The sequence below is a fragment of the Hippocampus bargibanti genome, linkage group LG07 (assembly GCF_051943395.1).
Source record: "Hippocampus bargibanti isolate YZ-2025 linkage group LG07, ASM5194339v1, whole genome shotgun sequence".
In the NCBI taxonomy this organism is placed as follows: Eukaryota; Metazoa; Chordata; class Actinopteri; order Syngnathiformes; family Syngnathidae; genus Hippocampus; species Hippocampus bargibanti.
The window spans coordinates 14,573,269-14,695,164 of record NC_142740.1 but is presented as its reverse complement, the minus strand read 5'-3'; the positions used below and the strand labels follow the sequence as shown (position 1 = coordinate 14,695,164).

The 121,896-nt window shown below is 41.0% G+C and overlaps 12 protein-coding genes and 1 long non-coding RNA gene across 22 annotated transcripts; 9 read left to right on the top strand and 4 right to left on the bottom strand.

The window, feature by feature from the left end:
- The first annotated feature begins 6,991 nt into the window (after positions 1 to 6,991).
- On the top strand, positions 6,992 to 8,751 carry nr2c2ap (nuclear receptor 2C2-associated protein). Its single transcript, XM_089000661.1, has 5 exons — positions 6,992 to 7,070; positions 7,148 to 7,238; positions 7,321 to 7,426; positions 7,711 to 7,775; positions 7,969 to 8,751. The coding sequence occupies exons 1-5, from the start codon at positions 7,033 to 7,035 to the stop codon at positions 8,095 to 8,097; spliced, it is 429 nt and encodes a 142-aa protein (XP_088856787.1). The 5' UTR covers positions 6,992 to 7,032; the 3' UTR covers positions 8,098 to 8,751.
- rfxank (regulatory factor X-associated ankyrin-containing protein) lies at positions 8,477 to 11,930 on the bottom strand. Of its 3 annotated transcripts, none has more exons than XM_089000657.1 (9): positions 11,782 to 11,930; positions 11,562 to 11,636; positions 10,831 to 10,932; positions 10,669 to 10,734; positions 9,729 to 9,829; positions 9,533 to 9,658; positions 9,069 to 9,135; positions 8,900 to 8,980; positions 8,477 to 8,822 (listed from the first exon to the last, which is right to left on the bottom strand). In XM_089000657.1, exons 2-9 carry the CDS (start codon positions 11,626 to 11,628, stop codon positions 8,767 to 8,769), a joined length of 666 nt encoding a protein of 221 aa, XP_088856783.1. In that variant the 5' UTR covers positions 11,629 to 11,636; positions 11,782 to 11,930; the 3' UTR covers positions 8,477 to 8,766. The 3 variants fall into 3 exon arrangements, with proteins under 3 accessions (XP_088856783.1, XP_088856784.1, XP_088856785.1); XM_089000658.1 differs by having other exon boundaries at positions 8,477 to 8,817; XM_089000659.1 differs by having other exon boundaries at positions 8,911 to 8,980.
- Positions 11,931 to 11,974: 44 nt separating this feature from the next.
- borcs8 (BLOC-1 related complex subunit 8) lies at positions 11,975 to 15,820 on the top strand. Of its 2 annotated transcripts, XM_089001428.1 has the most exons (6): positions 11,975 to 12,111; positions 12,254 to 12,366; positions 13,164 to 13,228; positions 13,324 to 13,431; positions 13,602 to 13,666; positions 15,114 to 15,820. In XM_089001428.1, the coding sequence occupies exons 1-5, from the start codon at positions 12,075 to 12,077 to the stop codon at positions 13,648 to 13,650; spliced, it is 372 nt and encodes a 123-aa protein (XP_088857554.1). In that variant the 5' UTR covers positions 11,975 to 12,074; the 3' UTR covers positions 13,651 to 13,666; positions 15,114 to 15,820. The 2 variants fall into 2 exon arrangements, with proteins under 2 accessions (XP_088857554.1, XP_088857553.1); XM_089001427.1 differs by lacking the exon at positions 13,602 to 13,666.
- Positions 13,677 to 17,502, bottom strand: tmem221 (transmembrane protein 221). Its single transcript, XM_089001425.1, has 3 exons — positions 17,107 to 17,502; positions 16,167 to 16,252; positions 13,677 to 14,758 (listed from the first exon to the last, which is right to left on the bottom strand). The coding sequence occupies exons 1-3, from the start codon at positions 17,397 to 17,399 to the stop codon at positions 14,211 to 14,213; spliced, it is 927 nt and encodes a 308-aa protein (XP_088857551.1). The 5' UTR covers positions 17,400 to 17,502; the 3' UTR covers positions 13,677 to 14,210.
- On the top strand, positions 17,259 to 29,148 carry mef2b (myocyte enhancer factor 2b). Its single transcript, XM_089001423.1, has 9 exons — positions 17,259 to 17,390; positions 18,137 to 18,372; positions 24,848 to 24,908; positions 25,165 to 25,368; positions 25,457 to 25,519; positions 26,352 to 26,511; positions 28,106 to 28,342; positions 28,409 to 28,517; positions 28,655 to 29,148. Exons 3-9 carry the CDS (start codon positions 24,855 to 24,857, stop codon positions 28,926 to 28,928), a joined length of 1,101 nt encoding a protein of 366 aa, XP_088857549.1. The 5' UTR covers positions 17,259 to 17,390; positions 18,137 to 18,372; positions 24,848 to 24,854; the 3' UTR covers positions 28,929 to 29,148.
- Positions 29,149 to 29,299: 151 nt separating this feature from the next.
- mrpl54 (mitochondrial ribosomal protein L54) lies at positions 29,300 to 30,906 on the bottom strand. Its single transcript, XM_089001426.1, has 3 exons — positions 30,709 to 30,906; positions 30,456 to 30,612; positions 29,300 to 30,218 (listed from the first exon to the last, which is right to left on the bottom strand). The coding sequence occupies exons 1-3, from the start codon at positions 30,836 to 30,838 to the stop codon at positions 30,086 to 30,088; spliced, it is 420 nt and encodes a 139-aa protein (XP_088857552.1). The 5' UTR covers positions 30,839 to 30,906; the 3' UTR covers positions 29,300 to 30,085.
- Positions 30,907 to 31,113: 207 nt separating this feature from the next.
- fam32a (family with sequence similarity 32 member A) lies at positions 31,114 to 32,791 on the top strand. Its single transcript, XM_089001280.1, has 4 exons — positions 31,114 to 31,303; positions 31,854 to 31,998; positions 32,486 to 32,539; positions 32,644 to 32,791. The coding sequence occupies exons 1-4, from the start codon at positions 31,230 to 31,232 to the stop codon at positions 32,710 to 32,712; spliced, it is 342 nt and encodes a 113-aa protein (XP_088857406.1). The 5' UTR covers positions 31,114 to 31,229; the 3' UTR covers positions 32,713 to 32,791.
- Positions 32,792 to 34,092: 1,301 nt separating this feature from the next.
- Positions 34,093 to 37,718, bottom strand: fh (fumarate hydratase). The gene is made up of 2 exons (XM_089001279.1): positions 37,030 to 37,718; positions 34,093 to 35,129 (listed from the first exon to the last, which is right to left on the bottom strand). Exons 1-2 carry the CDS (start codon positions 37,657 to 37,659, stop codon positions 34,260 to 34,262), a joined length of 1,500 nt encoding a protein of 499 aa, XP_088857405.1. The 5' UTR covers positions 37,660 to 37,718; the 3' UTR covers positions 34,093 to 34,259.
- Positions 37,719 to 38,733: 1,015 nt separating this feature from the next.
- LOC148895491 (uncharacterized) lies at positions 38,734 to 39,339 on the top strand. Its single transcript, XR_016115511.1, has 3 exons — positions 38,734 to 38,867; positions 38,960 to 39,177; positions 39,257 to 39,339. It is a non-coding gene; the product is annotated as an uncharacterized LOC148895491 (long non-coding RNA).
- Positions 39,340 to 39,663: 324 nt separating this feature from the next.
- Positions 39,664 to 58,739, top strand: hdgfl2 (HDGF like 2). 3 transcript variants are annotated; one of them, XM_089001373.1, is made up of 17 exons: positions 39,664 to 39,929; positions 40,299 to 40,375; positions 42,298 to 42,439; positions 42,808 to 42,993; positions 43,104 to 43,223; positions 45,330 to 45,401; positions 46,530 to 46,683; positions 48,968 to 49,015; positions 49,104 to 49,188; positions 49,265 to 49,550; positions 50,504 to 50,628; positions 50,709 to 50,776; positions 50,893 to 50,963; positions 54,622 to 54,723; positions 54,897 to 55,050; positions 55,681 to 55,786; positions 56,478 to 58,739. In XM_089001373.1, exons 1-17 carry the CDS (start codon positions 39,858 to 39,860, stop codon positions 56,569 to 56,571), a joined length of 1,962 nt encoding a protein of 653 aa, XP_088857499.1. In that variant the 5' UTR covers positions 39,664 to 39,857; the 3' UTR covers positions 56,572 to 58,739. The 3 variants fall into 3 exon arrangements, with proteins under 3 accessions (XP_088857499.1, XP_088857498.1, XP_088857497.1); XM_089001371.1 differs by lacking the exon at positions 46,530 to 46,683 and adding an exon at positions 47,637 to 47,652 and having other exon boundaries at positions 39,665 to 39,929; positions 48,833 to 49,015; XM_089001372.1 differs by lacking the exon at positions 48,968 to 49,015 and having other exon boundaries at positions 46,530 to 46,716.
- Positions 58,740 to 59,541: 802 nt separating this feature from the next.
- On the top strand, positions 59,542 to 85,398 carry ap3d1 (adaptor related protein complex 3 subunit delta 1). 5 transcript variants are annotated; one of them, XM_089000137.1, is made up of 35 exons: positions 59,542 to 59,882; positions 63,186 to 63,281; positions 66,153 to 66,233; positions 66,344 to 66,424; positions 66,529 to 66,636; positions 67,031 to 67,160; positions 67,287 to 67,426; positions 67,580 to 67,653; positions 67,748 to 67,797; positions 67,991 to 68,040; positions 68,278 to 68,326; positions 70,494 to 70,639; positions 71,837 to 71,985; positions 72,074 to 72,304; positions 72,497 to 72,728; positions 72,829 to 72,974; positions 73,144 to 73,285; positions 73,383 to 73,454; positions 73,595 to 73,670; positions 74,496 to 74,695; positions 75,453 to 75,526; positions 75,743 to 75,766; positions 76,914 to 77,070; positions 77,170 to 77,313; positions 77,529 to 77,579; positions 78,655 to 78,750; positions 78,859 to 79,023; positions 79,124 to 79,171; positions 79,281 to 79,301; positions 80,338 to 80,527; positions 80,772 to 80,860; positions 80,964 to 81,049; positions 81,490 to 81,611; positions 81,988 to 82,067; positions 83,215 to 85,398. In XM_089000137.1, the coding sequence occupies exons 1-35, from the start codon at positions 59,787 to 59,789 to the stop codon at positions 83,308 to 83,310; spliced, it is 3,792 nt and encodes a 1,263-aa protein (XP_088856263.1). In that variant the 5' UTR covers positions 59,542 to 59,786; the 3' UTR covers positions 83,311 to 85,398. The 5 variants fall into 5 exon arrangements, with proteins under 5 accessions (XP_088856263.1, XP_088856265.1, XP_088856266.1 ...); XM_089000139.1 differs by lacking the exon at positions 75,743 to 75,766 and having other exon boundaries at positions 59,543 to 59,882; XM_089000140.1 differs by lacking the exon at positions 77,529 to 77,579 and having other exon boundaries at positions 59,543 to 59,882.
- A 2,508-nt stretch (positions 85,399 to 87,906) lies between these two features.
- On the top strand, positions 87,907 to 95,594 carry LOC148895488 (ubiquitin-conjugating enzyme E2 R2-like). The gene is made up of 5 exons (XM_089000142.1): positions 87,907 to 88,355; positions 92,443 to 92,529; positions 92,610 to 92,707; positions 93,553 to 93,687; positions 94,962 to 95,594. The coding sequence occupies exons 1-5, from the start codon at positions 88,173 to 88,175 to the stop codon at positions 95,197 to 95,199; spliced, it is 741 nt and encodes a 246-aa protein (XP_088856268.1). The 5' UTR covers positions 87,907 to 88,172; the 3' UTR covers positions 95,200 to 95,594.
- A 7,062-nt stretch (positions 95,595 to 102,656) lies between these two features.
- On the top strand, positions 102,657 to 107,852 carry LOC148895487 (C2 calcium-dependent domain-containing protein 4C). The gene is made up of 2 exons (XM_089000662.1): positions 102,657 to 102,790; positions 104,166 to 107,852. The coding sequence occupies exon 2, from the start codon at positions 104,245 to 104,247 to the stop codon at positions 105,493 to 105,495; it is 1,251 nt and encodes a 416-aa protein (XP_088856788.1). The 5' UTR covers positions 102,657 to 102,790; positions 104,166 to 104,244; the 3' UTR covers positions 105,496 to 107,852.
- Positions 107,853 to 121,896: the final 14,044 nt, after the last annotated feature.

Below are 121,896 nucleotides of genomic sequence, written 5' to 3'. Positions count from 1 at the left end.
TGTAATGTATAAGGAGGTGCAGACGGCGCGTGAGGAGATAACCTCCGTGTCTCTGAAAAAGATGGTGGGGTGTCGCGGCTCGTGATTGGCAGCAGGTCTGGAAGATTGTCCAGAATTTTTTAGTTGACGGGGTTGGTGGTGTTGAGAAGAGTCTCAAAATGGTTTGCCCAGCGAGCAAGGATCTCACGGCGGTCCTTAAGGAGCACAGAGCCATCAGCAGATTGCACTGGAGCAAGTGTTCGCTTTCTAGGGTCATACAGTTTTTGGATGGCATTGTAGAAACCATGGGTGTTGTTACAGTCTGCCATATATTGGATCTCATGTGCCTTCTGCAACCACCAGGTGTCCTCCATGACACGGAGTGCCCGCTGGGTTGTTGCCCTTGCTTCGGTAAATGTTGCTTTCCGGGTGTGAGATGTTGGACAGGAGAGCTTTGTAGGCCTAATGTTTTGCTTTTAGAATGGACTGTATTTCATCCGAGTTTGAATCGAACCAATCCTGGTGTCTTCTCCTTGACTGTCCAAGCACTTCTGAGGCTGTGCTGTGAATAGCTTGACGCAGAGCTTGCCAGTCGACCGGGTCCACTGGGATCTTGTCGAGTTTTTCGGCAAGGAGACGTTGAAGGTTGGCTTTGAGGTTGGGGCTGGTCAGTGCTGTGCAGCAGAGCTTTCCATTGGGAGCTGTCCTTGGACGACAGGGATGTATGCGGATAAGGAGTTTGGATCTGACCATATGGTAGTCAGTCCAACACTCAGCTCCACGCATGGCACGGGTGATAAGGACATCCTTTAAGTCCTTTAAGTCCTGAGTGTAGCGGAGCGTCCCTTTGCCAAGGGAATGCGCCAGGTCATCACGCTTTCAAGAAGCTTGCACAAAGGTAGAGATTAAGGTGAGGGTATGGGTGCACAGGCCACACTTCCACCATCTTCACTCTAACCAGGTGAGTTTGTGGTGGCATGAGGACACTCATGACGACCATTTTCATTATTATTATTATTATTATTATTATTATTATTATTATTATTATTATTATTATTATTATTATTATTATTTCATGAATTTATTCGGAAATTGAAAATATGACGTAGAGCGCCATTCCTCAATTTGTTTGGGTTTTGTTTTTTTCATTCCTGGATACCGATAAAGCGCTGGTCATGGCCTCTAGAAATGTTTTTTTCTTTTCCACAAGGGATTGGATTTGCCTTTATTTGTCTAGCAGTGGAGAAATTTACATTTCACAGCAGCAAAGTGATGAAAGGAATGAAGTAGAAAAGGGGAATGCTGCCCCCTTTTTTCTGTTAGTGCTTTGTTCCAGCTTCAGCTGTTGTTAAAACGCTGTACTATATAAACGAATATGGATGTATTGCATTGTATTATGGACAGCCGCCCTCATTTCAAGATCATGTACTGTAAGAAGAAGAAAGTCTAAGGTACTTGGTTGAGGTACTAAGGTTGAATGTTGACGTCGTCCTAAAATTCAATATTCTGTGGGTCCTGGAATTCAAATGACAATGACAAAAGCCCTGGCACTGCAGTGGACACATTTTTGCACATCGTCTGGCAGTGAATGAGTTAAACATGTAGGTACAGTAGGAAAATTGTAAAAGAACAAAATAAAACTTTTAGATGTTCCCCCAAACCATTCTTACGCATGGATGCCTTCAAAGGACCTTGAGTTCAGTTATGCTGGAACAAAAAAAAGTCCTCTTCCTGAAAAATAAATCTGGGAATGTCGGTGGTTTAACACCATGAGGGCATCCCTCGCCACCGCTTACAAGGCGAGAAGAAAGTGAGCTCCCAGACAGTCACATCCCACCCTCACGGTGAGTGAATAAATTACGAGTGATTGTGCTTTGTAATGAATGCAACGGTGCATATTGTGCAAACGCGTTGCTTTTTAATGATTTAATTAAAGAACCTTGCTCAAACTGGAGCGGAAAATTTTGACAGTCAACAGAGGGGGGGGGGATTAGTGAGACGCGCGAAAAATTCCATGTTAATTTCTGCAGCCGTTTGGCAGATGTGCTTCATTTTTTTTCCTCCCCATTTCCCGCTTTTCCCACTCCACAATTGCCATGTTTACAACTGTCGGGATGCATGATGTCCTTCTAATTCTCCCACATCCACTTCCGAGCAGATGCCATCTGTGTCTTTGGCAGCTGAGCTTGTGTGTAATCATTAGACCGGATTGTTGAAATCCAATTTAAATATGCAAAGTTGTGTTCCAAACATCCATCCTGAAATTAATACATCTTTTTCCATCATACGACTTCTTGAAAAGAACATTGTGTGTGTGTGTGTGTGTGTGTGTGTGTGTGTGTGTGTGTGTGTGTGTGTGTGTGTGTGTGTGTGTGTGTGTGTGTGTGTGTGTGTGTGTGTGTGTGTGTGCGTGTGTGTGTGCGTGTGCGTGCGTGCGTGTGTGCGTGTGTGTGTGTGTGTGTGTCGTGTGTGTGTGTGTGTGTGAGACGTACACACTTAATGTGGCAGCGGTTTCTTAATTTCAAAACTACTGGCAAGGTTTGAATGCACTCTGACTTGATTAATCCCGCCCCTTCGATTCTCTGATCAAAGCCGCACCCTCAACAGCATCCTATTTTGCTCTTTTCCAACATTTCTTACGGCACATGATCATGAACTCATGTAGCTGACTTAAAAACATCTCAAATAGTCACATAGATTATGAGCAATAATCAAATCAACCTAATCTGGATCGCTAATAATCACAACGAAAGAGTCTCTGAATCTCCAACCTGGCAAGAAAGATCAGCAAAAAACGCCATATCACCTTTCGGGCTTTCCATAATCAAGGTGCCACTATAATCGACTGTTGTACACCTAAAGAGTTTGATGTTTCTCTTTATTTGTAAGTAGGTTCGTTGTCAGATCTCCCAGGCAAGTGACACATAGATGTAATGTGTCCCATGGCTTGATCGTGGCGTGGAGTCGAGCAGGGCGTTTCGTCGTGCTGTAAGTGCGTGCCTGTGCGGGTCTTTGCAAGTCTCTTTGAGTCTGTATGAGTCCGAGATGATTCTGATTCTCTCTGTGCCGCGACGGCTACTTTTATACCATTTTCAAGCGTGGGACATGCGTCAGGCCAAGACTCACATCAAAGAGATCAAGGGCTTGAAAGACATCAAAGGGTTGAAAGGTGCACTTCCGTGTGACGCCACACACACCCCTAAATCGTTTGTTCACAACACAGCAACAGAAAAGTCATCAGGACAAGGTCATAATCTAATTATGTCCAATAATCAGTCTGCTAAATGTTGCGCTGCAAGGTCGCAACATTACTGTTGAACACTTGGATCTTACTTCTCTCAAGAGTCAACCACGGTGTCTCTGAATTTTCTTTGCGCCTCAGGAGAGAAGGGGAAACTAAGAGAAATTTGGTTGGGTGAAAATAAAAACAATATCGGTGAGCGATCTGTTTGTAGAAACATTGATCATTAGAGACAAATTAACTCATTCACTGCCAGATGATGTGCAGAAATGTGTCCACTCTAATGCCAGGGTTTTTCTCATTTTCACTCAAATTGCCGGACACAGCTGTACAAAAGGCAAAGGTTGCCCCTCGTGGGAGTGAAAAACATTGCCAGAGGTCTGACTAGCGCTTGATTGGGACCCCGAAGCCCGCAAGAAAAACCATTCCCGAACGAAGTTGGGAATGGCATTCCATGTCACGCTTTTCAATTCCCAAATAAACACAAACACACACACACACACACACATACACAACATGCGAGCAAATACTGTTCATAAATTGTCACTCAAAATTGTCATACAAATTCCTTCAAACGAAACAACAACATTGGTTGAATTGTCTGCCATCATTTCAATCCAAACTATTAATTCAGGATTAAAAAAGAGATAATAATTGATCAGATAGTGACGAATATTTCTGGTGGCCAAAGACAGAAAGCACAGTAATCACATGGAGCATTTTCATGCATGCTCATCACGCTCGCCATGCATATTCACCCTGATTTTAGTGCAGCGTTTTGACATTTAGTCACGTAGTAAAGATCACGGCGACGTTGGTTTCGTGATCTCCTTCACAGCAGTCCTTCTGACATTCTATTCACATGCTGTTTATACAGAAGTGTAACATGAGGGTAAAAATAAAGGTTGGAGATGAGGGCTTCTACAGGCTGTATAAAGGGAGGTTTCTGAACTACCTCGGAAGAAAGAAAATAACCGTGTCAAAACTGTCCCCCTGTATTATTCATACAGAACATTCATGTCGTAACAAGGTGTGAAAATTTGGTTTTTACACGCACATGAAAAAGAGGCTTCTTGTCTCACGGTAATGTTAGCAAAATCAATTGCTGTGTCAACGTTGTAACTCTTATTTGCGTCAGTACACGAACTAAAAAATGAAAACTGAAGAACATTTAAAAGTGAGAAAAAAAATGTACAACTATTAAAACACTGTTCAAAGGGGTATTTCGGATACCAGCTCCAATGAGAGCGATGCAACGTCTATTTGAAGCAACAGATATTTGAACATGGTGGAGCAAGTCTTGTTGCCAGCTAATGTATAGGAGTTAAAATGGATATGAACTTATTTGAATTCTCATCAATGTGTCAATTAGCTAATCAGAATCAGAATCAAAAAGCCTTTAATCGTCCTACAATGTGGAAATTTGCAATCGACAGCAGCAAAATTGAAAGGGGGGGGGGGTTAAAAGATAAAAACTAAGTATTCTATGCATAATATATATAAAATAAATAAACAAAATAGTAGAACTGAAAGGGATTTAAAAAGGAGAAGGACAAGATCATATAGGGGGTAAACAGTAAATAATGTTCACAATAAAAGCACAATTATCTGGGAAAATAGGCAAACAAGATTTTATGTTATTTATATAATTAAAAAATAATTAATTATGCTGCTATTCTCGGATTAAATTTGCTTTAAATCAAAAAACAACAACAACAAAAACACCCTCGTGCACGTGTATGTTTCTGCCTGATATATAATACCTCATTTCATTCATACATTAAGGGGGTGGGGGTGTTGTTGTTGAACGGTTGCCAGGGCAACCTACCGGGGTCATGATTTTCCATTTTATAGGGCTAAATAAATAAATAAATGATTTTATTGAGAGGACTGCACATGTAAGCTCGTTTTGGAACTAATAATGGCCTTCGCCGTGAAACACCCAGACCTCAGCCAGCAGAGTCACTAGAATGCATTAATGCGACCTCGTGAGGCAGAGCTCAATTAATAAGTCAGTCAGCAGCCTCATGCACACACTATCGCACACATTACACTAAAGACATTAGTGCTGCTCTAAATCAAACAGGATATGGGACTACTTGATATAGGAACCTGAATTACAGCCTGGTATGAGCAGCCATATCGGTATGACAAACCAGGCATTATACTGTACAGCAAGCCTCAGTTTTCAGTGAACCTCCTTCAATTTGCATTCTACCACTTTTTTTTTATATACATATTTTGAATGGAACTTCACCAACAACTTTTTACTTAAAAATGCATATACTGTACAGTACTTGTACATATTTTCTATTTTGATGTCTTTTTTTATAATGGCTAAAGATTTATCATTCCTTAAAAGATTCCATGATAAACAATATATGCCAGTGAATCTTGTTACATCGAATACATTTTGAATGGCCTTTTCAGCCAATGAATAATAATAATAATAATAATAATAATAATAATAATAATAATAATAATAATAATAATAATAATAATAATAATAATACATTACATTTTAAGCGCCTTTCAAAGCTCTCAAAGACACTTTACAGTCACAGACAAGCATAGGTACTATAATAAATAAAATACAATCACATATAGAAAATTTCTCATAAAAACAGCCACAAGGTGTTTCACCTTGTGAAATATGTGAAAAGACAAAAATACACCACTCACATCAGCCTCTGAAGCCCAGCCATTCATTCATTGACGCTATTTTGAGAGAAGATTAGAAAGGACAAATATGTTTTTCAATTGTAGGGAGTAAAAGTTTATCAACAATCAAATACAAAAGTATTCATACATTTGAAATTTACAGTAATAGTTTCCTTTCTTCATTACTTCAATTTCCCACTGTGGTTCATTCCCGAAGGTTTTACGTTTCCTTGATTGCATTTCGCTTCCCATTTTATACCATCTTTCAGGTGAGGACCAAAAAACGTGTTTTCTTAATTTTGGGGGAGGACGTAAAAGGTTGCTTTCTTAACATAGCACGGTTGAACGTTTTACTTATCAAACTACTGTACTGTACAGTGAGACCTCAACTTACAAACACCTCAACTTACAAACTTTTTGTCTTACAAACGTCAAATTTATGAAAATTAAACCTTATAATAAGCACTATTTTCATAATACACACCCACCACGGCTGGCAGAGTGATCTTTGGCGGAAGCACACGACCGAACAGCACCAGAGGTTGTTACCAACAGTCCTTATGGAAGGTGACTCTCCTTCCATAAGCCATCAACGACCATCAAAAAGGTAAATAAAACTTTACTTTACAGCACAGTTTATGTCTTTACTCACAGTCCTCATGTAATGCGCCTCTCTTTCCAAACAGCAATTCCCTTTGACCTTCGACCTCCAACGCCATTCCATCAAGCCATAAATGACCATCACAAATGTAAATAAAGTGACTTTATGATACAATGCAGTGTATTTCTTTCATTACAATACAATAGCACATTTATTATATATAGAATAAGGTATGTTGGGTGTAGTTTTAAGGCTTATTTAATTGAAAAGTATATTTTATGGAAACGGATTATTCCCATTTTAATGGTTTCCTATGGGATTTTTTTTTTAGATACACACTTTTCGCCTTACACACTCTGCCTGGGAACCAATTAAGTTCGTAAGTTGAGGTCTCACTGTTTTTAGATATTTTTTCCGGGATTGTTTTTTATTTTTCATTTTCAATGAAGGCACCCGACACCCATCTAGCGGCAGCTAATTGTAACGGCAAACTGTCGGAAACAGTTTCGCGACACTGAACCGCTTGACGATAGAATGTCACACAATTAACATGGCCGAATCTTTGATATGCAGAGAGACACAATACAGGTAGGAAAAGAAAAACATGTATGCATTGGGAATGTATGAATATGGGGAATGAAACGTGAAGTTTTGATAATGTGCAGGGTGAGCTCAGTGCTAAATAGAGATGTGAAGCAGTTTGGAAAGAAGTTCATGTTTGATAGCAACGAGGAGACGTGCTGGAACTCAGACCAGGCAAGTCGTTCAAGCAATGTCGGTCCTTCTGTTCTTAATCTGTCATTTGAGTCGTGTTGATGAATGTTTGTGTTTTGTCTAGGGTGACTGTCAATGGTTGATTTTGGATTTCCCTCAGTCAGTTAACATGTCTGAGTTAAAAGTTCAGTTCCAGGGAGGCTTCTCGGCCAAAACATGCAGGTTGGAAGGTACAATAGCCACGTTAATAATGTTAGATTTAGTTCTCATTTAATATGTAAACACAGTAGACATAAAATAATTGTCGATATACTTTTGTTTCTTCCTCCTTCCCTATCCAGGAATTATCAAAATCTTCTTTTGAATCCTGTCTTTGCTCTTCACTTTAATTGCCACAATTTATTTATGGAACCTGTAAAAATGTTAATTTCAACAAAACGAAGTCTAAAAAGTACCAACCTTTGGCTTAGCATGTACTGTATTCAGATTCTCTTTCCTGTTTTTTTCCCTGCAGGTTGTTCAGATGGAGATTTCACTGTGATCAGTCATTTTTACCCTGAGGACAACAACTCTCTTCAGATATCCTTCATTATTTTTGCCAGTATCAAATTTGAAGTCTTTTAGTTAACTTTTTTTTAACATATGTGTCGTGAGCGAGGGTACCCCTCTAACACGCAAAGTTATTCAGTGCTCAATAATATTGTTACTGAGTGTGTTTGTCATCGCCGGTGTTATTTCTATGACTGAAACCCAGAGACTGCCTTAACTACACACCCACTGCTTTCCCATACAGGAGGCGGCTCCCGTGGACAGAGTAAAAATAACATTTGAGAATAGCAGCGACTTTTTCGGGAGAATTATTGTTTATACGTTGGACATCCTGGGGAAGAAATCCTCGTGACCCAGACTATGAATATGGGAACAATACACAGGACATCAGAGTTGTGGGATGTCTTTGCTGCCACCTTCTGAATGGATTGGAATGCTGTTTTTTTGTACAGAGAATGGATGGACACTACAATGGGCAAAAGTACTGATGATGCAAATCTCAAGAGACCACAGCAACAACTGAAGTTTAAACCCATAAAAATTCAGTTGTAGAGCCTCCAATGGTGGATTTATATTTCTATTCAAGCAAGATTTACACTGCAGGTCTACGAGTTGTCATCATGTTGTTCTTTTTTTTTTTTAGTTCAAAAATGTTCCTTAAAACATCTGTACTTCTTTAAAGTAAAGAAGTACAGATGGGGTGGTCCATCTGTACTTCTTTACATTAAAGAAGTACAGATGGACCACTCGTGTACGACTGAGAGCTTATACAGACGTTCCTTAAAATAATACATTTTAGGCACACCCATTTTTCAGCCAGTTAATCAATTGAATTTTAGTGAAGTGCCACCTTGTAGAAATGAATCATGATTCTGTCAGATCGCACAATTCAAAAAAATCATCTTGTTTACATTCAGTGTTGCTGGTCTACGGACAAACTATCTTCCTGCACAGTTGGCAAATATTATACTGCCTTGCATAAAAAGGAAATAAAAAATCACTTTCACATTGTCACTGTAATTTATCGGCATGCTGGCTTGTAGAGTCTAAGAATGTGGTCCTCCAACACCTTCTGAACTACAACACACAGAAAAAAGGTAATACGTATTGTACCGATAGCGTTAAATGCTTTCTCATTTAAACACGATAATTACTTTTTTTGTACCCCAAGGCAACAGCCAAGGCCATTGCGCTGTAACCAGAATCAGACTCTGTAGTCATGTCCGCTCCTTTGGCTACAAAAGAATACAATGATCAATTCGGATAGCAATTGGACATCTGTCATACTGTATATGCATGCAATGTACAGTTAAATGAATGTACCCAAGAGTGCCTCAACGCATTTAACATGGTTTCCTCGAACAGCATACAGAAGCGGAGTTCCTCCATTCTGCAATCAAAACATCAGATTTCAATCTGCAAGCATTTCCAATTAGTTTATCTCTGTTGGGCGGTATCATGACATCTAAAAAATGAATACCATACTTTTCTAGATTATTTTTTTTATTCCATCTTCCTTGAGTTACCAAACGCCACATTGTCCAAGTTAGTATTGTACCTTCTATGGCTATCATATTTTACGACTTGTACTTCTATTATTGTCCCAAACTCTTTTACAAAGGTCTTAGCGCCATGAATAATGCAATAAATAAAATCTTGAGGTGGAATAATACCACCCAGCTCTTGCAATGTGAACAAAGAGTTGACATTTTATATTTCTCAGACTACAGTTAGCTGTTATAGTTTCTGCCCAACAGGGACAATTTGCAGATCCTATGCAAGTTTACCCAGTCGTAGGTGTTGACATCAACCCCACGTCTGAGCAGAAGCTCGATGACGTCCACGTATCCTCCGGAACTGGCCAGCGTCAGGGCACTTTCACGGTCCCTTGCAACTATTTTGGGGTCTGCGCCCTGGCACATGAATTACAACAGCATCAGTGAGTGATTGCCACGAAAAGACTTCTTCCTCTTGCCTTCCAACCTTTTCCAAGAGCAAGTCCACTACTGTTTTCTCTCCAAACGCTGCCGCCCACATAAGAGGAGTGAAGCCCCTTTCGTCCTGTTTGCTCAGCAATGATATGTCTGCAAAACAAGCAAACGTTACAATCCAGAGGTAACAAATCTAGTTTTGTGACTCCAGGGACTCTTTACATGGCAGATTTTTTCCCCTAAAAACACATTATCCTTGTTAAGCATAACTCCCGTGTTTGTACTTTACCAAAATACAGTAAAGTCTCGTTATATCGATATCGGATATATCGATAGTCCCGGTTATATCGATACTATTTCTATGCACGCACGGAGAAAATTACATGCAAACAGGGTCGGATATATCGATAGTCCCGGTTATATCGATATTTTTTCGGAATCCCTTGAATATCGATATAACGAGACTTTACTGTCGTTCAAAAATGGGCATTTTTTAATGAAAAATATTGCATTATCACAATATTTCATATTATTCATACATATTATATTGTGACCCACCATCTACACTCCATAGAGCGCGGTTTGAGAGGCCTTTGCCAAATAATATGTGAATCGTGTAATGCCAGTTCATCCATCCATTTTCCGTACTGCTTATTCTGCATTAGGGTCACGGGGGGTGCTTGAGCCTATCTCAGCTGTCTTCGGGCACGAGGCGGGGCACACCCTGAATTGGTTGCCAGCCAATCGCAGGGCACACAAAGACATACAACAGTCACTCTCAGGGACAATTTGGAGTGGCCAATCTGCCTGCCATGCATGTTTTTGGAGTGTGGGAAGAAACCGGAGGACCCGGAGAATACCCACGCGGGCCCAGGGAGAACATGCAAGGACCGGGACGTGAACCAGCGACCTCGGCACTGTGAAGCCGGTGTGGTAACCACTCGACTACCGGGCTGCCTGTAATGCCACTCAGTCACTGCTAAATGCCTCACCTTTATTTAGTTGCACTTCCACTTGTAAAACCTCGCCCTGGGCAGCAAGCTGATGTATGGACAGAGCTTATAATGGGAAGGTCAAATAAATACAGTACATAAATTCAGTCAGGCACTTACGAAAAGATAAAAGTACTACTTAAAATGATTGTATAAACTCACAGTCTAACTTTGCTGGACGTGCATTAACTTCATTGCCACGTTGCCTGTTTGTGAGTGTGTCTAAATGGTTGGAGAGGCCCTCTTTGTCCACATCAGCAATCTCTATAGACACAAAATTAGGTCAGGCTAAAATAAGAGGACATTTGACTAAAACTACATGAAAAATTAAGAATGGACTAAATGTTTCAGGTGATGAGAAAATATCTGAATGTTCTGAGAAAGCTTCTGTTGACACCGTTTGTAGCCAGCAAACTAAGTATCATTCTAATTATCTTTGTAACACTATGAACACGTGTTTCCTAATCTGCCACACAATTCTGAGATTAAAGTTTTAAATGTCGACTCTGGCCTTCCTGGGTGGAGTTTGCATGTTGTCATGACCCTCGCTCTCTTGGATTATTTCTTTCTTTTTAAATTCCAAAACATGCATACTATGCAAGTGGTTTTAATGCAAATATGAATGGTTCTGTTTGTCAACATGTACCATGTAACCACTCCGGAGTGTTTCTCGCCTCTGTCCAAAGTACATCATTTGAGAAAGGTGAAATATCAGTAACCCCACTCTTTGCAAACCACAACAACAATAAGCATATTCTTAGAATATGAATTGTAAAATTATATATGTTTGTATCAATGGTACGTACACTGCTGTATATTGAGCATTCAATAATTAGTTTCAAAATTAAGTACAGTATGTACATCCTATAACACACACGCTTTGTTCATCTCACCACTGTGTTCAAACGATTTTGCACTTGATGTGTGATCATTTTGGTCCTCCTCTCCTCCAGCATCCATTATTGCCGCTGCAAAGAAAAGTGAACACGTTCACTGCATACAAGAGTTAAAAGTAGAAATTCAATCGCAATATTGAAGTTTTACCACATTAAGTTTTAGTGCCAAATTTGCACTAACTTCATTGAGGCAAAAGTGAAAGTAGGTTAACTTCACCTGTCTCGAAAGTCGAGGGTGAGTTGATAAATACATTTAGTATTATCAACGAAAATTAACTATCGAAACGGTGAAATCAAATCATGTTAGGTTTGAAGAAATTCCGTGTTCGGGAGCTTTAATTTTTTGCGAGGCCAAATTTTTATGGACTTGTGCTTTGATTTCCTGTCCGGAAGACTTTGGCGTTGCACACCACCCATTGAAAATACGGAAGTCGTGCCTATCGGAGAGCCAATTGTCGAGTTTCCCCCTCATTGTTTCTTTATTTGTGGATGTAATTTTCATCTTTTATCATGGAAGACCAAGAGATGCAACTCAAAGTTAGGCGAGGTAAGTGTCACGGATTTGACTCTTTTGTATGGAGGTGAGCAAGATAACTCGCTCAAGTCTTTTGACTTCGTGTGTTGCGCCACTGTTTTAATTTATTTTTGACACGTGACTTTATTTTTGTATCTCTTGTTTTTGCTTATAGTGAGTGACAAGTTCACGGAGAGCATGTACGTCCTGGCTAACGAACCGTCCGTGGCGTTGTACAGGCTGCAGGAGCATGTTAGGAGATCCCTTCCCGAGCTGGTGCAGCACAAGGTAGTGTATAAATCCAGCCCAATACACATTTAACGACAATTAAATGATCGTGCGACACTTAGTTGGATACACACACACACAGATCCAATTCAACAGATGTATTCATAGTTTTGTCCTTTTCTGTGATTTCGTTTGGTTTCAAGTTTACAGTATTTGTTATGGTTGCATAAACTGTAGTTGCAATAATTTCTAGTATTTTGACTCTTTTTTTCTTCGTTAAATAACGCACCGAATGAGTCTGGAGGTATAAAGACAGAATAGTGTGTCGTAAGTCTTTTTTGACAGTTAGTTTGTGGACCTTGTAGTATGGCCACTTTAGAGCACCTTGTTAAGGAAAAGAAGGCGTAATACCCAGTGGACAGTTGAAGTGAAGTTGTTTTCATCTTAAGCATCCAATTATTTGTAGGCATAAGAAAAAAGCTAGACGAAGTAGTATCCATTTTTACGGGCTGTCAAAGTGATGACTGAGAGTGAAGCGTGGGTTCAACTCATTCATCAAACATGCCCACAGTTTTCAAAAGTGGGCATGTTTTTTTAAGCCTGTTTTTATATACTTTGAAATCAGTTCGGCCGTGTCATTAACACTTTTTCTCCGGTGTGTAAAATGTAAAGACATTAATTTTCACTTCAGTGACTTTAATGATGCTGTGGGAATATTCATTTGCTACTTACTACCGGATCTGTCTCGTTTCTTAAGCGGATAATGCACATGGTGACAAATTAGGGCCCATCCTCATGTAGAGTGCCACTAACATGAATCCTTATTTCTGTCTTACTTGCCATCATTTCTCCCATAGACAGATATGCAAAGCTGGGAGGAGCAGAGTCAAGGAGCCATCTACTCTGTTGAATATGCATGCAGGTTTGTCATGATGATTTATAGACCTGACTGCATCTTACTGACTCCCATCAATGCTTTTTAAGCCCTTTCCTGATCTTATATTCTTGTTTATACAGTGCCGTAAGAAGCATGGCCAACGGTACTGTGTATTTCAAAAACATTGACAGCCTCCTGCGACAAGCCATCAGCATGAAGGAGCAAATCAGCAACTCCCAAGGACGCAGGTAAGATAACGATAATGTATGGTGATATATCTGAAACCATTATGTCTTTTTGAAGTTATCACCCAGCCGTTTTTTTTGGTGTGACATTTCCTGAGTTTTTTTTGTGTTTGTTTTGTTTTTATCCCCTCTCCCACCCATCTTCATTTGCATGATGCCAACCTTTCTCCCAGTCCCCATGTTGCTGTTTCATGTGCCTCATCCACTTCGTCCTCCTCATGACACAGCTATGTCCAAGGTCAGTACCTAATGGGGTCTCCTGAGCAGGAATAATTTTAGAGGGACTGGAATTCGCAGCAAGAAACTGAAATTATGACTATCTCATCACAATTTACTTACAAATACACATTGTCTATATAAAACTGTGCCTTTTTATTTGATGACAAAATTATGTTTCTGTTTCATGAATTGCAACGGATATACAGTACACAGGCCATTTCACGGAAGAGCAGTCATTTATTCTGTCTGTCATGATACATTGCTGGTATAGACACACAAACAAAATTAATATTTTTTAGGCAAATTTAGTGAAATTGAATAATTCCCTGTGGCGGATCGAATAATTTTCATAGCACACACGGTGGGCAATCATTGTAGAAAACAATGTACATACTAAATTATCACAATTGGATGAATTGATTAAGTAATTTACAATAATTTCTAGAGCCATGTGGGTTGATTTTTAGCTAAGTTTCCAAATAGGATGGAATCATTAAAGCTATTTCCTGTCAGTAGTATATCCAAGCTGACTTATGGAAATCATTCTCTTCATCAGCCTTTTGTCACACAAGGGTGGAGTCTTTTGCCGAAATCCCGGACTTGCGCGCCAGGACACTCCTCATCTCGTTGTTGACGCCATTCCAGGGTTTAGTAGCCTTTAGTAAAATTGAGTCTGAAGATAAACTCCTGTGTGAGCGAGGACAGCCGCCACCTCCGCTGTAGCTGTCCACATTGCCCGAGTGGCCTTGCGATTCTTCACCAACAGGGAGGAACTCCTCCTGCGGGTGGTGCCGCTGCTGATGTCTGGGACTGCCAGAAGGTGTGAATGACATGTGATTCTGGAGATTGGACGGTCTGCGGGGGACCCGCAGTTTGTCCACACCAATTTTGAGCTCACAGGGCCACGACACGGGACTGTTGTTGCTGCTTCTGTGTTCGTTGCGAAAGAGATTTTCGAGGTGGTCTTCTCTGCCTCGTTTAGTCACTTGGGAAAACTTGACAAGAGAATGGATCACCACGACCAGAAGGATCAAGATGCCGGAGGCCAGGACGGAGGCGCTGGCAATTCCTGTCTCCGCCTCAAATATGAGTAGCATAAAAATAGACATAGCTGAAAGAGATGAGGGTAGTTACTTCATTGACTTTGGGGTTAACCGTGCAAAAACATGTGGAATTGTTTCCGATATTAGGAGTTTAAAGTGTTTCAGTGTTTTTGTTTTGTTTTGTTTTTTTTTTTTTTTGGGGGGGGGGGGGGCGGCAGGGGGGTGTAACCAAATAAATGGCATTTCACTTCGTATCACTGAAAAGAAAATCTGACCTATTTGGTGTAGCATAATATCCACAGTTGGTTTTCTTTGGAGCCAATGGATTGGTTTCATGTGATGCTATATATTCATATCATTTTGGACAGTTGGACCTGAAACTGAAGTGCCTTACACTATTTTTTGTCTTATTTTATTATGCAGAAAAAGGACGGTGGATCCGAGTATGCCAAGGGATGCTGGAGAGAAGCGCAGCTCTGGAATGTGATAACCCTTCCCTGCATTGTGTCATTTTATGGTGCTTGATTGAAGTGCAGTGGGAAAGGTCCTAATCTCGTTCACCTTCAAGCCCTGTTTCTCCAAGCGCAAGCTGCTCAGTGGAACAGCAGACTGGGTGCTGCCAGTTTCGGCTTTGAAAAAAAAAATATGGACACTGCTCAAAGACTGCTTTGTTCTCTTGAGCTTGTGGAACAAGAACAACAGTGCCCTTTGCGCACTCTGCTATTGACTTCCCTGGCGGCATTTTGTAAATTCACTGGAAAGGACATTCCCTGCTGTTGTTGTTTTTCGATCACAGTTTGGTGCAGAAAAATATTGATATTGTGATGTACAGTTACTGCTTGCGATGTAGAATCAAAACATCAGGATCAAATGTCAATTGCAGCAATGTGTCATTAGCACTACAGTACAGTGTTGGTACACTGCCGAAATGTATCAATACTTGCGTTGAAAGGTTTTTTTTAATCTAAAAAAATATATGAATAGTGTGCTTTATTTAATATTTGCTTATTTTTTAAGATCCTCTTCCCATGTTTTTGTCTAACAAGCAAATTAATCTGTATTATACATAGACATGAATGTTTTTGTCTCCATAGGTAGGGCTTATGCTAAAATAAATGCATAATTACTTTCTCCCTTTTTAGTATTCACTGTGACAACTTCACAACATTCTAATTTCAGATGAGGTCTTGTATACAGGTGGTCTGCTGTGATTGCATGCATTAAACTTATAATGCACCTGCACCAAATCGCAACATTGTGACATTTCGCTAACACTACACAAGAAAGCTTAAAATATCAATTTTGCCAAAGGATGACACTTCAAATATTCATTTACAATTAGGAAGCTGTCTTCCTTTTCATCAATATTTTTTCTGGCATATTGTTTTATCACACAAGGTGTGATATCGTGATACTGGGATACTCTGCAAAATATGGTGACTGTAAGATTGTGATATTTCCACCTTTTGGTTATACCTGATAAATAGACCGAAACTCCTAGGCAGAACAATCCGATGGCCACATGTCGCACGGCTTGGCTGTCCAACAAGAACCAGTCTGCTCTGTGGAGACAACCATCATACAATAATGTACATTCATTGACTTTGTTTTTGTGCGCACAAACTATCTCCATTGCACGTGTGAGGTATGTGTCAACAAATGTAGAAGCACATTACTAGTCAGACTGTTTCACACGTTCCCAGAGGAATGGGGGCACTCTGGATTTGTAAGCCTATGAGGGAAAGGGCAAGCAAGAGGCCGTGATCAGACTGGAATGAAAAGGTGACTGTTTTAATGGTCTTATTGGAATTGAGAGGCAGGAACAAAGAGGGCTCGGCCTTGGAGGACAGTGTGTGACTTTATTCGCATTTTCCTCAATGACAATTTATTCACGGTTTTATCAAATGTTCAGATAGATTTAGGCATTTACACTAATTCAATACAATAATAAATGCAATCAGACCTAAAAAAAGATACGTCCTTTAGATTTGATGACACATATACTGTATGTGACTTATTAGCTCCTTAGTTCATACACTATAGTGCGTTTTAATTCGGTTGAAATTGTAAATTATATTCAACATTCACTGTGGAGATTATTAATTTGTGAGAAAATCTCATGGATTGTAAAGTCAATAGAAGGCTCAAGAATTGTTTTTTCTCCAATCTACACTCTTCGCTACACTGTGTTGTTAAAGTCTTTGCTGGAATCCAAACGACGAAAAGCGCGCATGAATACCGTATATTAATTGACTATAGTTCGGTCGCAGGTGTGATACTCCATAAAACGTGCCGCGGCTTGTTAAACCTAACTGGAACTACTTTTTGTGCAATTTAAATAGAGGAAAATGCCAAATGTGGCGAGAGGTAGCCTTTATATATACGCCAGGTGATTTTTATATAAATACTGTATTACCTTTCGGTATCCAGTTCTCCTCGACACACCTCAGTGGAAAAGTAGGCATGGAGGAGACAAACCACCACCGAGCTCAGGTAAAGAGTGAGCGACAGAGCCGAGAGCACCGTGGACACCGGCGACAAGAAGGCCCGAACTTTCGGAGGTACGACCGATGGAGTGTAGTCCTTTATGGCTGTGTGTTGAGGCTGGAGCTGGAAGATCAGAATGACCGACAAAACCGACATAATGGCCGATAGAATCCCTAGTGCAGACAGGACAACCATGGACCGCTGACTGTAAAAGTGAGTCATCTTTTTATCGCAATTAAAAGTTCAAACGTTGTCTTCGGTTGAGGCAGTCCATTAAAAAAAATGCGCCGAAATTAAATATTGCGCTGTTTCCGAGTGTGCGTGAACGTCCCTCCTCTTCAATATTCCGTTTGCCCATGTGATGTGTTGCCAATCCCCAGATTACTAATTTCCCAGTCGCATAATTTTTTTACACAGTAATTTAAGGCCTGTTTATCTTCTACCAACACCCATGTAGAGACACTGGGATAGTCACACAAAGGCATCGAAGTTGACATATTTGGAAAGATAATGGTTGTTTCATGTCAAGTCAAAAGGTAAGCAAAGCTGCAAATTTGACACATTGTAGGGGAAAAATTACAAGCAGGCTGTTTGAGTGCTGTGCCTGTTGTGCAATCAATTTGTTCAAATGTGTTTAATTTGTTTTTTTGACTTCAAGATGGCGCCCCAGAGTGGCTGCCTTTCCAGCAGCTCCTGTATTTTGCTTTTCTATTTTCATTCCTTTCATCTTCCTTTCATAACTTTGCTCCTGTGAAATGTAAATGTCTCCACTGCGAGACTAATAAAGGTAAATCCAATCCAATTCCATTAAAAATAAACAATTTTAATACACATTTAACATTTACAATGACCTTGTCCATTTTCAGTTTAAAAGTTAGTTTGCCCACTTCAGATTTAATCGCACTCTAAAAAAATCCACCAAGAAACATGTTTATTAACTGAACTATAATGTGTTTTAGGTGGTCCATTGATGAAAAAATGGCCAAAAAGGAAATCTGTGCCTGATATGCTTGCATCCATGGTGACATAAGGAGAACGAGGAGGGCGGGTACAGTCAGCCAGCTGTGTGAGGGCAGTGCTCTTGTTCTACATCAGGTTGACACTCTCAGACAATCACACACACTTCCTCCTTTGGACCGGACCTCTCCTGTGCCTTCATTGATGTTCAAGCACCTTCGAGTGTGAACGGAGAGAGGTGAGATTTCCGCCTATTTCATTTCTGCGGCCAAATAACGAGTTGCTGTGCAAGAAGGAAAGGCTTTATTAATAAAACAAGATGCTATGCAACTCCAGGCTATTGTTAAACAGACGTCAGCGGGTCAACAGGTTAATTTGTGCGGGGAAATCTTTTTTAAAAAACTTAGTTGGAAACGCTGCGTCCGCTTTTTCGGGCGTGCAAAATTGCATCCTCTTCCAGTTAGATTCGTTGGGAGGCAGATTCAGTTTGGTTGCCACGCTGACATGATCAAAAATATCTGGGCAATTCAATTATCTCCTGTTAAAATTAGACAAATATTTCCTGGACATTATTGCACTTGGCTAAGGCCCGTTGTTGAACCGCTTGACCTCATTGCATATGCTGTGATGAAGTAAACTAACAAACATTTCTATCTTTATAGCCGCCCTCATACTGTACATGCTCAGTCTGAGAAAGGATTCATCAACATTTTTCTTTTATTATTCGGCTTCTACTGTGCTCTGAGACTGCAACCTTTCCAGTCATTTCTACGTTAGTCGGGAGCCATTGTGCTATTTACGCAAGCATCTGCTTGACACCTTATATTTAGGTGCAACAAATATTGAATTAATTGGATGCACTTTTGAAGTTATTGTTGTCGACTACTAGTGATTCTTAAAATGCGTTGCCGCTGTTGCTGTCCCCCTTCCCCCCAAAAAAAACAGAAATGGCTGCATCTAACAAATTCTGTTGTATTTAAGTTGATCCCGTTTAATCTTTAAGAGCAGTTTGATTTTTGATTTCTATTTTGGGACAAATAATTACATTTTTTTGTTTTCTTCTCTCTATTGAAGAGCGATGATGTCGATCAGAATTTGCATTTAATGTTACGCTTGCTTATGAATAAGATATGAATAATGTTTTTGTTGTTGTTTGAGAAAAAATCTCACCTATTTTCCATTCATTCATTCATTTTCCATACCGCTTCACATGGGTCCTGGAGCCTATCCCAGCCGTCTTTGTGTACTCGAGGCGGGGGACACCCTGAATTAGTTTCCATCCAATCACAGGACACACTGAGACAAACTACCATACGCTCTCACACTCACACCTAGGGAAAATTTGGAGTGTTAAATTAGCCTGCCATGCATGTTTTTGGAATGTGGGAGGAAAGCGAAGGACCCAGAGAAAACCCACGCGGGCTTGGGGAGAACATGCAAACTCCACACAGGGAGGTCGGAGCAGGATTTGAACTCGCGACTGTTGCACTGTGAAGCCGGCGTGCTCACCACTCGACTACCGGGCCGCATCAACTATTTGTATACTATATTTCATTACGTGTTCATAGTAGAATTTGGAGAGCAAAATTTTTTTGCGGTGTCACTGAGTGTATTTGTATTTTTTTATCAAGGAACATTGGACGGACCATCCAGTTAAGTATTACTGAAATTGCTGGCATCCTGCAAGATGATGATTTCAACTTCACACTGAATTTTACTCTAATGTACATTTTTTTTCCAGGACAAATTAAACTCTTCCTTTTTTTTAAATTATTTTTTTATCATTAGCTTTATTATTCAACATCACAATCACGTCAATTCAATGACTCCCAATTAACATCCGCCCTGACCATTGATCAAACTCATTATAAATACGATTATCCCTGCACTTTATAAGGTAATACGCTGGGCATTTCCTCGCAAAATGCCCAAGATGCCTGTGTACACGGCACACGTCAGGGGTCATGGGAAACACTGCCGCCGTATCCGCCCAGGCATCATCAGTAGTAGAGACAAGTCTCCAAAAATAGAAATACATGTGCATTATTGAAGGAGGGAAAAACCAGTGGAAACTCCTCCAGACGAGACACATAGGTCAAGGTTTCAGACGTGTGGTACTGGACAGATTGCAGACCTCTGCGCAGTTCTGAAGTTCGTGTTTCCAATCTTGGCACTGGTCTTCCGGGGTGGAGTTTGCGTGACCTTCCCGTATTTGGGTGGATTTTCTCCAGGTTCCTTGTCACATTCCAGAAAAGATACGAGGGTGGGTGCTTGTATGTTTTTATGTGCCCTGTGATTTCTGGATGATCGCCTCTTGCCCAAAGTCACCTGAGATAGGCTCCAGTTGTAACTTTCATGAGGTCAAGTGGGAAGGAACTTAAAGGGCAACCGACGTCACTTTTTTGTTTTTTAACTGACACCAGAAAAACGTTTTATAGCATCTAAAATACCCAAAACATGCAGTATGATATTGTTATTCAAATGCAAAACACCAACAAAAATGACTTAGTGTCCAAAATCTGCAAAAAATGGAGCTGCAAATTGGGCATTTTCAGAAAGTCCCGCCCCCAGTTCGTGACGTCACGCCAAAACATCTTGCATTGCTAGTGAATCAAAACAATGGCTTCAGATTCGGAGAATATGCTTTCTTGTTACACCTCCAGTTATGAATATGATTCAAATAGTTCTGAAGAGGAAAGCATACATGTTTGCAATCGATTAAAGAATTTATTCTGTGTCATTTTGAGGCAAACGGGCGGGGGGGAATGTCTCTCCCAAAAAGAAGCAAGAAAATGGCCACCGAGCTGTGAGGAATGAATCAGCCCGTTTCCACAGGCTGATAAATTCCTTCCATGGAGCTTGGACTCCCATCTGCTGGCGGCTTTTGGATCTAACACAAGGTTTTCAAAAAAAAAACAGTACAGCAAAATACATTGACGTGATGGAAAGACGCCACAATGCGTCTTTTTTACGGTGAGGAGGCGGTCCTTTTCTGACGTCACGTGAGGACTCTTCACCAGCTCAAAAACAAGACTTCCTGAATGTTCAGCGCGAGTCTTAAAACGTAAAATATAGCTATATGCGGTGGAATCTTATTAAAATACGGCCAGTAGAAGTCATTTGAAGCCATTTTACAAATTATGGAAACAACTTGTCCGGAGACGTCGATTGTCCTTTAAGTGATTGGGTGGATGGATGGACACCAGTTTTACTTTTTGAACTCTGCCACAGAGATAAAATGAAATGAACCCCTTTAAAACAAATCTCAGAAGAGGTTTTTGACCAAATTTCCGAACAATGGAGAATCGGTTTTTCACATTTCATGTCAGACATAAATCTGAATGTTTTGTCCTCTTATTTCCATTGTATTGTTCTCATGTGCTGACCTTTGCTGCCTTCAAGGTATTACAACACTCTTTTGCCGTCCTTTCTGACTAATAATGGATTTTTTTGGGCCGATTTTAATATTTGGCAGATTACAATTCCGACAACTGATTAAATAACTGGTTAATTAACCAAAATATATTGAATACATAAAATAACTTTGTGAGGTAAGGGGTTATCTTTACACAGCGGTGTCAAACTCATTTTTGGTGCGGACTACGGTGTAGTTTCGGTTTACCTAAAATCATATCAATGTTTAATCACATCTACATTTGCATATTCAGTGGACAATAAATTTGGTAGAGAACTAGTTTTCAAATCAGAAGTCAAGACTAATGTTTCATCCATTGTTTACGTTAATGCAATAAGTAAGTAACAATATACGTCTTGCAATATCCATGTGATGATGGAATGTAATATGACAATTTGAAATTTTGGTTCAAACTTGAGCAAGCATCATGGACAAGTTATCAAGCTTGATTTACTCACGTAGGCCACAAAAAAATGATACGGCGGACCAGATATGGCCCCCGGGCTTTGAGTTTGACACATGTGATTAAGACAGCAATATCACAGGCAGAATATTGTACTTTTTTTGGGTGCTTTCAGTGTCACTAATATCCCGTACAGTAATTTCTCTCATTTTTTAAGCCATTGTTAAAGGGTTTAGAATCAGCTGAATATATCAACTGAGCCCCAACATTCAATGGAAAAAATCTTCAAATCAACTTGTATACAATCACTGTCTATCTACTTTAACATTACTACATATTTTATCATGTAGCCATCTCTTATGGGAAAACAACATTCATTCATTGCAAGTGTCTCAAGCCCCCGTGGTAAGAGCCTGGTGTATTTTTACCCCCATGAGGCGATGTAAGCCAAAGTTCGCGTGGCCCCTGAAGTCCACACAGTCTGACACCCACTGTCTGGCTTACCGGGCCGGGCCGGGTCGGGCTGGCAGTAGTGCGTGACTGCCTCGCTCGTCCCATGAGACCTGGTTAAAAATACTCTTTAGAACGGATGACTTTTTTTTTTTTAATAAAGGTTGTTTGGCCAATGGTGAGACACTCACAGTTGAAGGAAAACAATACGTTTGGGAGGCAAGTTGTGAACATATACGAGTCGCCCACTCTTCTCTCATGCATGGCCTTGAGAAGCCCTGGTGAGAACCCAAGAGGGTCAGCATGCTGGCGGCTTTTGGATCTAACACAAGGTTTTCAAAAAAAAACAGTACAGCAAAATACATTGACGTGATGGAAAGACGCTACAATGCGTCTTTTTTACGGTGAGGAGGCGGTCCTTTTCTGACGTCACGTGAGGACTCTTCACCAGCTCAAAAACAAGACTTCCTGAATGTTCAGCGCGAGTCTTAAAACGTAAAATATAGCTATATGCGGTGGAATCTTATTAAAATACGGCCAGTAGAAGTCATTTGAAGCCATTTTACAAATTATGGAAACAACTTGTCCGGAGACGTCGATTGTCCTTTAAGTGATTGGGTGGATGGATGGACACCAGTTTTACTTTTTGAACTCTGCCACAGAGATAAAATGAAATGAACCCCTTTAAAACAAATCTCAGAAGAGGTTTTTGACCAAATTTCCGAACAATGGAGAATCGGTTTTTCACATTTCATGTCAGACATAAATCTGAATGTTTTGTCCTCTTATTTCCATTGTATTGTTCTCATGTGCTGACCTTTGCTGCCTTCAAGGTATTACAACACTCTTTTGCCGTCCTTTCTGACTAATAATGGATTTTTTTGGGCCGATTTTAATATTTGGCAGATTACAATTCCGACAACTGATTAAATAACTGGTTAATTAACCAAAATATATTGAATACATAAAATAACTTTGTGAGGTAAGGGGTTATCTTTACACAGCGGTGTCAAACTCATTTTTGGTGCGGACTACGGTGTAGTTTCGGTTTACCTAAAATCATATCAATGTTTAATCACATCTACATTTGCATATTCAGTGGACAATAAATTTGGTAGAGAACTAGTTTTCAAATCAGAAGTCAAGACTAATGTTTCATCCATTGTTTACGTTAATGCAATAAGTAAGTAACAATATACGTCTTGCAATATCCATGTGATGATGGAATGTAATATGACAATTTGAAATTTTGGTTCAAACTTGAGCAAGCATCATGGACAAGTTATCAAGCTTGATTTACTCACGTAGGCCACAAAAAAATGATACGGCGGACCAGATATGGCCCCCGGGCTTTGAGTTTGACACATGTGATTAAGACAGCAATATCACAGGCAGAATATTGTACTTTTTTTGGGTGCTTTCAGTGTCACTAATATCCCGTACAGTAATTTCTCTCATTTTTTAAGCCATTGTTAAAGGGTTTAGAATCAGCTGAATATATCAACTGAGCCCCAACATTCAATGGAAAAAATCTTCAAATCAACTTGTATACAATCACTGTCTATCTACTTTAACATTACTACATATTTTATCATGTAGCCATCTCTTATGGGAAAACAACATTCATTCATTGCAAGTGTCTCAAGCCCCCGTGGTAAGAGCCTGGTGTATTTTTACCCCCATGAGGCGATGTAAGCCAAAGTTCGCGTGGCCCCTGAAGTCCACACAGTCTGACACCCACTGTCTGGCTTACCGGGCCGGGCCGGGTCGGGCTGGCAGTAGTGCGTGACCGCCTCGCTCGTCCCATGAGACCTGGTTAAAAATACTCTTTAGAACGGATGACTTTTTTTTTTTTAATAAAGGTTGTTTGGCCAATGGTGAGACACTCACAGTTGAAGGAAAACAATACGTTTGGGAGGCAAGTTGTGAACATATACGAGTCGCCCACTCTTCTCTCATGCATGGCCTTGAGAAGCCCTGGTGAGAACCCAAGAGGGTCAGCATACTGGATAACACGGGTGGATTGCGGTGCGTCTGATGATGTCCATTTGTCCAAGTTACTGACATTTTTTTTCGTCCCCCAAAAAAGCCTCAGCAGAAGCGGTCGACTTGAAATTATGCATCCATGTGCACTAAAGAAATGTTTGGCGGTGTGTTTTGTTGAAGGTAGGGAAATCTGGCCTTACAAATCTTCTTATTTTTGATTTTAACAGATTCACTCATTTAAAATAAATTAGATTTTCCTCAATGTTTACTAAACATTGCCTACTTCAAAAAGAAATATATCAAAATTGCAAGTAAAAGATGATGGCCTGTGTTCCACATAACAAACAAACAGTCCAAGTAAAATTGTGACAACTAAATCGACTATTTTAAATTTACACCTGAAACTTAAAAAAATAAAAACACTGACTCTGCTCTGCTTTCACATTGGTTTCTCACCAGAAGAAAGATGGGAAGAAAGAAAATACAGATTTCTCGCATTGTGGACCAGAGAAACCGACAGGTGAGCTGAATGCAAATGATTTTTTTAAAACATAATTTTTACTTTGACTTATTCCCAAACCCACAGGAAATTTGTCAATTTCAATGAATTGTTTTTGAAATACTGTAATTTATTTGAACCAAAAAAAAGATCTGTGCCAATGGTGTAGTGAGAGACCGAATAATTAAATGTTCTTCCACTAAATGGCAGAAGCGACAAATAACTTTTTTTCTCTGATGGAGGTATGCTGTGTGATATTTTTTTCACTCAATTCCAGGTGACGTTCACCAAGCGCAAGTTCGGCCTGATGAAGAAAGCGTACGAGCTGAGCGTGCTATGCGACTGCGAGATCGCCCTCATCATCTTCAACAGTACCAACCGACTTTTTCAGTATGCCAGCACCGACATGGACAAAGTTCTGCTCAAGTACACCGAGTACAGCGAACCACATGAGAGTCGTACCAACACTGACATACTGCAGGTTGAGCGATTTCACAAATTTTCATTTTCATTTTGCTGCTTTGGTGGTTTTGTCCCCTCTTGCTTCTTATTTTGTGTTTGCCTTACAGACTCTGAGGAGGAAAGGCCTCGATCTGGATGCGTCGGAGCTTGACGGCGAGGAAAGTATGCAGGTGACGGGCCCTAAATTTCAATTTGGCGACAGGGTGGATGTGCCTGCGGATTGCCAGCGGCTTTATGTCACTGCACACCCGCACACAAGTAACAAAGTTCAAATCAGTCGATTTTTTGGGGGTTACAGTGAAATTACCTGTAAGCCATTCAGTTTTGAATGAAGTTGTAAGGAAAATTTGAAATTGTGTTACATTTTTGGGAAGCATTATTTATATTAACTCATTTGCTGCCAGTCCCGAATTTATTCAGGAATTGAAAAGTGCATGTGACATGGAGCGCCATTTCCGAATTTTTGGGGGGTTTTGTTTTTCTTGCTGGGGGTGCCGAAAAAGCACTGGTCAGGCGTTTGGCAATGTTTTTTTCCCTTCCACGAGGGGGCAGCATTTACCTTTTGTCTGTGTTAGAGCGTTGTTAAAGCACTGTATAAATCAATATGTATGTGTTGTATTGGACAGCCGCCCCAATTTCAAGCTCAGATAACGCCAGACCCACATAGCTGAGGATTTAACACGGATAAAAGTTTTCTGATGAAAGAAGAGAGTCTAAGGTTTCTCATGCTGAATTGAATGTTTATGTAGTCCTAAAACTCAATATTCTGTGGGTCCTGGAATTTTGACTGAGAATGCCAAAAACCCTGGCAGTGGCGTGGACACATTTTTGCACATTGTCTGGCAGTGAATGAGTTAACTTTTGAAATATTCTGATTACTATTTATCATTTTGGGGCAAGATGTTCATTAGTTCCCAGTTCTTCCCCCAAAATAGCAGCAATATTTTTTTCATATTTCTAATGAAGTGACTTGTAAACGTATCTAATCCTATCATTCTCCAGGCTCCATCCCTGCGCTCCACGGAAGCGCAATTCTCGGTGTCGGAGAACAGCTTCCCCATCTCCTCCGGACCCGGGATGGCCCCACACAGACCACCGGCCTTTAAATGCGCCAACCCGGTTCCGGCAGCGGCTCATGGCTCCTTCATGCCACCGCACTCAGGTATAGAAGAAACATCCACACGCATCAAGATTTTTACTCGTCTATTGGACGGTGATCTATCTTTACACAAGTCGTTCCTATCGTCTTGAAACAATGTGCGAAACTGTTCATTACTTGAAAGGAAGTGTGTCACGCATGTGCGTGGATGGGTGTATTTTATGAAACTTGATTATTATTATTTTTTGTCACCGCTGTGGCCATCTTCGGTTTCTGTCTGCAGTTGTTGTCACACCTGTTTTTGTGATGATGTCATTAAAAGTGACTCCACTGTGACACTTAAATCAGTTTACAATCCATATATAAAAAGAAACTGATAATGACTTTCATTCGAACAGTTTTTTTTGGATAGGGAGGTTGCCTCATTGAATTTTATTTTTCCCAAGCCATGCATTAAACATTTTTTTTCCGTCCGAGCAACAGTTTCCTTCAATTTTGATCTTATCATAAGAATTGAAAAACAATTGTCACTCAATTAAAACTAATGAGTATTTTGCATGTATCCTCATAATTAGTTAACTTTATTTTGTTCAGAAATAATACAAAAAATATATATACCTCAGCCTACGAACTTAATTGGTTCCCAGAAGGTGTGTGTAATGCGAGAAGTTCGTCTTTCAAACATTTATTTCCCATAAGAAACCATTAAAATGAGAATAATCCATTCCCAGGTCCCCATAAAACCTAATTTTCTACGAAATAAGCCTTAAAACTACAAAATATACCTTATTTTATGTATAATAAATGTGCTATTGTATTGTAATTAAAGAAATAAACTGTGCTGTATAATAAAGTCGTTTTATTTACCTTTGTAATGGTCTTTGATGTAGTTGCCTCTTGATATCCGAGTGAAGTTGCCGTGCTTTCTCGGCGATAATACCGTCACTCACACTGTCCCCTGCTAGCTGCTTTTCGGTAATCCAAATTAACAGAAGTTTTTTTCAACCTCTTCTCTTGCCTGACACCGTTGCTTAGACAACACGTAAATACCCTTAGCCACACATGCACCCTTAATAGCTTCCTTGTTCTTAAGGATGTTAGCATTGGTCGACTTATGGTCATGGTACTGGGACGCTAAGTCACACAAACGCACACCTCGTTCATGTTTTTCGATTATCTCCTTCTTCTGCTCCATCGTAATTTTCTTGTGTCCTGCTTAACACTAGCCTGTGGTGGAGTCTTTTTTGGTCCTGTTGGCGGCGTGTGGTTTGGTTCATCCGCCGAAAACTAGTTCGTCAGCCAAGACTATATGCTCGCGAATTGTTCATGAGCTAAAGCGTTCGTAAAAGGCGGTATCACTGTATATTTAATGTGAATATCTCCATTAGGGATCAGCGATGTATCGATCAGTGTTTTATTAAGATACAAATATTCAAGACAGGATCAAAAATTAAAACAATATCAACATGGGTGCAATGATGAATCCTTTGATACGGAGCGCTAATACAGCGCTATGAGAAAGCAAACGGGCTAAGTCAAATTTCTTCCTCAACTCTTGTAGTATTTTGTTTGATCCACTCCGCAACAGATGGAAGAGAAAGAAGAAGTGTGAAGGTATGACAGTTGCTCGCATCATATTTTTCACATCCCTCCGCAGGTATCGGCTACTCCGTCTTCTCCCATATGAGCCGAGGGCTCCACCCGAAGACAAGTCATCCTTCGTCCCCTCTTACCCTCCCAGCGAATGGGGCCCATCAAGGCTCACGCGCCGGCTCGAATGCCGCCGTGAGTCGAGGGCTCCTGTACCAGACGGGCCTGCACGGCACCGTGGGCAAAGCCGGGCTGTTGGGTCACACGCTGGCTGGTTACGGCCTCGCCTCCCCTGGAGCTTCAGGTAGCTCCCGCTTTATTTCCTCGTCTCATCATGTATGACTTTGGTATTTGTCTATTTTTCTTTCAGAGCACAGCCAACCAAGTTTGTACCACTCTGTGAGTATGCAGCGACGAGCAGTGAACTCCTGGCAAACTACACAGCCTTCACATCAGCTGCATGGGCCTGTAAATCAAGGGTAAGGGTGATTTTGAATGGAGGCACAATATTAGATTCGCTAAAGCACTTGAATAGATGCAAGGCTCTTGTTTACATTTCCATACATAAAATTGAGTTTCATAACACATACCTGAGAACGCCTTTTGTTGTTCACAGGATGTCCACCGGTGTTTGCTCTTCCTCCTCCACCTTCACGCATCCTTCTTGCCTCGGCATACACATCAAATCTGAGCGCAGCTCACCTGAGCAGCAGGTGGTCTCTCCCGACGATTCCCCTCGACATGGCCTCGGGCAAGACCAGTCGCCCATGAGCAGGCCCAACTCTGACCTCCACGGCTCCCCGATATCGGAGCGCCAAATGTACTTGCCCGATCGAGAAGATGGAGGAATGCTGCGAGGTTCGCACTTATGTGAGGGTTGGCAGCGATAGCTGTGCATTTCATGGACATTTTATCAGGTACACATGCCTAAACTAATGAAACCCGATGTGAGAATTTGACCAATCAGTAAATCAGCTATTACTTGAAGCACATGTATCATCCAGGCATCATATAATTATTCTTGTGAATTACATAATTTTTACATTGAATGATAAGAATTCAATAAGTGACATTTCTTGAAATGTTAATTAACAAAAACAAATTAATCAATGCAGCAGGTAAATAATGTTACATGTATTTAAGATTTCCAATAACATCAAATAAATCCAATTGAAATAAATGTTCCTAACATAAAAACAGATTGGAATAGAATAAAACTAAAAATGCAATTGCAATTTTCAAGGAGTATGAAGGCACAAAGTCCAAGAGCAAAACTTTATTTTAAAGCTGTGGATAAAGGTTGTTGCTTTTAACCAACCAAAATTTGATATCGTCTGTAAATCAATGTCATTAATACCTTTGTAAAAACTTCATACATTCGATAGCGCTTGTGTTGGGTGCCATTGGATTGCCTCTATGTATCTCGTGAACTGTTCAGTCTCCTCAGTCAGAGCAGGTCTCTGTGGGGTGTTAATGCTGTTTTCACCCCCCCCCCCCCCCCCACCCTAACCCAACCACCACCACTTGATTGTTCCCATGAAAAAGATGCACACACTTGTCGGTTTGATTTTTTTTGGGGCACGATCGTAAGATGCAAATGTTCATGTAAATCCCATGAATAAAAACTTATTTGAATGTCTGTCCAGTTTCACTACAAATGACATAATATTGATCTCCAGATGTACAGTAAAGTCTCGTTATATCGATATCGGATATATCGATAGTCCCGGTTATATTGATACTATTTCTATGCACGCACGGAGAAAATTACATGCAAACAGGGTCGGATATATCGATAGTCCCGGTTATATCGATATTTTTTCGGACTCCCTTGAATATCGATATAACGAGACTTTACTGTATTTGGTAAAACTAGACAACGGACTGGACAATATTGCATGAGGCTATTAAATGTAGAACATAGAATGTAAAATAATTGGTTAAAGTATATATTTTTAATGAGGGATGGAAATTAGAAAACAATGTTGAAACAGTTACACAAGAATCATTCAACATAAACGCCATGATCGAAACAACCCAGTCCGTTCTAGAACTTCTTCCCTTTACGCAATTTGTTATTACGCCAAATGTTTTCCTTTCGAAGACGCTTCCAGTAAGCCCAGCTGTCCTCTTCCAGTTCGTGAAGCAAGTATGGCCCATCCAGGTTTAACTGAAAGAGCCTAAAACGGGAAAAGACCCATTTTACACAGGCGGAAGAAAGCAGTCATTAAACTGGGATATGCATGGGGGATCTGACATGGGCTGTTTATAAATGAAATGTATTATTATTATTGGAGAGGGATGGAGTATACAATGTCTACGAATTGAGCTGTCTCGTTTGTGCAACAAAGCCACACGCTGCCATGTATGGGAACAAAGCAAATGTATCTCAAAATGAAAGGAAGAAATTTTCTCACCACTCTGGATATTCCTCAACGGGTTTAAGTTTGGGGTCTTCTCCCTCTTTGTAGATGTTGACCCCGACTGCATAAGAAGTCAGTCTTGCGGGATCTTTGCACACCTCTGGTCCTTTCAGCTCCTCTTTCACCATCCCCTTACCCTTGCCTTTAGCCACTGAAGGAGCGAGCAAAATGTAATTTAAAAAAAGTTAACATATCGCCCTTGTGAAGGAAAGGAAATTAACCTTTACTGAAAAACGATTTTACTCACCCACTTTTTTAGCGTAGCCACACGCCTGTAACTTGTTTAACGCGTTACTCCTGTATATGGCAAGTAGTGGTGCGTTGTTTGCGATTTGTCTGGTTAACAATGCGACGCTAAATAAAGTGGGGCTGGCCATTTTTACAGTGTGTGACTAACTACGGACGGCATTGGCGTACCATGCTACGATTTGACATTCACTCTTCTACTTCCGGCCCCTCTGTTGCGACACCACTTATAAAATCTGCACTGCCCTTCGGTGGACGGAAACCTGAACTACATGATCATTTGAGGCTCTGGCTCTGGCTCTGGAAATTATCTACTGTACTTTGCATTGATGTCGAACGAAAGAATTATTTTAAAAAATAAAAATATGTTCTGGGGTTTTCAATGCGGAGTTTGCTACTAATTGTCGATTGCTTGTCGTCCTGCTAAAGCGTCTATTGATGGCGCTACGCAGCTCTAATTTTTCTTTGACAATCTTTCGTTCATAACAAAGAAGAAGCACCGCTGACTGCTTTCAGCAAAACATGTCAGAATATCAACACGTCCAGAAAAGTGCCCTGAAAATTAAGGGTGTGGGAAGTATTTCTTCTGGGAAAAAGTAAGTAAAACGCACAGATGAGTTAGTTCAGGTCCATTTTAACGTTTGCCTGCAAGAGGTGGTATATTTATTACCTTTCAAATTCACGTCGATCGGACGTTACCCTTCGTGCTAACAATAGCGTTAGCTCAGTTATTTTGGTGAATCGTTCACTCAGAAGTCGAGTCAACCATCAAAAACATTATGTTAAAACACCCACCCGTTGACTTTAGATACGATTGAACAAAAATAAGAATACAACAACCTCGCCAGATTTTCTTGGTACCATAACGCCAGGTAAAACACTAGTTCACAACACTACCTATCACTGAGATTGTATGTCATGTGTGGAACAGCAGAGATCTTATCGAGACATTGAGCACACTGGCACCACAATACGTATTTTACACCTGAAATTTGCCTTTAATTGTCAAATTCATGCATAATGTATATGCAAAGTTTGAACAAATTGTAGTGTCTATATTGTAGACAAGGAGTGGGAAAGTACAGTATTTCCCACTTATATAAGTCTCATGTGCGTCGAAACTGAATGTTGAAAAATTTGTTTCAGGAAGAAGAAGAAGGACAAGGAGAGCAAGCATCGCATGGAGCAGGTAGCGACCAATCAAAACGATGAAGAATTGAAAGCCAAACGGGCATACATGGACAAAAGGACACCTGCACAAATAGCCTTTGACAAAATGCAGGAAAAGAGGGTATGTATATTTTGGAGGAGAAGCATTTTCTGGATTCAGTGAGGAAACAAGAAAAAACAAGTTTCAATGTCAGTATGTCCTGTATTAATATTTTTCCCCCTATAAGTTAATGTTGCATGTTGTTTTTAATAGCACCCACCATTTCTGAATTAATTGATTATTCTCAAAAGAGTGTCATTTTTTTTGTTTCAAAAGATATAATTTTGTTCTGGTGGCATGATAGACATATTAATATTTATTTTGAATATTCCAAATACATTTTTTTAGTCTTGAAGAAGTAGTCTTTGTGTGTTAAGTTCTTCAGAGAATGATTTTTTAGCTAAATTCGGCACCCTCCCAAAAAGTATTTTGATGATGCAAAACATACATTATGGTTGATTTTTTTTCCCACTCAAAAGATCTTTTGAAAAAGTTACCTTGAAAAATGTTTGAGCTGTAAAATATCCAAATTGTCCCTCAGACAGATTTGAACTCTTTTCCCCAACAGCAAATGGAGAGAATTTTAAACAAAGCCTCCAAAACACACAAGCATCGAGTGGAGGTATGTCCTCACACACGTTACTCTTTGGCATCTGGTTTCTTTTCTTTCAACTTAATACGTTTTATTCGCTGTGAAATAGAATTTAATTCAACTTTTTCTTGCAGGACTTCAATCGCCACCTGGACAACCTGACAGAACATTACGATATTCCAAAAGTCAGCTGGACTAAATAGTTTCCATTTTTGTTTTTCAAATGTTATGTTATTATGCCACCCTTTATGTATTTACAATTAAAAGTTACTTACGGTCACATTTGGTCGTTTCCTGTCTTGAGTCACAAGTGTCTTGTGTGCTGTTTGAAAGATGAATGAGAATCATGTGATGATCCTGCTTTGGAACTTTAAGTATCACGCTGGAAAGTATTCAGAAATGATTGTTTTTAGAAAATAAAAGTTTTTCTTGTGCAGTAAGTTGAGATTTGCTTAAAGGACAACCGACACCTTTTTTTTGGTTTCCTAACCGACATCAGAAAAACGTTTTATAGCATCTAAAATAGCCAAAACACGCAGGCTGATATTTTTAGTCAAATGCAAAACACCAATAAAAATGACTAAAAGTGTGCTAAAATTGCAACAATGAGCTGCGAATTGGGGATTTTCAGAAAGTCCTGCCCCCAGTTCGTGACGTCACGCCAGGACATCTTGCCTTGCTCCAGAACATAATGGCTTCAGATTCAGAGGAGATGCTTTCTTGTTACTCATCCAGTTATAAATATGATTCAAATAGTTCTGAAGAGGAAAGCATAAATATTTGCAATCGATTAAAAAAAGTTCTTCTGTATCAATTCGAGCCGTCTGGACTCCAATGTAGCGACCAGAAAATGCACAAGATGGCCCCCAAGCTTCATTGGAAATGGGCTGATTTGTCTGCTAGGAATTTGTGTCAACCTCTGTCTGGTGTTACCGCAATTGGTCGTCTTAGTGCGACACACAATGATTCAACATTGCGTTGTTTATGTGTTTTCCTTCTAATTTCACCATCAACACGATGTTTTCAGACCAAACAAAGTACCAAAAATGCATTGTGTCGCTTTCCTTCAGTGACGTGACGTGAGGACTCGTCACCAACTCAAAAACAAGACTTCCTGAATATTCAGCGCAAGCCTTAAAACACAAAATATAGCTCTATGCGGTGGAAACTTTGTAAAATGTGCTCAGTAGAAGTCATTTGAAACGATTTTACAAATTATGGACACAACTTGTCCGGAGGTGTCGGTTGTCCTTTAAAATAAGACATTAAGTATGGCTTTTTTTTCTCCTGAAAATAACATTTTGTGGAGTCTGGGGGGTATATCAAAAAAGGGACGGCAACCTTATTCTGAATGAATTCTTGAAGAAATATGACTCACACTGAAGTAAGATACAGAAAAACTAGAACAAAAAAATATTAAAAGAAAATATGGATGAAGAACTCAAAAGGAAAAGTCCAACTTTTGAAAACGAAATAGAATTCTCCAAAAATTGGAACTTTCCTCTTCCCCAAAGTAAACCTTTTTTTGGGCTTCTTCACTAATAAATGTCCAGTAAGTGAAAGAAAAAAAAATGGAAATATACTTCAGTCTTGCTTTTTATTCATACGTATCAACCACGATGTACCTCACAGCCCATTCGGAAATAATTAATATGGCACATGATGTAAAAATCCGATACAATCGCCCTTCAGTACAGCCGCGCGATTCCCATGTATTAAATTAAAAATGCCTGGTAAACTCTGATCAAGTTCATTTTGGTCCCAGCATTTCTCTGGGTTTCACCCAGCGATCAAATTCTTCTTCTGTGAGGTATCCCAACTCCACGGCCACCTTCTTGAGCGTGGATCCCTTCTTGTGCGCCGTCTTGGCGATGGCAGCCGCCTTGTCGTAGCCGATGTGCGGATTGAGCGCCGTCACCAGCATAAGCGACTCGTTCATCAACTTGTCGATCCTCTCCCTGTTGGCCTGGATGCCCGACACGCAATTGGCGCTGAAGGAAACGGCGGCGTCGCCCAACAGGCGTGCCGAGTTCAGCACGTTTTTGGCCATCATGGGCTTGAAGACGTTGAGCTCAAAATGGCCGTTGCTTCCGCCCACCGTCACCGCCACGTGGTTGCCCATCACCTGAGCGGCCACCATGGTCATGGCCTCGCATTGCGTGGGGTTGACCTTGCCGGGCATGATGCTGCTGCCCGGCTCGTTCTCGGGCAGGATGAGCTCACCCAGGCCCGAGCGTGGGCCCGAGCCCAAGAAGCGCACGTCGTTGGCGATCTTCATCATGCTCACCGCCACCGTGTTGAGAGCGCCGCTCAGCTCTACCAGGGCGTCGTGCGCCGCCAGCGCTTCAAACTTGTTGGGCGCCGTCACGAAGGGCAGCCCGGTCAGATCACAGACTGTGGAGGCCATCTTCTCGGCGAAGCCCACACGCGTGTTGAGGCCCGTCCCCACGGCCGTGCCACCGGCGGCCAGCTCGTACACCCGCGGCATGGCCGCCTTCACCCGCTCCATGCTGTACTTGACCTGTTGCACATATCCGCTGAACTCCTGGCCCAGCGACAGTGGCACGGCGTCCTGCGTGTGCGTGCGACCAATCTTGATGATGTCCCGGAAATCCTCGGCCTTGGAGGAAATGGAGGGCGGGAGTAAGATTCAAGTCTCCCAAAATTGTAAAAACGTTTTTTTTTGGGCGATGGGAGAAAAAAAATGTATGAAAACAAATTTCAAAAGAAAAAGATACATTTATTCATTTATTTTACAGATTGAAAAACATGGTGACACCTCCCTACTTAGGAAATTAATGTGTTCTGGAAAAAATAACTTTGTTATAAATAACTAATTATTATTATTATTAAACATTTTTACGTTATTTATTCTGTGACTGTAGAGTGTCGTTGAGTTTTGAAAGTCGCGGATAAATCGCAGTAATAACTTTTAGTTAAAACAAAAACAATGAAAGCCATCATCAGATACAGCACAGGCGTAAAGGTCAAGTCCCGGGGGCCAAATCTGGGCTGCCGCATCATTCTATTCAATCCGAGAAAGCAAATCAAGCATGTCAAGCGACATGATACTTGCTCAAGACCAAACCAAAATTTCAAATCGCCGTATGTAATCCACAACAGTGATTATTATTTACTTCAAATTTGAAAACTAGTTATTCATTAATTTGTTGTGCGCTCTATATGTAATATGTGGAGGAAATGAAACATTATAATTGTTCCCCCAAATTCATAATGACTCTCGATAGCAAACCATAACTTCATTGTGGCTCGCGGCAAAAAAAAAAAAAAAAAGACTTTGAAATGAGTTTAAAGCAGGGGTGTCATTTTTTCGCCGCGGGCCACATTGTAGTTCCGGTTTTCTCTCTGGGCCGTTATGAATTTGGAGAAGCCATTAGAAGGTTTCACCCACTCCTCATATTACATATAGAGCGCACAACAAATAGATAAGTGATTAGTTTTCAAATTTGAAGTAATAAATAATGACTGTTATTGTGGTTTACATGGGACAATTTGAAATTTTGGTTGGGACTTGAGCAAGCATCATGGAACTTGACATGCTTGATTTGCTTTCGCGGGCCGAACAAAATGGTGTGGTGGGTCGGATTTGGCCCCCGGGCCTTGACTTTGACACCTGTGGTTTAAAGTAAGCAAAGGTTTTTCTATATTATCGGTGGCCTTATTGCCCGTAATTGTGACACTGGACACTGCATACATGTATTTAAATGTATATTTATACTTTCATTCTGCTGCTGTCATCAGCAGTTACATTGTCAATAAAAAAGCCTGCTCAAGAAGCAGACATGCAAGCGCAAAAACGAGATTACCGCCAACAAAGTTTCACAGAAAGTCTTGTGTGTTTTGGGCCAGATTGGATTTTACAAAGGACAGACATGATCCACCAATTTCACAGATGAAATGAGACCACTGATATCACGTTAAAACACGAAATCGTGTTAAAACGTAAAACTTATGTCCAACTGTGAATTTAAAACGTTTTAAGTGTGTAGTGAATTTGCAAAGTGTTAAAGAATTTCAATTTCTTTTCATTTCACTTATTATCTGGCACGGTGGTTTGATTATACACCCTAACTTGTTATTCAGGTGTGGACTAAGTTGAACAAGTGTTCAATTATCGTGTCGTACGAGCTGACAAACTGGATTGATATAAGAATTTTGCCGTGGACAGTAATGTGGTGCTGTGCTATTGCATGGAGTCCCATGGGCGTATTGGCCTTTAGATGTGCGGCTCTTGTAGCTTCCCACTGCGTTTGTTCTGTTCGCAAAACGACTGTGCGGTAGATTTGGGCGGTAAAAAGTCGACTTGGACGGGGAGGGGGCAATGGATAGGCGCACACGCGTACTGTAGATGAATTCTACGTCATTATTTTAGTTGTTTGTGACTACTAGGAGCTATCAGAATGAAATGCGCGGTGAATGTATGAAATTGTGATCTAAACATTTTAAATTATTTACTTCCGAATGAATGTTGAGAGTGATTCTCAAAATGTGCTACGTGCCTTAGCTGCCAGTGCGTCGTGCAAAGTCCGTAGGCCCGGGAGGAGAACCTGGTGGACCTCCGTGGCTGCGGCGATGTGCATAGCCGTGGGAAACGTGTCGTTGGAACTCTGGCTTTTGTTGACGTGGTCGTTGGGGTGGACCGGATCCTTGGAGCCTAGTTGTCCTCCCAAGATCTCGATAGCTCGGTTACTTATCACCTCGTTGACGTTCATGTTGGTTTGGGTTCCGGAACCAGTCTGCCACACCACCAGAGGGAAATGTTCATCCAACTTCCCGTGAGCTACCTCGTCAGCCGCCTGGCAGATAGCATTCGCAATCTTGGGGTCCAAACCGTAGTCTTTGTTGACCTGGGCCGCTGCTTTCTTCAAGATGCCGAAGGCATGGATGATCTGAAGCGGCATTCGCTCGGAAGGTCCCCCGATCTTGAAGTTCATGGTGGATCTGACCGTCTGGGCGCCGTAGTATTTGTCCGACGGGACCTTGAGCTCGCCGAAGGTGTCCCGCTCGATCCTGAAATCCGAACTGGCCATCCTACACGGGTTTATGATGAGTTTATTGTCGGCGCAGACATTCGGCAAAGCCCGCAAGTTACTCTTTAGCTGCTGTACGCGTCGGAAAGAGCGCAACATGGCTGTACGTTAGAGGTGAACCCAGGGAGGTCAGTCTGGCGACTCAGCCTTTCGCAGGGTGGGCGGAGGGAGTTTCCATTGGGCGAATGCGAACTCGAGTCCTCCGACAGCCAATCGATGTTTTGTTGGGCTCCCCGTTTCCGTCGTCTGAGGCCAATCAGAAAATGAGATCGGAAGAAATATGTCATGCCGTTTAAACTCCGGAACAAGTGTGTCCAGTTTAACGCGAAACCAACACATCATTTTAAACAATAAACGTCACTGTCACTGATGTTAAGACAGTTGACACGTCGTTTAAAATGTTTCAAAAGAAAACAAATAAAGCCAAAGGCTTGTAGTGACTTAGGCATGGAAGCCAAATAATATTATTCCTGTATTTAAAAGAAAAAAATAAACACGACCCACAATGGGGAAATTTGCAATCTACAGCAGGAACATTGAAAGGACTGGAGAGGGGGCTCCAAAGATAAAACAAACGTGTGACGATAACATTAGCATTTTGCATTTGCTGTGGCGACCCTTTGAAGGGAAAAGCCGAAAGGAAAAGAAGATATATTTAGACAACATGCTTTATATTGAATATTTTTCATGATTGAATCTACTTAACATTATCAGCTATTCTGCATCTCTACTTTGCCTCGGTTTTGTCCATTTCCTTTGTGAATGTTTTATTCCTTTAGCAGCTAAAGGAAGCTAAAGTTTAGCTAGTTCACTGTCCTTCGGTGCAAAAACATTTTTTTCGCGTTTTCAAGAGTACTTTAAATAAGTATTACTTTATTTTACAAGATTATTTTAAATACGTATTCATCTTTTTCACAAACTATATTTCGCTGTAAGATATAAAATATTAGTCTTCACAATTTATAATTGTATTTTATTTATTGCATTCTATTTGTGAATGTATTTTATTTATTATAGTACCTATGCTTGTCTGTGACTGTAGTGTCCTTGAGCGCTTTGAAAGGCGCTTAAAATGTAATGTATTCTTCTTCTTCATCTTCTTCTTCTTCTTCTTCTTCTTCTTCTTCTTCTTCTTCTTCTTCTTCTTCTTATTATTATTATTATTAAAACCGTCGAATACCAAAATAGCACGGGATTGATTGTCTAGTAACGAAAGAAAATGGAAAAAGTTTACTTATTTGATGTATGAATAAAAGATTTGACCTGAATTAAAATCGTTTATAAGATCAGAGCATTGTCATCAAATGGTGAGTATAGTTTTTGCTTTTTTGAATGTTGCTGTACCGAAGACCATTTTGTGTTTGGGAGCCTTTTACTGAGCGTGTTGCTTGTTCTGTAGCCACAAAAGGACATAAGTCTTCTTGTGCTGGTCCCAAGCCCGGATAAATACAGAGGGTTGTGTCAGGAAGGGTATCCGACGTAAAAGCTTGGCCAAAACAAACATGCGAATCAAACCTCTAAAGATGGAGGACACTGATTTGCTGTGGCGACCCCTTGAAGGGAAAAGTAAAATTAAGGTGACTCTCCTTCCATAAGCCATCAACGACCATCAAAAAGGTAAATAAAACTTTATTTTACAGCACAGTTTATTTCTTTAATTACAGTCCTCATGTAATGCACCTCTCTTTCCAAACAGCAATTCCCTTTGACCTTCAACCTTCAACGCCATTCCATCAAGCTATAAATGACCATGACAAATGTAAATAAAGTGACTTTATGATACAATTCAGTGTATTTCTTTCCTTACAATACAATATCACATTTATTATACATAGAATAAGGTATGCTGTGTGTAGTTTTAAGGCTTATTTAGTTGAAAAATATATTTTATGGAAACCCGGGAACGGATTATTCCCATTTTAATTGTTTCCTATGGGATTTTTTTTGAGATATACACTTTTCGCCTTACACACTATGTCTGGGAACCAATTAAGTTCGTAAATTGAGGTCTCACTGTATTATTATTCAGGGTAGTTTGGACTTGTCGCTCCCAAACAGGATATATTTTATTATGAAGGTATCAGTGGAAACCTCACGCGGAAGTCGACGCTGATATTTGGGCTTGTGTGTTCTCGCGCTAACACTTAGCTTCGTACACCATTAGCTTCCCTTAGCTACCGCTGTCGTTTTTCGGCTTTACGTGTCGACCTGGCAAACGCGAACCGGGAGCGACACGCCGAAGACCAATCGGCTGTAATTTCAACTTTTGTCACCTGGCCGCCGACGGGAGCGGGACCATGCCACACAACTTCCAGCCCGGAGACCTGGTCTTCGCTAAAATGAAGGGCTACCCCCATTGGCCAGCCAGGGTAAGCTAACACTGGCGGTAGGAGGAGGCGGAGGAGGAGTGGAGGCGAATACATCCTTGCAGTCGTGCGACCAGGACACGCATACAATGTCACCATTTATTAAACATTACATTTTCCTCTCAGCCTAACTGTGGGCATGCGCGACGCGTAAAAGTCCGGTTTGCATGCGAAGATATCGGCCTCGTCTCTATACATTACGAGCGAAGTGAACGTTATTTTCTTTCGGACCGACAAACGACGCAACTCATCTGCCCCAAACCCCTTTTCACTTCAATGCTAATATTAATCATATCAAAAGCAGTGAACTAGCCAAGCACACGATTATGATAATGGAATGCTTCATGTTGCAATTTCATTTTCGTTTTTTAGATTGAAGACGTGGCTGATGGTGCAGTGAAGCCTCCACCTAATAAAATTCCAATTTTTTTCTTTGGGACTCATGAAACGTAAGTCCGGCCCCGTTTTTTTGCAGAAAATATCTACACCTATACATTAAGCACGCCACTGTCCAATGTGACACTATACATTTGTGACAAATACACGAATGACAGGTCTGTGTGTTGTTTGGAAGTTATTCACCGGTATTTTCTTCCAATACATTGGTTTTCACACAATCGCCGTATCACGATACTATGTGGCACAGTAAAGCTTCCACTGGGTAATATTCCAATGTTCATGTTTGGGACTGATTAAATGTCATTTTGTGACAGGTTGAGCATATATGAATGTCCCTTGTATGCCAAAAAAGGTAGCCGTTCAATTGTGATAGTTTTGCATCCAATTTTAATGCCATTCTTCTCTGGGACTTCCAAAATAATAATACAAATATAGATATTTGTACCACTCCTGTCCAATGCTAAAATGCATTATCTTATTATTATACATTATCATAAAAAAAGATCTCCTTAACTCATCCAATGCCATTCACGAATTTATTCAGGAATTGAAAATATGACATAGTGCACCATTCCCGAATTTGTTCGGGTTTTGTTTTCATGCTTGGGTGCCGATAAAGTGTTGGACATGGCCTATTTCAATGTTTTTTTCCCTTGCACAAGGGGCAGCATTTCCCTTTTGTCCATGTGAGTGCTTTGTTCCAGCTTCAGCTGTTGTTAAAGCGCTATGTAAACCACTATGTGAAAAAACTGAACTTCTCCTTGTCGGTACCAAATCCATCCTCCACAAAACTAACAGTTTCTCTCTCACCATTGACAGTTATACCGTGTCCCCCTCCCCTCAGGTCAAGAGCCTGGGTGTCATCCTCGAAGCTCACTATCTTTTCACTCCCAAATAAATAACATAACTCGGTCTGCTTATTTCCACCTCCGTAATATTAACCGTCTTCGTCCCTCGCTCACCCCCTCACTCCGCCGCTATCCTTATCCACAGTCTCGTCACCTCCCACATCGATTATTGCAACTCACTTCTCTTCGGTGTCAAACAGAAATTTCTCCATAAACTCCAACTCGTCCAAAATTCTTCAGCCCGGATCATCACTAGAACCCCCTCCTTTCACCACATCACCACTGTCCTCCAGCAACTCCACTGGCTCCCTGTTAAACATCGAATCAAATTCAAAATACTTCTGTTTACATTCAAAGCCATCCATAACCTTGCCCCTCCCTATCTTTCTGACCTGCTTCAAATCTCTGTTCCCTCTCGGTCCCTCAGATCCTCATCCTCCCTTCACCTCTATGTGCCCTCTGCCCGTCTCACCACGATGGGATGCAGAGCTTTCAGCGCTCTGCTCCCAAACTCTGGAATTCACTTCCACACAACATCCGTAATATTGACTCCCTCCCTATTTTCAAGTCCCACCTCAAAACCCATCTTTTTAAAATTGCTTTCAATGTCTAGTTCAATCTGCTATTTTATTATTTATCATTTTACTTATGGTTTTATTATTATGTGCTTTGTTTTATTGTTTTGATTGTAAAGTGTCCTTGGGTGTTTTGAAAGGCGCTTGAAATTAAATGCATTATTATTATTATTATTATTATTATTATTATTATTATTATTATTATTATTATTATTATTATTATTATTATTTTCTCTTGTATTTAACTCTTTTTTTTCTGATGGAAGAACAGTAACGTTTCTTACATTGTATTGAATGTTTATGTAGTCCTCAAACTCAATATTCGGTGGGTCCTGGAATTCGAGTGACAAAAATCTTGGCACTGGAGTGGACACATTTTTGCACACCTGGCAGTGAATTAGTTAACAGGAAAAAAAGAACTGTGATGTAGCATATAATTACTCTGTAATATTTATTACAGTTTATGGTTACATCTCTTACTGGCCGTATTGGTTTTATATAAAGTAAGTTTCTTTGAAATGTATTTTTTATTACATTGTCATTGTGCAGGGCATTTCTGGCAGCCAAGGACCTTTTTGCCTATGAAAAGTACAGCGATCGCTATGGAAAGCCCAACAAAAGGAAAGGCTTCAACGAAGGCTTATGGGAGATTCAGAACAATCCACATGCCTCCTACAGTGCTCCGCCTGTGGTAAGATGCATCTACATACCCTCGCTCTGGAGGGTACACTCAATAAAGGAACCAAACTCTGAAGAGAATGATAAAAAAGTTACAGGAATTGACTATCCCTTAAAAAAGTTTTGAACAGTCTATAAATTTCACCATACGACAAACAAGGATCCGAACAAAAACAGATGCCTGATTTTTTTCCATCAGTGTAATTCGTATAGTTGATGTTCAATTTCCATATGCCCGTTGAGATGCATCACTGCAATATAGCGAGGATGGGTTGTAGATGAAAATCGCAGAATGGCTGAATTTGAGCTGAAGTTGTCACTATGGTTACATTTTAGGTTTCACAACATTGCAGAATTGTTTTCTTTTTTTTTTGTCCTCAGCCCGCCAGCTCATCCGAAAGCGAGGAAAACAATGCTGGCGGAGGAAGCGACGAAGATGAAGATGAAGAAACTGTCGTGCCCAGGAAGGCCGAGTCGGCAAGTGAGGTGGATTCTGATTCCGCGGGTCAGGATAGAGGAAGGGGACGAGGAGGAGGAGGAGGGAAGAGAAAGCCGCCGGCATCGAAAGTACACATCTTCCGAATTTATTTATTTATTCATTAAACTTTCTTGGCTGTCAGTACATTAAAATAGATTTGCAATTAACCTTTATCCATCGTGTTGGTGTCCCCTCCTAGCGTCCACCTCCCCCAAAAAAGACTCGACGCTCATCCAGCGACAGAGACGAAGAAAGTGGATCCCTGTCAGAGTCTGAAGCCACCCCTTCGGAGTCGGAGTCTGGCAAGAACAGTGACCAGGTCATGAGACATAAACTATCTTTTCACTCCCAAATAAATAACATAACTCGGTCTGCTTATTTCCACCTCCGTAATATTAACCGTCTTCGTCCCTCGCTCACCCCCTCACTCCGCCGCTATCCTTATCCACAGTCTCGTCACCTCCCACATCGATTATTGCAACTCACTTCTCTTCGGTGTCAAACAGAAATTTCTCCATAAACTCCAACTCGTCCAAAATTCTTCAGCCCGGATCATCACTAGAACCCCCTCCTTTCACCACATCACCACTGTCCTCCAGCAACTCCACTGGCTCCCTGTTAAACATCGAATCAAATTCAAAATACTTCTGTTTACATTCAAAGCCATCCATAACCTTGCCCCTCCCTATCTTTCTGACCTGCTTCAAATCTCTGTTCCCTCTCGGTCCCTCAGATCCTCATCCTCCCTTCACCTCTATGTGCCCTCTGCCCGTCTCACCACGATGGGATGCAGAGCTTTCAGCGCTCTGCTCCCAAACTCTGGAATTCACTTCCACACAACATCCGTAATATTGACTCCCTCCCTATTTTCAAGTCCCACCTCAAAACCCATCTTTTTAAAATTGCTTTCAATGTCTAGTTCAATCTGCTATTTTATTATTTATCATTTTACTTATGGTTTTATTATTATGTGCTTTGTTTTATTGTTTTGATTGTAAAGTGTCCTTGGGTGTTTTGAAAGGCGCTTGAAATTAAATGCATTATTATTATTATTATTATTATTATTATTATTATTATTATTATTATTATTATTATTATTTTCTCTTGTATTTAACTCTTTTTTTTCTGATGGAAGAACAGTAACGTTTCTTACATTGTATTGAATGTTTATGTAGTCCTCAAACTCAATATTCGGTGGGTCCTGGAATTCGAGTGACAAAAATCTTGGCACTGGAGTGGACACATTTTTGCACACCTGGCAGTGAATTAGTTAACAGGAAAAAAAGAACTGTGATGTAGCATATAATTACTCTGTAATATTTATTACAGTTTATGGTTACATCTCTTACTGGCCGTATTGGTTTTATATAAAGTAAGTTTCTTTGAAATGTATTTTTTATTACATTGTCATTGTGCAGGGCATTTCTGGCAGCCAAGGACCTTTTTGCCTATGAAAAGTACAGCGATCGCTATGGAAAGCCCAACAAAAGGAAAGGCTTCAACGAAGGCTTATGGGAGATTCAGAACAATCCACATGCCTCCTACAGTGCTCCGCCTGTGGTAAGATGCATCTACATACCCTCGCTCTGGAGGGTACACTCAATAAAGGAACCAAACTCTGAAGAGAATGATAAAAAAGTTACAGGAATTGACTATCCCTTAAAAAAGTTTTGAACAGTCTATAAATTTCACCATACGACAAACAAGGATCCGAACAAAAACAGATGCCTGATTTTTTCCATCAGTGTAATTCGTATAGTTGATGTTCAATTTCCATATGCCCGTTGAGATGCATCACTGCAATATAGCGAGGATGGGTTGTAGATGAAAATCGCAGAATGGCTGAATTTGAGCTGAAGTTGTCACTATGGTTACATTTTAGGTTTCACAACATTGCAGAATTGTTTTCTTTTTTTTTTTGTCCTCAGCCCGCCAGCTCATCCGAAAGCGAGGAAAACAATGCTGGCGGAGGAAGCGACGAAGATGAAGATGAAGAAACTGTCGTGCCCAGGAAGGCCGAGTCGGCAAGTGAGGTGGATTCTGATTCCGCGGGTCAGGATAGAGGAAGGGGACGAGGAGGAGGAGGAGGGAAGAGAAAGCCGCCGGCATCGAAAGTACACATCTTCCGAATTTATTTATTTATTCATTAAACTTTCTTGGCTGTCAGTACATTAAAATAGATTTGCAATTAACCTTTATCCATCGTGTTGGTGTCCCCTCCTAGCGTCCACCTCCCCCAAAAAAGACTCGACGCTCATCCAGCGACAGAGACGAAGAAAGTGGATCCCTGTCAGAGTCTGAAGCCACCCCTTCGGAGTCGGAGTCTGGCAAGAACAGTGACCAGGTCATGAGACATAAACACACTTCAGAAAAAAATACAACAAAAAAAACAGCATAGTGTCATGCCATGTTTCATGTTTTACAGGATTTTACTCCGGAAAAGAAACCAGTTGGACGAGGTGGAAAGAAAGCAGCAACAGCAGGCAGAGGAAAAAAGGTAAATAATAACCCGTTTTTCCATTTTTTTCCTCATATTTTCCCCATTATGGCACTTATCAATTATGAATACAAAACAGGTAATTTTATTCTACATTTTATTCATACTGGGCAGCCCGGTAACCACATGCTAAACACTCCAGGTTAGCATGCCGGCTTCACAGTGCAGAGGTCGTGAATACAAGACCTGGTCCGGCCTCCCTGTGTGGAGTTTGCATGTTTTCCCCGGGCCCGCATGGGTTTTCTCTGGGTCCTCTGGTTTCCTCCCACATTACCAAAACATGCACGGCAGGCTGATTGAACACTACATTGTCCCTAGGCATGTAGAGTATGAGAGTAGATGGTTGTCTCTCTCTGTGTGCCCTCCGGTTGGCTGACAACCAATTCAGGGTGTCCCCTGCCTCGTGCCGAAAGACAGCTGGGATAGGTTCCAGCACCCCCCGCGACCCTAATGAGCATTAAGAGGTCTGGAAAATGGATGGATGCATTTTATTCATACTGTATTTCAGTGAATTTTATTCATCTATATTTTTTAAGCATGTGTCCATCCATTTGTTGTTGTTTTTTTTTGCGCTTATTAGGCCTATCCGAGTTTGCGTGAGAGATGATGTCCAACCTGGACTGTTCGCCATCCTGTCACAGGGCATATATGGACAATCAGCTATTTACATTCACACCCGTGTACCATTTGTCTTTCAATTAAACATGTTTTGGGAATGTGGGAGAGAGCCAAAGCACTCAGAGATAACCCACGCGGGCCTACATATATATATATATAGGGGGCATACATGCTACGTCTGAAATGCGAAACCCACATTGGAAAACCCAAACCTTGGAACTGTGAGGCAAACAGACTAACCAATCAACCACTGTGCTGCCCATCTAAATATTCCAGGTTATTAAAAAAAAATATATATATATATATATATATATATATATATATATATATATATATATATATATATATATAATATATAATTTAAGGTTTTGTATGTATTTTTTTTTTTTTAATGATTTGTTCAAAATGTAACATTGCCAAAAAAGAAATGTTACTGAATTGATTTTTTCCCTTAATGTAAATTGTAAAACCCAACTGCTTCATGAAAAACCCTTTTCTGGACCTTTTCAGAAAGATTCATACAACTCAGATTCAGACTCAGAATCGGGATCTGACAAGAAAGCAGCAGACAGCGACTCGGACGATGAGAAGCCCCGACCGGCTGTCTCCGGTTCCGAGTCTCAATCTGGCTCCAAGTCTGACTCGGAATCCGATCCGCCTCCGCGAAAAGCTCCGCCAGCACGTAAAAAAGCTGCGGGCAAGTTTGAAAGTTTGATTACAGTGCTCCGCCTGTGGTAAGATGCATCTACATACCCTCGCTCTGGAGGGTACACTCAATAAAGGAACCAAACTCTGAAGAGAATGATAAAAAAGTTACAGGAATTGACTATCCCTTAAAAAAGTTTTGAACAGTCTATAAATTTCACCATACGACAAACAAGGATCCGAACAAAAACAGATGCCTGATTTTTTCCATCAGTGTAATTCGTATAGTTGATGTTCAATTTCCATATGCCCGTTGAGATGCATCACTGCAATATAGCGAGGATGGGTTGTAGATGAAAATCGCAGAATGGCTGAATTTGAGCTGAAGTTGTCACTATGGTTACATTTTAGGTTTCACAACATTGCAGAATTGTTTTCTTTTTTTTTTTGTCCTCAGCCCGCCAGCTCATCCGAAAGCGAGGAAAACAATGCTGGCGGAGGAAGCGACGAAGATGAAGATGAAGAAACTGTCGTGCCCAGGAAGGCCGAGTCGGCAAGTGAGGTGGATTCTGATTCCGCGGGTCAGGATAGAGGAAGGGGACGAGGAGGAGGAGGAGGGAAGAGAAAGCCGCCGGCATCGAAAGTACACATCTTCCGAATTTATTTATTTATTCATTAAACTTTCTTGGCTGTCAGTACATTAAAATAGATTTGCAATTAACCTTTATCCATCGTGTTGGTGTCCCCTCCTAGCGTCCACCTCCCCCAAAAAAGACTCGACGCTCATCCAGCGACAGAGACGAAGAAAGTGGATCCCTGTCAGAGTCTGAAGCCACCCCTTCGGAGTCGGAGTCTGGCAAGAACAGTGACCAGGTCATGAGACATAAACACACTTCAGAAAAAAATACAACAAAAAAAACAGCATAGTGTCATGCCATGTTTCATGTTTTACAGGATTTTACTCCGGAAAAGAAACCAGTTGGACGAGGTGGAAAGAAAGCAGCAACAGCAGGCAGAGGAAAAAAGGTAAATAATAACCCGTTTTTCCATTTTTTTCCTCATATTTTCCCCATTATGGCACTTATCAATTATGAATACAAAACAGGTAATTTTATTCTACATTTTATTCATACTGGGCAGCCCGGTAACCACATGCTAAACACTCCAGGTTAGCATGCCGGCTTCACAGTGCAGAGGTCGTGAATACAAGACCTGGTCCGGCCTCCCTGTGTGGAGTTTGCATGTTTTCCCCGGGCCCGCATGGGTTTTCTCTGGGTCCTCTGGTTTCCTCCCACATTACCAAAACATGCACGGCAGGCTGATTGAACACTACATTGTCCCTAGGCATGTAGAGTATGAGAGTGGATGGTTGTCTCTCTCTGTGTGCCCTCCGGTTGGCTGACAACCAATTCAGGGTGTCCCCTGCCTCGTGCCGAAAGACAGCTGGGATAGGCTCCAGCACCCCCCGCGACCCTAATGAGCATTAAGAGGTCTGGAAAATGGATGGATGCATTTTATTCATACTGTATTTCAGTGAATTTTATTCATCTATATTTTTTAAGCATGTGTCCATCCATTTGTTGTTGTTGTTTTTTTTTTGCGCTTATTAGGCCTATCCGAGTTTGCGTGAGAGATGATGTCCAACCTGGACTGTTCGCCATCCTGTCACAGGGCATATATGGACAATCAGCTATTTACATTCACACCCGTGTACCATTTGTCTTTCAATTAAACATGTTTTGGGAATGTGGGAGAGAGCCAAAGCACTCAGAGATAACCCACGCGGGCCTACATATATATATATATAGGGGGCATACATGCTACGTCTGAAATGCGAAACCCACATTGGAAAACCCAAACCTTGGAACTGTGAGGCAAACAGACTAACCAATCAACCACTGTGCTGCCCATCTAAATATTCCAGGTTATTAAAAAAATATATATATATATATATATATATATATATATATATATATATATATATATATATATATATATATATATAATATATAATTTAAGGTTTTGTATGTATTTTTTTTTTTTTTTATGATTTGTTCAAAATGTAACATTGCCAAAAAAGAAATGTTACTGAATTGATTTTTTCCCTTAATGTAAATTGTAAAACCAACTGCTTCATGAAAAACCCTTTTCTGGACCTTTTCAGAAAGATTCATACAACTCAGATTCAGACTCAGAATCGGGATCTGACAAGAAAGCAGCAGACAGCGACTCGGACGATGAGAAGCCCCGACCGGCTGTCTCCGGTTCCGAGTCTCAATCTGGCTCCAAGTCTGACTCGGAATCCGATCCGCCTCCGCGAAAAGCTCCGCCAGCACGTAAAAAAGCTGCGGGCAAGTTTGAAAGTTTGATTCTAGTCGCAATCCCTTTTTTTGTTGTTTCGTCCCCTTTAACACTCACTTTTTAATTTACCGTTCATAGAGAAACCAGCGCCAAAGCCTCGTGCACGGAAACCCAAAGCTCCACCTCCCAAGCGAGCAGCATCCTCGTCATCAGACAGCGACAGGTCAGACGAATTCCCGAATCGTATATGCTGATGTTCGAAATTTCTGTCTAAGCATCAAGCCGTGTTGTCCCTACAGCGACAGCGAGCCAGACCGTATCAGCGAGTGGAAGAAACGAGATGAGGAGCGGCGGAGGGAATTGGAGGAGCGACGGAAAAAAGAGGAGGCAGAGGAGCTACGCCGGTTACGGGAGCGCGAAAAGGAGGAGGAGGAGAAACGGAAAAGAGAGAAGGAGATGAAAAAGGAAATGGAGAGCAGCAGCTCGGATGAAGGCGTCGACGATCACCCGCTGAAGAGGTCAAAGAAACCCCCTCCGCCCCCCATTCCGGCGCCATCTGACTCTGACTCTTCGCCAACTGCAGAGGTCAATGGGACTTTTTTTTTGGTCGCCTACAGCATATTTTTAAACTTATGTCATATTCAATCGTATTTTATTTTATTTTTATGCCCCATTAATATAATTTATTCAACTGTCACCATACTTCAAAAACATTTAAAAGCAAATTACAGCATTTCAAGGAAAAAGAAGACTCGCTATTTAAAAAAAAATATCTAAACAATTTAATACACTGAACTCATTCACTGCCAGACGTGCAAAAATGTGTCCACTCCAGTGCTATTTTTTTCTCATTGTCACTTGAATTCCAGGACCCAGAGAATATTGAATTTTAGGACTACATACACATTTAATGCAGCGTAAGAAACCTTAGACTCTCTTCTTTCATCAGAAAAAAGTTAATTCCTAAATTACATGGATCTGGAGCTTTAAATGAGAGTGGCTGTCCAAAATACAATGCAATACATCTATTTTGGTTTATATTGCGCTTTCACAACAGCTGAGGCTGGAACAAAGCGTTACATGGAAAAAAAGAAAATGCTGCCCCTTATGGAAGGGAAAAAACATTGCCAGAGGCCATGGCCAGCGCTTTATCAGCACCCAAACAAGAAAAAACAAAACCCGAATTAATTTGGGAATGGTGCTCTACATCATATTTTCATCCATCCATGACATAGAGTGCCATTCCCAAATTCCCGAATGACTTCAAAGTAAAAAAAATAAAACAAAATTTACGGTATTTACAAAAAGAACATGCAATGCAAGAGCATGAATTTGGAAAAGCTCATGATACAAATGCTTTCAAAGTGCCTATGATCGGCATTTACTTTGCCATCTGTGGCCTGGTTGGCATTTCAAATCGAGAATCTGTTCTCACTTCTTTCACTTGCATAAATAAAGGTTAAATCCATCAACGTTGCAAATGACGCATCAGAGGCGCTCAAAATGATGAATTTTCCACTGCTTGCTTGTGTCCAAAGGTGAAGAAACCAACCAAAAAGTCAGACAACCAAAACAAAGGCCGACTAAAGAGAGCAAAGGAGAGAAAGGAGAAAGAGCTCAAAGAGAAGAAAGCCAAGCGGTTTGAGGAGAAGTCCAGAGCCAGGTGAGCCACCCCTACCTACCCCCCTCCCCTCATTTGACAGACTGACTCACAAATGAACAAATGTCTTTTCTCCCCTTGAGGTCCAAGCCCGAAAAATCTAAACACAAACCAGAGAGGCTTCCGCAGAAGAAAATCGAAAAGAAAAACGGTAAGCAATGTCTCTTGAAGAGTGTCAATCAGGCAGAACACGCCGAAGAGAAATTTCCGGTGGACTGCTGAGATCGGAAATGAATCCAAATGCTCGTTCTGTGCATCCCATGTCAGAACCATCACCGGAGGAAAAACTTCAGAAACTCCACACAGACATCAGGTTTGCCCTCAAAGTCGACAACCCTGTAAGTTGGCCTCCTTGCGACGGGTACTGAGTCATTATTTGTGATTTATTACAACTACATTTTTTTGTAAATTGTATTTTATTTATCTATAAATTTATTGATTTATTTCACTAATTTACTTTTTGATTTTTACGTATTTATATATATCTTTAAAGGACATCCAACACCATTTTTTTGTTTCTTAACTGACATCAGAAAAATACTCAATACACGCAGGCTGATATTTTTAGTCAAATGCAAAACACAAATAAAAATGACTTAAGATGTGCTAAAAACTGCAAAAAATTGAGCTGCGAATTGGGCATTTTCAGAAAGTCCCGCTCCCAATTCCTGACGTCACAGCAGGCGTCTTGCCATGCTCAAGAATCAAAACTATGGCTTCAGATTCGGAGAAGATGCTTTCTTGTTACTCATCCAGTTATGAATATGATTCAAATAGTTCTGAAGAGGAAAGCATAAATGCTTGCAATCATTAAAACAAGTTCTTCTGGGTCATTTTGAGGCATCAGGACTGATGTGTAGCGTCCCAGAAAATGCAAAAGATGGCGCCCAAGCTCCATTGGAAATGGGCTGATTTATTCTACTGGGAATGTGTGTCAGCGAATATCCAATAGTTATTGCATATTATGTCTTGGTGCATCACACAACAATTCAGCATCACGTTATTTGTGTTTTCCTTCTATTTTCGCCATCAACACGAAATTTTCAGACCAAACAAAGTACCGCAAAATGCATTGTATGTCGCTTTCTCGGTCCGGGGCGTTCCAAATGTAACGTCAGGTCAGCCATCGTCATCAAATTGAAAACAAGACATCCTGAATATTCAGCGCGAGTCTTAAAACGTAAAATATAGCTATATGCGGTGGAATCTTTGTAAAATACGCTCAGTAGAAGTCATTTGAAGTGATGCTTTAAATATTTCTTATTTATTAATTTTAGTAGCTGTCTAGCTGGCTTGCTAACTATCTAGCTCGCTATCTATTAGCTATCTAGCTATCTGTCTACAGGGGTGTCAAAGTCATTTTTTGCCACGGGCCACATTGTAGTTATGGTTTCCTCTCGAGGGCTGTTATGAATTTGGGGAACCCATTACAATGTTTAAATCCCTTCAAATATTACTTATAGAGCACACAGAAAATTAATGAATAACTCGTTTTCAAATCTGAAGTCAAGAATAATGACTTTTATTGTGGTTGACATCCAAAAATATGAAATTTTGGCTCAGATTTTAGCAATCATCATGGAATGTAACAAGTTTGATTCGCTTTCGCGGGCCGAAAAAAAATGATGTGGCGGTCCGGATTTTGCCCGCGGGCCCTGACTCTGACACCTGTGGTCTAGCGGGATATCTATTATCTAGTTAGCTTTCCCCATTGTGGGACTATTCAAGGCTTTCTGATTCTGATTCTATCGATTTGAGTTACTTCCGGATTGAGTGAATGCTGGCGCGTGTGGCTGCCGCTGCTCACCCACAGAAAAACGTATCCTGACTGTAAAGTGACCTTGAGAGTTTTGAAAGGCGCTTATCAATGAAATGTATTATTATTATTATTATTATTATTTATTTGTTTTAAGGCAGAACGAAAAGAAAAAAACATTTATAAATACATGGAGCATCATCAGTTTAAAATAGAAGGGTACCAATTTATTATTTGTGATTTATTACAGATTTTTTCGTAAATTGTATTTTATTTATTTATTAGCTTTTTATGCATTAATAATAATAATACATTTTATTTATAAACGCCCTACAAAACTCACAAGGACACTTTGCCATTGGCCACACAATGCGCATTGCAAATCATGCTGCATTTGAAAACAATCGATTTTCAAACCATTTATTCATATATTTATTTATGTATTTATCTGTTATGTATTAAGTTGAGTTGTTATTTATTTATCTTAAGGCAGAAGGAAAGCATTGATGTATTTTTAAATACATGGAGGATCATCAGTTCCGTCATCAAAATAGAAAGCGTACTCATTTATTATTTGTGATTTATTCCAATCAGAAATGTATTTACAGTAAAGTCTCGTTATATCGAGATTCTCGGGAGTCGGAAAAAATATTACCGGACTATCGATGTATCCGATCCTGCGGCATGTAAATTTTCTCCTTGAGTTCATAGAAATAGTATCGTAATAAGCAGTGATATCGATATAACGAGACTTTACTGTATTTAATTGCCATTGAGATTTTATTTAGACAGCAAGAAAAGAAAAAAATCATGGTTCTATTTTTAAATACCGTATTTTCCGCACTATAAGGCGCACCTTCAATGAATGACATATTTTACAACTTTTTCCATATGTACGGCGGACCGCATTATAAGGTGCTACGTAGAGGCTGGGGTAACGTTATGCATCCGGTGCTAGACGCTGCTTAGATGCTGCGCTAAAGGCAATGTCAACAAAACAGTCAGATCAAACTTTATTAATAGATTACAAATCAGCTTTCTGACAACTCCATTCATTCCCAAAATTAATAAACAACTGTTTTATTATTTTCTCCGAGGTAAAGTATTCGTATTTTCGTGACACAGTTTATCTTTTAACAACAGCAAGCTAGTGGATGGGAACGTTTCCTCCATTCAGTAAACACGTAAAAAACATTGATGCTGTTGAATGCTGGTAAATTAAACATAAGTGCAATCACAATATACTAACACTCTTAATAGTGAAAAGCAATAATAATCATAACTCTAAAGCAATAGCATAATAACTGTTGTTCACACATTAATGTCCATATTCACAATATGACCAACCTTGTGGAACTGTAAACACACAAACACGTAAAGCTCACTTTATCAGTTCATTCCTCATCTACGAATCCGTGGAATTCTTCTTCTTCCGTGTCCGGATTGAACAGCTGGGCGAATGCGGCATCCAACACGACCGGCGCCGTCTCATCCAAGTCGTCATTCATGGAGTCAATGTCGGTTGTTGTCTGGCAGTTCAGTGACAATTCCTGCCTTCCTATCAGCCCAGGCATTTGCAATGCACTGGTAGTGGCGTATATCGTCCGGCGCTGTCTCCCCGTCTTGGCGAACGTGTGTTCGCCTTCTGCATCCACCGCTCCCACTCAGTTCGCAGTCGAGCTTTGAATGCTCTGTTGACGCCGTTTTATATATCCCAGCATGCACAGCGCACTACTTCTTATACGGGGGGAAATGGAATCTTGAGCTTACCATAGTTGCGAAAACTGTTGCGGCTCAATATTGATCCATATATACGGCGCACCGGATTATAAGGCGCTTTTCAAAAAATTGAAGGCTCTTAGGTGCGCCTTTATAGTGTGGAAAATACGGTACATAATGAACCACCCCCCCAAAAAATAAAATAAATAGAAACATTCATTTCTACAAAGAAACAGACAAGACCAAAATCATGTTCACGTTTTCCACCTCACAAGAGACAAGAACAGTGAAAGACAATCACAAAGTCAGTCCCGCTTCACATTGACAAAGGCGAGTGGCCGAACATGACATAATTAGACAATCTCCAACAAATTACACTTGGGCGATTGGACCCACAAATCAATTTGGGTGGATCATTTAAACAATCTTGCACGCTGAAAAAGTATCCCAGTCAAATTAGTTCCCCTGTGTCCGTGCACCAGCGATGACAATTGGATCAATCATGTGTGTGTGCCACGCAGGACATCGAGCGATGTCTACAAGCCCTGGAAGAGCTGGGGGGTGTTCCCGTTACGACCCAGATCCTCCAAAAGAACGCCGACATCATCGCCACACTGAAAAAAGTGAGTACCCGCCTCCGACCGTGACACCTGCGGTTGAAATTCATCTGCGGGGACTTTCATAAATTACTTCTCATGAGTAATTTGCAAGGAATGAGAGTACCACACAAAGCCTGAGCCTTGTGTGTGTGCGTTTTGCCTTTGGTGTTCTCCAATGCTTGCCTCCCTCTTTGCAGATTCGGCGGTATAAAGCCAGCTCGGCCGTCATGGAGAAGGCCAGTGAGGTGTACAATAAGTTAAAACTTCGCTTTGTCAGCAAAGCAGAAATGCCAGCTAAACCCAAAGCGGAGAAGGACGGAGAAGACAATGCGAAGGCGCCACAAGGCACAGGTAATAAATAAATAAATGATGCGGGTTACGTGAAACCTGATGGCACAAAGCCATATACGGGACGGCCCATTGGGCGAGTGCTTAGCTTGTCGGGCTCAATGATGCGAAGGTGCGGGGTTCGATTCTGGCTGCGACTTTGTTGTGCAGAGTTTTTATGTTCTCCCTGGGCCTGCGTGTATTTTCTCTGGTTAGTCCGGTTTCCTTCCACATTCTGAAAACATGTCTGGCATGTGTCATGGAACATTGTAGTTACATTTCCTCTCGAGGGCCGTTATGAATTTGGAGAAGCCATTAGAATGTTTCATCCCCTCCACATATTATATACACAACACACAACAAATTAATAAATAACAAGTTTTCAAATTTGAAGTAAAAAATAATGACTGTTATTGTGGTTTACACGGGACAATTTGAAATTTTGGTTCGGACTTTAGCAAGCGTCATGGAATTTCACAAGTTTGATTTGCTTTCGCGGGCCAAATCAAAAGATGTGGTGGGCCAGATTTTGCCCCCGGGCCATGTCTTTGACACCTTTCCGTGAAGAGAATAAGATGAATGGAAAATGGATGGTTGAAAGCATGTACAGGGATGCGATCAAAATATAAAATGAAATAAAATTTGTCGCGCCAGACACCAACGCTGTGAATGGAGAGTCGCGAGAGAAAAAAGACAAAGACGCAGAGGAAAAAACTGCCGAAGCTGACGGCAACGACCACGCCCATTCAAGTCCAATCAGGTGAATGTGATGCGCTTGTTTTGTTTTTTTGTTCTTTTTCAATGTACCTGTATTTGTCGGAAATTCTTGTACAGTAATCGTTTTCCACCAAAACCTATATGAAGATTGATTTTTTTCTCAAATTCATCCTCCAAAGATTTTTTTTTAATACAAATATACTCCTAAACATACTTTTTAATTTTAATAACATTCATGGAATTGCTATTACTCTGATTAGGGAAAAAAGCCCACTTTTTACTTTGGATTAATCTTAATCGTTTCTGAGATTATAATTGATTTTCTCTGGAAATTGCAGTTTAGTTCTAAATATGTTTCCACATACACGCTATCCTCAAACGATTACTTTTTTGTCTTGGGAAAATGTGACTATTCTTGTTAGAACTATATTTGTGGGGAAAAAATATTCAGATTGTCTCGGAAAGGTATGTTCTCAAATATTCTGACTCTTTCTGAAAAATATGACCTTATTACCATTAATAATTTTTTTACATCTCACATATTGGACACAAGATTTATTCATCATAAGATTTATTGTCTTTGAAAAAATGTTTGCAAACATAGGCTACTAAAACCAAGAAATATACGGGTAGATACCATAAAATTTGGAAAGAAAAAATATGTCGCGTTTTTAATTACCGAAACAAAATTGAAGCTTTGCAATAATTATTCCATTTATCTACTTTGTGGACAGAAGGAGCTTGGATAGCCCACAGCAGACTGATGAATACATCCAAGAAAACAACAACATTTCTGCAGAGATGCAAGCATCCCATGCTGAAAGTTAAACAAAACATGCCCTCCAAACAACGTAAGCAGTGGACCAAGCACTAAAGATGGAAGACAACACTGAGACACAAAACGGCATTGCCCGCTCTACGGCGGTGTCCTTGCTGCGGACATTTTCAACTTTTCACCCTCTCGTTAGATTCTTTGTTGTTGTTGTTTTTTCGGGGTTTTTTTTTGGTCCATTTTGTCACTGCAGAAAGGAAATCTTACCAATGTCAGGGATGCATCTGGGCCGCGCCCTTGCGCCATTTATGCATTTTGACAGCCACATGATCTGCGCCACATGACATACTTGTGTTAAAATATTGAAAGGAATAAATGTAGTTAAACAGCGATTGAAAAATGTTCGTTTTCCTTCAAAGATTTTAACTTTGATTGGATTTGGATTTGCCTTTATTAGTCTCGCAGTCTTTGGTCATCTTGCCTTCGCGATATCGAGCCATAATCATCTTGCATTTGTTTTGGCGCGTTCCATAGTCGTGATTGAGGATATCTCGGGCTTTTCTGTGAAGTGCTGGAAACCGCCAAAAGAGATAATCGAATACATGCCGCTGCTCACCCACAGAAAAACTTAACCTCTGGCTGTAAAGTGACCTTGAGAGTTTTGAAAGGCGCTTAGAAATGAAATGTATTAGTATTAGTATTAGTATTAGTATTAGTATTATTAGTATTACAGTAAAGTCTCGTTATATCGATATCGGTTATATCGATAGTACTGCTTATTACGATACTATTTCTATGAACGCAAGGAGAAAATTTACATGCCGCAGGATCGGATATATCGATAGTCCGGTTATATCGATATTTTTTCCGACTCCCGAGAATATCGATATAACGAGACTTTACTGTATTAGTATTATTATTATTACTATTATTACAGTATTCATTTACCCATGGTGCATTGCAGTATTTACATTGAATGACCGACATCGATGGCTGCAATATGGAGCGTGAGAACAGGAGTAAAACTCAAAGAGATTAAAAACAGGCAGCAAACAAACATTCTCGTTTTTTTAAGAAACAATCAAATAAATCTGCGGAGCATAGTGACAATTTGTTGCAGCAAACTGCTGTTAATAATTCGAATTTAGTGGATAATAGGAATGATTTCAATGCTGTTGCATCACATTGGAAATCTAAGCAAATACATTTGTTTAAGCAGAGTAAGAAATATTGTGCAAAGTATGTTCTCCTTGTCTTGTCTGTAATACCGTAGAATATCAAAATAGCGCGGGATTAATTGTGTAGTAACTAAGGAAAATAGAAAAGGTTTGTGTATTTTATGTATGAATACATTATTTGACATGAATTAAAATTGTTTATATAATAGAAAAAAATGATTTTAGTCAAATAATGGTGTTTCATTTGTAATTCAGAAATATCATGCTCCAATGAATGTATTTTGGTTTATTTCAATCAATTTTTATAATCTGGCCCATCAATTTTAGAATTTGGCCCCTTTTTCAGACACAAGGGGGCCAAGCGGCCCTTTTTTTAATTTCCCAGATGCATCCCTGAATGTGACAGTTTATGCTGCACATGTCACATCTTCAAGTTGCCAAAATGTCTTTGACGACTGGGTGTTTTTTTTATATATCTGCCTGTCATACTCTACACATATACTAGGTTCAATAAAAACTAGGTTCAACAACAACAACAAAAAACTAGGTTGACTTGTGATCTCAATTTGGGCTGACAAAGGCATGTTTGAATTTTGAAACTTGATTTTTTTCACCGAGATGCCCGTATAACAGTTGCTTCCTTCTGTATTTTTTTAATGGTATATAAATGCTACAAAAACATCACAAAGAGCACCCGTTATTTGTATTTGACATTTTGAGTGTGGTGAACTTGTCTGTTTTTTTATGTGTAAGGCAATGAGTTAACAGGTCCACTGAGTTTTTATAGCTTTGTTATCACATATTCGCAAAAACAAAAAAGGGTCTTACACACACACACACGTGTGCGCATTGTTTCGCTGTAATGTTTGCTTCTGATAAATATGTGTGTTGATGTAATAATTGCGCTCCAAAAAGTGTGGAACTCTCATGTAGCTGCAGACTTCAATGAAATCCCTTCAGAATAAACAGTACAAATGGCAGGTGGTGAATGGTAGCATTTCATCTATTTCTTAGTGGAGTCTGTAATAAAAAGCTTCTTGTGTGAATATGCATATTGCAGTTATTTGACTATGAAGATGCAAATATGTTCTGTTCCAAAGACAATACTTTAATCCAAATTTAAAAATTTGATGTGGCTTTGTAACCACAATTTAGTTCTTTAATTTATACCAAAAAAAAAATTATTCATTTTAGACAAATACAATATATATGTCATTCTATTCACAGAAAAGCTTTTAAATGTATATTTAGTCAAGAATGTACATTAGTAAAATCTACAATGTGACAGAGTTAAAAATATTAATTGAAAAATTATTCTAGTTAAATCCTAAATACAACAATGTAGTGACGTTGTCCACCACATACTTAGTTAAAAAAAATATGATTTTATCAAACAATAACCGTTGTGTTGCCTTGAATACCAAAACAAAGATTAACAAAATTAAATAAAATGAAAACGAACAAAATGAAACAGATCAACTGAACGTTTCTGCCCTTAATTGGTCGATTATAATTTAATGAAATATAAAATAACCGCAAATATTTGCGTGAATTTTAAATGGTAAAAGAGAAATTAGTTCACACGTCATGTAGTAAATGAATACAATAAACATGTAATTCGTATTTTATTAATTTACAATCTTAATAATGTATTAAATACGTCAATCACATTTATCTACTTTTGGTCTGCCGTGCTTGAAAAAAAAATCATACATGGCTCCCTTGAACAGAAAAGTTTGCCCACCTGTGCACGAGATCGATTTTGTTTCGAGTGTGTGCTTAGACCTTTAATTCCCACATCTCGCATAATACTCCAGTCAGCTGACTTACAGACGCCATTTTGTCAGCCATTTCCTCCATTGAGCCACTGCCAGCCAGGCGTCTGTGCGCACGCAGAACCCCAGGACGCTGCGTCTCTCTCCGGCCTTCCAGCAACTCCCTGGCCCCCCCTCCCCAAACCCGGAGCTCACGGAAACAACACCGGCAGCGGTAGCGGCAGTTCAGCAGCAACAAGCCCCGGGTGGATGAGATACGCGTCTCTCGGCTCAGTCGACACCCACCGGTACCACTGACACCCCTGTCAAGAACCGAGCATGGCTTTGAAGATTGTCAAAGGGAGCATCGATCGGATGTTCGATAAAAACCTACAAGATTTAGTACGTGGCATCAGGAACCACAAGGATGATGAGGTAAGAGAAACGTAACAAAAATAACGTACCCTGCGTTCGAACCTTTACGTCACCCCCTCCTATTCCCCGCGTTAATTACCGTTACGTTTGGCATCTGAATTAACATCAAAGGGCAACCAGGCTAAAATGCTAGCGTCAAAATGCTCCGCTGACTGTCAAATTAGCCGCTTAGCTTCTCTCAGTACCCAAACAAGACAATCTCCGTCTACTAGAATATTTGCTGCATAAGAATAGGAATAGCGAACAACCGGAAACGTTTATGTTTAAGTCTCCCTTTTTTAATCTAAAGAAAATAAGGGGGAAAAAAGCTTAATTTATTGGAGTGGTAAAGTTAGCTAGCTATTGTACAGCTAACTACAAGAACCCATTTTACATATCCCAGTTCTTAATGTGTATGATTGCACAATAGTAAAAAAAAGTTGGGTGTCTGTCTGTGTGGACGAAAAGGAAATCAGTGTTTTATGAGCCGAGACACAAACATTACATTCGGGAGTGTCACACTGTACACCCAATAAAAATGTGATCATTTTGCTTATTTCATTTTTTAAATATGATTTCCATTTCCTTCATCTCCTAGGTTCTCCACGTTTGCAAAATTTGCCTACATTTTCAGTTGAAGAGAGAGAAACTACATTATATCGTTGTTAATTCTGAATTAATACAACGTTTTTTTAAAAATGTATACAATGAAAGTAATGTTTCACCTTCTCGTACACGTTTGACCAGCAAGTTTGATATTTTTTTCAGCACAGTGCAGTGGTCAGCAACTGTTTATTGTACCAAGTAGTAGTTTTACATAAAGATAAAAAAACAGGGAGCACAGTTACATGGTTATTAATATTGTGATAGTAAGTCAAAATGATCTGACGAAGGAAGCTGTGTCAGTAACAATCAAAATTATAACATTTCTTGTCACTCATCAATGAACACAGTGGTGTGGGTAATGACATCCCCAAGTGCCAATATCTTTCACAGAGAACCAAGATGAACAGTAATATAACATTATCGGCAGAAGATAATGCTGGAAAAACTGCCGTTGACAAGACTAGCATACTCGAATATCTACTATTTGCCTGTCACCTACGCTGTGTTTGACCTTGTCCATTTGGGTTCTTGACAAACTCGTATCCAAGGTTATGTATACACATTGCAGCTTTGGGCCAGGTGTGAAATTTGGAGTGTTTTCAAAATCTCACAAGAGCAGGTTGAAAGTGGCCTTGTTTGTTGGAAGAGAAGCGACTATCATTGTGTTTCTTTTTTGTTAGCTCACCAGCGATTGACGTTGCGATCCGGCTGGTGTTCATCTTTTTTTTCTTTTTTTTTTGGTCAATGGTAACTCAACCTTGCAGGGCCCAGTTAAGGTGATGGTTGCCCAGCCAACAGGGAACAGATCGTTAAATTATTAATGCTTGCGTATACTGTATACGTGAAGACATCTCAAAGTTCCTCCGAAAGCTGGGGCACGGGTGCCGCGCCGCGCTGGTCCTCAAGGGCAACAGTCCTTGATCTTTTAGATGTTTCAAAAGACCTAATTCAAATGATCAACTCTTTAGCGAGCTCGGGAGGAGCCTGATAACAATCCCGATCATTAGAATGAAACATGTAGGATTGTGGCCCTTGAGGGCGGCAATTTAACAGCTGTGTCATCGGGCAACCTCCAAAATTAACATTCCAGGGCACCGATTTTGTTTACAATGCTTGTTCTTGGGAAAAAAATCCCCTGTTATCAAAACATGTTATGAAAACACAATTTTAACGTGTCCAATATTAAGGGAATACAAAAATAAGGGTACTTAGCTGTGTGTGAATATCTTCCAACTTTTTTGCTTTGTTCATTCATTCCCGTCATACATTTTTTAAGATAACTGAAATTCATTTAAATGTGGTCAATTGTGACAACTATTTCACTTATTTTAATTGGTTCTGAATGGACTATTATAGTGGTGGGTGAAAGCATGGTGTAGGTCTGCTGATAGTTTTGTCTGTCTGCATGTGTGAGTTGAAACAACACCCAACTCACAGACACGCCTCCCCTTGTCACTGTGCTGTCTCATGACTGCTTACACATGACCGGCGCCCGCTCTCACCCTCTTCGGAGTTTTGAGTTATTGTCGGCTTTCGCTTGTGCTTCTCCCACTGACCATCGTGGAATGTTGGGCCAGTGTTGTCAATTTTTAATTACGTAGATCCGGGCCGTGTGTTTCCTTGCTGTATTGTAGTGCTGTAGGTGGAGGTGGTGAATGTCCAATCTGTTGGAATTAATGTTCTGGATGAGGCACACTGACACCCTTTTGTGTTTCTTTCTTTAAGAGAAAAAGGCAAATCAAAATTTGGAAATGCTTGATTTTCTTCAATACTGATGTACAGGAATATAAATCCTCGCATGAGCCAGTAACAACAACGCATGACATGTTAAATCTCGAGAATATCACCGAATTGAAATTGCAGCTCTGAAATATATGACTTTGAAATCTTTGGGAATTAATTTTTTTCTCCATTTAATCTGCCCCGAAATTAAAAATAAAAAAAGGTCACTGTTCTCCATTTTTTTGACCTCATGTTTGGAAACGAACCAATGCTAGCTGGCATGCTAACTCGGATTGAATCGAAAGTTTCGATAATTCTTTTGTTACTTTATGTTATTTTATGGTTTTTGTTTTATTTATTCCCAGAACTTTATACATGGCAACTTTCATAGCTGTTTGTAAATGTTCAATTTGGAATAGTTTTATAGTAATATTTTAATGTTGAATTAATTCTCAACGACTGTTGAATGCTGTGCTAAATGGCCCCAAAATATATTGTGCAGTATATATAAAATCCAGTATGTGTTTATAGAGATGGAGAGATGGATAGATTTTTATTGCTATTGCAGTATTTGTGTAAACGTGATATTGGTGTAAAATGCAGAGACAAACAAACAAAGCCCTCTCTCCAACAAATATCTTCTCAACACCTGGTGCTCATTGCAGTTGTGTTTGCTGTTCCAGATCTCAAATTGGGTTAACCTTTCCAATTGTCTGCCTTGGCTATTTCCTGTGCAAATCAGGTAGAAAAAATGGGGGAAAAATCACACAATGATATAATCTCTCAGGATAATTCCTCAGAGACCTCTAGTGTTTTTGCTGATGATCATGAATGTGGTTGAATAAATAAGTTATGTATACCTGCATTAGACAGAAATTCAGCATTTAAATTGTGATCTGCTTTACTCTTTTTCACCCTGTGGCAAAAACCCACATCATTCCACCTAATCTGATCTGGTGTCTACTTGTCCCGCCTGCCCCTTTTGTCCGCCCTCAGGCCAAGTACATCTCCACTTGTATTGATGAGATCAAACACGAGCTCAAGCAGGACAACATCGCCGTCAAAGCCAATGCCGTATGCAAACTCACCTATGTAAGTATATTTTTGTGAAGCAGTCACAAGTACGCAACGGTGTAGATAATTGAAATTTTGTTTTTCTGATTGTTACAACCATGTTTGACATCATGATTGAGATCTGAACTGTTTAAAGGATAACCAACACTGACATCAGAAAAACGATTTATTTTTGTTTCATAACTTTGCTGCGGTGAAATGTAAATTTCTCCACTGCGAGACTAATGCAAATCCAATCCAATACATACATACACATATATGTACATACACACGCACATATATATATACATACATATACATACTAAACATACCCAAAACCACTGATATCAGGATAAAATACCCAAAACACGCAGGATGATATTTTTAGTCAAATGCCAAACACCAATAAAAATGACTTAGTGTCTAAAAACTACTTCAAATTGAACACGGAAGTGGCCAGTTTCAGAAGGTCCCGCCCCCTTGTTCGTGGTGTCACGCCAAGACATCTTGCCTTGCTCGAGAATCAAAAAAATGGCTTCAGATTCGGAGAAGATGCTTTCTTGTTACTCATCTAGTTATGAATATGATTCAAATAGTTCTGAAGAGGAAAGCATACATGTTTGCAATCGATTAAAGGAGTCCTTCCATATCAATTCGAGCCGTCAATGACAGCATGTAGTGTCCCAAAAAATGCAGAAGATGGCGACAAAGCTCCGTGGAAATGGGCTGATTTGTCTCCGGGGAATTTTTGTCCGCGAATATCAAATAATTGTCTCGGTGCAACACACAACGATTCACCATTGCGTTATTTATGTGTTTTCCTTCTAATTTCGCCATCAACACGGACCAACACGAAGTTTTCAGACCAAACAAAGTACCCAAAATGAATTGTGTGTCACTTTCTCGGTCAGGGGTGTTCCTTCCGTGAGGTGATGTCAGAAATCGTCACCAACTCAAAAACAAGACTTCCGGAATATTCAGCGCATGTCTTAAAACGTAAAATATAGCTATATGCGGTGGAATCGTTCTAAAATACGCTCAGTAGAAGTTATTTGAAGCGATTTTACAAATTATGGACACAACTTGTCTGGGTGCGTCGGTTGTCCTCTAAAGGACAACCGACGTCACTTTTTTGTTTCCTAACTGACATTAGAAAAACGTTTTATAGCATCTAAAATACCCAAAACACGCAGTATGATATTTTTAGTCAAATGCCAAACACCAATAAAAATGACTTAAAGTGTGTAAAAAATACTTCAATTTGAAACCGGAAGCGGCCAGTTTCAGAAGGTCCCGCCCCCATGTTCGTGGTGTCATGGCAAGACGTCTTACCTTGCTCTAGAATCAAAACAATGGCATCAGATTCGGAGAATATGCTTTCTTGTTACTCATCCAGTTATGAATATGATTCAAATAGTTCTGAAGAGGAAAGCATACATGTTTGCAATTGATTAAAGAATTTATTCCGTGTCATTTTGAGGGGGGAAATGTAGCACCGAATGTGTGTCATCTGGGGGGGGGGGGGTTGTAGCACCGAAAAGAGGCAGAAGAGGGCGACAAAGCTCCGTGGAAAGCTCAGTGGAAACAGGCTAATTAATTCCTTACAATTTTTGTCAATGAATATCAAATAGATGCTCAGTGCCACACACAAGGATTCACCATCACGTTATTTATGTGTTTTCCTTCTAATTTCGACATCAACACGGATCAAAGTTTTCAGACCAAACAAAGTATTGCAGGTGTTGCAAGGTATGTCCTTTCTCGCTGAGGGGCGTTCCTTCAGTGACTTAGGGTGAGGACTCGTCACCAACTCAAAAACAAGACTTCCTGAATATTCAGCGCAAGTCTTAAAACGTAAAATATAGCTATATGCGGTGGAATCTTTGTAAAATATGCTCAGTAGAAGTCATTTGAAGTGATTTTACAAATTGTGGACACAACTTGTCCTGTGGCCTCGGTTATCATTTAAAACTCGGTGTCAAAGTCAAGGCCCGGGGCCAAATCTGGCCCGCCACATCATTTTATTCAGCCCACGAAAGCAAATTAAGCATACCAAGTGCCATGATGCTTGCTGTTAGGGTAATTCGCCATACAAACATCTCTAAACATCGCTCTGTAGTCTGTTTACATTTTGAACTTCCTCATACGTCATATCCTGCCTTCCTTTACATGATGTCGCATTTTCATTACGTCACATTACTATGCGCCGCATAAATACTCCTGCAGCCCGGTCGTCTCTCTCTCTCTCCATGCTCGCTCCTCCATCCACACCGCGATGCCCGTGCTTTCCCAATTAAATCAACTTTCTGTTCAAGACCTGGTTCCCTGCTGATTTAACCATCGATCTCCATCTACACCCGTCGAAGCAATGAACCAAGGGCGAACGATAAAAAATAACCCAACACTTGCTGAAGTTCTAACCAAAATTTTAAATAGTACCATGTAAACCAAAATAACGGTCATTATTTGGCTTCAAATTGGAAAACTAGTTATTCATTAAATTGTTGTGCGCACTAGATGCACTATGTGAACGGAATTAAACATTCTAATGGCTTCCCCAAATTCATAACGGCCCCCGAGAGGAAACCGTAACTACAATGTGGCCCGCGGCAAAAAAATGAGTCTGACATGGTTCAATCCATTACAATAAATTTCCTTTTTTAGCAAATGGAATGAAAGTTGTACATTATTTTGCTTCTCCTTTTTTGTCCTTGATATTAGTGTTAATTATTGGCAAACATGGGTTTTGAAGTCCATAAATTTGAGCAAATAATTTTGAGTTAAATTTGTTCCTGCTTTGATGACGACCATGTTGGGTAAAGTGTGTGTTTTATTTCACATAACCATGACCGCGGATGCCCACCTGCAATATTAGATAGGAATAATGAACCTCCTTTCTCTGTGAAACAGCTTCAGATGCTGGGCTATGACGTCAGCTGGGCCGCGTTCAACATCGTTGAAGTCATGAGCTCCTCCAAGTTCACCTACAAGGTAAAAAGTGGCGGTACGTCGGTTTGCGATGATTGCCCCTCTGTACTGACGAGTGAGTCGACGAAATGCGGCAGCGCAATGACTTAAGTGCGATTCTGCTCCCTCCGCAGAGGATCGGCTACTTGGCGGCCTCGCAATGCTTTCATGAAAGCACTGATGTCATCATGCTAACCACCAATCAGATTCGAAAGGTGAGCCGGCTGCACTGCTTCCGTGTTTGTGGACGCCCAAGTCGTATCTTGCAGATGTTTGATTTGACAATCACCGACCAACAATATTACTCTCGCCCACGCAGGACCTCAGCAGTCCCAATCAGTATGACACGGGCGTAGCCCTCACAGGCCTGTCTTGCTTCGTTACTCCCGATTTGGCTCGCGACCTTGCCAATGACATCATGACACTGGTGAGCTATTACCATCACAGTTCATGACATGGTTTTTTTTTCATTCTGCACTGTTGCACTTTTCAGCACTCTTTTATTTCCATCTGTAAGATGAAGCTAAACACTTGATTTTTCTCGGAATTGCATGTGACTGCAGAACTAAAATGATGTCCAGGAGTTCTTCAGTTTTCCGCAACATGTCATTTATTTATCGAATTTATGTATTAATCAACAGTCAAGGACCAATAATCTACTAAAGGTCCAATCCTACTAATCTGTTTTACTCATCTTGTACATCAGTCATACCTTGTTATACTCTTTTCATAACCAACGTATCCGCCGCCATGTGCCGACACGCCCCTGCAGTGGAAATGTGACTTATTTTCCATTATGGCCGTTATTTTCTCTGTTCCAGATGTCTCACACTAAACCCTACATCAGGAAGAAAGCAGTTCTTATCATGTACAAGGTGTTTCTCAAGTACCCGGAGTCCCTCCGTCCTGCTTTCCCCAGGCTCAAGGAGAAACTGGAAGACCCAGATCCAGGTACCACCATAGTTTAGATTCCCCGGGTTTACGTGGAGAACCTAGAGAAAATCATTAGATAGCATTCAACATTTTGTGGAGGCTATAATGGAGATTAAAGGAGATGTGCACTTGCCCCCTCCCCAGGCGTGCAGTCGGCTGCGGTCAACGTGATCTGTGAGTTAGCGCGCAGAAATCCCAAAAACTACCTGTCACTGGCACCGCTCTTCTTTAAGCTCATGACTTCCTCTACGAACAACTGGGTCCTTATCAAGATTATTAAATTGGTGAGTCACAACAGGACGTGGATATCCGAACACACAGAATCCGTTTGACTGCCCTGAAAATTGTGCTACATAATGTCCTGGCTGCAAAATTTGACACACGTGACCTACTACTGCTTCCTTTTTCATCCGTATGTGACTCTGATTGGTTTACAGTTTGGCGCACTCACCCCTCTGGAGCCCCGCTTGGGAAAAAAGCTGATTGAACCTCTCACCAACCTAATTCACAGGTGAGATCACCTCAAATGCTCCCCTCTGACGGTAAAGTAGCCCTAAAATGGCCACTCACATATTTATAATCTGTGCTCTCCTTCTCATTTGCAGTACATCTGCCATGTCTTTGTTGTATGAGTGCGTGAACACGGTTATTGCAGGTCAGTACTTCTAATGCATATAGAAAAAAAGACTTGTTTTCTATTCAAAATCACGTTAATTGATTAGTTCAAATGGACTTTATTTTTTAAATCCCATTGATTTTTTTTTTTTTGTTAAAAAATGCCATTACGAGTTGTTTTCACAATCTAACGTTTCCAGAAAGTCTGATTTCCGCTCCATTCTGTTTTGCAGTGTTAATTTCCTTATCGTCAGGAATGCCCAACCACAGTGCTAGTATCCAGGTACGCTTCTTAGATCTGCTCAAGCCTTCACTCTTGTCATGCGCTCCTTTTCCACTCTGGTTTATGCATATTGCATGATTTGACTGTCCCCCAACCTCCTCTTCCTCCTCATCCTACCTCAGTCACAACAGTTTTGAAGTCATCTTCCATTGATCTGTTTGTTATTTGTTAACTTTGAAAGTGTCGCTATGTCATTGCGTCCCTATTTTGGCATCACACTTTCTCTCTGTCTTCCAGCTCTGTGTACAGAAACTGCGAATCCTGATCGAAGACTCTGACCAGAACTGTGAGCCCTCTGTCAATGCCTGCAGTGTGTCATTTTCTCATTGTCTGCGTGTTTCTCACAAGCCCACCCCCCTCCCGCCACTTTTTAAAGGATTCCACAGAGCCTCCACCCGAGTCTCGATAACTTGAACTACATAACTTTTTTTCTCGTAGGGCCTCTATCGATTTGAATCGCATTCACCCTGAAAAAAAGATTGTTGGGATTCATCATAGTACGACATGTACTCCTTTCCTCACATTGCGGATTCGTTCGAGTTATCTGGACTGACCCCCACTTAGAGGTAGTTGTGTCTGGAGTAGATTGTCAAATGATGGTGCGGGCTGCACTGGGTGATCCTCACAAACCGCTGAGTTGCTTTTGAAAAGAACATATTTGTGGTACTCACCAAGCTGAACATTTTTACCACCAATTTGTTGCTTTTTGTACCATATTTCCTCAATATAATTGGATGTAGCAAGTTCAGGCAAACAATTACCTCCTTCCTATTCACACCCGCACTCTGAAATTTGTCCATTTGAAGGAATGTCACTGTCAATCCTTCTTTTTTTGACTGATGACTATTGCACGATTTAGCCCAGCTCAGTGAAACTCAGCCGTTACAAGCTCCAACTCACCCATAATACAACATCATAATACAGTAAAGTCTCGTTATATCGATATCGGATATATCGATAGTCCCGGTTATATCGATACTATTTCTATGCACGCACGGAGAAAATTACATGCAAACAGGGTCGGATATATCGATAGTCCCGGTTATATCGATATTTTTTCGGACTCCCTTGAATATCGATATAACGAGACTTTACTGTATTTATGATGACAAGCGCTGTAGAAAATATTGAACGGACGGCCCATTTGAATATTTTCCCAAAAGTAAGTACATCCCATCTCTGTCCGCTATTTGCGGGATTATGGTACATCACAAAACTCATTTCAGAGGGTATAACTAGTGGGATCAAATATCCAATCAGTCCAACCCGAAACCCCTGTTTGAGTAGTGTAGATTGTGAACCTGTACTTGAAGATGTTATCTCTTTCTCTAAATTACATCTGAAGTTTCAAAGCTAAAAAGTAGATGAAAGAGTGACCTATTTCCAGAGTTAAAAGAATGCAGTGAACAGGAATAGATACAGAATCAGCAACTATTCATAATAATAATAATACATTTCATTAATAAGTGCCTTTCGATTCTAAAATGGCATGATAATCATGAGCAGAGTTTCCCAACCTACAATTTTACATTAAAAAAGTGTGGCTTACCAGCAAAGAAAATGTTGACAAATAAGTGAAAACCATTTTAAAATAGACACCACAAAATGGTGGTGAAGCACTCAAAATAGACTAGTCTTCAATTTGGATGAAATTTTGCGAAAACAATACTCAACATCATGCAGTTAGCATATACACAGTAATGAGCAATAGTACATAAATGTGTGTTCAATTATTGACTAACGAACCACTACGACTCACTCGTATGAGCTAGCATGCTAGCTTAAGTAACTCGCTCACGCAAACAGAGGCAGAGCATTTAATTGTTTTGTACTGTATTCTGTCTCTCATTATAAGTTGCCGGGTAGTAAAAATGATTCATTAGTCGTACAAAATAATCATGTTTGGATCAATTTAGAGAAAATTAATTGATTGGGAATCCCTGGTCTAGAGGATTTGTGGTAAACTTCTGCCTTTCTTTACCCAATTTAAACTGAATGACACAAAGCTTTTTATCGCTGGGTTTGTCACCATCGGTTTCACAGCCCAAAGTACTTTTGACGTGATCGGAGTCTCATGCAGCCGCACGGAGGCCACACTCCTCATGGCTGCAATGTATTCACAGCAGCCAAAATTACCACCAGTCTTGATTAGAATGTGAGAGGCTTTTGTCTCTGATAGTGAGACCATAATTTCGTAACTCGGCAGGTTTCACATGGCCCAATGTGTGTTTTGTCTTGTACATGTGTTTGTGCGTCCTTTCCATTGTTCTATGTGTTTTAATAATCTTTTCCGAATACATATCACATAGCTACAGCTAACTGTAACATGAATGCAATATTAACATTGAAATAACTCTGGCATTGATAGTGGAACATTTCTAACCACGGCATGGCTATATTCTTCCTACTCAAGTCGACTCAGCAAGTGTTTATGTGTGAATATGTTCCTTCAGTGAAGTATCTGGGCCTTTTGGCCATGTCCAAGATCCTGAAGACCCATCCTAAGTCGGTGCAAAGCCACAAGGACCTCATCTTGCAATGTCTGGATGACAAGGATGAATCGATCCGTTTGAGAGCCTTGGACCTACTCTACGGCATGGTATGTGCTGTTTTTCAATGTTGTTTTGATTATGTTTAGGATTTATTGAGTGTGAATGTAACGGCACACCAATAAAAAAAAAATACAGCGGTACATTAACTTAATTTGTTCCTTGACCACGCCCATGACAAAAAAAAAAACAACTCGTTAATTTCAAGCAGCAGTCCCCAAATCTTGTTGCTCTACAGACCAGTATAATGCCAGACAATTTTTATTTATTATATTAACTGAATGAAAACAGTGGTATTTTTGAAACATAATAATAATAATAATAAACATAAATCATGATACAAGGTAGGCCGCATCTGGCCGCAACGCTCTTTGGTCGCTATGGTAATGTTTAAAAGTGTCTTCAAAATAAAAGTGCATGAAATACAGGACTCACCATCACCGCATATTATGCCAAGTGGGCTTAGCGCTTTGGAATCTCGTTGAGATAAATTTGTATTTTAAGTAGGACTCTGTATATTGTCTCTTAAATGTAGCCAACTTTTTTCTGAAAAATTGTACTCAATGTACTCAAATATGCTCACAACTTCACAGTCAGCCGCTGTAATATTGTCTTTCATAGTGGATCATAAACGTGTGAGTCTTGTTTTGGTCTGTCTACATGTGTTATTTCACCATTCGTTCCAACTATCCATTGCTTAACTCATTCACTGCCATTCCCATGACCTGGAGCGCTATTAGCAAATGTGTTCATGTTTTGGTTTTTCTTGCGGGGGTGCCTATAAAGCACTGGTCACATCTCTGTCAATGTTTTTCCCCTCCCACGGAGGGGCAGCATTTGCCTTTTGTACAGCCGCCTCCACTTTCAATGCAGATAACTCTACAACTAAGTAAGCTTGAAATAAACTTTTTTTTCTGATGAAAGAAGAGAGTCTAAGGGTTCTTATGCTGCACCGAATATTTATGTAGTTCTAAAACTCAGTATTCTGTGGGTTTTGCAATTTGAGTGAAAATTACAAAAACCCTGGCACTGGAGTGGACACATTTTTGCACATCATGTGGCAGTGAATGAGTGAAATGGTTAAAACATCTTCAGCACAAATAAATTCAGGAGCCCGTTAGTAAGTGATGACACATTCTGACTTGAATGATAACATTCAACATACATTGTCTGGCCAATTCGCGACTCGATTCGACATACCGAGGATTCAGGCACAGCCTACTACAGTACACTGTATTCCTTTTCAGGTCTCGAAAAAGAACTTAATGGAAATTGTGAAGAAACTGATGCTACATGTGGATAAAGCAGAAGGAACTACATACAGGGACGAACTGCTCACAAAGATCATTGACATTTGTAGCCAGAGCAACTACCAATACATCACCAACTTTGAATGGTTCGTCTGCCTCGACATCGTCGCCTACACAATCGTAATTTTCACATGATTTTCAGCTGTATTTTTTTCTCGCATGTGTACCTGACAGGTACATCAGTATCCTTGTGGAGCTGACCCGATTAGAAGGTACGAGGCACGGTCACCTCATCGCCTCTCAGATGCTGGATGTCGCTATCCGGGTTAAAGCCATCCGGGTGTTCGCCGTGGCCCAGATGGCCACCCTGCTGGATAACGCTCACCTCCTGACTGGGAACATGCAGAGAAACGGCATATGTGAAGTTTTGTACGCGGCAGCCTGGATCTGTGGAGAGTTTTCGGAGTATGTCGTATTCTTTTTCTGTCATGAGTTTAAATGAAAAATCACATGTGGTGTTTCAGTTATTTTTGCAACATGAAAATATAAACCACTGCTCTATTATAAAAAGTCTTAGACCCACACTAAAAACAAAACAATAGTATGTTATGTTACAAATTTAGAATGCAAAAAAATAACTTGAGTGATCATTTTTAGACACCTGGAGAACCCATTGCAGACGTTAGAAGCCATGCTGCGGCCAAAAGTGGCTACTCTGCCGGGCCACATCCAAGCCGTGTACGTGCAGAACGCCGCCAAGCTGTTCGCCACTGTGCTACAGAGCCAAAAAGACAACACAGATGGCACAACTGCACAGGAAACCAGCCAACTAATGATAGACCGCCTGCCACTTTTTGTCCAGAGCGCCAACCTGGAAGTGCAGGAAAGGGTAAAAATGATCGTAGAAATGTTTCTTAAATCAAGAGGGCTTATGGGAACCTGTTGATGACAATTCTTTTTTTTTTCCCTATGCTAACTACACTCCATAGGCCTCTTGCATCCTGCAACTGGTGAAATACATCCAGAAACTCCAGCAAAAAGAGGTTGAGGTAGCGGAGGAAGTCATTGCATTGTTTGCCGGAGAACTCAATCCTGTAGCTCCCAAGGCACAAAAGAAAGTGCCTATCCCTGAGGGGTGAGTAACCGCGTTTTCATACGAGGACTAGTCCAAATGTCTAGTAGCTTTTACTAAGCGTGGGAGCTCAAACTTAAACTGAAACAATGTATTTATTTCGATAGATTTTCTCGCTCCATGTTTGGTGAGCAAAAACAAAAGTAGATTCATGATTTATTTATTTTTTTAGTCTGAATCTGGATGCCTGGATCAATGAGCCTCCATCAGAGAGCGAGTCTGAGGACGAGCAGCCCAAAGCTATTTTTACAAAGGAGGAACCCAAACATTCCCGGCCCAGACACACGGAGGTGGACGAAAAAGAGCTGGCAAGGGTGCGACTATCAACTATTCAATAACTTCACTCTAAGGATCTTTTGCCATCAATATAATAACCAAAATACATGGAACCTTTTTATTTGACCTATACAGAGAAGGGAAGCCAGGAAACAGGAACAAGCCAACAACCCGTTTTACATCAAGGCCTCTCCATCCTCACAAAAGGTTTTTTTTTTGTTTTTCTCCGCTGTGACTTTGTTTCTTCAGTATATTTTTCTCTCAGTTAATTTATTAGATTATGTGTGTCTACAAGTAGATAAAATAGATTTATAGGTCTCACAAAGTTAGATATTTTTTACAACCAGGTCGATCAGGATACCCCTGGAGTGGAGCACATCCCAGTGGTTCAGATTGATCTAAGTGTGCCTCTTAAAGTACCAGGTACGACGTCCCATGTTATTTTTGTCATCAATTTGATTGCATGCAACACATTGCACTTGTGTATGAACTTATTATGAACTTGGAAGCATGTGTATCAGAATCATATTTATTGCCAGGTATCTGGAACACACAAGGAATTTGTCCCCGGTAGAACACGCTGCACTAGTATCATCAAAAAATGGGAAAAATGGACGCACTATACAGCTAGTGCTGTCATCTTTTTGATTTGAAAAAGCTCTGCAGTGTTAGCCACCGGTATTAATCCATATTCTCACCACCACACTGCTTTTGCACATCACCTCCCCACATGGGTTCACTATACTGGATATTCACCCGCTCATATTGTGATTTATCATCCTGAAATAATACCCGAGCTAGTTGATAGTTGCTGAAGAGCTGTGCAAAGCACTTTGTTTATTTATTTATTTATACAATAAAATTCTACAATGCACACTTACATCTCATTCACACTTTATCTTGGATGGAAGAAAATTATTAAAACATAATAATAAAAAAAAATTATCAAACTAAAACTAATCTAAACTCAATTTAGACACAGCAATTTCGGAAACAATTACCACTGAAAAACCCGTTTTCTGATAAATTTAAAATACAGGAATTGGGAAAATTAAAGTCAAAAGGAAATAGAAAATGTTGAGGACATATTTTGAATGATCAATAAATAAATGTATTATCCTGGCATTTAAATGGAACCTGGTTGTAAATCGGATATTACCTGTATAATCTCAAAACAAATCATTTTTTCTTCCCCACTTATATTTGAGGATGAAATCGTGTTCTCTTAAACCCTCCTCCTTGCCTCAGGCCTGCCTATGTCCGACCAGTACTTGAAACTGGAAGAAGAGCGTCGGCAGAAAGAGAGAGCCGACAAGAAAAAAAAGGAGAAAAAGAAAAAGAAAGAAAAGCGCAGTGGACGGGAAAAGAAACACGACTCTGGTCCGGAGAGTGAGGAAGACATTACGCCGGCGCACATGGTCGACATTGTCACAGAGGAGATGCCAGAGGTGACCATGTCACTATTTGATTTTGGGCTCGGGGTCTGAGGTTTCAAACATTGCAACATGGGCTGATGACGTGTGCTTTTTATTTTTTTAGAAAATTCTGATTTAAACTTTTTGATCTTGTTTTCCGTTGAAAAATCACCAAATATTTTGGAGCATTCATCGTTCTACAGCAAAAAATAAATAAATACATAAATAATAACTTCTTAGTCAAATGTCATTGTAAGTCAAATCAGAATGTTTTGGAATCTATATATATATATATATTATATTAAACATGATATTTTTATTGCTGTTGTAATGTTAAGTAAACATTGCGTGATATATATATATATATATATATATATATATATATATATATATATATATATATATATAAAAACATAACTCGTAATCTTCACCTACTTGGGATCAAAGGTGTTCAACATCTTAGTGACTGTAGTTAAGAAACTTTTAATTTCTTCACTGCGAGACTAATAAAGGCTTATCCAGTAAATGGAAACTGAAAAACCTGCTTTAAAAATGAACTAAAACTAACTTGGCAAGGTTTGGTGTGATTTCCTCTGTGATTAATTGTATGTTCATGTTGTCTCTGCGGTAATTCAAGTGATTAGTCGCGAAATATAGGGACCAAATTGCCTCATTGGGTCGTCATCAGGGAACTCACTACGTGTTTACAACCTGCATCATTGTTCAAGACGGAACAGAAAATTGAGAGTCATCAAGGTCATCCTTCTTGTTTTGATTGATCTCCCTCCAGAATGCCTTACCCAGCGATGAGGATGACAAAGATCCTAATGACCCTCACAAAGCCTTGGACATTGACCTGGACAAGTGAGTCAACATTTCCTGATGGCAAAGATATCTTAACTTCAATAATATCTTCAATTGAAGATGAATCTGTTCTCATAAATCAATTTCAGTGTGTCTTGGGCTTCCCGGTCACCGCCGAGTTGACCTCTTTGCCCTTCCTTCCTTTCTCTTGACTTTTTGCTTTCTTGTCTTCTATGCATACACACACCACCATTACTGCCCACTTTGCACGGGCAGCTTGGTGGAAATGGCGGGGCGCAGGTGAGTCGCACCTCAGCCATATGACCTGCCGCTCCAAAATGCATCTTCTCTCCCGTTTTGTATTTCCAATTAGCCGGCTTGCTAACATTGCTTCTCTGACTGATTTTTAGTGCTCGCAATTTTTCCCCCTTTTCTATATTGACTGAATATAACCTTTGACCTGGTATTGTTATCCAAAGTGCTTTTCTTAAGCCTGGTAAAATCAGCATTATTCCCTGAATGACTTCTGAAAAAAATTGCCCATCAAATAAACATTTTACGTTCAATCACTAAGGGGGTGCTGCTGATGTTGTCAGGCTTTGGTTCCCGTGTAGTGGCGCCTCAGAGAATCTGCCTGTAGCTTTCCCAGATGCCTCTCAATAGATAATGAATGCTGCAAAACTCCTACGAGTCCAATGAGAGAGTGTTGCATTGGTAGAGATAACAATTGCATGGCATTTTCACTCACAATAGTTCAAGCCATACCTGAGAATTCTTCAATGGACTTCTAGCTGTAAGAAAAATCAACTTCTGATACATATGAAAAGATTTGAATTAACATAGTTAACCCCAGGCCTAAGCCAGAACAATTATTTGCATTATGTCTATTAACTGTGTGCAAAAATGGGTCATTTTCAATCAAATTGCAGGACACATAGAATATTTAGTTTTAGGACTACATAAACACTCATTGCAGGGTTAGAAACCTTAGATTCTTCTTTTTTCCCCCAAAAAAGTTATTTCCTAAACTATATGGGTCTGGAGTAATCTGAGCTTGAAATGGTGCCGACTGTATAATAATACGACTACTACTACTAATAATAATAATCCATTTAACTTATATGCGCCTTTCAAAACTCTTTACAGTCACAGGATATTTTTTCTTTGCGGGTGAGCAGTGGCAGCCACACGCGCCAGCGTTCACTCAACATAAAGTAAAAAAAACAAAAGGCAAATGCTGCCCCCTCGTGCCTTCGGTCTGACAAGCACTTTATTGGTACTCCCCCGCAAGAAAAAACAAAACCCAAACAAATTTGGGAATGGCACTCCATGTCATGCTTTTCAAATCCCGAATGAATTCGGGAATGGCCGTGAATGAGTTAAATATGGCCATTGCACTTCTGAATTATATTTTTTGTGTTGTAACATATTACATTGTTTTATCCAGGCCTCTTGCAGACAGCGAGAAGCTACCAGTCAGGTCTCACCGTCCAACAGAAGTTCTGAAAAGCCCAGACAGAGGCGCCGAGTGCACCTTGCAGGAAGCCAAGAGGAGCAGCAAAGAGAAGAAGGAGAAGAAGAAAGACAAAGAGAGGGACAGGAAGGTATGATTCGCTTTTGAATAAAATAAACGCCTCGAGCATGATTATGACATTACATTCAAAATATTTCAATAATCCATATCTTTCATTTGCATTTGGCAGAAGAGCAAAGAAGAGAAGAAGAAGAAAAAACACAAACATCAAGAAAAGGGGGTGCATCTTCTCGGGCATCCGTCAGACGAGGAGGTCGTCCAATCAGAAGGACCGAGCGAGACTGTGGCCCCTCCCACTTCCACAACTCCCGAGGTATCTGAGTGATTATTCACAATGTCATATTTCAGGGAGCTCGTTTCTTTTGAGTGTATGCAAATTGTTGCATGAATAAAGACAAAGAATGGAGTTTTCTTTCGTTGTATCCTTTGTGGTGATCAACGGTAGTAAGCTGCAGAGTGCGTTTGGCCCTTCCCTGCTCTCAACTCCTCGCCCTACTGTCCTTCCTCTCCCTTCCCTTGCTCTTGTAGGTTTCAGATCTGGATTTCTGGCTCTCAAAGGCTCCAGTGCCCAGTGCCCAGGTTGAGTCACACCCCTCTTGTCTTTGCCAATCCTCCCTACCCCCCCAATCGCTTAGTTGTACTCATGCTCCCTTCTCATTATAGTCGTTTTGTTTTAATCATCTTCCACACGTCAGCTTCCTCTCTTTCACAGGTTGCACAACATAATCCCCCCTTTGTACGCATGAGTGGCTTTAATGTATGTCATACTGTTCATCTTCCTGTTTCCTTTTGCTCCGTGAAAGTGGTTCATCCGTTTGTGGATGTTGTCATTATTACCGTATTTTGCGCACTATAAAGCGCACCCAAAAGCCTTCATTGCCTTCAAAATATGACCCCGCACTTTATAATCCAGTGCGCCTTATTTATAAAGTAATATTGAGCCACAACAGGTCTCGCAATGACTGTCAGCAACACTTTTTGGGCACGATGATTAGAAATGGCGTTTTTCTGCTTGTTTTTTTGTATTGATTGTCTTAAACGTAGTGGTTTATAATTTGCTGCCATCAGATGTCACCAGTCCCTTAAGAAGTTCCAAAGTTCTTAAAAGCGCAAATGAATCTGTACTTAGTCAATGTGACACCCCACAGAGAAGTATCTAAAATGATTTCAAATGTGTCTTAAAACTCAAACTCCCATGCTTGAACCAAGAAAATCTATTGTCTAAAAGTGTTCCATGTCTTAAAACCGTGAGACACTCCTAAAATAACCACATCAGCTCTTCTACTCTCTCTCTCGTTTGGTGCGTACTTTAATCGTCCCACAATGGGGAAATTTGAGTCAGACTTGAGGTCGGAACTGCTCTCGCCTCAACCCATCGCTTTTGCGGTCCTTTTTAGAATTTTTTGGGGGAGGGTCGTTGGGGGTAATGGTCTTGCAAGAATGATAACTGGAGTCTGCCTCTGATTTTTTTTCACACTTTTACACTCTTCTGCTGTTTCTTGGTGGTCCATTTTGCTTTTCTTATCACAGTTTTGGTCTCAAAACTTATTGTGGTCAATCCCTTTCCATGCTATGAATGGATTCACGGGCGAAACTTCTGTTGCTGTCATTTTTTTCCCCACTCATGCTAATTAATATTTTTGTGTGGTTACAGGAAGCAGTAACAGAAGCAGAAGCACCTTCCGCGCCAGACGCAGCATCTGGTATGACACCAACCTCTGATCCCGATGACACCAAGGATGCGGAGTCTGTGAGTCATCGCCTATGATATCATCATTTCCTGGAAAGAAAAAAAAGATGTCTGCTGCGCTTACCGTTCAATACACTCTCTCGCTCTCATCTCCTCGCGGTGTTGAAGAAATCATCCAAACATAAGAAAAAGAAGCAGAAAAAGGAGAAGGAAGAGAAGGACAAGAAAAAGAAAAAGAAGCACCATCATCATCATCATCACCACCATCACAGCGATGGAGGTGGAGAGGGGAATGTGCACAACGGCATGGTGGAGGAGGAAGAACCTCTACCTGTAAGTGACATAAAAACATTTTTTCGATTGTCCGCACCACAGATTGTTTTTTAAATCATTGCCTAATTTTAATATTATAAAAACTCATCTTTCATTTCAGCCCATGTCCAATTACTGCCTGCTGGCGGAGAACACTTATATCAAGATGGTGAGTCATCGGGAATCGGGATACTTCAACATCGCGGTTAAACGTTTGTGCAACCTATGAGTGAGGCTGTCTAAATAAGTCTCATATTCAAATCTCCCTTTCTTTTAAGATGATGGAAGATGCCGATCAGGTACTGGCCCAAGTTCTGTGACAGCCAGAATTTATTATAACTCCTGTCCTAGATGTGTATTCTTTGTTTTGTTTTTCTTCTGCATCGATTGGCCTCCCCTGTGCAACAGAGCTGCTTTCTTTTCACCAATTCTTTCTGTTCCTCCTTTTGTATTGTTTTCTCAGAAAGAGCGCGTGTGTGATTGATGCTACGTGCGACAAATTATACTGTTTAACCTCCAAGGTTGATCGCAGTCTTGTGTAGTTGACGGGTGGAGGCACATCCGATCCATTCAGTCTTACCGATGCTCACGGTGATGTTGAATTCACCGCACTATAAGGCGCATAGAATGAATTGAAACTACAATACGTGGCTGTGGTTACATTTTGTGTCCACTAGATGGAGCTACGCAAAAAAAGAATACGATGAGAATCCCGCTTTATAGAAAGCGTTCACAGCCATAGTTGTACAAAAGCGCTTTTTTTTTTTTTTTTTTTTTTTAATATTGTTCCCTCTATAATAAGGTTGACTTTTAAGATAATGGATTGCTTTTAGATGTGCTGCATCGCGTGGAAAATGTTACTTTTATTTTGAAAGTTGCGCTTAACGTTTTACCTGTCCACATTTGAACGCTATTAAAAGCGAGCAGGCGCTACAACTTGTCTGCAATGTCACCAGACAGTATTTTGACACATAATTAAGAATATTTCTTTATTTGTTTGTTTGGATATATTGCATTAAATAAAAAATAGGTGTTTGTTTTCCTTAAAAATTAAAACAAAAGGATTTGTATTATGTTCATCCTATCTACTTGATATCTAATTTAAAAGATTTTTTTCTTCCAGACAGTGTATTTTAGGTGTTAATTCAACACCTAAAACGTAAAGAAAATAATCTGTTTTAAATTAGATTTGGAGATATATATAGATTTGACTCTAAAGTGCTTGTCTTTGGTGGTATTTGACTTTGGAGGTTAGACTGTAGCCAACCAAATCTCTTTCACCCCTCTCCCTGCCTCAATTGTTATCTTACCTGTTCAGGTTTGTCTTCTTCTCAGGTATACGACATCCAGGGGAACTTGCAAGATGGCAGCCAGGTGGTGGTGTCAGTCATCTTTGAGAACAAATGTGATAGCTTCCTGAAATCCATGGAGTTCAACGTGCTGGACTCTCTCAACTCCAAACTGCAAAAGCCGGAGGGGGCGGGTGCGCACGACGGCCTCACTGTCCCTTTTCAGCTCCCGCCTGGTCAGTTGCTCTCTACGATGCGTCGTCCAGTTTGTTTGCATGCATACACTTACTTCACACTAATATACCATTAAAAAATATTTCTTGCAGACAGACATATGCTTTCAGTTTTATTATTCGTAACGATTAATTAGGCCAGTTTTTATTTTAGAACTGCATCTCTTGCTGTGGTTTAAAAAAAACTGCGGCAAAGAGATGTTGAAGATGCTCTGCCCAAACTAACAACAGTTCTCTCCTATCACAGGGGTGTCCAATGAAGCTCGCTTTGTGTTCACCGTGCAGAGCATCGTGATGCCACAGAAACTCAAGGGAACGCTTACTTTCATTGTCAAGGTCAGAAACCAAGCGTGACATTGTCAAATTACGACAACCTGAATGTGTAACTTCATATTCCAAACAGATTGATGTACAATAAAAATGATTTCCACTGTATCAGAATGAAGACTCTTCAACTCATGAGAAACTGGATTTCAAACTGCACTTTACTTGTACCTCCTACCTAATCACCACTCCATGCTACAGGTGAGGACCTGTAAAAAAATTACTGAGGATAAAGAATACTATTCATGCCTGTAGTGTTTATTTCTCTCCACAATTTGTGTTCACCTATCAGTTGATTTAAATGGGAGTGGGGGGGGGGAAACTACCACTAACCATTTCATTATGATTTCAAATACAGTAAAGTCTCGTTATATCGATATTCTCGGGAGTCGGAAAAAATATCGATATAACTGGACTATCGATATATGCGATCCTGCGGCATGTAAATTTTCTCCTTGCGTTCATAGAAATAGTATCGTAATAAGCAGTACTATCGATATAACCGATATCGATATAACGAGACTTTACTGTATAGCTTTCAGACATCATGGACATTTTAAATAAGTAGTTTCGGGGAAAAAATCTGCTTCCATTTTTATTATAGCGGAAATGTATTGCTTTGTGGTTGTTGCTTTTGCTAGTGACGCATTTGCAAAGCTGTTGGAATCCGGGGACCTGAAGGGCAGCTCTGTCAAACTGGAAGGCATCAACATGCCCTTCCACCACCTTCTGGCCAGGATCTGCTTCCATCATCACTTCTCCGGTACGCAGACACAACTTGATCTATTTCAAAGGTCTCGGTTGCTCAATCACCAACGTTTTAGTCTAGCACAGGGCAAAGAATGATGAGGACACAATTATATGGCCATCATTTTGCTTTACTATCTTCATTTCACATTATGCACAGCTCTCATTTATTGCCCAGTGATCAAATTGTAACATTTTTGTATCATATTTTGATGCATTGTTATGCTTTGGGAAATATTTGTCTGAATTTTGGGAGGGCCTGCAACAAATTAGAGCATTTGAAGGGCAAATGCGTCTTTACATCCAAATGGTTGGAAGGTCACTCTCAATAAATCGTTAAATTGTGGGCATTCCTGCCCACAAACTCGTGAATTTTTGTTGTTTTCACTCAGTTGTGGAGAGGGTAGACTCCTGCGCCTCCATGTATAGCAGGTCTATCCAGGGTCATCATGTTTGTCTGCTCGTCAAAACCGTGAGTCAAACTTTTTTCTCACTAATTATTTACTGTATTTTTTGGATTATACGTCGCTCCGGATTATAGGTCGCACCAGCCAAAAAATGCATAATTAAGAAAAAAATATATATATATATATGTCGCACTGGAGGATAAGTCGCATTTTTGGGGAAAATTTATTTGTGATAAGATTTCTGATAGCCGTTAAGCGCAACTTTCAAAATAAAAGTAACATTTTCCACGCGATGCAGCGTTTGCGTTGCATGAAGCGGTAACACCAAGAAGGTCCTCCTGCAAAGCCGTTTATATTCATCTCCTTGGCAACAACCTGGGCGTGAAGACGCAACTGCACCGTTTACACACCTCTCCCAGCTGCACGTTGTTCAAGCACCCATGCGTGAACTCCTTCCTCCAACTGCGGCCACCTCGCTTTTCGCCCGCGATTAGCTTTTTTTGTTTTCTTCATTTCAGTAAGCGTAACCTCTGCTTTTCGCCAGTCCCTTACAAGTTTTTCACTCACTCCAAACTTTCTTTCTGCTGCTCGATTGCCGTTTTCGGCTGCATATTTCACTATCTGCAGCTTGTAAGCTGCAGAATATGACTTTCTTTTCGGTGCCAATTTTGTTTGCCATTGTGTTTATAAATAACAGGTGTTACAGAAAAATCTGACCCTCCAGAAACCGCGACCGCACGGACGACAGATTCTGACGGGTCACAGATTTCCCTGTAACACCGGTTATAGAAATGTGTAGGCTACTGTCTCTGCGCTCACACATTTTGACGGCTCACAGATGTTTCAACACCACAATATCAGCATAGGCCTAGAGCGCGCTCTTGCGTTTTAATGTGAAAATAACATGTGAAATGATATACAGTAATTAAAAAAAAAGCATATATAAGTCGCTCCGATTTATAAATCGCACCCCGACCAAACTATGAAAAAAAACTGATTAAAACCTTTAAATATTCAAATTTAAATTCAAAAATTACATTGGTATTTTCTCAAGTACAGGCTGTGCGTTAATTTGAATTTCCGAACACATGCGCCGTTGATTCAGCTAACAAGTTGCAGTTGGATGAAAAAAATGGCAGAAAATCCACTTCAGGATTTTAAAGTTGACGAAAAATGTTTAATGTTGATGAATGACACTTTCTTGTCTCTCAGTCCAACCAGACGGTGTCCATCGACGCCAAATGTGATGAACCCGCACTGCTCGGGAACGTGCTGGATGAGATCAAACAGACCTTTTCTGAGTGCTGATTGTGTCCAGAGTTAGCCCAACATCCTCCCTCCTCGCTAAAACGCATCATGATCACATTCAAAACACTGCGGCCGGCAATCCCGCTGTCACCCTATTTATTTATCTCCTCTTATCTTCTTTACTCTTCCTGCCCGCAACACTATTGAGCACTGGCTTGACGTCATTTTACAGACTGGCAGTGTTCTCGCTCTGTTGATGTCCCCCCTCCTCAGCTTATTCATTCTCCTCCACTGTCACACGGCGTCATTTTAACATCTGGATTTTTGCCGTTGATGGTTGAATTGCATTTTTACTGTTTTTGAACTATGCTGTTTGTTGTTTGTTTTTTTCTGTGTCTGTCTGAACACCTGTTTGCACCTCCTGTGTGTGTACGTCCGTGTAAACGTCCAACTGTTTCAGCCTTGAAACCAAGTGACTCTCTCCAAATTAAAAAAAGAGGAATTCATGCTCCATACGTATTCTCTTCTTACCTTGAGGCCTGCGGTACATGAGACTTTAAAGCAACTTGCACTAATCAAAAAATGTTCAGGATATTGAGCTAAAATAATTTGACTTTTGGTAAACATATTGTAATGGGCAGTATGATAACTATGCTTGGGATATCCAATCCCAACAGACCAAAATGGCAATACACCTGAACACCAGTACCACCTAACACCAATCGGACGCACCAATTTGTTTAGTTGCGTCATGTTATATTGGATGACCTCAAAAGGTGACCATGCGTGTTGTACAAATAAATTTCCCCACCCAGAAAATTAGATAACCACAAACTATCTCACTTTAGCATTGTTCAGACATTAACTATCTAATCCATTTGCTAAACAAAAGAGCAGCACATCAGATGCTTTCATCTGATCTTTACTTTGTGGGGATGACTTCTTTAGCATCGCAATAGACATTTATTTGCCTGTGCCTTTTAAACATACATTCTAGACACGGGACAATTTCAGCCATTGAGGATTTACGTGTTCAGGTAATGAGATTTGTGGCAAGGAAAAACCAACACAAAATTGGGTGCGGATGATGATGCTTCATATTAAATTCTGGCTAATTAAAAGTTGACAAATTCATTGATCAAACATAATGTGCGAGAACTTGACCACTGAGCCTATTTGAGCCCTGTCAAAAATGTTTTTTTTTCCGCCAGTAAAGAACAGGCTTAAAGGAAAATTTAGTAATACCAACCCACAAATGTTTACGGGAATACTATAGACATGTTTGAAGTGCCTATGGTTGCCCATTTATCCCAAAAGCAATTTTTTCCCAAGGGATCCCAACACTATTATCAGTATTAGGCGTCACAGCTTTTCCATTACCATCATGGCAGGCCAAAGCGCTCTCAACTAAAATTTCTGAAGTAGCAAAGCTCAAGACTAACATTAGCATCTTTTGTTTGTTTGTCCACCATCATGTGAAAAGGTTCCTTCACTAGTCTGACTACATGTTTGATCAGCTGTAAAAATATCAGGAATGTCCATCAAAAACGACCTATTCATGGACTTTCTCCCATCTTGATTGTCACCTACTTCGAATCATTATTGCATTACGACTTGTATATTGCATGATTTAGGAATGTACACTTTTTTAACAAGCTTTTTCTTTCATTGGACATTTCCACCTGAATTGCCATTCCATTTTCTGTTGTTTTCTCTAGTTTTTTTATGAAGTATATAGAGTAGTTGGACAATGATGGTTTTGTTTTTTATGCATTCTAATGTTTGTTGGGGCTGGGGTGGAATAAATTCAATAGTTAAATGATTTAAATTATTCTGACACAGATTAGGATAAAGTGGGGTGTTTAAAAGATATCAAGATGAAGAGATTGAGGGCTCCCAGTTAAGAACCGGGCAGCACTGAGGGACTGCCTGTCTGATTCCCTCTCGGTTCGCCTCTAGTGACCTTTCTCATTCTTTAATTGTGACGTTGAAAGTACTTGCTGCACCACAGATTTCCAAAGCTCCTGTCATCTTGTTTCCTCATACTCTCCAGCTGTACAATGCCATGTTTCAAAAGGGGAGATGTGAATGATCCTCATTCCCTGTAAAGATACCCAACTCAGTCAAAATAAAAACTATAAGATGTGACTATGCCTTTTACTTATCTAAACATTTATCAGAATTGAAAAAGGCAAAAGCGTTTGAACGTGTCCCTCGTGGAGTTCTGTGGAGGGTACTTCGGGAGTATGGGGTACAGGAGTGGCTGATACGGGCCGTTCGGTCCCGAAATGACCGATGTCAGAGTCTGGTTCGCATTGCCGGCAGTAAGTTGGAATCGTTTCCAGTGAGGGTTGGGCTCAGCCAAGGCTGCCCTTTGTCACCGATTCTGTTCATAACCTTTATGGACAGAATTTCTAGGCGCAGCCGAAGCGTTGAAGGTTTCCGTTTTGGTGGCCTCAGTATAGCATCTCTGCTTTTTGCAGATGATGTTGTACTGTTGGGGCCTTCAAGTGGAGCTCTCCAACTCTCACTTGAGCGTTTCGCAGCCGAATCTGAAGCGGCTGGGATGAGAATCAGCACCTCCAAATCTGAGACAATGGTTCTCAGTCGGAAAAGGGTGGAGTGCCCTCTCCGGGTCGGGGAGATTTTGCCTCAAGTGGAGGAGTTTAAGTATCTGGGTGTCTTGTTCACGAGTGAGGGTGTAAGGGATCGAGAGGTCGACAGGCGGATCGGTGCGGCGTCTGCCGTGATGCGGACTTTGTACCGATCTGTCGTGGTGAAGAAGGAGCTGAGCCAAAAGGCAAAGCTCTCAATCTACCGGTCGATCTACGTCCCAACCCTCATCTATGGTCACGAGCTATGGGTTGTGTCCGAAAGAACGAGATCCCGGATGCAAGCGGCCGAAATGAGCTTTCTCCGTCGGGTGTCCGGGCTCTCCCTTAGAGATAAGGTGAGAAGCTCGGTCATCCGGGAGGGGCTCAAAGTCGAGCCGCTTCTCCTCCACATCGAGAGGAGCCAGATGAGGTGGCTCGGGCATCTGATTAGGATGCCCCCGGGACGCCTCCCTCGTGAGGTGTTCCGGGCATGCCCCACTGGCAGCAAACCGCGGGGACAACCCAGAACACGCTGGAGAGACTATGTCTCCCAGCTGGCATGGGAACGCCTCGGGATCCGCCAGGACGAGCTAGAAGTGGCTGGGGAGAGGGAAGTCTGGGCTTCCCTACTGAGGCTGCTGCCCCCGCGACCCGACCCCGGATAAGCGGCAGAAGATGGATGGATGAAAAAGGCAATGTACATAACTCATGGTAAATATGGATGTGTAGTAAATTGTACTATACTGTAATTCTCCGTTTTTATGGTTGGTTATTTTTCTGTTTATTATTGTCATTTCCAGTTAACTGGCCCCTTGTTTAGATATCCACAAATGAAATACAATGAATTGGTAATTGAAACATTTCAACTAAATTAATTTATAATTGTCTATGAGATTCCAGTCAATGTTTCATATTTTTATATCCAACGGCTTGTCCACATGAAAAGTCAAGTCTAACAAGGTTATGAAAGTATTCGAGGTTACGTACCGTTCGCATGCACTCAACTATCTTCTTTTCCTTTCGGCTTTTCCCTTCAAGGGGTCGCCACAGCGAATCATTATTATTATGTTTTTCTGTCTCCGCTTGAGCGCGCTTTGGCACCTTTCTGAGAGTTATTCTTCTTAAGTTAATGTGATCCTTACCCGACAGCCAAGAAACCGCTTGTCTTCCATATTTTTGTTTATTTAGATCCGAACCACTGCCGGGCATGCACTCGTTGTGATGCTTTTATTTTGAAGGTGGTGCGCGCCGCTCGCTCGCATGCTCGCAGGCCGCAGATTACCGTAATGCACTGTGTAGTCAATCGAAGTGGCGGCTAACTTGACTTCGATTTTGCAAGTGGAGCCTGGTTGACCGCAGTGCAGCATTTTACTGAGCATCTTCATTTTTATTAAGTTCGTAGCGTTGCTCGTTCTGTAGCCACAAGGGGACATAAGCCAGTGTCCTCTTGTGCCGGTCCCAAGCCCGGGTAAATACAGAGGGTTCTGTCAGGTAGGGCATCCGACGTGAAAGCTTTGCCAAAACAAACTTGCGAATCAAACCTCTGAAGATGGAGGACACTGATTCGCTGTGGAGACGACCCCTTGAAGGGAAGAGTCGAAAGGAAAATAAGATTGTGCGACTGCGAACTGCTTTAGCACAACTGAATTTGGATATGTTCCTTCCAGACCTTCAAAATAAGAGAAATAAGCACGGACATATAAGTAATAATAATAATACATTTAATCTACAAGCGCCTTTCAAAACTTTTGAGGACACTATATTCATTTATAAATAGTCCAACCTACCTTCTTCAGATTCAATTTCATTGGAAAACAACACGACAGTTCGAAAGAGCGTTAAAAAAATGTAATGTGGCACTTGAGCACGTTTTATACCGCGTTATGAGTCGACCTTCGTTTGGGCGTACGCCGTGACGAGTGTTTGTTTTCAAAGGCGCAACGCCAAATCGGAGCTCTTTTACGCACGAAACAGCACACGATTACCACTTTTGTAACTTGGTTTCATGTTTCCGACATCCTTCCATCAAGATTTTACATCTAAAACCTCGGGGCGGAAGTGTGGGCTACTATATAATTTATTGAGTGGCTGGTTTGGGAACGTGGTATTTGTTGGATCTCCTTAGACAAAACACAAGACGGCTTTTCTCCAATAAAGCCGCTACGATTCCACACCTCCTAGCACTGGAACGCGAACTTGAAACAATTTTCTTGTACGAGAACCCGTCTTCAATTTTGGGGGGGGTTGGTTTGGTTGTCGGCAATTGTTTTGTCGTTTCGCTGTGGCGGCTTGACACGACTTGTCCAAGTGGTTTTGTTTGTTTGGAATATGGCTCAGCATGGAACTCCTGTGGCCAGTTGCCAGAAAGCACTCATGCTGGAGATGAAAAGTCTCCAGGACGAACCTGTGGAAGGCTTCAAAATCACTCTGGTCAACGAGTCGGACATGTACAACTGGGAAGTGGCGATATTTGGTCCACCGAACACGCACTACGAGGGCGGTTATTTTAAGGTGAGTGGCTAGCACTACAGCTACCTTTTGTTCTTTTGCCATCTTTCATACTATTTTTTTTCTTTCCTGTCTTTTAAAGTGCAAACGCGTACGTCTTTGACAGTGACCAATGCTCCTTGCGATAGGCGCGCGATATATGCCCCGTTTCGGCCCTTTTATATTGATGATATATTACACCATTGAAGAAAAAAAACACTGGGGAAAAATACAGATAAAATGTCACATGGGGTATTAAAATACGTCAAAGTTCAAAATACGTGCATAATTTGTCCTGTTGACTGCGTGTCTCAAATCTATCAATCCACCTTCTGATCTTAGCATAAGGGTCACGGGATGCGCAGAAGCTGATTCCAGTTGTCCTCAGGCACTCGGCGGGGTACACCCTTGATTGGCTACCAGGCAATTGAAGGGCACATATAGACAATCAGGGTGGCCCGGTAGTCGAGTGATGAGCACAGTGCAGAGGTCGCGGTTCGCGTCCCGGTGCGGCCTCCCTGTGTGGAGTTTGCATGTTCTCCCCGGACCCGCGTGAGTTTTCTCCGGGTCTTCCGGTTTCCTTCCACACTCCAAAAACATGCATGGCAGGCAGATTGACCACTCCAAATTGTCCCTAGGTGTGAGAGTGACTGTTTGTCTTTGTGTGCCCTGCGATTGGCTGGCAACCAATTCAGGGTGTCCCCCGCCTTGTGCCCGAAGACAGCTGAGATAGGCTTCAGCACCCCCCCGCGACCCTAATGAGGAATAAGCGGTACGGTAAATGGATGGATGGATATAGACGATCAACCATCCACACTCACACCAACAGACACTTTAGTGTCCCGCTAAACTGCCATGTATGTTTTTGTAATGGGGGAGGAAACCGGAATACCCAGAGACAACCCACACGGGCACTTTTAGATCATGTAATATTGACAAAGGGAGATCGGAGCCGGAATCGAGCTTTCATGTCTGCACTGTGAGGCCGATGTGCTCGCCAGTTGCCTGCCGTGTCTCAAATCATCTTATCCAATTGAAGTAAATACAAGTGCTGTTAATTCGTCCTCACCTCCTGAAAAAAATTCACATGATTATTCAGGAAATTAGCACACTATATATTATCTCTGTTGAGACAGGTTTTATTCACTACATAACCTCACACCGGCCCAAACGCGACCCTTGTGAGGTATCTGATCAGAAAAGGTACAGATATAATGACAAAAAAGTAATAACTAACTTTGAGGACAAAGTATGTGCTGACTGAAAAAAACAAGAAGATAGAATTGTGGAATGACGTGTGATCATGTGGAAAGGTATATGGATTTCACCGCATCTCTGGTAATGCGCTGGCTGGCTGTGAAATCACCATGTGACTATGACTCACATTGGTCCAGGTTTCCACCCAACCTGTTTGCCCAATTCTTCTCTTGAAGGGAAACAACAGAACACGATCGGTGCGCCTGTAAGGCGGTGCGTGGTGCAAAAGCCTGTCAGTCTGACTCAGTCGGTTTTGTTTTGGTGTCACTCAAATTGATGTCGCTTGGGAAGTGTTAATTTGGCCTCTCCCAACGCACTCGAGTCAAAAATTGTCCAACTTCCTTGACAGGCGGGTCAGCATGTCAGTCATTGTCCTGCTGGTCCTTCCGCCCGGGTTTTTTGTTCCCACGGGCTTTACTCGTATTAACTGACTCTTAGTGAACAAATCCAACCGACAGGTCAAAATTAAACGCAATCATCCAATTTTTCACAACTGCTTTGATACTTTGGATTGGATTGGATTGGATTGGATTGGATATGCCTTTATAAATCTCACAGTGGAGAAATTTACATTTCACAGCAGCAAAGTGATGAAAGGAATGAAAGTAGAAAAACAAAATACATGAGCTGCTTGATGGATGTTTTTGAGCAATTACTTACTAAAAACAGTCCAAACAGTAACTGCGTCACAGTACATAGGGGGCAAAAAAAATAATACAGTCAAACCTTGGTTTTCGAACGTCTCCGTTCTCGACCAATTAGCTTTTCGACCATAAATTCCTTGATCAAAATCAGTTCTCGACTAAAATGAACGCACCTGAATGCACCACTCGACCCCACTCCTCTTATACAGTGATACCTTGGCTTACGAACTTAATTGGTTTCCACACAGAGTGTGTAAGGCGAAAAGTGTGTATCACAAAAAATAATTTCCCATAGGAAACCATTAAAATTAGAATAATCCGTTCCCAGGTGCCCATAAAACATCATTTTCTACTTTCTAATTTTCTAAGCCTTAAAATGACACAAAATATACCTTATTTTATGTATAATAAATGTGCTATGGTATTATAATTAAAGAAATAAACTGTACTATGTAATAAAGTCTTTTTATTTACCTTTGTGATGGTTGTTGATGGCTTGATGGAATGGATAGCTTTTTGCATAAAGTGTCTCAAGGAACTGGGTTGTACATCTTGGAAGTTGTGATATTGCAACAGCAACAGATGCAAGCAGACACACATCATTAATAGCTGGTTCCCTTGTCTTTTCATTTCAAATTGAATTGATGGCTAGTGCGGGTTATTTGTGGAGCCTGATTGATGGGAATTTTAACCTTGCAGTCTACACTCTGCCTTTGGACTATCGAAGTTGAAACAAGTCCAAGTTTCACTGTTTTCTATCCATTTTGTTACTCTTTCTCTGTCGTCTGCCTGTCTTTTTAATGTTTAAACCACCTCCCCTCACTGCTGCGTTCTTGACTAATCGCGTGGCTTTAACCGAAGACTGGGGTCGGGGAATAGAGGACAAAAAAATGTCGGCAGCCATTTTCTTTTTTGGAGAATGGCCTCACTCTTCCTGCCACATTCTTGACCAATCACGTGGCTTTAACCGGCTACTGCGGGCGGGGGTTAGAGGACCAAAACAAGCCGGCTGCCATTTTCTTTTAGGAGAACGGACTCGTTCGTGAACGACACATCACTCATTGTGGCAGTTCCGTGTGTATCTCGAAAAATAGTTTGTATGCCAAGGTTAAATTTTCATAAATTTAACGTTCTTAAACCGAAAAGTTTGTTAGCCAAGGGTTCGTAAACCAAGGTATCACAGTACGTCTTTCCTTGTGTCGCGTCTCATTGTGACCGACGAATTATCCTTTTGTAGCGTTCCATTGTGAGCAGGCATTTTTGTTCAATCACGATAAAAAAAGCTAACATTGATTACATTGATCATAATGGGAAATGTTTCAGTTTTTTGTTCAAATTGGTTTTTGAATAGGTTTCTGGAACAGATAATGGTCAAAAACTTAGATTTGACTGGAGTTGCTTTCATCAGTGGTGAACAAAAATAACTATTTGCAATCATGGAATGTAACCTGCAGTTGATACATATGACCAAGAGTTTATCCCCCTCCCCCCTTTACGGTAACCGTGACATTATCGGAACCATAGTGGGGACAGACTGGCTATCTGGGGCCCCCTGGATTTTCACAAGACATAATGAGCTCTTGAGAGTTAGCTTGTCGACCTGGCGGGTGGTTGGAAGCGCCAAACTGCTAGTTTCCTCGACTTTCTGGACCTGGATTTGACACCACCTGGTCTTTGCTATTTCCTGGCCACGAGTTTGATGTTTCAACCTTTGCGTCTTATGCGGGGGTCATTAGCTTTCAGCCCTTCTTACCTCCCCCCATCTCTGACCAATGAACACCTTGTACGCTTTTCAATTCCTTTGCTTTCTGTCAGTTATCGAGTGTAACGAGGGCCTCATTATTTCTTCTAAAATCCCTCAGCGAGGCTTCCACTGCGAGCTCCACGCCCACGCCCACCAAGGGAATTGTAGCGATGCTCAGCCAAGCGTACCAAATCTGGAAGTAGTCCCACACACGTAGGCTTCCCAGGACAGGTTTTCATTTAATGAACAAGGGGTAAATTATGAGGACAGCAGTGCAAGTATTAGCGTTGGAATGTCCTGTCCCCACAAGGACTGTTTTTGAAAATCCACTCGCAACAACACACGCTTTGTTGTCTACCCACTCATTTCCTTGTCGCCGGCATTTTTCCATTTTCAGCACCAGAGCTATATTGAAGTATTTATTTGTTTCATTTCCTGTCCTAACACCTGCTTTAATTCACCACAGGCTCTGCTCAAGTTCCCAGTGGACTACCCCTACTCGCCGCCATCCTTCCGCTTCCTCACCAAAATGTGGCATCCCAATATTTATGAGGTAGCTTTATCGATCTGAGTCACGTCCATCCACTCAGATGGCACCTGAGCGTTTTGTCTTCTCCACCTGCCATCGGACAGAACGGCGAAGTGTGTATTTCGATCCTTCACCCGCCGGTGGACGATCCACATAGCGGCGAGCTGCCTTCGGAGCGGTGGAACCCCACGCAGAATGTCAGGTAACGTGTAATGCTTGCTCGTCCGGTGTTGGAGTATGAGCAATAGATTGACGTCCTTACATAATTAGCCAATTAATGAAACAAAGGTGACAGAGCTGACAGCATCGATTAAAAAAAGCATGAGAAACTGCACCATTTGTGTTTCATTTCCTCGTGGCTTTCCGGTTATTTGCTTTTTATCCGGGAAAGGGGGTTAATCTCAGCCAAATGTATCCGGGTGATCGAAATATGGTCATATAGTATTTCAAATTCTCACTTTGAGGGTACCCCCAAATTCCGCTTAAAACCTTGTAGGTCATAGTTTTTGGCAGGTTTAACATTGCCAATATCTTTTTACAGGCTAGCTCGTTAGCCAACAGCGATCTTGTCATCAAAGGTGAACAGTTCTGGGTTTGATCAGATTTATTTGGAAATTTAATAATCTCATCTGCCTGTTGAGCAAACATTTTTTGCTCGGGGCCACATTGTAGCACATTGCAAGCCATTACAAAGTTTAATCCCTTCCACATATTATAGAGCGCACAACAAATTAATAAATAATTAGTTTTCAAGTTTGAAGTCAAAAATAATAACTGTAAATGTGCTTTACATGGGACAATTTAAAATTTTGGTTTGGTAGCAAGCACCATGGAATTTTACAAGTTTGATTTGCTTTCGCGGTAAAAATAAAGTAATGTGGCGGACCAGATTTGGCCCCTGGGCCTTCACTTTGACATCAGTGCCATAAGGGCTTGAGGTCTTTTTTTCCATCAAGACCCTCCCCTTCGAGTCGTTCTTCCCCCTTAGGTGCATTTTGTCTCACCTTCATCCTTGGCTTTTGATTTATTTTTTTCCTCTCCTTTCAGGACCATTCTGCTGAGCGTCATTTCCCTGCTCAACGAGCCCAACACCTTCTCCCCCGCCAACGTGGATGCCTCCGTCATGTACCGCAGGTGGAGGGAAAGTAAGGGTGAGGACCAGGAGTACGTTGAGGTCATCAGGTACCCCCATTTAAAAAATATATATATCTAGTGACACCTTGGCTTACGAACTTAATTGTTTCCCAGACAGTGTGTAAGGCGAAAACTGTTTCCCAAAAATTAATTTCCCATAGGAAACCATTAAAATGAGAATAATGTGTTCCCCAGTCCCCATAAAACATATTTTTCTACTTTCTAATTTTCTAAGCCTTAAAACTACACAAAATATACCTTATTGTATGTATAATAAATGTGCTATTGTATTATAATTAAAGAAATAAACTTTACTGTATAATAAAGTGGTTTTATTTACCTTTGTGATGGCCGTTGATGGCTTGATGGAATGGAGTGTCCGGTTTCATCAGCATTAAACATTTGATGAGGAACGTAGCCTTCTTTCACCATCGTGAGGAATGATCCCTTTCTCTGCGATAATTTTACCTTGTTCCTCATCAATTGTGTTCTGTATAGCTGGGTTGATAGCTTTTTGCATCAAGTGTACAGATGGCTTGTGCGGGTTATTTGTGGAGCCTGATTGATGGGATATTTTAACCTTGCAGTCTACACTCTGCTTTTGAACTATAAAAGTTGAAACAAGTCCAAATTTCACTCTTCTGTCGTCTCTTTAATGTTTACCCCGGCCCCTCACTGCTGCGTTCTTGACCAATCACGTGGCTTTAACCGAAGACTGGGGGCGGGGAATAGAGGACCAAAAAAAATTTGGCTCCCATTTTTTTTAGAACGGCCTCACTTTCTCTCTGTCTGTAACACCCCGCCCCTTACTGCTGCGTTCTTGACCAATCGCGTGGCTTTAACCGAAGACTGGGGGCGGGGAATAGAGGACAAAAACAGTCGGCTGCCATTTTCTTGTTAGAACGGGCTTGTTCGCCAACGACACATCACTTGTTGTGGCGCTCCGTGTGTATCCTGAAAAATAGTTTGTATGCCAAGGTAAAATTTTCATAAATGTAACGTTCGGAAACCGAAAAGTTCGTAAGCCAAGGGGTTCGTCAGCATTCATCATCCTTTTAGGCGATGAATGCTGACAAAAATGTAGAAAAAAAGATATTAACATAAGATTTCGTTTACGTCCAAAGTATGTTTTCATGAGTACATTTGGAAAGACGTTGGGTTTAAAAATGTGCAACCTCCCTCACATGGCCTCTTTCTGTCCTGTGCGGTAATGTTAGCGCATGCAGTGAATATCGCACTCGAGGTTGAATTTAATTCAAATGACTGTCCAAAAATTGGCAAAAGCGCTCAAGATCGGCTTGCTTCCCGCTTTGCTTTCACAGGAAGCAGGTACAGGCCACCAAAAGCGAAGCGGACCTGGATGGCGTCAAGGTTCCCGTCACACTGGAGGAATACTGCATTCGCACCAAAGTGCCGCCTACGGACGACGGCTCTAACCTGCTTTACGATGACGATGACGACTTTGATTATAATTCTGCCGACGAAGGCATAGCGGACAACTTCGAGGACATTCGCTATAACTCGCATGACAACCTCACGGAAGATGAATTAGATTTTTGAGGTCGTCTTTCCTTTGTTTAGGTTGATGCGTCCCTGGATTTACGGTTTCCAATATAAACAATGAATTAAAAAAATCTTCAAAATAGTAAATACAGTACTCAACGTTCATTCAAAACACGAGAACAGGTAATCGGCACATTGCCAGCTGTTGGCTTCCTTTATTGCATTCACAATTTAGTTAAATAGTTTGTTATTATTTTTCATTTTATGTATGGTTTTATTGTTCTGGTGTTTATTGTTTTAATTGTAAAGTGTCCTTGGGTATTTTGAAAGGTGCTTGTCAATCAAATGTGCTAATTCCTTTAGATCGGGTCGGGAACTTATGGCCATATATGGCTCTTGATGATTGGATCTGGCTCGCCGATAAAACTAAATACACATACATATTGTCGCTTTTTCGCTGTCTCCTGTTTGTCCGGCAGTTGGCGGAAAGCGCAATTTTAATTGGATGATACTGACCTAAGGTGGCTGCTGATGTTCAAAGAACATTTTTGATTGGATGATACTGACCTGGGTGCAGTTGAAGTTGAAACAGTTAAACGCCCCTTTTAAAAAAAGCTGAGTAGCGTACACTTCAGGTTTAATGGACCGAAGGATTCGTCTTTTTAAAGAGAACAAGTTCTACCGTGGTTCTAATTGGCAATGAAACAATGCCATCAATGAAACAGTGGAATGTCAGTGGCACTTTGACAAGCCCATGCTAACGTTAGCATTGATATACTTCTGCGAGGGAGCAGAAAGCAAGCGTGCAAGCTAATGAGCAGTGTGCAGGCTAGCTAGCAGTAATTTCGCGTATGGATCCGGCAAATTGACTTTCATTCTGATCATTTGGCTGGATTTTTTTTTTACCAATCATGAGGAACGGAAAACCATATTAATGGTGAGTATTATCACAGAGTTATTTTAAATAACACATTCTGACATTTTGTTGAAATCGTGTACGTGCCATTTTGTGCGTGTGTGTGGCTCTCACCGAAAAACATTTCTAAATACTATTTTACTTTTATGGCTGTTAGTCAAAAAGGTACCCAATCGCCGTTTTAGATTAAACGCGCATGCGCGAGGTGCGACTCTTTCATTGAATCCAGAGTGACTGCTCAATTCTGGAATTGAGAATCAAGAGTTAGCATCGGTCTTACCATTGTCGTGTAATGGCATCTGCTGGAGAACAATGAACAAAAAGTGAAAAGTAAAAGAAAACAGTCATTTCATGAGGAACACGCCCAAGCGTTTCCTGGAATTATACTCCAGTCAAGAAAAGGTGAAAATTTCGCGAACTGCATTGTATGTCGGCACTATTTTTTTCATCGGGCATCAAGGAATCGGCGACGTGAAAGTCCACGTGGGAAAAATTGAGTGTTTTGCAGCCGACAACGCTTCTGTAATGCTTCGATCAAAGAACGGGGTTGCATCGTATATCAATGAAATATCGCCATCTACATTGCAGGTATGCATTTTTTGGTAAGCTAATGAGTAATTCCGCACATTCTCACCCCTAATCAGTCATGTTATTAAACTACCAATTTTCTGTGCTGATGATTTGTGTGCCATGATATAGATTATAATTTTTCATGTCTGTTTACAGATTGTTCCTGTCACTTCAGACACACCTCTGTGAGTTATACAGTCCGGTGTTGGTCTTCCTTTAATTATTATATTTCGATTGAAAGTCAAGTTTAGAAAATTCTTTCAATTTAGATATGTAATCCACCATTCTGAAAATAGGCCAAGCAACACGAAAAAATGACTGGATGGTTGCACTTAACTTGCTAACTGTTTACTGTAGCTTGCTGTCACTAATTCTATTATTCTGCAGCCGAGTAGTTGCAAGAAGAATCTGTAATCACCAGCGAGCGCCCCCTGCCATGAGGCAGGAGAACTGTGTGCCTCACCGATACACGCAGTTTTGATAAAAATAAAATAAACACTGTAGTACAGTGTTTATAATGTACAGTCACTGTACATTATATACTGTACAGTGACTGTACATTATAAACTGTAGAAAATTAGTTCATACACTAAAAGCTTTTGAACACTTTAATAGTGATATCCAGAGGGACAGCAATGCGGTCTCACTGCAGAGCAACCCAGCACAGTTAGCATAGTCATTGCGCAATCCATGGTGAGGCTCAGCCAGCTGGTGCCTCACCGCTCGTCTCTACTGAGTATTTGAACGGTAAATGTGAAAATTCAGCAATTTTGAAAAAAAAACATCCAAAAATGGTGAAGTTAAATGGAACAGAATACCAAAGTACAAATCACTAAATAAATATAACTGTTTAATTTATTTTGTCATTTGATATTTCCATGATGACAGGTGAGTCACAGCCTCACCTGCCTCCCCTGACTGCACGTCACTGGCTATATCAGTGCAATTTTTTTTCCGGTTTGGCGTTGACTCGTTTTTCTGTGACTATGGCATGCCATTCATCACCGACACCACAAACGTGATTTTTTTTAAACACCGGCGCATATTTAATGTGTTTATTCAAGTAGCCCCAATACTGCACATTTTATTCAATGTAAACTGAAACAACTCTAGGTGGAGGGGAACAAGACAAAATTGTGGCTCACTTTCAAACTTACAGTGTTTACAATCTACCTGGATATTCGCGCAGATAGTTTTGATGATTATTTGGTTTATGTTTTCTTATACTGTAGTTTGTGTACTAAAAGAGATCTGTTAGCAGAATGGTAAGACACGTTTGTTTTTCAGGGTTGATCTCTTGGATCCAGTTTTTGAGCCCTAAAATATCAATGTTTTTGCCCTTATGTAATTTGACCAATCACAACCCTCTGACACTTGCGTTCGTCATTTTGGCCTTAAAATGTCTCAACATTTTAAAATAGTTTAAAAAAAATATTGTTATATATAAGAATTTCTGAAACATAAAATGTTAAATCGTAATTGGTGGAAATGTCTCGATTAAAGACTGCCATCATCAGGTACCTTTGCCACATACCGAGCTGTGAAAGTGCATGACCTCCGCAAGGGGGCAGCATCAGCTCGTCGTTTTGCTAATCCGATATTGGAAAAACCCTGGACCGGCAGGTTGGCATTTTTTCCCTTTTCCTTATTATTTGATCAAATTCATACCCAGCAGCTCCAAACCATTGTTTAGGCATTGTGAACTACTTTAAAAAAATCTGTAGTTTGCACATACAGTGTATTGTAAAGGTTTTCATTTGTTATATGATGTTTATTTTTCATTCACCCTAAATCGGGACGCAAAAGAAGCACATGGTTGTGACACCACTCATCCCGTCCCCGGGACGCAAAAGAAGCACATTGTCATACGTTTAGTGTGATTCCATTCATTTCAAACACCACTTATCCCGTCCGTCCCAGCTCACCTGAGATAGATTGATAGATGGGTAGATGGACGGCTATCTATTGAGTGCGCTAGCTAGATGATGTCATGATTCTTTTTGAAGCAAAAATCTTGTAAGATTGACTTTTTTTGAAATTCTAAGTTAGTTTTTTTCGAATAATTTGTTTTTTTTTGGATGAAAAAAAAAACAGTTTGTTTTTAAATTCAAACTAAGGACTTAGAAAAACAGCTCAATTTCCCCGACAAAGTAAGTTCAACCATGTTGTTTGGCCACCATATGGCCCCATTGCAATCATTGTTTATACTCGACGAGGTTTAAGAAAAATACATTTTACAACAAAGCTTCAGTGTACATAGTACTTGTTTCACTTGCCAAGTAAAGCAGAACGGAAGTGGTTGCGACCATAGATGAAAAGTCCAAGGTTTGACATAAACGTTATGGGGCAAAAGTGGTTTCTCATGGAATGAAAGACACATGGCAGAATCCATTTACAATATAGCCTGGCTCTTACTGCCATTGCTGTCGTTCATTTCCGCGTCGACCCGGGTTCCAACCAGCCCGCTGCTTATGCTGTACTAGTGTTGCCGTGGTGATGTCTCCATTCCAGACATTCATGTCCAACCTCCTTTATTCTTTCTTTGGTTGCTATGCTGTGACCCAGATGACCCGGTTTGTTCCTCTCACCCAGGAGCTTCCAGTTGTGGAACATCTGAGTCATGGCGACTCTTATCTGCCACCATTCGGTACCTTACCGGATTAAAACGTTCCGAAGGCCAACCTAGCAACTCATCAGAGTAGGTTTTTCAGGTTTATCTTTTTATCACGGTTGATGATGACAGAGAAGACAGAAATAAAGAGAGCTAAAGTCAACCGCAATTGAGATCTTGATTGAGATCTCTGGATCATTTCAAATGCGGCAAGTACTCAAAATGATGATGACAAAAAAAATCCTGTCTCAACATCCTCAAAAAAAGTATGATCAAAGTAAGTAATCTTGGACCGTGTGTCCTGCCGGTTTGATTGCTGGGACTTCAACAACAGAGCCAGCGAGTGGTAGCCTGAGACCTTTCCAAACATGTCGTCAGTTGTTACACAATTGATTAACCGGCCTTTTGCAATTCCACAGGTGACACCGAACAAAACATACCCTGCCGAAGTCAAGAGTTCTGCCCCCTTCACCACCACCACCACCTTTTTTTGTCCATGGCAGGTGTAAGTGTTGCCATAGCAAAGTCTCCAGGGAAACAGCACTTTAAACCTGACACGCCAAAGGGGAGAAGCTGGAGAGAGGCTGGTAAGGATGAGAAAAAAGTTGCTCAAATTGAAATTACACATCGGGTGCTGGTGTGCTTATTTCAATCATATACTCATATGATGCTTGATATTCATTTCACAATATGTTTATTATTCTGTTTGGAGTTTACAATCAATTCATCTCATTGATACAGTTATGAGACGTGACCCACAGCTTTGCTTTCCCTCTTTCAATTTCATTTCGTTTTTTTTTTTTACATATTCTGATGATAAAATGTATGGCCATCCATTCATCCCCCCATCCATCCATTTTCGAATCCGTTTATCCTCACGAGGGTCACAGGCGTGCTGGAGCCTCTCCCAGTTGTCTTGCAGCAATAGGTGCTCGATGCCTCCTGTACAGCAAGTGCGCCAACTAGCTTGAGAGGAACAACAAGCATACGATGAATACATTGGAATCTGTACAATCATGCAAAATTTTCAAGCTGCCAAACGTCTTGACAGGAAAATATTGCCTCCTTCTTTTCCTTTCGGCTTTTGCCTTCTGGGTTCGCCGCAGCGAATATGTGTCCTCCATCTAACCCTCTTCTCTCACACCAGCTACCTTCATGTCCTATTTGACAACATCCATAAACCTCCTCTTAGGCCTTTATAGTTGTTCATAAACAACTGTATTGCCTCTAGTTACAAAAGAAATGTAATAGTTTTCTGAATGCAACCTACAAAATTGACTGCTGAGCGGAAGCGCTTTAACGGCAGCACGAATATGCCAGCACCGTTTTTGATTGGGAGAAATGTCGGTGCCACCTGACTGTCATCACTGGACAGCTCTGGGGTGATTGTGCTATTTTGCGCCTGAAATGGGCAGCATTTTCACAGCCTCGCTTTGTTCAATAGAAAGGTCGGTGCTGTTGGACAGTCTGCGGTTGGATGGATGCATGGTTTGAGGACCTCACGATGAGGAGAAAGGAGCGTCAGCGCAGTGCGCCGATGCGTATGTGGAACTGTCGCGGCTTGGAATTGAAGCGGATTTACGTGGGACAGGAGCTGTGAGACAATCTCATTTCGTCAATGGAGGCTACATCTTGGTGTTTGCTTTCAAAATTTAGCTTGTAGCAGATGTGCACATTTCACCATGACCACTGGTGAAAAGGACGTTTTCTTTCCTCAAGAACTGCTTCATACAACAAAAAGGGTGCAGAAAGTGTTTCAGATTTAATGAGTGTCTGTCTTTTGTGTTGTGTCACATGATTTTTTTATTTGTTTTTATGTTGTTTTGAGTTAAAGGACAACGACGTCTCCGGACAAGTTGTGTCCATAATTTGTAAAATCGCTTCAAATGACTTCTACTGAGCGTATGTTACAAAGATTCCACCGCGTATAGCTGTGTTTTACGTTTTAAGACTCTCACTGAATATTACGGAAGTCTTGTTTTTGAGTTGGTGACGATTCCTGATATCACCTCACGGAAGGAACACCCCTGACCGAGAAAGTGACACACAATTCATTTTGGGTACTTTGTTTGGTCTGAAAACTTCGTGTTGATCCGTGTTGATGGCGAAATTAGAACGAAAACACATAAATAACGCGATGGTGAATCGTGTGTCGCACCAAGATAACTATTTGATATTCGCTGACAAAAATTCCCCGGAGACAAATCAGCCCATTTCCACGGAGCTTTGTCGCCATCTTCTGCATTTTTTGGGACACTACATGCTGTCATTGACGGCTCGAATTGATATGGAAGGACTCCTTTAATCGATTGCAAACATGTATGCTTTCCTCTTCAGAACTATTTGAATCATATTCATAACTGGATGAGTAACAAGAAAGCATCTTCTCCGAATCTGAAGCCATTTTTTTGATTCTCGGGCAAGGCAAGATGTCTTGGCGTGACACCACGAACAAGGGGGCGGGACCTTCTGAAACTGGCCACTTCCGTGTTCAATTTGAAGTAGTTTTTAGACACTTTAAGTCATTTTTATTGGTGTTTTGCATTTGACTAAAAATATCATCCTGCGTGTTTTGGGTATTTTAGATGATATGATGTTTTTCTGATGTCAGTTAGGAAACAAAAAAGTGGTGTATGTATGTATGTATGTATGTATGTATGTATATGTATGTATATATATATGTGTGTGTGTATGTACATATATGTGTATGTATGTATTGGATTGGATTTGCCTTTATTAGTCTCGCAGTGGAGAAATTTACATTTCACCGCAGCAAAGTTATGAAAGGAATGAAAGTAGGAAAATAAAATACAGGAGCTGCTGGAAAGGCAGCCGCTCTCGCGGCACCGTCTTGAAGTCAAAAGAACAAAAATAACTACATAACAAATAACATGACAACGTAAAGACACAGAGAGTCATTCATTCTTAAGCACTTTCTGTACCCTCTTTGTTGTTTGTTTGTTTATTTATTTGTCTATTTGTTTTTTATGTCTTTATTTGGCTTTTTAATTTATTTGCCTGTTTATTTGTTTGGTTGTTCAATTATGTATTTTTATGTTTCTGGACCTCACCACTGAAATTGCCCTCATACAATATTGATAAGGTTTTCAACATAACATAATATACTGAAATACATTTTGCAGAATTTTGTGTTGTGCGAAAATGAAATAGAATGTTTGTGTCCTCAGAAAGACTTAGGATAGGATAACAATTCGTTGTTGTTATTTACCATTTCAATTCAAATGCGTGCATCATTACTGATGTAATCACCAACGTTGTTAATGTGTTATACGCAGTAAACAAATACTTGACATGCATACAAGCGTGTACGTGTATGAGTGTGTGTTTGTGCACGCGTGTGTGTGCGCGCGCGTATCACACAGCTCGAGCTGATTGGTCACTTCGACTGTCATGTGTATATATAAACTTACCACCCGACGTTCTGCATCGCACCGTGAAAAGTATTCGTCGTTTCTCACACGACTAAAAAAAGTGAACACTTTTGGCCGCAAGACGTTCCGGAGCGAAAAGAATTATCCTCCTCCAACAGTGTGAGTACATACATCTATACACCCTCAATTGTGACGCAGTAGCTCATGTTTCATCGATGTTTGACTTTTTTTCCCTCACGAATCTGTCGAGTGGTTTGTCTTTTCGCGGACGGGAAGATCAGACCAGAACACCTGCAGTAGCTCATGACATCCAAACCCAAAACTCATTCTCATTAACAATGTTAAATTTTCGATATCAAAGATAGAGAAATAGTAAAAAAAAGAAATCCCCCATGCACGATTATAAACTTTAAATATTTTTAAATGTAATAGATCGAATCCATCTTTTTTTTCAATTACAATTCTTAAAAATACGCAGCATGATGAACTTGTTAAGTTTTACAAATAGTAAAACAGAAGACTGGTTCTTCGATCGTCAATTAAAACTAATCATTATGATCTTTTTCAAGGCAAGCCTTTTGGACCGAAACTCTTTTATTGACTCTTACTGCAGTGTGCAAATCTAGCTGGAATTGATTTTGCATGTATTCAGTGCAATTAAATCCCCCAGTGTCGACTAAATGTGCCAAATGATATAGGACTCGTTAGAAGTACACTTCTTCTCCAATATTAATAGTCTGGTGCACTTACCTAATATACTGGTTAAAGTACAAGCGCTGATTCAACTTCTACGTTTAAGTCTACAAGTGCAGATGCTGAAATGTACCCGAATGCAATGGACTTTTTTTCTTACTACCATTCAACAAGTACTCCATGGCGAATATTTTTTTAAGCAGGTAGTGGTCCAAATACTTTTGGAACTATGGACAAGATAGACTGAAAAAAGGAACATAGATGACATTTTAACTGCTGGTTATACTGTATACATTAGTTGTCAGAATTTAATGAAATGGCAAAAAAAGCAAAAAAAATAATAATTTGCTTGACTCATCTTCTACTCGGTATACTGAGAGGACCTTAGATTGACCTGTAATCTGACTAACAAAAGTGTTAAATTAGCTCATGATGAAAACAAATCTTTAAGGGAAATATTTTGCTCGCAATTTGTTGCGTCACAGTAGTCAATGCTACTTGATTCACAATCCACATTTTATAAGCCCCATAAATCGCACACTTAACATTTCCTTTCTCATTCCTTCTTTGTCAATGTCATCACCTCAGTGAAGTCAATTCCAAGGATTAAACTAGACTTGATCCTGAACATAGGCGTAAGTAACAAGGGAGTAAAAATCATCCGATTACACATTCCTGTTTCTTTTCACCATTCTGGTCATCTTGCACTTGGAAATGTGATTTGTTGCGCTTAAAGTGCCGCAAGCTAATAACGACATAACAAAGGCGGTGTGATTTTTGCCTGTGCGCTCTCGACGGGCTCCTGATTGACACCCCTTCGCTTCTCCTTTTGCGTTATTAGCTGCAGTTCCACCTGACTGCACGGCCGCCCTCACGCCCACGCGGCGCATCATCCAAAGGGGCGGGTGGCGGGGGGCACCATGTGGGTTTTGGATAAGATCCGCGGCTCGGTGGAGACGGGTGTACTGCGTCACGGGGAGAACGTCGACAAGAAAGGTGCGGCGCCGCCCTACAGCAACGTTCTCACGCCCGACAAAATCCCGGATTTCTTCATCCCGCCCAAATTGGTCAGCTGTCCTCCAGAAGCCGAGGCGGCCAAACCCAAGGTGGGGTTGCAGCCGTCGACGTCGGAGCAAACCATCGGTGGCGGGAGGAAAATCAGTACCCCCAAAAGCCCCCGTCTGGTGGCCAAGCTGGCGGGAGACACCAAGAACCTGCTGAAAGCGGCCAACCGGCACATCATTCAGATCGAGAGCGCCGACGACATCATTGCCGGCGACACCAACGCCGACCCCCAGTCCCAAACCGCCATGTCCCTCCCTTACGTCCCCAAAACCCAAACCTCTTACGGCTTCACCACCTTGAAGGAAAGCCCCCACACCCGTCGCAAGGAGTCCCTCTTCCACTGCGACATCACCAGTCCCCTGACCTCCCCCAACACCCAAAGAAAGACCAAAGGCGACGGAGGCGGCAACCACCTGAACCCGGCCGACTGCAACGCCGGCCACATGAACCCGTACCGCTATTTCAGCGGCGGCGAGAGCGACACCTGCTCCTCGGCCGAGTCGTCTCCCTTCAGTTCGCCGCTGCTGTCCCGCTCCGCCTCGCTCCTCAAGATCTTCACGCATGAGACTCAAGCCAAGGTGGTGAAGGCCAAGCGATCCTTTGCCCGCCACAGCTCCCTCTCCACCGACGAATGCAGCTCGGCCGAACCCAGTCCCAGCATCCAGCGGCGGCTGCACATCCCATCCTTCCACTGCGCCAGTGCGCCCCCCCCGGAGCTCGGTTCTCAACGGGAGCACACGGTCAACCTGCACAAGGGCGGCAGCGTCCGCATCAGCGCCCACTACGACGCCGGTACCTCCCGCCTACGCGTGCGAGTGCTGGCCGCTGAGAGCCTCTACGACAAACACTTTGACATCAAGAGCATCAACTGCTGCGTGTCCGTCTACCTGAACCCTGGCAAGATGCAGAAGCAACGCAGCAACATCATCAAAAACAGTCGTAACCCCGTCTTCAACGAGGACTTCTTCTTCGACGCCGTCGGTCCGCTACAGGTCAAGAACCTGTCGCTCAAGTTCAAGGTGGTCAACAAAGGCACCAGTCTCAAACGGAACACTCTGCTGGGGGAGCGGGAGGTCCTGCTGAGTAAGCTCCTCTCGGGGGTCTAGATAACCGGAAAGGGAGGCCACCAACAGACCTTTTTACAAGTTCTTTGCACTGCTCCACCACTTTGTGTCGTATGTAAGGACACGTTTCCACCGTACGCCGTATGCTTCATTCGAAGACTGCAATGGGCAATCCTTTTGTGAACCAGAAGTTCTCAATCGTTCAAGGTCCAGAGACACAATCAGAAGGACAATGTTGAGCCCAAAATGCATCAAAAGATCACTATAAACCAAAGTCATAATAGATATGTTCCACAGAAATAAAATCGGACAGACAGAAAACCCACAGTGGAAGAACACGGTACAGTGCTACCTTGACTTAGAAATTTAAGGTTTCCATGAAGAACCTCAGTTTTTCTCACATCTCAATTCAGTATTGAGATTATTCCAAATGTAATTAAATCAAGGTTGTCAGTCATTTTTTTGCTGCGGGCCACATTGTCGTTACGGTTTCCTCGCAGAGATAGTGATGAATTGTGAGAAAGCCGTGAGAATATTTAATGCCCTCCACAAGTTACATATAGATCGTTCAACAAATTAATGAATAACTAGTTTTCAAATTTGAAGTAAAAAATATCGACTGTTATTGTGGTTTACATCGGACAATTTCAAATGTTGGTTGGGACTTTAGCATGCAGAACATCCCTAGAAGTGAGAGGGTTGTAATTGGTGGTGACTTCAATGGACATGTTGGCGCAGGAAACAAAGATGATGAGGAGGTGATGGGCAGGTTTGGACTCCACATGAGGAACGCTGAAGGACAGATGTCAGAAATCAGAGCTCAAGGTAGCAGAGATGAGGATGTTGAGGTTTTCTTTCGGAGTGACCAGGTTGGATAGGATCAGGAATGAGTACATTAGAGGGACACTTAAGAAAGTCAGAGAGGCCAGACTGAGATGGTTTGGACATGTCCAGAGGAGCGAGAGCAACTATATTGGGAGAAGGACGCTGAGCCTTGAACTACCAGGCAGGAGATCGAGAGGAAGACCAAAGAGGAGGTTTATGGCTGTTGTCAAAGAGGACATGAAGGTAGCTAGTGTGAGAAAAGAGAATTAGATGGAATACACTGATTCGCTGTGGTGAACCCTGAAGGGAAAAGCCAAAAGGAAAAGAAGACTTGAGCAAGCATCAGGGCATTTGACATGCTTAATTTGCTTTCTCAGGCCGAATAAAATGATGTGGCGTGCCAGATTCGGCCCCCAGGCCTTGACTTTGACACTGGTGTATTAAATCAGTCAATGTCCCCAATTACTATTGTTGGTGTGATTTTTGAGAGAAGTTTTTGCAGAGACATAAAATGGCTGATGGCATCTTGAACCAAACGAGGCAGCAATGTTAGCGTTTAACTTTAATAACCATATCTGCTTCCAATTTGTGCTGAAAGAGACTATTTTCTCAAACTAATTTGCTCCTTGCTTCTTGGGTTGGAGCTGCTATTCGTCTATGTCTGCCATCTAGTGGTAGACACTGTCATTGCAACTTAAAACCATTAATTTTGAATATTTTTTTGAAAGCAATCAAGTACGCCAAATATGGCCAGTTTCTCATCACTGCATTTTGCTGCACACAAATGGTGAAGCAAGACGGGTATATATTCTTTATCCTCTGCCAAAACACCACAATTATTATTGTATCATATTGAGTCACTGTTGACTCAATAGAGATGAGTCTGTTGGACTGTTGCGTACTGCTGCCCAGTGGCCAAGTTGGGCTTACCAGAAAGAGCAGCTTGACATTTTGAATTGAAAGATCAAAAATGATAGGAGAGTGAGTGCTATTTCATGATTTTAATAAGTCATTCCAAAAACTATTACTGTTGTTGTCCAGACTGGATTATTGCCACTTTGTTTTCTTACAATGGGGAAAAGATGATTTGTGATGAAAGTCTGGCTGGGCGATAAATTCAACTCTAATCTCAAGGCATTAATGTCCATAGCTGGCATGGATAAATGAAGGAAAACATCATTATTTTTAATGTCAATAAATCTATGACCAAGAATGTAAAATTGGTGGTTGGTAATCATTGGTGGAGATGCAAAAAAACAACCAAATATGAATAACCAAAATATGGATTTATAACCCCCCCCCCCCCCCCCCCACCACCACTACTCCTTCACCATTCGTGTCACCAGATGTGTGGCATGCTGTGATTATGATTGTAATGTGACGCCTTGGCCACAAGCCGCGTGCATCCGTGCACAAAGGTGCTTTTGTGAGTCCCACCTCGCCACCCACCCCCGCCACTGCTTTGACGTCCTAATGTGCAAATGATGCTTTGATCCCAGAGGAGGGAAACAAACAAGCAAAAAATAAATTAAAAATAGACCAACAGTGTGTTGCATGGCATGGATAAAGTAAGCTTTATCTACACTTTTTAGCACTTTTCAGAGGTAAAACCACAAAATGCTTCACAAAATTTAAAACAGTCATAATAAAAACAATACACAAAAACGTTCAAGTGGAAAATTATGCAGGCATAGAACAACAGTTAATCAAACACCTGTTTAAATAAAAAAGTATTTAAATGTTTTTTAAAAAAATGACCAAATTTTTGAAATGTTCCTCACATTGAAGAAACTGTTGTTTTGCCGCAAACTTTGCATTTAGATTCATGGACATTGCTGAATCAAAAACAACAGACGAGCACAGAACACCAATGTGCTCCTTGATGTGGGTGATGCAGTCATCAGGAGCGATTATTAATGTTTCCGTCTTATCAGAGTTGAGCTGAAGGTAGTTAGTGTGTAACCAGTGCTTGACAGCAGTCAGGCAATTGTTTAAGGAGGTCAATTTATGGAACTCGGAGGTCTTTTAAAGGAGCAGCAAAGTTGGATATCATCAGCGTACCGATCATAGGAAACGTTTTCAAACTGCCTTATCAGTTGACCCAGAGGAAGTAAGTATAGTCAGAACAGGATAGTTCCTAAGACAGAGCCTTGAATGTGTGCTCAAAATATTGCATGAAACCCTAAAACCTTAGAGACTGAACCAGACACCTCATTAAGTACACCTCTAGCAACATCAAGCCTGGAAAATTTTGGTGAGCACACTTTGGATTTTGACCAATGATTTTGGCCGATTTCCCATTCCCTCTATTGAAACGGCAGATCAGTTTGCTTAATGTGTAACAAAACAAAAGACTTCCAATTTTTTCAACCTTCTCCATAGTGTAGGTTTGAAAAATTCATCGGAAATTGTTGTCACTTAGACTCGTTACTTGCCAGCATTTCCTGCATTTGGTTTATTGTAGACTTTTTCACACCCTAATTGACAAAATTTCTCTCACCAACGTAGCATGGATGACATTGTGGTATTTGTACAAAATGACTTTAGCAGAGAGGTAGTGTATACACTGGATTGGTCGTTTGCCAATCTTTGAGCACATATAGAAAAATGACACTTTGACGAACATAAACTGACGAGCTTGACTTACTTTTGTCTTACCCCATTGCACAAATGTGAAGTCTACAGGTGAGGTTGTTGTCACACCCGCGCCGTAACAAATACAGTACTTGCCAGCAATTCCTGCACATCATTTGGTATTGCTTCTGCCAGTAGTCTACTTCGCAGTCTCCTTAACCAGGTTTGTCACCATGTGCATCTATGAGTGTGTGTGAGATGTGCATGAGGTCAGATAATGTTTGCATGTTTTTTCTTTTTTTTTTTCAACAATAAAGTTGTGTAAACTTTTTTTTGCAAGATGTGCTAGTGATAGACCGGCCTGCAGATGTCCAGTGTCACATCTCGGCCTCACTCGCATGCGACGGCATCCCAAAGTGTTTTGGATTGATGAAAAACAATAATAAGAATAATAAAGACATCAAACGTTAATAGAATTCCTCTGCTCTATATACACATTATAAACTGTTCATGTGACTGTCTTGCGTACAAATGGCCCCAAAGTCGAGTGTGTGAAGCAGGCAGAACGCAGTGGCGTGTGTGTCGTTTCCCGCCAATGTTGGGTTTATGCCATACATGTGATGTATTTTTTAAGTGAAATTCTGTTTGACAAGTGATTGGTGTAACCGTTGTCATGTAGCAAAAAGAAAATGTGAGCAGTTTGATAAATAAAAACAATCAGAAACCTGAAGCGGATGTGTTGCTTCAGCTTTTTTGGGTCGTTGTTGGAAGTCACAATACGGAATTAAAGACGCAATAACGGGGCACTCGAGTCGCATTTTTTTAGAATCGGAAGATTAACAATCTTTTCTGGTAGAGTGAGACCTCAACTTACGAACTTAATTGGTTCCCACAAAGTGTGTGTAAGGCGAAAAGTTTGACTGCCGAACATTTATTTCCCATAAGAAACCATTAAAAATGAGAATAATCCGTTCCCAGGTCCCCATAAAACATAATTTTCTACTAAATATGCCTTAAAACTACACAAAATACACCTTATTTTATGTATAATAAATGTGCTATGTATTGTACTTGAACTAATACAGTGATACCTCGGTTTACGAACCCTTAGGTTTAAGAACTTTTCAGTTTACGAACATTAAAGTTCTGAAAATTTAAACTTGTCATAGAAACGTCTGTGTAAGCTCTCAGTCATACAGGAGTGGTCCATCAATGAAAAGGTTTCTTCAGCCGTCATCTCTACTTCTTTGAAGGTGTCGGACGTTTCGCTTCTTATCCAAGATGCTTCGTCAGCGAACGTTCGTAAACCGAAAAGTTCGTAAGCCAAGGGGTTTGTAAACCGAGGTATCACTGTACCAAAAAAGTACTTTTTTTTTGTTTGTTTGTTTGTTTGTTTGTTTGTTCAAGAGGCCCTGTTGTTCATTTGGCTTCTCTTTTCCCAGCTTGCAGATTGATTTGTAATTTTGTCATCTGGCGAGGTTGGTCGAGCGGCCATCTGAGATGTGGCGCTGACGAAATGAAAAGCTAATACACCAGAGGGAAAATTTGATTGGGGCAATTTGTATCCCTGGCTTTCTTGGCAACACCGAGGAAAGGTTCGTGGCTGTTATTGGCTTTGGGATCGCTATGGCAACCGGGGATCAGTGTCTGCTGAGTGAAGGAATGAAATAAGTGTGTGCGGGTGCGCTAGCGGGAGGTTCAGTATTACTGTTTAAATTGCCAGCCAGTATAATTGAACTAAAGTGTTTTATTTTCTCCTTCCGGCGTTTACCCCGCAACACTGTGACCACTTCCAGCGATCCAGGTTCTCAACACAGTTTAGGATTGCATTTGAAATTCACTCAGGAACAGTTGCCTGCCAATCACAGGGCACATAAAGGCGATATTTTTTCACCACCAAAAACACTTGCTAACCGTTCCTGTGGATTCTTTGATGCTGCCCTAGGCCTCTTCACAGCATCCCTGTCCAATTTTCTTTCACCTGATCATGGCCGTGAGGCTTATCCTGATCCGTCCTGGGTAAGATGGAGCCTATCCCAGCTGATTTTGGGTCGATCGCCTGTCAATCGGAGGACCCTTGATACTCCCCAAAGAAACATTGATAGATTGACATCATTGATGCGAGAATGCTTCTGTTTTGTTAGCCCAACCAAAATGCGAAGAATACTATGAAGTTTTTTACAGAACTAGTACGTGCCAGCAATTCCTGTTAATCCATGAGTGTTGATTTTGGCTTCGACATACATTGCAACCACTCTGATCAGATGATTTGAGCACAGAGTGTGAGCACGATGAAATTTTACAAAAGTGTTGCACAAAAACCTGAAAAAGAAGCATGTAGTGAGAGATCACTGAAGCATCTGGGACTGTGACGGCTCGATAGGAGCTGACGACTGCAGGTAACTAGCCGGCGTGGGTTGCCATGGCAACAAAGGGGCGAACCTTTAACACGGACGAGGGGGTAGGGCCGGGGACTTAAATACAGACTGAAAAAAGTGATTGATGGAACCTGAAACTAATGAGACACTAATTGTGACCAATTTTCGAGCGGGGCTTTTTGTACCAAATCAACCGCAGTTATGGAGATAAAATTGTGCGGCATTTGGGCAATGAAATAAAGATTTGGTTCTTCATTCTTATTTTTATTTGTCCATCTCTTTAGCACATGTTACATTGCAGTTTTTTTCTTCCTTTCTTGTTTTTAAATCATGGAAAAGAAAAAAAAAATAAAGTGGCCATGCTGGAAAAAAACGACAAAAATCAAGCTCATGTGGACTGTTTTCCTCTCTGGCCTCTCATATTAGACTCCTGGGCGCTTGTTGATGTTAAATTGAATTATTCCAGTCTTGTAAGGAGCGAAACATACTGTACTGACATGATGTTCTGCTCAACAAACAAATCCATCTAAAAATGTTTTTTTTTACAAAAGGAAAATAATTTTTAAATATTTTTTTCAATTCCAAAAGGGATGTGGACAGTAAAATAGACATTACACCCTTCACGCACTAATTAATACTCCAGGTCAGTACATTTCACCGGTTTGCTTTGTATTTGTCTCATGATGCTAGCGCGAGTATTGCTAGCCATTTTCTAAAAGTAGCTGGCATGTTTTGGAGTACCTTGCGTAGTTAGCATCTTCTCATTTGACTGTTGTTTGCTACCTTGTGTCGTTAGTGTCTTTTCATTTGGCGCTGTTGTTGTTTTACTAATTTTAGTGTCTCATTATGCTAGCGCTAGTATTGCTAGTCGTTTTCTAAAAGTCGCTGGCATGTTTTTGAGTACATTATTGTTGTGTCCGGAGGACTGAGAGGGGAAGAGTTGCTTTGTCAACGTGTTTATTGTGCCACCATCTTAGTCTACCTGCGGGAAACCGGGTAGACTGCCGGTTTCCCTGCTTAGCCGTGTGGGTTATTCTGCCACGCGATAGGCTAAACACTGGCTAGGGTCTGAAGATTCAACATCGGTGATTTAATTGTCCAAATACCGAAGGCAAAGGCGAACGTGAGCTGGCCGCGGCTCTGGCCCCACGGGCACGGCTGGTTCACCACGCTCTTCGAGGCGTCCCACCGGTGTTCTCAGATGTGTGACAGGACGTCAGTAGTTTTTGCCTGAGATGCCCGTATCTGCAACAGCCCTGTCGTTCGAGCGGGTCGGTGGTGCCACTCTCCTTAGGAGGCTAGCATGCCAACGCGACCCGTCAGCCAGACAGAAGGTGGTTGGTCCGAGTTGGGCGGTTATCTGGATTGGTGCTGTCCAGAATGAGTCCAATTAGTGAGAGCAGCTCGGCCGGCGAATGTGGACACAGTAAGTGTGGGTTGCTTCGTCCGGCGCTTCTCGTTGGGCCCTCTGCTGGCTGAGGAAGAGTAGGGCAGGCCGTCTGCTTGGTAGGAGCTTTCTACACCCCCGTTGGCCTGGGGGTGAATTGTGGCACCCGCATTGTCAGAGATGGAAAAGCCGAGTGCACACAACAAGTCCAAGCCCAAGAGGTTGGCGCCATGACGGGATATTTGGAAGGTGAAGGGGGGGGAGAGTCCTTGAGCCATAGCGCACTGTGAAGATGGCAGTGCCCATCATGCCAATCTTAGTGTGGCCATAGCCAAACAAGTCCTCAGCGTTGGCCTCGATCGGGAGATGAGGAAATAGACGTCGAACTGTGGACACGTTCAACAGTGACCTGGAGGCTGCAGTGTCGAGCAGGAGTGGTAAGCTCACTCCATCCAGTTCCACTGTGCACCACTTGAATGGCTTGGTGCGCGAGCCCACGCAGTGGATGGTGGTTCGCCTCGGCTGGTCTGGTGAGCGGCGTGGCGGGTATGTTGACGTGGGAGCAGAGCGGCACATCCTGGCGAAGTGGTTCCTCTTTCCGCAGTGCTGGCATCTCTGTCCAATGGCTTTGCAAGTTGGCACGCGTGTGGGGTGCCGGGCAGACCCACAGTTGCCACAACGCCTGCGTGCATCGGCCCCTTGACGTCTGGCCACATTTATCTCGGCACCGTCGTATTTAGAAGTATATTCGTAACTGGAGGTGGCGTCTGGGCGTGGAGGAGTTGGAGCAACAATCTGTGCCAACGCGGGAGAGTGTGAAGGTGTGGGTGGGTTCACGAACCGAGCGTTCTCCAATTGGCACGCCATTTCCACAGCCTTCGATAGTGGGAGGTCGGCAGGGGACAATAACAGTTTCTCCGGTAGCTTGGGATCAATCGTGTGCTTCGCTAGTTGATCTCTTATCATTTCCTCCTCCAAGCGGCCGAATTTACAGAGACCCGCTAAACACCGCAAGTCGGCAACGTAGTGGTGTACCGACTCGCCTGTTCGTTGCCGTCGTTGACGGAAGGCAATCCGCCGGACAATCACGCTCTGCGGTGGGGCGAAATGTTTGTTCAACAATGCGACACAATCCCTGTATTTCTGCGCGGGTCGGAGTGTACGAAAAATGCGCTGCCCCTCACTACCTAAACTGTGTATTAGCATAGCCGTTCGGCGTGCGTCGCTTGCCTCGTTTAGTCCGATCGCCGTCAGCTATGTCGTGAACGAGTCATACCAGCGGTGCCACGGGACTGGTGGCTCACCGGGGAGCGTGAGAAACGAGGGGAGGGGAGCTGTGTAGAAGTCCATCTTCGTCGCCAATGTTGTGTCCGGAGGAATAAGAGGAGAAGAGTTGCTTTGTCAACATGTTTATTGTGCCACCATCTTAGTCTACCTGCGGTCGTGACGTCACCGCTGCTTTTCGACCTGTCGCAACATTCTGTAGCAGTGTGACATATGCTACAATTATACCGTGCTAACTTGTGTCGTTGGTGTCTGTTAATTTGTTGGCTAAATTGTGTCGTTCGCATCTTTCAGTTGACTCCATTGGTTGTTAGCTATCGTTCGTAGTTAGCATGTTTCAGTTGACTCCATTTGTTCTTAGCTACCTTGCGTAGTTCGCATCTTCTCATTTGACTGTTGCTTGCTACCTTGTGTCGTTAGTGTCTCTTTATTTCGCACTGTTGTTTTAGTAATTTTAGTATGTTATTATGCTAGCTAAAAGTAGCTGGCATGTTTTGGAGTACATTATACTGTGCTAACTTGTGTCGTTGGTGTCTGTTAATTTGTTGGCTAAATTGTGTAGTTTGCATCTTTCAGTGGACTCCATTCGTTGTTAGCTATCTTGCGTAGTTATCATGTTTCAGTTGACTCCATTTGTTGTTAGCTACCTTGCGTAGTTAGCATATTCTCATTTGACTGTTGTTTCCTACCTTGTGTCGTTAGTGTCTTTTCATTTCGCGCTATTGTTGTCTCATTATGCTAGCGCTAGTATTGCTAGTCGTTTTCTAAAAGTCGCTGGCATGTTTTGGAGTACATTATACCGTGCTAACTTGTGTCGTTGGTGTCTGTTCATTTGTTGGCTAAATTGTGTAGTTCGCATCTTTCAGTTGACTCCATTTGTTGTTAGCTATCTTGCGTCGTTAGCATGTTTCAGTTGACTCCATTCGTTGTTAGCTACCTTGCGTAGTCAGCATCTTCTCATTTGACTGTTGTTTGCTACCTTGTGTCGTTAGTGTCTTTTCATTTCGCGCTGTTGTTGTCTCATTATGCTAGCGCTAGTATTGCTAGTCGTTTTTTAAAGTCGCCGGCATGTTTTGGAGTACATTATACCGTGCTAACTTGTGTCGTTGGTGTCTGTTAATTTGTTGGCTAAATTGTGTAGTTTGCATCTTTCAGTGGACTCCATTCGTTGTTAGCTATCTTGCGTAGTTATCATGTTTCAGTTGACTCCATTTGTTGTTAGCTACCTTGCGTAGTTAGCATATTCTCATTTGACTGTTGTTTCCTACCTTGTGTCGTTAGTGTCTTTTCATTTCGCGCTATTGTTGTCTCATTATGCTAGCGCTAGTATTGCTAGTCGTTTTCTAAAAGTCGCTGGCATGTTTTGGAGTACATTATACCGTGCTAACTTGTGTCGTTGGTGTCTGTTCATTTGTTGGCTAAATTGTGTAGTTCGCATCTTTCAGTTGACTCCATTTGTTGTTAGCTATCTTGCGTCGTTAGCATGTTTCAGTTGACTCCATTCGTTGTTAGCTACCTTGCGTAGTCAGCATCTTCTCATTTGACTGTTGTTTGCTACCTTGTGTCGTTAGTGTCTTTTCATTTCGCGCTGTTGTTGTCTCATTATGCTAGCGCTAGTATTGCTAGTCGTTTTTTAAAGTCGCCGGCATGTTTTGGAGTACATTATACCGTGCTAACTTGTGTCGTTGGTGTCTGTTAATTTGTTGGCTAAATTGTGTAGTTTGCATCTTTCAGTGGACTCCATTCGTTGTTAGCTATCTTGCGTAGTTATCATGTTTCAGTTGACTCCATTTGTTGTTAGCTACCTTGCGTAGTTAGCATATTCTCATTTGACTGTTGTTTCCTACCTTGTGTCGTTAGTGTCTTTTTATTTCGCGCTGTTGTTGTTTTACTAATTTTAGTCGTGACCGTATTTTTAGCCAACCAACTTCTGTTTCCTCTCTGCGATCTGTGGATTATACCTATTTATTGTTTACATAGTTACAAATATCACATCCATTCATATGTTGCGTATGCATGTCTGTGGGTTATTCTTTATTATTTCGTTTATTTCTTAAAGTGCTGAGAAAAAAAAGCTATTATTTTGAAGCTAGCATGGAATTTTTTTTATCCTTTTCGTGATCAAGTCTCCTTTTGTAATGAGTGAGGCCCCCCCCCCCCCCTCCTGTCGAAGTGAACTCCGCTTCACGTAGCCCAATGCACTGGAAGCAATATTGACTCAGATTAATCAATCCCGATAAACTAAAGACAGAAATGTCTGTATGTTACGGATTAAATGGCATACCTTCAGGTTGCTATGGTGATAGGCAGGGGAGCAGACACCTGTGAATTAACATCAGCTCCGCGGAAACAGGATCTTAATTAGAGGAACGCGCGTCCATTCAAGGCGTTAAAATCAAAGAGTTGATGTTCAAAAGAACAGCTGAACGTCTGTCTGACGCAATTGGAGTTGGAGAGATGTAAAAGCTTGTTTTGTTTTTTTTCTGCCCACATCTAAGGAAACTGTGTGGGTGCTTGACATGCGACACCCGTATTGGTCTTGACTCAGTAAGGAGCAATTGTCCATATACTTAAGTCTTAAAATCGAACCACTAATGCATTCATTGATAATGATACATGAACTGACATGTTAACACAAACGATCCCGCCAAGACCAAAGCACTCATAGCCATATATTCTTTATCCCCTGCGAGGCGCTGAACCATCCCGTTTGCTTATTTGCTGAGTTTGGTCATGTGACAGCCACACGCTGAGCCATGATTGGTTGTTACGTGAACCTTGACCAACTGTGATGTCATTTTCACTCGACAGCAAATGACAAAATGGCCACGCTCTAACACAGATTAAAAGACAACCGACGCCTTCCGACAAGTTGTGTCCATAATTTGTAAAATCACTTCAAATGACTTCTACTGAGTGTATTTTACAAAGATTCCACGGCATATACAGTAAAGTCTCGTTATATCGATATTCAAGGGAATCCGAAAAAATATCTATATAACCGGGACTATCGATATATCCGACCCTGTTTGCATGCAATTTTCTCCGTGCGTGCATAGAAACAGTATCGATATAACCGGGACTATCGTTATATCCGATATCGATATAACGAGACTTTACTGTAGCGATATTTTACGTTTTAAGACTTGCGCTGAATATTCAGGAAGTCTTGTTTTCGAGTTGACGACGATGCTTGACGTGACGTCACGTCTGGAACGCCCCTGACTGAGAAAGCGACACACAATGCATTTTGGGTACTCTGTTTGGTCTGAAAACTTTGTGTTGATCCGTGTTGATGGCGAAATTAGAAGGAAAACACATGACATAACAGGATGGTGAATCGTTGTGTGTTGCACCAAGACTATTATTTGATACTAGTTGACACAAAATCTCAGCAGACAAATCAGCCCATTTCCAATGGAGCTTGGGTGCCATCTTGTGCATTTCTGGGACGCTACATTGTCCTGACGGCTCGAATTGACATTACAGAAGGACTTCTTTAATGGATTGTAAACATTTATGCTTTCCTCTTCAGAACTATTTGAATCATATTCATAACTGGATGAGTAACAACAAAGCATCTTCTCAGAATCTGAAGCCATTGTTTTTTATTCTCGAGCAAGGCAGGACTTCCTAGCGTGACGTCATGAACAAGGGTGCAGGAAAGAAACTGACACTTTCTGAGGTCATTTTGAAGTAGTTTTGGCACACTTTAAGTCATTTTTATTGGTGTTCACACAATAGCAATGAAAATACAGTAAAGTCTCGTTATATCGATATCGGATATATCGATAGTCCCGGTTATATCGATACTATTTCTATGCACGCACGGAGAAAATTACATGCAAACAGGGTCGGATATATCGATAGTCCCGGTTATATCGATATTTTTTCGGACTCCCTTGAATATCGATATAACGAGACTTTACTGTACAACATTTAGACCAAGATTATTACGGTTAAGACTCATGAAGTAACTACAATTGAGGAAAAAAAAACACTTAAAAAAAATCGAAATTAAGATAGATCTTGAAGATGTCCTTTGTTTTCCACTTTTTCAATTAATATCTTACATGAGCTTTCAGGGTTAATTTGTAGTATGTTTTGGTATTCCTGTATGTCCTCACAGAAGAAGGAAGGAAAGTCACGTCGGAAATTCTAAGCATTTTGGTTTGAACCCTTTCACATTCACTGTATCTTACTGAGATGCAGGTACACCGAGATACATAAGTCGTCTTTCCTCATTCCTCATACCTTGTATTCATTCATCCACACACTTGTTTAGATTGTAATGATATGACATGCTAGCAACTTGTTCTCCTTGGGCACCATTTTTTTCTTCCAGAAAATTCTCGCAGTAAGTCAAAGCTATTTTTAAAAAGTCTCATTCGTATCCTTCCCCTCAGGATGAAACAAGGACACGGTGCCCCCGATGAGCTTCGCATAAACGAGGGGCTCTTTTGTGTGGTTTTGATTCTTTTCCTGTCCTGTTGTATTGGAGTTCACAGTTTTTCTTTCAGCCGGTAGTCCTGCTGATGCCTCGATTGATCGCGGCCACTCAAATGGATTTCCTTTTTGCGCCACTAAAAGGTTTAGAGCCTTTTGCGAAAAGAACACACTATGATAACGCTTTAGGTGGAAGAAGTCAGTGTCTCCCAACGTGAGGGTTGAGAAATGTCTGTATAATACAGCGCTTATAAAAACTCAACAGACGCTCAAATTTCAGGTTTGTGATCTATAAAACATGTCAGCTAGGTAAGCCATTTGAAAACTATTACTATTAAACTATTAAAATCATGTCCAGAGTGGAAGTAAAAATCAGCAACTGCTTCGGCATTCCTCTGGCAATGCAAAGACATGTGTGGGAAGCTATTAGAACATTCAAATTTCTCCCGAGATGTAATTATGAGTGTGAAGGGTTGTTCCTCTCTGTGTGCCCTGCGATTGGCTAGCAGCTCCTTCGGGGTGTCCTCTGCTTACTGCCTGAAGACAGCTGGGAAAGGCTCAGGCAAGCTTGTGAAGATATGCGACTGGTTGGATGGATACATATCGGATGTTCTAGTCGGCTTTTTAGCTTTTTTATTGTTTTGTTTTGTTTTTGCTTTCAAAAAGAAGCCAGAAGATTTTGTGCAATCCCTGACTGCTCTATGAACTGATTCGTAATTGACTCCATTACTGATTAACTCATTCACTGCCATTCGGGAATTGAAGTGTGACGTGGAGCACAGACGTGGTCTGAAAATATTTTTTCCCTGACACGAAGGAGAAGCATTTGCCTTATTTACAGCCTCCTCACGTGCACCTCCATATTACTCCAGACCCATATAACTTAGGAAGTAACATTTTTTTCTGATGTAAGAGAGTCTAATGTTTCTTTTACGCCGCATTGAATTTTTATGTAGTCCAAAAAATATATACATCTCAATGTATTCGGTGGATCCTGAAATTGGAGTGAAAATGACAAAAACCCTGGCACTGGAGTGGACACAGTTTTGCACATCCTCTGGCAGTGAATGAGTTAATCTCAAATATATATTTGATGTTGTTTATGTGGTTCATTTATGTACGTATTTATTTAGCTGGTTAATTAGTTGGTTGGTTATTTGGTTACTTTGTTAGCTAACTTGCTAGTTAATTAGTTGGTTAGTAAGTTGACTGGTTAGTTAGTTGGTTGGTTTGTTAATTTGTTAGTTAGCTTATTATTTGTTTTAATTGGGGGGGGGGACGATTTTCCTGGAATAGTTCGCATTTTAAATTTGTGGTAATTGTGCCTTGTTCGGGCCAAAGTGGAAGAGACCATTGAAGAAGTACCCGCACACGTGCGTGAATCAAGCAGGTGCGCTCAGTACCAAAAAGCCAAGCAAGTTTGGCTTCGCTTTGTTCGTGTTGAATTTACACCAAGCTTTAAAATGGAACAGGGCTTCCACTAACAGCTGTCAATTCACATGCCGTATAAGTAAGAAAAAAGATCACAATTTAGTTCAGGAGGAATTCAATCACTCCACTCGTCACCATCAAAACTCCATTAATAAACTACTTTGTCATGTCAGCTTTTCCTTGAAAATTGCTTTTTTTATTCAAACACGCTTGCTTTGTTTTGTAACTGTGACGTTTTGTTTGCGGCATCGCTTGATGTTACTCGTGGTTTGCAACCCACAGTACTGCCACTCGCGGGAGTGACTTAAAAAGTTCATCTTGTAATTGCAGTGGTGTCCATTATTGTTTCGGTTTACTTGGAATGGGTGTCACGTTATGTTTGTCCGGCTGCATTGGAAAGTTTGAATGATTTTGAGTTACGGTTTGAGTTCGATGTCGTGCCGGGGTTTTATCCTCCGGATTTGACTTCTGGGATGTGTAGTGCTTTTTTTTCTCTCAGTACAACTTGTATTATACATGTTAAAGGACAACCGACGTCTCCGGACAAGTTGTGTCAATAATTTGTAAAATGGCTTCAAATAACTTCTACTGAGCGTATTTTACAAAGATTCCACCGCATATAGCTATATTTTACGTTTTAAGACTTGCACTGAGTATTCCGGAAGTGTTGTTTTTGAGTTGGTGACGAGTCCTCACGTGACGTCACTGAAGGAACGCCCCTGACCGAAAAAAGGACACACTGTAGCAGTCTTTCCATCACGTCAATATATTTTGCTGTACTTGTTTGGTCTGAAAACGTCATGTCGCACCAAAAAGAGCCAGAAGAGGGCGACCAAGCTCCATGTAAGGAATTTATCAGCCTGTGGAGACGGGCTGATTAATTCCTCACACGGAGCTTGGTCGTCATTGTCTGCCTCTTTTTTGGTGATACATTTCCCCCCAATGTTGCCTCAAAATGGCACGGAATAAATTCTTTAATCGATTGCAAACATGTATGCTTTCCTCTTCAGAACTATTTGAATGATATTCATATAGTGGATGTGTAAAGAGAAAGCATATTCTCCGAATCTGAAGCCATTGTTTTGATTCTCAAGCAATGCGAGACGTCTTGGCGTGACGTCACGAACTGGGGGCGGGACTTTCTGAAAATGCCCAATTCGCAGCTCAATTTTTTGCAGATTTTGGACACTTTAAGTCATTTTTATTGGTGTTTTGCATTTGAATAAAAATACCATACTGCGTGTTTTGGGTATTTTATAAAACGTTTTTCTGACTGTCAGTTAGGAAACAAAAAAGTGACGTCGGTTGTCCTTTAAGTCTCACGATTTAGTCAGGAGACTCCCGATTTTGACCACAATACTCACAATACTCGCTTTATAAAGCAACTATTGTAATGATAAAGACTCATTTGTAAGGCGAAATAAAAGAAAATGTAGTTGAATGTATAAATAAACAATGAAACAATTTTTGTGTTTTATTTACTTCTAATTTACACTTTTTTCATGTTCACATTATTTTAACACGCACCACTGAGTCACGAGAACAAAAATCTCCCGATTTATGATTTCTGAAACTTAACAAAACTTGTATGTTTTGTTTTCCTATTGTGTTTTGACGCTGAATGTTTATGGCAGTGCAAATCATTTTGATTACTTTTTTTAAGTTAGGAGAAATAATTATTTAAACATTATTATTGTTAAGATGGAAGTATGGATTCTTATCTATTTTTGACATTATTCAACTTGTGATGGAAAAATGTGTACTATTTTTGTAATCATGCTTTTTTAGGCTATTACCTGCTATGTGCCTCAATAAATAATCAAAAAGTACATAGACTCTCTATGATCATTCCATGCTGAGTGACAGTCGCCATTCATAGGACCATGCAAAACAGAAATAACTGAATGGTTAAAATATTGTCTCCTCAGTGCAATACTTTCCAAAAACATGACATTGTGCAAAGGGGGTGGCAACATGTATCAAAATACCTTTTATTGCCAGGGGCTGGCTGAAAAGAACAGACATCTGATGAAACGACCAAATGTAGGCAAGCCGATGATGATGATAATAGCAGGGCTAGACCTGATTGGCGTGATTACCACAACAAAGACGAAGAAC

What these genes read in the sequence shown, in the direction of transcription:
- borcs8 (XM_089001427.1), top strand. Translation starts at nt 12,075, where the DNA reads ATGGAAGACCAAGAGATGCAACTCAAAGTTAGGCGAG. An exon ending in GCAACTCAAAGTTAGGCGAG is followed by an intron (nt 12,112 to 12,253) that starts GTAAGTGTCACG and finishes TTTTGCTTATAG; the next exon opens with TGAGTGACAAGTTCACGGAG. An exon ending in AGCAACTCCCAAGGACGCAG is followed by an intron (nt 13,432 to 15,113) that starts GTAAGATAACGA and finishes TTTATTATGCAG; the next exon opens with AAAAAGGACGGTGGATCCGA.
- LOC148895488 (XM_089000142.1), top strand. Translation starts at nt 88,173, where the DNA reads ATGGCTCAGCATGGAACTCCTGTGGCCAGTTGCCAGAAAGCACTCATG. An exon ending in AACCCCACGCAGAATGTCAG is followed by an intron (nt 92,708 to 93,552) that starts GTAACGTGTAAT and finishes CTCTCCTTTCAG; the next exon opens with GACCATTCTGCTGAGCGTCA. An exon ending in GAGTACGTTGAGGTCATCAG is followed by an intron (nt 93,688 to 94,961) that starts GTACCCCCATTT and finishes TTGCTTTCACAG; the next exon opens with GAAGCAGGTACAGGCCACCA.
- tmem221 (XM_089001425.1), bottom strand. Translation starts at nt 17,399, where the DNA reads ATGACTCACTTTTACAGTCAGCGGTCCATGGTTGTCCTGTCTGCACTA. An exon ending in GGAGAACTGGATACCGAAAG is followed by an intron (nt 16,253 to 17,106) that starts GTAATACAGTAT and finishes TTGTCTCCACAG; the next exon opens with AGCAGACTGGTTCTTGTTGG. An exon ending in AGTTTCGGTCTATTTATCAG is followed by an intron (nt 14,759 to 16,166) that starts GTATAACCAAAA and finishes CATCTCTTTCAG; the next exon opens with CTATGTCTATTTTTATGCTA.
- LOC148895487 (XM_089000662.1), top strand. Translation starts at nt 104,245, where the DNA reads ATGTGGGTTTTGGATAAGATCCGCGGCTCGGTGGAGACGGGTGTACTG.
- mef2b (XM_089001423.1), top strand. Translation starts at nt 24,855, where the DNA reads ATGGGAAGAAAGAAAATACAGATTTCTCGCATTGTGGACCAGAGAAAC. An exon ending in CCAACACTGACATACTGCAG is followed by an intron (nt 25,369 to 25,456) that starts GTTGAGCGATTT and finishes TTTGCCTTACAG; the next exon opens with ACTCTGAGGAGGAAAGGCCT. An exon ending in ACGGCGAGGAAAGTATGCAG is followed by an intron (nt 25,520 to 26,351) that starts GTGACGGGCCCT and finishes ATCATTCTCCAG; the next exon opens with GCTCCATCCCTGCGCTCCAC.
- fam32a (XM_089001280.1), top strand. Translation starts at nt 31,230, where the DNA reads ATGTCAGAATATCAACACGTCCAGAAAAGTGCCCTGAAAATTAAGGGT. An exon ending in AGTATTTCTTCTGGGAAAAA is followed by an intron (nt 31,304 to 31,853) that starts GTAAGTAAAACG and finishes AATTTGTTTCAG; the next exon opens with GAAGAAGAAGAAGGACAAGG. An exon ending in CACACAAGCATCGAGTGGAG is followed by an intron (nt 32,540 to 32,643) that starts GTATGTCCTCAC and finishes TTTTTCTTGCAG; the next exon opens with GACTTCAATCGCCACCTGGA.
- nr2c2ap (XM_089000661.1), top strand. Translation starts at nt 7,033, where the DNA reads ATGGCCGAATCTTTGATATGCAGAGAGACACAATACAG. An exon ending in TGCAGAGAGACACAATACAG is followed by an intron (nt 7,071 to 7,147) that starts GTAGGAAAAGAA and finishes GATAATGTGCAG; the next exon opens with GGTGAGCTCAGTGCTAAATA. An exon ending in CGTGCTGGAACTCAGACCAG is followed by an intron (nt 7,239 to 7,320) that starts GCAAGTCGTTCA and finishes TGTTTTGTCTAG; the next exon opens with GGTGACTGTCAATGGTTGAT.
- hdgfl2 (XM_089001373.1), top strand. Translation starts at nt 39,858, where the DNA reads ATGCCACACAACTTCCAGCCCGGAGACCTGGTCTTCGCTAAAATGAAG. An exon ending in TCGTCATCAGACAGCGACAG is followed by an intron (nt 49,189 to 49,264) that starts GTCAGACGAATT and finishes TTGTCCCTACAG; the next exon opens with CGACAGCGAGCCAGACCGTA. An exon ending in GAAGGCGCCACAAGGCACAG is followed by an intron (nt 55,051 to 55,680) that starts GTAATAAATAAA and finishes TTGTCGCGCCAG; the next exon opens with ACACCAACGCTGTGAATGGA.
- mrpl54 (XM_089001426.1), bottom strand. Translation starts at nt 30,838, where the DNA reads ATGGCCAGCCCCACTTTATTTAGCGTCGCATTGTTAACCAGACAAATC. An exon ending in TGGCTACGCTAAAAAAGTGG is followed by an intron (nt 30,613 to 30,708) that starts GTGAGTAAAATC and finishes TCGCTCCTTCAG; the next exon opens with TGGCTAAAGGCAAGGGTAAG. An exon ending in GTTGAGGAATATCCAGAGTG is followed by an intron (nt 30,219 to 30,455) that starts GTGAGAAAATTT and finishes TTCCCGTTTTAG; the next exon opens with GCTCTTTCAGTTAAACCTGG.
- fh (XM_089001279.1), bottom strand. Translation starts at nt 37,659, where the DNA reads ATGTTGCGCTCTTTCCGACGCGTACAGCAGCTAAAGAGTAACTTGCGG. An exon ending in ACGACGCACTGGCAGCTAAG is followed by an intron (nt 35,130 to 37,029) that starts GCACGTAGCACA and finishes ATTTCCTCCAAG; the next exon opens with GCCGAGGATTTCCGGGACAT.
- ap3d1 (XM_089000137.1), top strand. Translation starts at nt 59,787, where the DNA reads ATGGCTTTGAAGATTGTCAAAGGGAGCATCGATCGGATGTTCGATAAA. An exon ending in TGTGCCTCTTAAAGTACCAG is followed by an intron (nt 73,671 to 74,495) that starts GTACGACGTCCC and finishes TCCTTGCCTCAG; the next exon opens with GCCTGCCTATGTCCGACCAG. An exon ending in ACAAAGAGAGGGACAGGAAG is followed by an intron (nt 77,071 to 77,169) that starts GTATGATTCGCT and finishes TGCATTTGGCAG; the next exon opens with AAGAGCAAAGAAGAGAAGAA.
- rfxank (XM_089000657.1), bottom strand. Translation starts at nt 11,628, where the DNA reads ATGGATGCTGGAGGAGAGGAGGACCAAAATGATCACACATCAAGTGCA. An exon ending in AAAATCGTTTGAACACAGTG is followed by an intron (nt 10,933 to 11,561) that starts GTGAGATGAACA and finishes TTGTGTCTATAG; the next exon opens with AGATTGCTGATGTGGACAAA. An exon ending in TGCCTTGGGGTACAAAAAAA is followed by an intron (nt 8,823 to 8,899) that starts GTAATTATCGTG and finishes TGTGTGTTGTAG; the next exon opens with TTCAGAAGGTGTTGGAGGAC.